General features: G+C 44.9%; 14 protein-coding genes across 17 annotated transcripts; 4 read left to right on the top strand and 10 right to left on the bottom strand.

Annotated features, from left to right (window-relative positions):
• Window positions 1–2609: 2609 nt before the first annotated feature.
• On the top strand, window positions 2610–3599 carry LOC143828895 (olfactory receptor 5AS1-like). Its single transcript, XM_077319057.1, has one exon. It carries the CDS (start codon window positions 2610–2612, stop codon window positions 3597–3599), a length of 990 nt encoding a protein of 329 aa, XP_077175172.1.
• Window positions 3600–7004: 3405 nt separating this feature from the next.
• On the bottom strand, window positions 7005–7937 carry LOC143829681 (olfactory receptor 5AS1-like). The gene has a single exon (XM_077320939.1). It carries the CDS (start codon window positions 7935–7937, stop codon window positions 7005–7007), a length of 933 nt encoding a protein of 310 aa, XP_077177054.1.
• Window positions 7938–13715: 5778 nt separating this feature from the next.
• Window positions 13716–14663, bottom strand: LOC143828896 (olfactory receptor 5D18-like). The gene has a single exon (XM_077319058.1). It carries the CDS (start codon window positions 14661–14663, stop codon window positions 13716–13718), a length of 948 nt encoding a protein of 315 aa, XP_077175173.1.
• Window positions 14664–27755: 13092 nt separating this feature from the next.
• On the bottom strand, window positions 27756–28706 carry LOC143828707 (olfactory receptor 5AP2-like). The gene has a single exon (XM_077318951.1). It carries the CDS (start codon window positions 28692–28694, stop codon window positions 27756–27758), a length of 939 nt encoding a protein of 312 aa, XP_077175066.1. The 5' UTR covers window positions 28695–28706.
• Window positions 28707–37281: 8575 nt separating this feature from the next.
• On the bottom strand, window positions 37282–38253 carry LOC143828897 (olfactory receptor 5T17-like). Its single transcript, XM_077319060.1, has one exon. The coding sequence runs from the start codon at window positions 38251–38253 to the stop codon at window positions 37282–37284; it is 972 nt and encodes a 323-aa protein (XP_077175175.1).
• An 11015-nt stretch (window positions 38254–49268) lies between these two features.
• LOC143828708 (olfactory receptor 5T17-like) lies at window positions 49269–50527 on the bottom strand. The gene has a single exon (XM_077318952.1). The coding sequence runs from the start codon at window positions 50298–50300 to the stop codon at window positions 49269–49271; it is 1032 nt and encodes a 343-aa protein (XP_077175067.1). The 5' UTR covers window positions 50301–50527.
• Window positions 50528–60242: 9715 nt separating this feature from the next.
• On the bottom strand, window positions 60243–61181 carry LOC143828709 (olfactory receptor 5AP2-like). The gene has a single exon (XM_077318953.1). The coding sequence runs from the start codon at window positions 61176–61178 to the stop codon at window positions 60243–60245; it is 936 nt and encodes a 311-aa protein (XP_077175068.1). The 5' UTR covers window positions 61179–61181.
• A 4700-nt stretch (window positions 61182–65881) lies between these two features.
• Window positions 65882–71722, bottom strand: LOC143828898 (olfactory receptor 5AR1-like). The gene is made up of 3 exons (XM_077319061.1): window positions 71622–71722; window positions 70533–71414; window positions 65882–65939 (listed from the first exon to the last, which is right to left on the bottom strand). Exons 1-3 carry the CDS (start codon window positions 71720–71722, stop codon window positions 65882–65884), a joined length of 1041 nt encoding a protein of 346 aa, XP_077175176.1.
• Window positions 71723–74859: 3137 nt separating this feature from the next.
• On the bottom strand, window positions 74860–77534 carry LOC143828710 (olfactory receptor 5AP2-like). 3 transcript variants are annotated; one of them, XM_077318956.1, is made up of 2 exons: window positions 75705–76626; window positions 74860–74888 (listed from the first exon to the last, which is right to left on the bottom strand). In XM_077318956.1, the coding sequence occupies exons 1-2, from the start codon at window positions 76621–76623 to the stop codon at window positions 74860–74862; spliced, it is 948 nt and encodes a 315-aa protein (XP_077175071.1). In that variant the 5' UTR covers window positions 76624–76626. The 3 variants fall into 3 exon arrangements, with proteins under 3 accessions (XP_077175071.1, XP_077175069.1, XP_077175070.1); XM_077318954.1 differs by lacking the exon at window positions 74860–74888 and adding an exon at window positions 77282–77534 and having other exon boundaries at window positions 75675–76616; XM_077318955.1 differs by lacking the exon at window positions 74860–74888 and adding an exon at window positions 76921–76948 and having other exon boundaries at window positions 75675–76592.
• Window positions 77535–86613: 9079 nt separating this feature from the next.
• LOC143829682 (uncharacterized) lies at window positions 86614–90546 on the top strand. Its single transcript, XM_077320940.1, has 4 exons — window positions 86614–88548; window positions 89098–89181; window positions 89361–89444; window positions 89724–90546. Exons 1-4 carry the CDS (start codon window positions 87927–87929, stop codon window positions 90251–90253), a joined length of 1320 nt encoding a protein of 439 aa, XP_077177055.1. The 5' UTR covers window positions 86614–87926; the 3' UTR covers window positions 90254–90546.
• A 10235-nt stretch (window positions 90547–100781) lies between these two features.
• On the top strand, window positions 100782–101735 carry LOC143828711 (olfactory receptor 8U3-like). Its single transcript, XM_077318957.1, is given in 1 exon segment — window positions 100782–101735. A coding segment is annotated over 1 exon segment (945 nt). The 5' UTR covers window positions 100782–100790.
• Window positions 101736–105154: 3419 nt separating this feature from the next.
• Window positions 105155–108601, top strand: LOC143828712 (olfactory receptor 8U3-like). Of its 2 annotated transcripts, XM_077318960.1 has the most exons (2): window positions 105155–105184; window positions 107693–108601. In XM_077318960.1, exons 1-2 carry the CDS (start codon window positions 105155–105157, stop codon window positions 108599–108601), a joined length of 939 nt encoding a protein of 312 aa, XP_077175075.1. The 2 variants fall into 2 exon arrangements, with proteins under 2 accessions (XP_077175075.1, XP_077175074.1); XM_077318959.1 differs by lacking the exon at window positions 105155–105184 and having other exon boundaries at window positions 107476–108601.
• A 7377-nt stretch (window positions 108602–115978) lies between these two features.
• Window positions 115979–118777, bottom strand: LOC143828713 (olfactory receptor 5AR1-like). The gene has a single exon (XM_077318961.1). The coding sequence runs from the start codon at window positions 117380–117382 to the stop codon at window positions 116432–116434; it is 951 nt and encodes a 316-aa protein (XP_077175076.1). The 5' UTR covers window positions 117383–118777; the 3' UTR covers window positions 115979–116431.
• An 18620-nt stretch (window positions 118778–137397) lies between these two features.
• On the bottom strand, window positions 137398–140346 carry LOC143828714 (olfactory receptor 5AP2-like). The gene is made up of 2 exons (XM_077318962.1): window positions 140320–140346; window positions 137398–138557 (listed from the first exon to the last, which is right to left on the bottom strand). The coding sequence occupies exon 2, from the start codon at window positions 138522–138524 to the stop codon at window positions 137589–137591; it is 936 nt and encodes a 311-aa protein (XP_077175077.1). The 5' UTR covers window positions 138525–138557; window positions 140320–140346; the 3' UTR covers window positions 137398–137588.
• Window positions 140347–141944: the final 1598 nt, after the last annotated feature.

Genomic DNA, 141944 nt, shown 5'->3' on the forward strand with positions numbered 1-141944 from the left:
GATTTTTGGTGGAGGGATCACTTGGGTATGAAATTGGAGTCACTTTGGGTGAGCAGGTATTTGTGAGTTCTTGCATTGTACAGGGAATTGGACTAGATGACGCTGGAGGTCCCTTCTAACTCTGTGATTCTATGTATATCAAGCCAGCATGTCTGTCCTGCCTCTGAATGTTCACATGAGGCTTTCAATTATGCATTAGTGTGCTAACTCCAGGATGCAATGACCCAAACTATGTTGTAGATTTCTAGATTTACCAAGAATATTTATGGTGTAATCTGGTTGAACACATATTGGAATTGAGTTGTGTATGCCCAGTGGGACAAATAACTGATCAAAGAAAATTTAGCTGCAGCCCTCTTAACACTGAAACCCTAAAGGTTAAAATAGAGAGTGATAATGTACATACAGAAGAGGTGAAGGAGAGAAGCACTGGAGGCTGACAATTGTTTGAGTCCCTCCCCCCAGTATTTGCAGTTATGTAATTTTCATTGATGTAAGCGAAGAAGAACTAAAGAGCCTTTTGATGTGAGTGAAGGAGGAGAGTGCAAAAGTTGGCTTGAAACTCAACAGCAAGAAAACAAAGATCATGGCATCTGGCCCTCCCAATTCCTGGCAAATAGATGGGGAAGAAATGGAGGTAGTGATAGATTTTATTTTCCTGGGCTCCAAGATCACTGCAGATGGGGAATGCAGCAAAGAAATTAAAAGACGCTTGCTCCTGGGGAGGAAAGCTATGGCAAATCTAGACAGCATCCTAAAAAGCAGAGACATCACCCTGCCAACAAAAGTGCGTCTAGTCAAGGCTATGATCTTCCCAGTTGCAATGTATGGCTGTGAAAGTTGGACTATAAGGAAGGCCAAGGGGCTTTTTGCACGGCTTCAAAATCGCACAATGGTTGCCAATTGGTAACGCTATTGATTTGCCATAACGCACGACGTCGTACACAATCTGCAACACTCCTGAAACCAATCCGCAAAAAGCGCTTCGTTGTAGCGCTTTCAGGGAAATCCCAAAAAGTGGATTCACCCTCCGGATAGCGATACACTCCTGCAACCAATCTGCAACACTAGCGCTAAAGACCTGTGCGTTACCATTGTTGCGGGTTCTTCAAAGTCCCTCCTCCTGAGCCTGTCCTCCAAACTTCCGGCGAAGCGATCGCCATTTTTTTTTCTCCGAGCGAGCAGGGATAAACGCACCAGCGAGCCTCTTTCTGTTTAGAGGCTTCCCTGGCTTCAGTCCTTTACCTTTAGTCACTAAGCACAAACCACATAAAAGCCCGTTTGCTGAAATAAAGTCCCTTTATTTTTTACACATTAATTCAGCCGAAAATCGGGCCCGTGAGAGGGGGGGGATTTTTTTTTTATCACTCAAGGCAGCGTGCCAACGATCATATGATCAAACGACAGCTCACATTAGGCAGCTGGATGGGTCTCTCCGTTGCAACGAATCTACCTAGATTCGTTGCTATGGGTCTGTTTTTTTAAAAAAAACCTTTCTTAAAGGGAAAGGGGCTGTTTGGGAGCATGCTAACGGCTGCCCATTGGCTGCTTGACGGCCAGGGGCGGGACGAGCTTGGCAATAGCGCTTCCTTTCTAGCGATTTCTGCCGAGACCGGAAGCCTAGGGGAAACGCTAAAAAACGCAACTGATTCCACTACAAAGGCAGGTATGCATAACGACGAATTCCACTATTTTAAATGGCGATTTTTCATTCCGCAAACAATTTGCAACAAAGATCCCCGTGCTTAAAGGCCCCAAGTGTCAAAGAATTGAGGCTTTTGAACTCTGGTGCTGGAGAAAAATCTTGTGAGTCCCTTGGACTGCAAGGTGAACAAACAAGTCAGTCCTAGAGGAGAGCAGCCCTGACTGCTCCTTAGAAGGCCAGATCCTGAAGATGAAACTGAAATACTTTGGCCACCTCATGAGAAGGAAGGACTCCCTGGAGAAGAGCCTAATGCTGGGAGCGATTGAGGGCAAAAGAAGAAGGGGATGACAGAGAATGAGGTGGCTGGATGGAGTCACTGAAGCAGTCGGTGCAAACTTAAATGGACTTCGAGGAACGGTAGAGGACAGGAAGGCCTGGAGGATCATTGTCCATGGGGTCGTGATGGGTCGGACATGACTTTGCACCTAACAACAACAACAATTTATTAACATTTATATCCTGCCTTTCTGCCCAGTCAGAGCCACTGAGGTAATAAGACTAAGGAAAGTTTCTTTTTTTGGGGGGGGGGGGTTGTATTTGTGCCTCTGTTCTACATATACTCATTTCACTTTTGTCTTTGGAATATTCAGTAGGACATCATACTGTTACAGATTTTCCATTTGCATTGGAATAAACTATCACACCCCCAAGCACCACATGCATTTTACATTATTATAGTGTATTGATGGGTGCTGTTTTTTATGAGAACATTTGTGAAGGCCCATATTTTGAGAAATTATCATTACAGAAATAAAAGTTCAGTATGGATAGGTTCATAATGTGTTAACTGACTCTTTTTCTTCATGTTACAGAGGGAGTGTGAAGCAAAAAATTTTAAAAGCAATTTCCCCGCTGTTACCCCATTCAGTTCACTTCTCCTCAACTGCAGAGGAGTTACTCCACAATGAAAACAGCAAACATGGCCAAGTGGAACCATACTACTGTGGCTGAGTTCATTCTCTTTGGTTTCACAGATCATCAAGAGATACAGGTAGTCCTCTTTGCCCTCTTCCTATCCATCTATATTGCCACTCTCGTGGGGAACATCAGCATCATCACTGTAATCTGGATCAGTCCCTGTCTTCACACTCCAATGTACTTTTTCCTCAACAACTTGGCCATCCTTGACCTCAGTTATTCCTCTGCCATTACTCCCAAGATGCTGGTTAATTTCTTAACAGGAAGGAAAACAATTTCACTTGCAGGATGTATTGTGCAAATGTATTTGTTTGCTTCCTTTGCAGATGCAGAGTGCCTCCTGCTGGCTGCAATGGCATATGACCGCTACATGGCCATTTGTAACCCACTACTTTATCCAGTTCTCATGTCCCGCAAAGTTTGTGCCTGGCTGGTAGCTGGCTCTTATCTCATGGGCAGTATTACCTCCTTTGTACATACTTATTATGCCTTTCATCTTTCCTTCTGCACTTCCAATGTCATTAACCATTTCTTCTGTGACATCCCTCCATTGTTAGCCCTCTCTTGCACCAATACACATATCAATGAAATCCTTCTCTTTGCCCTGTGTGGCTTGATACAGGCAAGCACCTTCTTGGTCATCTTGATTTCTTATGTTTATATCCTTTGCACAATCTTGAAGATGCAGTCTGCCCAAGGCCGCCACAAAGCTTTTTCAACTTGCACTTCTCACTTGACAGCTGTTGTCTTGTATTATGGAACACTTCTCTTCACCTATTTGCGGCCAAGCTCCAGCTATGCCCTGGACACGGACAAAATAATCTCAGTGTTCTATACCATCGTATTTCCCATGGTGAACCCTTTGATCTACAGCCTGAGGAATGAAGAAGTGAAGGATACTCTCAGGAGATTATTGCAGAGAAAAGTGGTGGCACTCAGAAAGAATGGAGGTTGCTCTATTTGCATTAGACAGTAAAACTGAGTTTCTATTTTGCCAGTTTCTGTATGATTCTACTTGAAAAGATGGCACCATAGCTATTACTCATCCCAAAATAACAAGAGTATGTAAAAGCTTGTCTGAATTCAGGAATGTGTGGAAGATTTCTGATCAACATGCAGAGCTACCACATGCAGAACAGCTTTCCAGTTCCTTTCAATGGAGGAAGTGGAAATAGAATACAAAATAGAGATCAATGCTAACAAAATTTCATATATATATATGATCCTATGAACAGGAGCATAGCATACGTATTAATATGACATATTAAGCAGTACAAACATTAATAATAGGATCCTGTGTGTGACTTGCTATATACAGCATAAAAGACTGCAGGTCCTAATCATTTATCCAGGTAGACAATTTTGTGCTTTGCTGCCTTAGTCCCTGTGCAGAAAAGTTCAGTTCAGAATAATTTGCTGAAGGCCAAGAGAATAAGAGCGTCCCTGACTTTCACAGGAAGGCCATTCCACGAGATGGGAGCCACAGTAAAGAAAGCACATGTATGGACAGTCTTTCATTTTGCCTCTCTGCAGATTAGTACCTGCAGAACACCCTGCTGACATGAGCAGAACTGTTGTGGGAAAGCAAAGAAAAATAGTCAGTCCTGTGAATAAGAGAGATCAATACCATCTTAGCTATGATAGCCAATATCTTAAACTGAGTTCAGTAACAAACAGGCAACCAATGGAGGCTTTACAGAATGGGAGCAATATGCATGTTCTATCTGGCTTCCACTAATAGTTGAGTTGCGGCATTGTGGACCAATTGGAATTTCCAAACTGATTTTGAGGGGAAAACAGAGTATAGTGCATTACAGTAGTCTAGTCTTGACGTTTACTGTTGTGTGGATCCAGGTGGCCTGGACAGTTATATCAAGGTATGGTGCCATTTTATGGACTAGGCTGAGTTGGAAGAAAGCCTTTTGGGGGGCAGCATTAACTTGCTTCTCCAGTTTACCCTGCTTTCTGCTCTTCATGAAGAACAGCTGAGTGGCTGAGAGCTTCCCACTGGTTTAAGTGGCTTAGAGTCACTTCATCTCCATATGTTGAAGCTTTCTCCTGGGAGCAGAAAATAGAGGTTTAAAGTTCCCTGCTTTCTGCTCTCCACGAAAAGCCACAGGGCACCCAGCAGGGCCTGCTGCTAAGCTGTTAGGCTTTAATGGTTTCCAGCAATTTAAAATCCTCCCATTTTGCTTCTTACTTCTTGAAAGGTGATGGATTAGCAGAACCAGAGGGTTAAAATGGAGCTATTTAACTTCTTGTTTGTGTTCCCTGCCAGCTTGAAACAGTGGGAAGAAGAACCAGAAGGTTTAGAAAGCTCTAAGCCATTAAAGCCTATTAGTTAAGTGGGGGAACTTGCCACACAGCTGTTTGCAGTTCAATTTGTGATTGAACCATGAATCAAAACATGAACCTACAAGAATGGAAATGCTGGTGTGCATACCAAACCCATTTGTATAGGACAATGAGCCATTTAAAATTTAAACTCCAACTTTCTACTCCCTGCAAACATGGTGGGGAGCAGAAAGCAGGAGTTTAAATTACTTGGATTACATTATTTTTTACTTAGGGTTTCTCCAGTTCCCTTTAAAAAAAAGTTTGAATATTTGATAAATCAGAGTCAAGCAGAGAATAACAAACTTGGTATACTCTCTTTGAATTAAAACAATTCATTTATTTCAATGGGCAAAGTTTATATGTTGACATCTGATCAGAATGTTGGGAAGAAAGATCTCAGACTGCTGGCATCACAAACAACACTAATAGCAGATACACTGAAATATAAGAGGGTAGTATTTATCATAATTATCTTCTTAAGACTTAATCCCTGAACTAGGAAAATTTATTACAAAGTCAAAGGAAACCATTCTACTCAAAAGTAGCTAAAAAGGATGTAATATTTAGAAAAAAGTCAGGGCAATCAACTATCAAAATCCTTTTATAATCCGATCAAAAAGCCACTAATAAAATCTAGCCCCCTTAATGAAAGAAAATTTACACATACAATCTTTTATTAGTGACAGTTCTCTGGTTGAAAGCTCATGCTGATCAATCAGATTTTCTAGATAAAATGACTCCATATCTTATGCTGGAATATAATTGGCTGGGTTAATTTAGAACGAATCCAAAAAGTACTGAAAAGTCTGAATCTGAACATTACTGATTTTCCTCCTTGTGCGTATGAAAAAGCACTCTTTATTCTTTATAGCAGGGGTAGTCAAACTGCGGCCCTCCAGATGTCCATGGACTGCAATTCCCATGAGCCAGCGAACGCTGGCAGGGGCTCATGGGAATTGTAGTCCATGGACATCTGGAGGGCCGCAGTTTGACTACCCCTGCTTTATAGTCTATTCTACACCCTGTATTTCTATACCCTTTATTCTGTACCCTATATTATTCTGTACGAGCTAGGACCATGTATTTTCACATAACAGCTGTCCTTAAAGAAATTTACAATCAAATTAGTCAAAGAGGGGGCTAAATGGAAAATGCTAAGAACAGTGGTGATTGATTTTTCTTAATTTAAATATAAGTTTTAAGTTTTTGATGTTGTTTTATATATGCTAATATGTTTATATCATGTCTTGTGCACACTTCCTTTACTGATTCCAGAGGGGCACACATTCTTCTTTCCTGATCTTTTTTGTTCTTACAACAAACTAGTGGGGCTACATTGAAAGAGAATCTCATAACCAAGACTGCATAGGAATGTAAGCCTAGGTCTGACCAATGCTCGTTTGACATTCCAGCTTCTCTACCAAACTGGTATGGAGCTAATACTCTGTCTAGCTGGCAGCATTTGTTTTAAGCAGATTGGTATCAAGTAGTCATTAAAACACCATAATAAACTAACACCTTGCTTTCATTATAACAAACCAGTTTCAAAATTCTGTATGTAAAATTTTAGATTACCCTGATCTCCTCATCTGACAGGAAATTTATGATTTTTTTAAAATTGAAGCCAACAATTAGAAATAATAACAGGTATGGTCATGCAAACAAAACAATCTTAAATCTGAATAGGGAGATGGATTTTTTGTAACTGTGCTACAAGCTTATATGTGTCTGGAGTTATTACTTGACAAAAAATATACCACTTGTTGTCTATCTAATAAAAATCTATTGTGTAGCATGTAACAGAATAGTTGCAAATGCTATTACATATAAGAAGGGAACCTTGGCTTTAGCCTTTTTAAGAAGGTTAACAAAAATGTTCCTTTTACAATGCAGATTCTGCAACAAATGATTACAAATTATACTTTCAGTTAATTCATCACCATAGAGAAAAAAACCCTATACTCTTCCAGAAAGACACTGATGTTAAAATCTTATGCCAATAAAGGTTTTCTGAATCTAAATCTGAAGTTAAAATAAATGTTCATCAGGTGACAAAATGAATTCTCTCCAATGTCTTCTTCAAGGCATTCTTTACATCTTTGTTTCTCAGACTATAGATTAAAGGGTTCACCATGGGAAATACAATAGTATAAAACACTGAGATTATTTTGTCTGTGTCCAGGGCATAACTCGAACTAGGACGTAGATACGTGAAAAGAAGAGTGCCATAGAAAAAGGCAACACCGGTCAAGTGGGAGGTGCAAGTTGAAAAGGCTTTGTGGCGGCCTTCAGAAGATTGGATCCTCAGGATTGTGCAAAGGATACAGAAATAAGAGAGAAGGATGACCAAGAAGGTGCTCATTTGTATAGAGCCACATAGAGCAAAGAGGAGTATTTCATTGATATGTGTGTTGGAGCAGGAGAGAGCTAATAATGGAGGGATGTCACAGAAAAAGTGATTGATGACTTTAGAACTGCAGAAGGAAAGATGGAATGTAAAGCAAGTATGCACCAGTGAGCTCATGCTGCCTGTGAGATAGCAACCTGCTACTAGGCAGATGCAGAGCTTGCGGGACATGAGAGCAGGATAGAGCAGGGGATTACAAATGGCCTGGTAACGGTCATAGGCCATGGCAGCTAGCAGGAGGCATTCTGCATCTGCAAAGCAAACAAACAAATACATTTGTGCAATGCAGCCAGTTAATGATATAGTCTTCCTTGCAGCTAAGAAATTGGCCAACATCTTGGGAATAATGGCAGAAGAATAACTGAGATCTAGGAAGGCCAGGTTATTGAGGAAAAAGTACATTGGAGTGTGTAGACAAGGACTGATCCAGATTAGCACAAAGATTCCAATGTTCCCAACCAGTGTGGCAATATAGATAGCTAGGAAAAGCACAAAGAGGGCATCCTTTATATCTTCTCGATCTGTGAAGCCCATGAGAATGAACTCAATTACATCGGTATGGTTCCCCATGGTCACTTCATTTGAGTTTCTTGCCTTGTCTCCAGATTATTGGTAGGTGAATCCAGGAGAAGAAGGAACAACAAGGACAACTTTAAAGATTTTTTTGCAGATGTTTTTCTCTGCCTCTTCTTAGAAACCTGAAGAAAGAAGGAATTTTTATAAATACCTCACTCTGGTCTTTTAATCATTTTAGTGTTGCTTTGGCTATCCAGCTGGCAAAGAACTCAAGAGTGATGCCAGGCATCAAGAAAAGGTGGTGAGGACTTACCCAAGCTGCACATTGGCAGGGGAAGGGCGGGCGGGCACAAGAAGAGTGGCACCGGCTGCTTGGCTGGGGTGCGGCTCGCACAGCGCACCCAGTGGGAGCTGCATGTGGGCGGGGCTCTGGTGGTCATTTAGGATGCTGCCCGCCCGCTCTCTGCCCCTTTTGCTGGCCGGCAGACAAGTGACCCACCCTCCCTCTCTGTTTGTTGGTTTATATTGTTCGTTTGTTGTTTGTTTGTCACAGCGGGTAGGCGCATGGAAATGAGCCAGTTTAGGGGAGCCAGTGTGCGATCGGCCTCCCCGATGGGGTTGGGGCCTCCTTAATGGGGGTGGTTGGTAACGAGCTAGGACCTATTCAGCGGAGTAGGTTTTCGCAGCTTGTTTGTGACCAGATGGCTCTGGGGGTAGCCAAGGAGGTTCGTGCCCTTTGGCCCCCCCAGATGGGTCATCTCCCTCTTAGGGAATCCAAAGAGGAGTTACGTATTCCTGGCGGGGAATTTATGACGTGCTCTGGGGGTTGTGGATTCCGGTTGCAGTCAGTTGGCTGCTTAGGCTAGGCTCATCCCCATGCTGCGCCAACCCTCATGTTGTGAGGTGTGTTAATAAACGCTGTGGCCAGTTTTTAAGCCAAAATATAGTGTGTTGCATATTCTTCAGGCCAGAAATGGCCTTTTACCAGCCAAAAGCCTGGGCATGTGGTTTGGTACAGCCAGGTCTACATATTTGCCCATTTATCCAGTTCTGTGCTTCCTAGGGACTGGCATATCTAGTTGGTATGCCAGTTATGATATCCTGATAGATTAGTAAAATCTCTCTCTCTCTCTCTCTCTCTCTCTCTCTCTCTCTCTCTCTGTGTGTGTGTGCGTGTGTGTGTGTGTGTGTGTGAGAGAGAGAGAGAGACATATTGACTAAACAGAACTTCAATTTCAATTATTCACAAAGTGTATGCTTTCTGAAGCCATATGAAGCATGTAGACTTTCAGCTTTCAGTGGCTGTTAGATATGTAGTGCACTTCAAAGAATGGAAGAGTTCCATTGGTATTTGCATTGCACACTGATATCATATATTGGAAAAGGCCACATAAATAGTTCTCTTTATTAATGTGCAACTGTACAAAAGCAATATGCAGGAAAAATTGATTCTATCATCTTGCTTGAAAAATAATGTTTCCTTTTCTAATTCCCTCCCTTCCCCAGCCTTTATCTTAAAATCTTTTATTAATATGCATGTATATTTAGAAATCAGTAATCTAATTTTGAGTGGGCTTTATTCCCTGCTAAACATGTAATCCTATGATTAGATATTTAGGTGTAACTCGCATTGGCATTAGTAAAACTTACTTCTGAGCATGCACATATAAGATTGACTTGTTACTTTAAAATGTTATTTATTTACATTCATTCAAAGAAAATTTGGGTTTTTTAAAATGTACATAATGATATTCACATATATAGAACTATTTCACTATTTGGAAAAAAAGATAGAAAAATATGTCAGATTATATTTTAATATACTACTTCATTTCATTATTCAGTCATCTATAATAATATTTCCAATAGAAAAAGAGGGAAAGAGATCTGAAAGACTGTAACCATGACATGATTGGGGGGGGGGGGGGAATACAATATTATGTTGCCTCTGTGACCATTTCCGCATTAGGAGACATACCTCATTTCAGCCTCACTTTATATTTCCTTTGGATGCTGTGAATTGACACTTTGTTTTCTGCATTTGGGCTTTCCTCACTTGTTTTCCAGCCTGTAATTCACCATATGTTTTCTGCATCGGGATTGGAAGGAGGCAGCCTCCCGTGATGCTTTGATCCCTTCCCCTGTTCCAATAAGGTTTTGGGGGTTTTTTTTGCATAATGGTGCATGATGGTACCTTTCTCCTACTTCTGTGCCCTTGATTATCTCCCCTTCCCATACCATTCTTTCTCACCCACCTGTTTGCCTTCCTTCCCCCAAAATTAAGCTATAAAAGCATTACTATCCTATTTCACTCCCCCTCCCATATAATAGCATTACTACAGTATTTCACCCCCCTCCAAAAGGAAGGTGTTTCAGAATGAGTAAATGAGAATTGATGAAGGCTATTTTATTACTCAGTTTTTAAACCTCCAAAAAATTCCCAAAGCATTTTGCCAAAAAAGGCCTCTTCAGGAGAATCTGTGTATCCTTCAGTCCACCCCCTCCCCAATCCTTCAACAGACTTGCTGTTGGCTGGCGTCAGAGAAAATTGATGTGGGATCGTGATGATTCCCCTCACCAATGCAGTCCAATGTAATCTGACAGCCACCTGAACTCTGCCCCTCCCCTCCCTGATGCACCTGCCAGATCACATCCGGGAGGGGAGGCACATCAATCTTTGGTGACTGCGGCTTCACAGGAAATGCTGAAGCATCCGTGTTCCCTTTCCACAGTCTATCCAGGGCCCTAATCCAAGCCAGGGCCAGGATGACATTGCCGCAACCCAGAATATTCACCCCATGCATAATCGGTCTATGAGAATCATCTTGGAAACTGCTATGTTTTGTTATTGTATACTTCCCTGAGCCAGTTTACTGGGAGGGCAGTACAGATATCAAATCAAACAACAGGAAAAAAGAACAATAGATCTCACAAATAAAAATAGCTTTAGTAATTTTGTTCTTAGCATGGAATACAGCTATAGGGCATCTGGAAAGTAATGTTAAATGTTGGATTTGATTTGAGCAGATTCTCACTATGAATTTTCATTGATAACATATGCTCTCAGCTACATGATCATATATTATGCACATATTCACAGCCACTCTATTCTTATTTCTACAGGTGAGCCCTGGTAAAATTAAACCTGGAGTATATTGTATCAACTTGTACTAGTACCACAGTTATAAATATGATTCTTCCTTATTTTCCTGTTTCAAAGCATCTTTCTCTGAAGAGCATCTGTTGGTACATGGTTACCTTGCAAATAAATTATTGACCAATTGGACCATTATTGCAGTCAATAAAATAGCAAGAACATTGTAGTAAAACCTATTTATACTCTAATGATGATCCTCCGTATCATGACTTACCTGGGAGGTGTATAAGGAAGTATTCGCTACCTTGTTGCAGGAACAGCTGCTTTTGAAGGTGATACATTTGTTACTGAGTCACTGGAGGCTAGTCACCTTGGGATACTGAAGGAATAACCAGGGAAAAGGCACAGAACAGAAATGACAAAATGCATTATTATATTACAGTGGTAAAATATGTGATTAATTAAGTTTGTGTTAATGAGCCCATCTCAAAAAAATTTAAAAGTTTGAATTTTAGGTGGGTAATTATGTATTGGAAGCACACATATTTTTCCTTCTACCATCACAGATATCTACTGGTCTTGATATATAGATGGTTCTTTCAATTGAATTGAAGATCAGCTTCCTGCTTTTTCCAACTTTAAATAAAGTTCCAGTCTGGAGGATAATTGTCCAGATACACCCTTAGATCCTTTATTACACAGGAAATAAGAATCAGTAATGATGGCCATTGAATGTGTTCAGAAGATCAGTATATAGCACCCTTTCTCAACTTTTTTTGCCATTGAGAAATCCCTGAAACATTCTTCAGGCTTTGAGAATCTCTAGAAATGGTGTGATCGTACATGCCCACCTGGGGATCCTGCCCTCCCCACCCCGTCCCACCTCCTCCAGGACAATCACTGGCCATTTGGGGATGGGTGTCAACATGACCCTATATATAGAGAGAGATACAAAAAGCCTTTATTGGCGTAAATGACCCTATATAGTTATATCACCCAATAAATGTTGAACAATTAAAATATATTAAAAATTAATCAACTCCTACCCATTCGGGAAACCCTTCCAGGGCTGTTAAAAAAACCGCAGGGTTTCATGAAAGCCTGGAATATAGTATTGTGTGCATATTTCATAAATAAACATATATAAATGAAGCTGCATTTCCTGGAGTGCTCTTTTTGTGTTCAGACTTTTTCCTTTTGAGTTGGAGAGGTTATCATCCAATGGCAGTGATGTTTTCCATGTAAGTTATGTGCACTTGGTTCAATGCTGTTGGGGAGTGGACAATTTCTCTTCTCATATCATGGTAATATATTTGTAAACATGGGGTTTTCTCTGTTTTTTTCTTCAAATCTTTCCCAAATATACCTTCATATGAAATTTGGAAATACCAGAGCAAAGTATGGATGGCTGCCCTGTGGGTGGGATAGTTCAGATTTTTCTGCTCCCTTTTCCATTGCAGCTATGTTCTGTATACCTATGCTGGCCATTTTCACCTGTCACTTTTTTAAAATAAGCATTTGAATGTCAATATGGAAAAAGAAAGAGTTGGTTCTTATATGCTGCTTTTCTCTAACTGAAGGAGTCTCAAAGCGGCTTACAGTCACCTTCCCTTTCCTCTCCCCACAACAGACACCCTGTGAGGTGGGTGAGGCTGAGAGAGCCCTGATATCACTGCTCGGTCAGAACAGCTTTCTCAGTGCTGTGGCAAGCCCAAGGTCACCCAGCTGGCTGCACATGGGGGAGCGTGGAATCAAACCGGGCTTGCCAGATTAGAAGTCCACACTCCTAACCACTACACCAAGATGGCATGTTATGACAGCCTAAATTTCACTTTCTTGGGTTTACCAGTTATCATTTTTTTAAAAGTCTCTAACCTCTGTCCCTCTCTCGGATACACACACTAAAGTGGTCAGAGGTAGGCTTGCCAGGTCCCTCTTGGCCACCTGGAGGATGGGAAGCTACAGGGACCACTGGTATTGGGCATCAGCAGCAGTGGAAGGTGACACTATCATACACAGTGGCAGTGACACTTCAGTTAACCCTGCTTAGTTTTGTGCAGAAGGCAATGGTAACCATTTCTAATCATTTTTTACCTTGAAAACCCAAGATGAAACAACTGAGCAGAAAGCAAGAAAGACTTTGGCTGGAATATGTGTGGACATTGGGTAATGTAGGATGTGTGTGGATATTGGATAATGTCTGGGTTCCACACTGTTTTGAATTTTGTGATTCTACCACAAGTTTCACAGTCATTCAGGGAAGGATCTTCCTCCTCTGAATCTGCTGAAAAAGAGAAATAAAATTGGATGACATCGATACATTGATGGTACCTCACCCTATAACCTTTGAACCAAGAACTTTAATGTAGATATTTTTATTTATTCATTTAGGAGCATTATAAATTATCACTATAAAAACTGAATAAGCTATTAAAAACAAGCCATGGACATAAAAACACCGTTATAATCTCCAGAGAACAGAACTCTGCCCAGAAACTTGTCCAGAGATATTGCTGGACTCAGATATATCAGTTATATTACCTCTTCCAATTGATTACAAATGTGATAAATGTTACAGTGTATTTATTCTAGCACTATGTTCCATGTACAACACCCCGAGATGCCAAGTGAGAAGTAGTATAAAAACCAAATGAATGAATGAATAGGAACTGTAGCTACAAGAAAAATATCACGCATGTTTTACAGCTTCATGCTCTAGTTACTCTAAAACGTATTCAACCTGTTGATGAAGAAAAGGGTTTTCTGTCCACCAATCTCTTGAAGGCAACTTTTACTTCCTTGTTCCTCAGGCTGTAGATCATAGGATTCAGCATGGGGATCACCATTGTGTAGAACACAGATGCAATTTTGTCAGTATCTAGTGAATGGGTAGTGTTAGGCTGACAATACATGAAGAGAATAGTGGCATGGAATATGGAGATGGCTGTGAAGTGGGAGGCACAGGTAGAGAAGGCTTTGCCCTTCCCTTTGTTAGACGGGATCTTCAATACAGATGCAATAATAAATAAGTAAGACATGAGAATTATTATTATGGTGCTGGTTTCCACAAAGGTAGCAAAAATGAAAAGCAACATTTTATTGGTGTGGTTGTCAGAACAGGAGAGATCCAGGACTGGGGAAATGTCGCAAAAGAAGTGATTGATGGCATTCGGTCCACAGAAATCTAGCCTGAAAGCAGAATAAGTATGCACAAGGGCACAAACAATGCCACAGATGTATGAGCCAGCTACAAGTTGGATGCATAGTTTTCTAGACATGACCACTATGTACAACAGTGGGTTACAAATCGCCACATAACGGTCATACGCCATCACAGCCAAGAGAAAAGATTCAGTCACAACAAACATAACAAATAGATACATCTGTGCTGCACACTCAGGAAAAGAAATTTCTTTTGTCTCAGATACTGCGTCAATGAGAAATTTGGGTGTGATGGATGAGGAATAGCAAATATCAACAAAGGACAAATGGCTGAGGAAAAAGTACATTGGAGAATGGAGACGGGATTCTACCCTGATTAATAAGATGATTCCAGTATTTCCCATTAAAGTGACAGCATATATCACAAGAAACACCATGAACAAGATGATGCAGAGCTGTGGATGATCTGTGAAGCCCAGAAGAATGAACATTGTTATTGAAGTATGATTTCTTTCTTTCATTCCTTTATGATCAGCTGTTTCTCGATGAGAATTTGGAAACATGGGGCTAGATAAAATTAGGATGACTCAGGGTCCTACTACTGAATTACTATTAGTAGTACTACTAAGCATTTTTTCCCATTTCAAACAAGGATGCATTGGTGAAAAATAAAACCCTTCAACTTGAAAACCTGTTCATGTTATAAAGAAATCATTGGACTTCAAAGGGTGGTTTTGATTTTAATACAGTTTGTTCCTGGAAAGCAATAAATGATAATGCATTAAATTGGTTACTTTTTCCTACTAGCCATTGTCTCCAAAATTATCACATATTAAAAGAAAACCCAAAATTGCCAGAAGATGGATTCCTAGCATTGCAATTCCACGTATTCCCATGTCTGCCTAGTCCTACAAACTCCTTGTTATTCTTCTTTTAGGCACAGAGACATATAGCATTCTATTCTCCCCAGTAAAATTAACCCTTTTTAATTCTAAGAAGCAACAGCACGCCCTTCAAATATAGCTTCATAGCTGAGTTTTGTCAAGTGATATTCACAGAGTTTAACTCTTGAAGGCTTGTGTGAGGGGCAAATAGCACTGCTCATTTCCTTTGTATTAGCAGTGCACCCTAGCATCTGCAGCATTGTTGATCAGATAAAAACAATACCTGCATGCATATATGTGGAATTATAATATGCAAACTAGGGCTTTGTATGTGTGAAAAAGGTCTCTTAAGGGGTACTAGTAGATGTTGGTATGTGGAAGTTCTGTTAAGATGGCTGCACTGTAGTGGTCAAAGCCTTCTGAATACTACTCAAGTCTTGCTCCTGTTCTTACCTGGCTGTGTCTTTCTCAGGAAGCTGCAAGACAACCAAGCCCAAGACATATATTGCCATCAAGACAATAAGGAAAGAGAATCTGCTATCACTTGTGCTCAAGAACAAATGTCCTATGATTGTGTAGTAGAGCTCTTTTTCATTTGCTTCTGTAGCCCTTGGGATTCAGTCTCTAAAGCACTTTGAAAATTACCTGTTTCAAAATCCATGAAAAAAAATAACACAATCTAACAGGCTGTTTCCCTTAGGCATCATTATAATATATATATGCTATCTTTAACCGCTCCTGTGGAGCAGATAAAATAATAGAGTAAGGGCCCTGAGTGCGGGCCCTGTCCGAGATGAGGAAGGGTGCCCATTGGTCCCTTCCCTTGGACTGCCAAGTGGAGAGCCCAATCGGGAGGCGCGAAGCACCTCCTGATTAGGCCCTCCGCTTGTCAGTCCAGCTCCAAACTGCCAATCAGCAGCCGCGCGCAGTGCGGCTACTGATTGGCTGTTTGGCCCGGCAACTACCAATTGGGAGGCATGAAGCGCCTCCCAACTTGCCCCACCCCCCTCGAGGGCAAACCTTCACCCCACGGCGGCCATTCCTCTGCTGGCCGCCGAGAGGGAAGGTAGGCCCGCGGCTCCCTGTCCCTTCACCCGCCTGTGGGAGGAAAAAGGCTTAGGGCCTAGGGCTGGTGCTAGGCGGCTCACAGAGCCGCCCATCGCCGTCCCCGGGCCCGCAGAAGCCTTTTGCCATCAGGGGGGAGGAAAAAGGCTTCTGCGGCCCCAGCCAGCCACCCAGCACCGTCCCCGGGGAGGGGGGGGAGAGGGGCTAGGGCCCATTTTATTCTTAAATAAAATTCTTAAATAAAATGGGCTTTTAATCTAGTTTTTAGATAAGCAAATAATATGATCACTTCAGTGCTTGGTTGTAAGAGGCTTACGGTAGAGTTAACAGATCTGAAGATTTTCACCCAAAATTTCAAGGATTTCTTCTCAGCATATCTGAGGGAAAGGGTAATATTACAGTGTGAGGGACCAATCACAATGAATCAAGATATTTTCTACTCAGCTTGAGAACTTGCCTCTCACATGTCCATCAGTGAGGCATGGACACAAAGAGGCTCTTGGTTTCCAATTAGCTTACATTATTTTCCTCCAGCAGGGGTCATAGGGATCAGTTTACACCTTATCCAGATTTATCATCCAGTCTGTCATTAATCACTCTTTAAACTCAGGATCCACAGTCTTAGGATCTGAGTCTCAGATGACCTAGATGTTATGGATGAATGTTCTTTTAGAATACCCCAGACCTATTTGTTTCGAGTGAGAAATAAGATCTCAAGCTACATAGCAGGAAAGGGGTTGGTATCTTGTGTCTGATGGATGAGCCAGGTATTCATAGAAAAAAAGCAGCTGAGGTTTACCTGGGGCTGCCAGAGGGTTAGCAAAGGGAGGGCACATTCTGGCTGTGCACCTGGCAATGTGCACATAGCCCAGCCTGTTATCCTGTAGCAGCTGAGCAAGCAGCTTCCCACAAACCCAACCTGTTATTTTGGTTATGGTTCATGTTAAAGGTATGTTACTGTTAAATTAGGCTGGAAAACAAGCAGTTGACTTGCAAATTTTGTCACAGCTGGCAGGGAGTGGAGCCTGTTTTGGGGAGGAGTCCAGTCAGGGTCATTGAATTCCCCAGGTTAGAGGCCTCTATAAGAGGTGGCAGGTCTGCAAGCGGGGCTGACCCAGTTGGGGAGGCAAAAGGGGCTCACAGTGCCAGGTGGTCTGGGGTGAGGTTTATGCCTCCTGTAGCACCCCAGGAGGCTTTTCTCTTGGATGGGACCCAGTGGCAAGGGGACCCATGGGCTCAGCAGCGGATTGAGATAGGCTCTCCTGGGTGCTGCTGCAGTTTGGGTTCTCATGATTGGCAGAACACAAATAGTCTCCTTCTCCCATGCCAGGCCAAGATTCTTGATTTTGATGTTTAATAAAGCTGTGGCCTTGTTTAAGCCAGCCCAAGTTGTACATGTCCTCCTTGAGCCCAAGATTCCCTCCTGTGAGTCAACATGACTTTTTTCTACTTGGGTGAGCCTGTCAGTTCCCCAGGGGCTTTATTCTTGGAATGCCTTCATGCTTGGCACTTTAGGTCAGGGGTCGTCAACCCCCAGTTTTCGGCCCGCTACCGGGCCGTGAAGGCCTCGGTAACGGGCCACCACGCCTGCCTTCCCCCCCCCCCGCAGCGAGAAGCTCACCAGGCCGTGAGATAAGCGGCCGCCAAAGCCGCCGCTTCGCTTGCTGCCTGGCTAGCTTTTTGCTATGAGAGGATGGGGAAGAGGCAGGCATGGCCACCAGCATTCTGGTGGAGACAAATGCGCATGCATGGAGCTGCTGCGCATGCGTGTTGGCGTCCTCTGGTGGTGAAAATGTGCATGCGCGGCAGCTCTGCACATGCATGTTTTCACCACCAGGGGGCATTAACGCGCATGCGAGTGTGCCCGGGCCACCGGCTTTTCCCCACCCCCGGAGGCAGTCTTCAACCCTAAAAAGGTTGGGGACCACTACTTTAGGTTGAACATGGAACTTATTTTGGTACAGGGTGTAAAACTCTACTTTTAAAATCTCTATATTTGAAGTGAATGGTCAACAATTATCTGGAGAGAATTTGTTTTGACTCTGTACCAGTGCTTCTTATTGAATTAGGAAAGGAACTCTCAGGTTAGAGAGAACATTCAAAATGTGGCTGTCTGGGATGAGACAGGACCTCGTAAGGACCCAAACAGCCATGTTCTGGACCAGTTGTAGTTTCCAGATCAAGGATAAGGGTAGACCTGCATAAAGTGAGTTACAGAAGTCTAGCCTGGAGGTGACTGTCATGTGGATCGCTGCAACTAGGTGTTCCAGGGCCGGATAGGCTGCTAGTAGTTTTGCTTGGCATAGATGGAAAAAAAACCTGCTGAGCTATCCTTGTGATCTACGTCTTCATAGAAAAGGAAATGTTGAAGATCACGCCCAGGTTCCAGACAGAGTGTGCTGCTTCCAGACAGGGGAGGCCTGTTTCCTCTTCTGGACACTTCCTTCCTAGCCAGAGGACCTCTGTCTTCAATGGGTTAAGCTTCAGGCAGCTTTGTTGGAGCCACTCTTTCATAGGTTTCATGCACCTGGCCAAGGATTTGGATAGAACATTTGACTACTTGTTCATCAACAGGTAGAGCTGACTGTCATCCGTGTATTGGTGACACCCCAGCACAGGTCCCCAAACAAGCTGAGCTAGTGGGTGCATATCTAGGTGCATTAATGCAGGAGTGCTGGCAGGGCTGCATTTTAATTCAGCTCTAGGCGCCAAGTCCATGAGACATTTTTCTTAAGTAAGGCATAAGGGAGGTAAACTCTGTGTGCAAAAGACTCAAAAAGGAAGTTTATTGAGAAATTGATTACTGAAATGACTGCCAGCCATTGAAATGTAGCAGCTGCAAAAATAAATGAATAACTGATAGATAAGAAATGACAAAACCAAGAACAATTTCAGAAGCATTGTGAAGAAGAAGAAGAAGAAGAAGAAGAAGAAGAAGAAGAAGAAGAAGAAGAAGAAGAAGAAGAAGAAGAAGAAGAAGAAGAAGAAGAAGAGAGTTGGTTCTTATATCTTTTCTCTACCTGAAGGAGGCTCAAAGCAATGTTGCCAATGTTGAGACTGTTTTTATTTGGCTGTGGACAAGTTTTCTGCTGAATGAATTTTGTCGTGCTGCAGTAAGATTGCCAGCTCAGGCACCATTTCCTCAGACAGGCACTTTTCTTTCTGCGTGCACATGAAAGCTCACACCTTGAATAAATCTTTGTTGGTCTTAAAGGCACCATTGGGCTCAAATTTTGTTGTGTTCCTTCAGACCAACATGGCTATCCACTTGAAAGTAAGTGCTTATGAAGAAGCAGAAGCGGTGGTACTTATATGCCACTTTTCTCTACCAGGAGTCCCAAAGCAGCTAACAATCGCCTTCCCTTTCCTCTCCTCACAACAGACACCCTGTGAGGTGGGTGAGGCTGAGAGAGCCCTGATATTCCTACTCGGTCAGAATAATTTTATCAGTGCTGTGGCAAGCCCAAGGTTACCCAGCTGTCTGCATGTGGGGGAGTGCAGAATCGAACCTGGCTTGCCAGATACAAGGGGAAGAGGAAGAGCAGAGCCCAGGGTGCATGTGGCTGCAAGGGCAGCATGGTGTCCTGGGATTGGAGTCTGGGAGGCAGGTGTAGGTGCAGTAGCAAGCCATGTGCTTTGCCATCCGTATTTGTCGGGACACAGATGAGCTTCCTACCCTCCCTCCCATTATGGCAGGTTGGCTTTTGTTTGCCAAGGGTAGTTGGCTCAGTGGCATGGGTGTTTATCGTTATGCTGTTTCTAGTCACAACCTGCAGGTTGGCAGGGAGCTGAGCCTGTTTGGTGGGGAGTACGCCATGTGTGGCCTACTCCCTGGAAAAGGGGCCTCTTTAAAGAGCTGGCAGGCTATGAGCAGTTGCCAAGCCTGGCTGGGTGAGGCATGGATTTCACAGGGCAGGTGGCCTTGGACGAGACCAGGTTTGCGCCTCTTCTGGCACCTAGGGTGGACATTTTCCTGGATAGGGAGGGCAGTGGCTTGGGGACCTGCATTCCTGGATGGGAATTGGAGTGGGAAGGGATCAAGCCGTTGCCAGGGGAAATTAAGGCAGTCAGCTGACCGCTCCGGCTCTTAACCTCCAACCATTCCAAATATCTCAGGGTGGTGTATGTTAATAAAGTTGTGGCCTCTTTCAATGTCAACATGTTCTGAGCGTATTTATTAGCCTGGGACTCCCACTCTGCAATTCAATAAGTGTTGTACTAAAACAAGGTAACATGATATATACTTTGAGCACTAGCTTTTAGTATACAAAAGGGAATATGTGGTCTATATGACGTGATCTATTTTTTAAAAATGATGTGATGTAATCTCAGATTGAAAGATGCATGCACATTTTCCAAAACTGTATGAAATTGTCCTTTAAAAAAATAGGGATCTTTAAAATGTTCACTTTTGTACGTACTTTCTACTTCTTAAAAGGCATGCTACATTTTAAAGTTACATATTGAATAGTTTAAGATGTAACAATTTTAGCTTAGTATAAAGAAGTAGACCAGCAATCCTGTTAGGCTTTATAGAATGCAAATGATTATAGGAGCTCTACTGATATGTAGTCCAGGACAATGAAATGAACTACTTCAGACTAAAATCACCTGAAAAAATAGTCACTCGTATTTATTTGTTTGGTAGGTTGAGTTTTATACCTCCCTCTCAGTAAGCCTGCTCAACATGGTATCCAATATAATGATTAAAATACAATAGTAAAATCAAGTAAAATTCAAATTGAAATAAATTAAAAATTATTATATTTCTTGGTCTCTCTGTGTCAGTATAATTCCTTATATTGGGAAATGAAGTAGAAGGCTATGTTTGCAATTTACATGTACTTATTTCACATTTGTAAAAATTTCCCAGTCTTTACATATTTTTTACATATCTTTAACCGCTCCTGCGGTTAAATGAAGCCCTAAGGTCTATTGGGGAGGAGTTAGGGTGGGCTCTGTCTGTGATAAAAACTTGGAGGGGTGAATCAGGAGCCGCTTTGCGGCTCCTGATTCGCCCCTCCAAGTGCCACTCAAGGGCCAAGCAGCCAATGGGGAGGCGCGTGAAGTGCCTTCCCATTGGCCCCTCATCAGGACAGACCAAAATTCCATTCACCCAGCCCAGTCTGGCTGCCAGTCTGCTCCTGACCACCGCAGGGAGAGGAGGTCAGCAGGACTGCCAAGGGGGATGAGAACACAGGCTGTGCCAGCCCTTTTTGCCCCAAGGCCGTCCTAAGTGTCAAGTCCAACTGTAACTTTGCCTCAGAACCCTGACATAGCTGGCAGGAGGCTGCTGAGTGCTCCCCCTCCCTCCCTTCAGGCCTGCTGTGAAGGAGCCTCTGACAGGCCCTGACTGAGGGGAGGGAGGCATTTTTCTTCCAAGAGCAACACAGGGGAGCCTGAGGGCCTTCCTTTTGAGGGGGGGGGGACTTTCCCCTTCTGTCAAACGGCTGACAGGAAGGCCACAGAAAAGCCCCTTCTCACTTAAAATACTGCTCTGCCCGGAGGTTAGACACAGCCAAGCCATGTATCTTTCTTCTTTGCAACTGTCTGCAGATTTGAGGTCACTGCACAGCATTATTCTGCAGAAGAAACTGGCTGTTTTGTCTTCTGTTTCATCTGCACAACAACCCTGTGCAGTAGGCCTCAAGTCTTTCAATTCAACAACAACCTGTGTGGGAGGCCTTAAATGTTTCTTCTCTACCACAACCCTGTTCAAAGTAGCCCTTTCTGCCTCGGGAACTGATCTTTATACTCTGCAGCTGTAATTCCAGGAGCTCTCCAAGCCCCACCTGGAGGTTGGCTACCCCTGGGTTGGAAATATTCCTGGAGGTTTGGAGGTGGGACTTCAAAATCATACAATGCCTCAGAGTCCAGCCTTCAAAGGAGCCATTTTTGCCTGCAGTTGGTAGGGAGTGGTGCAGGGGTGTCCCTTCTGGCCTATGGATTATGGCCAGACCTTACCAGCAACTGTTTGTATTCTGGGGCGCAGACAGGCAGACCAGCAGACCAGCATCAGTTCTGTGAGTCTGGAAAGCGCAGGAAGATCTAAATAAATATTTATAGCCTGAAACTGTAAATAGGGAACAAGTAAATGTCTGGAGACACATGGTAACTGAATGACTTATTGGCCTGGCAAATAACCTTGGCCTGGCAAATTAAAAAACAGTATAAAAAAGCTTACTAAGGTCAAGACTGCTGTGCACAGAGAGTCTTCCTCTTAGGGTTGCGAGCTTCCCTGTGAGGCTCACTACCCCACCTCCCTCATGGGGAGTCTGCTATGGGGAGAGAAAGGGAAGACGATTGGAAAATGCTTTGAGACACCCGAGGCCTGCTGGGTCACTGCGGCCCATTCCCAGTTCTCTCAGATCTCTCACAACCCCTCATACCTCACAGGTTGACTATTGTGGAGAGACTAATGGAAAAGGTGTTTGTAAACTGCTTTGAGACTCCTTTGGGTAGAGCCTAGTCTGCACACATGAGATAATGCACTTTCAATGCACTTTAGAAGTAGATTTTCCTGTTCTGCACAGGAAAATCCAGCCGCAAAAGCACATTGAAAGTGCATTATCTATTGTATGCAGACTAGGCCCAGTAAGCAATAGGGTACAAAAATCCATTCTTCTAAGGAGCAACCATGAAAGAAGCATGTGGGCACATAACATTTTATCAACAGTAAAAAAAATGGAAAAGAAGAAAAAGGGTGGACACCTGTGTACTGTGACTACCCCATGTGTATTAGGGCAGGGGGAGATTTCAGTGTCTGTGGCCTAATTCACACAAGAAGGGAAATGATGCAGAACTGGGAGGAATTGGTTGCCATGTAATCTTCCCCTAAGAAGAGTCTCCAGTCTGATTTCCCCTTCACATATCTGAGGACATGGCTCTAGAAAGCTCATCTGTAACCACTATGCCAAAATTCAGTCCTCTCCCACACTCAACAAACATTCCACACCACAGGTTCTTGACACCCATATCTCCACACCCATACCCTCATTTGCCACCACCACCACAACCTCCCACACAACACAAACATTCAACCCCATGCCCTTACAGACTGGACAACTCCTCCCCTTCCTCTTCCCAATGCCAAGCTCTAGCGCCTGTTGTATTCTTGGATACAACGGGCTTTGCCCCTAGTTTTTAATATATTCTGGTTGTGTGAGAGAAATTGTATACCTCCATTGGACAACTTAAAAAGATATTTTGAAGCAAATATCTGAATAAAAAAAATTTATATGGATTCTTTAATGGGTTGCATAGGCTGTCTCTTAGTCATCCCGAAATGAGAATTCTTGGTTGACAGGAAGCTTAGATAGAAGCATAGAATCAGAGAATCATAGAGTTGGAAGGTGCCATACAGGCCATCTAGTCCAACCCCTTGCTCAACGCAGGATCAGCCCAAAGCATCCTAAAGCATCCAAGACAAGTGTGTATCCAGCCTTTGCTTAAAGACTGCCAATGAGGGGGAGCTCACCACTGCTGAACTACTCTGACTGTGCAGTTTTTCCCCCTGATATCTAGCCTATATCATTGTACTTGTAGTTTAAACCCATTACTGCGTGTCCTTTCCTCTGCAGTAAATGGGAACAGCATCCTGCCCTCCTCCAAGTGACAATCTTTTAAATACTTAAAGAAGGCTATCATGTCCCCTCTCAACCTCCTTTTCTCCAGGCTGAACATTCCCAAGTGCCTCAACCTATATTCATAGGGTTTGGTCCCTTGGCCCCAGATCATCTTCGTTGCTCTCCTCTGTACCCTTTCAATTTTATCTATATCCCTCTTGAAGTGAGGCCTCCAGAACTGCACACAGTACTCCAGGTGTGGTCTGACCAGTGCCGTATACAATGGGACTATGACATCTTGTGATTTTGATGTGATGCCTCTGTTGATACAGCCCAAAATGGCATTTGCCTTTTTTACCGCTGCATCACACTGCCTGCTCATGTTTAGTTTACAATCCACAAGTACCCCAAGGTCTCATTCACACACAGTGTTACCTAGAAGCGTATCCCCCATCCAGTAGGCATGCTTTTCATTTTTCTGACCCAGATGCAGAACTTTACACTTATCTTTATTAAATTGCATCTTGTTCTCATTTGCCCATTTTTCCATTGTGTTCAGATCTCGTTGAACTCTGTCTATATCTTCTGGAGTATTGGCCAGTCCTCCCAATTTAGTGTCATCTACAAACTTGATGAGTAGTCCTTCCACTCCCTCATCTAGATCATTAATAAATATGTTAAAAAGTACCGGACCAAGCACCGAGCCCTGAGGTACCCCGCTACTCACCTCCCTCCAGTCTGATGAAACACCATTGACAACAACTCTTTGAGTGCGGTTCTCTAACCAATTCCCTATCCACCTAACTATCTGAAAATCCAGTTTGCAGTCCTTCAATTTATCCATCAGAACATCATAGGGGAACTTATCAAAAGCTTTACTAAAATCCAAGTAAACGACGTCAACTGAATTTCCACGATCCAGCAAACCTTTCACTTGGTCAAAAAAGGAAGCCAGGTTGGTCTGACAGGACCTGTTGGAGACAAATCCATGCTGACTTCCTTGGATCACCAAATTGTCCTCCAGATGTTTGCAGATCGCTCCCTTTAATATCTGCTCCATTATCTTACCCACAACAGAGGTCAGACTCACTGGTCTGTAGTTTCCCAGATCATCCTTCCTCCCTTTTTTGAAGACTGGAATAACGTTTGCTCTCTTCCAGTCCTCCGGAACATCTCCAGTCCTTAAAGAGTCCTGAAGATGATGGACAAGGGTTGTGCAAGTTCTATGGAAAATTCTTTGAGCATTCTCGGGTGCATTTCATCTGGACCAGGGGATTTGAACTCATCCAGTGCAGCTAAATGCCTCTCAACAGCCTCTCTGTCCATGTCAACCTGCCACCCACACACTATCTCTTGGCTACTGCCACATCTCTAGATGTGCCTAAACCCTTTGACCTGTGGGAAAAAACAGATGTAAAATAGGCGCTGAGCCTTTCTGCTTTCTCTGCATCCTCCGTTAGAGTTTGTCAATCCTCACCCAACAGTGGGCCTATTGCCTCCTTTACTTTACGTTTGCTCCTCACATAACTGAAAAATCTTTTCTTGTTACAGTGGGCTTCCCTGCCCAATCTTAGCTCACTCTCAGCTTTGGCCTTTCTGATGACTGATCTACAGTGCCTAGTAAAATGTAGGTACTCTTCTTTGGAGCTCTGTCCTTCCCTCCATTTCCTGAACATTTCCCTTTTCTTTCTTAGTTCATCTTCAAGTTCTCTGTTCATCCAAATAGGCTTCTTAGAGCTTCTGCAGTGTTTTCGTCTTCCTGGGATAGTCATTGATTGAGCATGCAATAGCTCTTGTTTGAGTAGCGCCCACCCTTCACATGCTCCCTTCCCTTTCAGCATTCTCGTCCAGGGTATGACACTCATCATGTCTCATCATGTGTGTTTATTAAAGTTTGCCCTACGAAAATCCAACATCCATGTCTGGCTACAAGCTTCCTTGCCTCCCCAACTCAAAAGGAATTCTATGAAGACATGGTCACTTCCCCCTAGGGTTCTCACCTCCTTCACCTCATCCACCAACTCTTGCCTGTTGGTCAGTATTAAGTCCAGTATGGCTGAACCTCTGGTATTATAGAATCATAGAATCATAGAATCATAGAGTTGGAAGGGGCCATACAGGCCATCTAGTCCAACCCCCTGCTCAACGCAGGATTAGCCCTAAGCATCCTAAAGCATCCAAGAAAAGTGTGTATCCAACCTTTGCTTGAAGACTTCCAGTGAGGGGGAGCTCACCACCTCCTTAGGCAGCCTATTCCACTGCTGAACTACTCTGACTGTGAAAAACTTTTTCCTGATATCTAGCCTATATCGTTGTACTTGAAGTTTAAACCCATTACTGCGTGTCCTCTCCTCTGCAGCCAGCAGAAACAGCATCCTGCCCTCCTCCAAGTGACAACCTTTCAAATACTTAAAGAGGGCTATCATGTCCCCTCTCAACCTCCTTTTCTCCAGGCTGAACATTCCCAAGTCCCTCAACCTATCTTCATAGGGCTTGGTCCCTTGGCCCCAGATCATCTTCGTCGCTCTCCTCTGTACCCTTTCAATTTTATCGACGTCCTTCTTGAAGTGAGGCCTCCAGAACTGCACACAGTACTCCAGGTGTGGTCTGACCAGTGCCGTATACAATGGGACTATGACATCTTGTGATTTTGATGTGATGCCTCTGTTGATACAGCCCAAAATGGCATTTGCCTTTTTTACCGCTGCATCACACTGCCTGCTCATGTTTAGTTTACAATCCACAAGTACCCCAAGGTCTCGTTCACACACAGTGCTACCTAAAAGCGTATCCCCCATCCAGTAGGCATGCTTTTCATTTTTTCTGACCCAGATGCAGAACTTTACACTTATCTTTATTAAATTGCATCTTGTTCTCATTTGCCCATTTTTCCATTGTGTTCAGATCTCGTTGAACTCTGTCTCTATCTTCCGGTGTATTTGCCAGTCCTCCCAATTTGGTGTCATCTGCAAACTTGATGAGTAGTCCCTCCACTCCTGTTGATGGTGAACCTCTGGTGGAGATGGAACCTCTGGTGTAGATGGTGTTGTTTGTTTTTTTAACCATTGGTATCCTGACTCCTAATGGACTTCTATATACTAAATGAGCCCTGCAATGCTATTTATTACTTACTATATAGACATAATTACATCCAGAAACAGATTGCATTTTTGAAATATTTTATTGGCTCACCTTACTATGGAATCTGGAGGAAGGAAAAAATTCCCCAAATCTTGCCCCTCTTAAAATTTAGACCACATGACTGTTACCCATTCTATCAGTGAAAGGGGAAAAAAAAGAATATGTAATATAGCTTAAGGACTTCTAGAGTCCAGTTTTGTGATAGTCTTGAAACGAACATGTGTGCCAAAATGCATTTTACCATTTTCTTTATTTTTGACATTTATGTCCTGCCTCTCTACTTTTAAAATAAAATTCAAGACAGTTTACAGTATAATATTAAATATTAAAAACAATTTCTGATAGAATTTTTTGGGCTTCCTTCACATTTTCCTGGAAGTGAATCTTTTTCTTTTGCTCTACCTCATTAGGTTGAGATATATTATGATTCAACTCATTCTTCCATTAGTGTTGGCACGAACAGTGTGAGTTGCTAGTCCATAACCCCTGGGGGGAAAATATGGATGAAGAGCCATTCCTACAACTGTACAACATTGGCTGGTGTAGCTGGCTGGGTAAGAAAGGATGCTAAGTAGCAACACCCAATTTCTTTGTTTCTTGAGTAGCTTGTGTGTGTGTGTGTGTGTGTGTGTGCATGCGTGGGTTCAGGGGGGATTAGATGAGAAATAAGGGAAGTTAATGATAAAAGAACATTATACCAGTCTGATAATTACTTTTGAAGCAAGAAAGAAAAGGGCCAAGTACATATAGTGTTAAATACAATCCAACAGCTACATTCTAGTGCTGTATTCCCAGAGGAACACTACAGCATAATTATGCTACAAATGTAGCTAATTAAATGTAATACATTTATGATATGTAGAACAGCATTAAACATATGCTTGCCAAAATAAATAAATATATTTTAATAGGAAATAGCTTATACATATGTTTTTTACTATCCTTTTTAAAAAGGTATTTACTTGGAAACTGCCATCCTTTCCAATATTTTTCTCCCAGCATCTTTGACTTCCTTATTCCTTAAGCTATATATCAATGGGTTAAGCATTGGGATCACTATACTGTAGAAGACAGACACAACCTTGTCTTGGTCCAGAGAGTAGCTGGAGCGAGGTCGTAGGTACATAAAGAGGAGTGTCCCATAGAAAATGGTGACAGCAAACAGGTGAGATGTACAGGTGGAGAAAGCCTTGCACATGCCTTTAACTGAACGCATCCTAAGTATTGTAAACAATATGTAACAATAAGAGATGATTACTACTGATGTGGTTGTGATTTCATTAAATCCAATTAAAGTAGAAAGCAAAATTTGCTTTAGGATGTCATCAGGACAGGAAAGTTTGGTTAGTGGGGGTCCATCACAGAAGAAATGGTTGATAATATTGGAGCTACAACAAGGTACTCTCAAACCAACTCCAATCTGTATTGTTGAATTGAGAAATCCAGCAGCATATGATAATGCTACTAATGGGATACAAATTCTTTGGGACATGATGACTGTATATAGCAGTGGATTGCAAATTGCCATGTAACGGTCATATGCCATCACAGCCAGAAGATAACATTCTGTCGTTACAAAACCAACATAAAAATAGAGTTGTGAAAAACACCAAGTGTATGAGATGGTTTTCTTGTACGCAAAGAAATCCACTAGCATCTTGGGAGTGACAACTGAGGAGTAGCAGACATCTAAGAAAGACAAGTTGGTGAGGAAGTAATACATGGGAGTTTGAAGGTGTGAATCCATCTTCACTACCACAATGATACTAATGTTCCCCACTATGGTGATAATGTAGATTAGTAAAAAAAGCATAAACAGAATGGTCTTTATCACCAGGCGATCTGTGAATCCCACAAGAATGAACTCATCCACCAGAGAACAATTTTCACCAGCCATTTGTATCACATGTATAATATGATGCTAGGTTCTGAAACAGAGAAACCATGGGTAATTAGTATAGTTCTGTAGAAATCGTGCTGTAGCTGACAAATAGTAAAATGTTCATTTATTAATTTATTTCATTTATAAACCAACTTTCTCCCTAATGGGGACATAGACCACCTTATATAATTTGTCATCACAACAACCCTGTCAGGAAGATTAAATGTAAGGGTTAAGGTATCCCCTGTGCAAGGACCGGGTCATGTCTGACCCTTGGGGTGACGCCCTCTAGCGTTTTCTTGGCAGACTCAATACGGGGTGGTTTGCCAGTGCCTTCCCCAGTCGTTACCGTTTACCCCCAGCAAGCTGGGTATTCATTTTACCGACCTCGGAAGGATGGAAGGCTGAGTCAACCTTGAGCCAGCTGCTGGGATTGAACTCCCAGCTTCATGGGCAGAGCTTTCAGACTGCATTTCTGCTGCCTTATCACTCTGCGCCACAAGAGGCTCATGTGAGGAAGGTTAGGCTGAGAGTAATCTTAAAATGGAACCTCTATTTCAAACCTAAACTGAGGAAAAGATTGAGCATAACTTTTTTTTGTTTTCACTACCAATGTGGAATGTAGTATGATGGACAGATTCCTTCTGATGTCCTAAATGTGGATGCTATGTCTAGAGGTATTGTGGGTTGTCACAAATGCAGGCATTGTTCTTGTTGTCCACAAAGTTTAAATATTAAAGAATGTTTCAGTTCTTTTGATTATGAGACATATCACTTGAATCAATTCACTAATTGTAATACACATAGAATCATAGGATCATAGAGTAGGATGGCACCTCCAGGGTCATCTAGTCCAACCCCCTGCACAATGCATCATGTGTCCTTTCAAATTACTGTATATTAGATAAACCAACAAAGCTTCATGAGTTAGAATTTCTGGACACAAAAAGTAAAATTCATACATTTATCTTGGAGGCTCCATTAACTGAACATGTTTCTTCATTTCAGTTCTGACATTCACTTTATATCTTGAGGATCTTAGATTATTATAAAATGTAATTACTTTGTAGTATACGATAATTTATTTAGAGTTTTTTCATTTGAAGGTAGAGTTTTTTTAGGGTTCACGTTAAGTTTTGGGCTGCAAAAATTTGGTTAAGGGGTTAAACATACATGTTTAACAAATTCTTGAATGACAGATTGTATTCACAGTTGGAAGAAATAATCTATGTTGAAATTTTCATCTCGGTTGTTGACAGTACTGGCATCAGGGTGTGTGTGTGTGACTGTCATAAGTCTTGAGCACAGAATTGCTAGGAATCCGTGCAACTTTATATATGAGTACCAGCACCTTAAAAAAATAAGCCCAGGTTATAGCTGACTTCTATCCATTCAAGATAAAGGAATTGAATGTCTCCATAGTTGTTTTTTTATACATTGAGATTATTTTCTAATATCATTATAGTGATATTGCATATTGTTGTGAGGATATAGCCCTCTGCTATCCAGCGCTGCCTTGACTTTTGCTGTTATTATCCTTGCCTTCGTGAATTACCATGAGGATACAGAGTCTTTCAACTTGGGAATGTATGGTGTATGTATTCTGAACAAGAGATTATAAAAATATTGGAATGAGTGTGCACGCAAGATCTTGTCATTGTTTAATATTTAATATTTTACAATTTACAACTTGTGTATGCTTAATTATTACAAAAAGAACAAGGCAAGACTTGAACCTTTAGCTTGTTGTACTAGGAAGTTTGAAACAAAAAAAATGTAAAGTCTTATATTGTGGTGCATTCTTATACTTTTCATTTGATTTGATGCATTGAACATTGACGTATTAAGAGATTTTTTAAAAGATGGAACACACTGAATCCTTCCAATAAAAAGGAAATATTTTAAATATTTAAGTTTTAATAACCTTTTCATTTACCAATACACTGCTACAGTGTACAATGATTTTATAAGAATGCATGTCTGATATTAAAATATAGGAACTTCTTCTTAACATAAAAAAGTGCCACTAGCTAAATGGCACAACAGAAATGCAAATGATCATATTCTTCTTTACATTTTTTGTTCTGATCAATGAAATGGGTCATATAAGACTATCACTGTTACCTGAGAAAACAGCAGATCATTACTTTTTTTGTCTGAAAGGTATACTAATATGAACATTCTATGTAGCTATACATTCATAATTAACTATATACAGCTTACATCTTTTGACTCCCCTTAGTGTACTTGGAAGACATCTTCTCTATACTCCTTTGCACCTATGCTCCACTGCAAGCAAAATCCTTACCATGTATGAAGCAAGAGCGTCAGGAAAAATAGTTTACATTGGTTGGTTCCTTAGTTCTTTTCAGAGACTGCAGCTGAATGTCTTACCCCAGTAATCCTTATGTGATGATTTCTTGATAAAGGCACAGTTATTTCTACCTTGAGGATTTGGTGTGTTTTTTCACCACTGGGATTCTGAGTCCTGATGGACCTCTATATTATTGAATCAGGTCTACAACGCTAGTGACATCTGCTTGCTTTGTGGCTTTACAAAGACCGTTTATGCACTGGAGGTTTCATGCCGGGCTGCAGGCTGGAGTTTTAATCATGGCAGGTTGCCCCACTTCTTCCTGCACCCACATGGGGGAGCATTTGGCTTGATGTACCTCATCCACCCCCGATTTCTGCTCCTGCACAGAAGCTGAGGTTCCCAGTGCGTAAACGGTCAAAGAGAGTCCAATCTGAACTATAATATAGAAATAACACACAACAGAAACATATTTTGTTGGTGGTCCAGCTGAAACATAGAAGTTGCAGGAATGAGGAACTTCCCGTATTAAAACATAGACCATGCATTTTTAAAAAACCTACAGCATCATTCATATCTTGCCCCTTTTGTAACTATCTGACTGTCTTTCAGTTTCTTGTGTGAGAGAAGCACATGTTTTCACTGATGTTTCCTCAAAGTACACATTAGTATGTTTGATAATCCTAGTGCTTTAACACAAGATCAGAATGGTCTGTGGCAATATTGAAAAGTTTTTTTTAATGACTTTTCATGATATGAGTTTAAATTGTGAGTGTATAAAGCACCACCAAGTCACTTTGAAGACAAGACATTGCCTTCCTCTGCAGAGCGACCCTGGAAGTCACTGGCTTTCTACCATCCATATACTAACCAGGTGGCTTTGAATCACTTTGCCTCAAATGCAGACCAGCTCAGTTTGCAATGATGGCTAATGAACTGGGACAATGGGTCTGTGAGGATTGGGCACCCTAGGGGAAAGCCTTTGTCAACCTTCAATGGCCGTATGGCTGGGGAAAGAGGTGCAGGAGCACTGGTGACCATAAGATTTGTTGAAACAGGAAATTGCTGCAAGTTTCTCAGCCATCATCCTAGGAGCAATGCACTCATCCATCAATGAATTTAGGACCATTAAAGGACCATGTTCTCTGATACTACCAGATCACCCAGAACCTGTGAAAGCAGAAACTATGAGATGCTGAGACCTGTGGTAGAATGTGAGAGGGAAATATATCAGGCCAAGACCCCAGAAAGAAACCATGCCAATGTATCTATGACCATCCCCTCTCAGGACTATTGCAAGGGCATCCCTGCGGATCACACCCAATGATCACCTGATCAGACTGTTGATCTGAATTGTATACCAGGTGTCATGAAGCAAGGGTCAGTAATGCTTGATGGCTGCCCAGCAGGCACATGGCTGCCCAGCAAGCATGCTTAGGTGGAGAAGGTTGTGGTATTATACCCTGCTCTCTTTCCACTTCCTAACATCTTCCCACTTTCTAAACTATTTATTTAATTTCATTATTTATAATATTATTACTGCCTGCTTCCCAAACAAGAGAAGAAGGGGGTGGGGGATGTCAAGTGGCCCATCTCATTAATTATGCATGCTGCTGTATGCATGCTGAATGTCCCCTTCACTTTCAGGGACAGAAAATGCAATAAGGAGGGCAATAGAAGCACACATATAGGCAGATTCTCCAGTTTATCCCTAAAGGACTCCAGGTCAGAAACAGAGAATTCTCCATGTGAAAAAGAACTATCAACTGAGATGAGGAGCTCTTCTTTTTCACAGTCAGAGTAGTTCAGCAGTGGAATAAGCTGCCTAAGGAGGTGGTGAGCTCCCCCTCACTGGTAGTCTTCAAGCAAAGGTTGGATACAAACTTTTCTTGGATGCTTTAGGATGCTTAGGGCTGATCCTGCGTTGAGCAGGGGGTTGGACTAGATGGCCTGTATGATTCCAACTCTATGATTCTATGATTCTATGATTCTAAACTCAGGAGCTACTTGTCTGTTATCTGTAGATGTAAACATAACTACTAAATCTCTGGAGCCCTCCTTTATAGGCAAATTTAGTCTATTTTAAATTGCTTAGCTGGAATATGAGAGTGGAATGTATATTCCATACATTTCATCAACAAAATCAGCATTCTAAAACTCTCCCCCAATGATACACTTATCAGCTTTGATGTGGTCTCCCTATTCACCAAGGTTCTAGTAAAGGTTATCCACTCACTCATTAACTAGATCTTTCTGGAAGACGTGATAGCTCTAGTTCAACACTGCCTAACTACCATCGACTTGCAGTGGCACAACAATCTCTATAAGAAGACAGATGGAGTTGCTATAGGACACCCCCTTGTTACAGCAAATTTTGAAAAAAATAATTTCTGGAATCAGCACCCTATAACCTGACAGTTTAGTTCAGATTCATGGTTGATACTTGTACCATTTGGAGTCATGGCAAAGAATAATTAGTGAAATTTATAGACCATTTCAACAACATCTACCCAGACATACAATTCAGGGGAAAAGATATTGAGGATGAACTTCCATTTTTGGATATTGTGGTCATATGCAAAGCAACTCTACAATTAGGTCACAAATTCTACAGAAAACTGACCCACACACATAGGTATCTACATAAAAATTTAAAATGTAATTTATTACAATCACATTAATTTGGTTTCTAACTACCCTTTCAAGTGACAGAAGGTGTGAGGTCCCAGAGCAGGAGATCACTCATACCAGGTTGGACTTTGCTTTCACTTGAATTAATTTTTATGGGCACCAACTCCACAACAGCATCCAGTTTCGTCTGCAGAATACCGCTGTGCAGTAGGCTTCAAATCTGCAGAGTTGCGAAGAAGAAATACACATGGCTTGCTGTGTCTAACCCCTGGCCACAGAAAGCGCTGGAAGACTAACCTGCGGGGGCCGTTGCTGCAGCTGGAGAGAGCGCGGTGAGGATGCTGTGGGCTGGGGAAGGAAACTTCCATTCTCAGCTGCCCCTGGGAAAAACGTGCATGCGTGTGATTGGAAGGGGCGGGGCCGAGCAGTTAGCTATTTAGTGAGTGGCCCATTGGTGCTTGGCCTCTTCCCACTCCTGTGGCCCCCAAGAGCGTGTAACCCACCCACCCTTCCCTGGATTTTGGAAATAGTTTATTAAAAAAATGTGTTAGTAATAATTAATAAAAGGAAACAAGGTTAAAGAAGACAGAAGAGCATTGTTATGTTTTATGGTTATTCTGCTTTTTGTTTGTCACAGCTGGCAGAATTAGAGCATGGGAAGGGTTGAGCATGGGGCAGCCAAGCTTGCGTGCCAGCCTCCCCTAGGTTTGTGGGTCCCCTTAAGGGGACGTGTGGATGCTGAGCCTGATTGAAGGCTCGCATTTCCGCGAGGCAGGATAACCCAACAGAAGCAGATGCCTAGTAGATTCAATCTGCTTTGCCTCCTCCCATTATTCAGCCTGCCATGGCGTCTGAGTTGAGGTGGGCTGTTAGCCAAAGTCACCTGTCGAGGGGCAAGTTGCATTGGGCTGCCTTGTGGTCGGATGACCTCAAGAGGGCTGCATTTCCTTCCACTGCTTGCCATGCTCATATTGTTAATAAAGACTGTGCCCAAATTATAATGCAACCTGTGTGTCAGTGTCCTCATTAATGATCTTAATTCCCTGCAAAGCAACAGTATTTTAAGTGAGAAGGGGGTTTTCTGTGGCCTCACTGTCAGCCAACTCTTTGACAGAAGGGGAAAGTTCCCCACCCTCAAAAGGAATGCCCTCACCCATGCTCTCAGGTTCTCCTGCATTGTTCTCAGAAATGACTCCCTCCTCTCGGTGGGCAGCTGTCAGAGGCTTCTTCCCAGCAGGCCTGAAGGGAGGGGGGAGAGAGAACAGCTGTCAATGTTCTGAGGCAAAGTGAGGGAAGTTACACTTGGACATGACAGTTAGGACAGCCTTCGGGTGAAAAGGGCTGACACAGCCTGTCCAAGCCTCTGTTCTCATCCCCCTTGGCAGCCCTACTGACCTCCTCTCTCTGCGGTGGTCAGGAGTAGACTGGCAGTGATGTCTCCAGATTGCCCATGGCTGGGCGGGCCCTGTCAGAACTTTGGCCTAATGATTGTCTGTCTGAGGCAGGGCCTAATCGGGATGTGCTTTGCAGGTCCTGATTGGGCCCTGCCTCTGACACTCTCCGCCCACTTAGCCCTTAGCGTTTTATTAATAACAGCTCCCGCTGTTACAGATTTTCAGCTTGTTACATGATGGGAGCTTGCAACCCGGCATGCCACACCCAAGGACAGACACAGCAAATAGGGTTTGAAGGTAGACAAGGCTTTATTTAAATAAAGAGGAGATCCAGCATAGGGGTCAGAAATTCGGTTTGATTGACATAAACATTTGTCTTTTATACCTTTTCATTAAGTATATGCATGCATCATATAACTGCAAGATTACACAGAATCTTTACCCAAAGCATGTTTTTAATTTTTGACATTGCAGGCAACTGTTAGCTTAAGCATTGTGATTACTTATTTGCAAGCGGGGACTTTCCTAACTTTCCTCTCCTCAGGATTCAAGCCTTAACATCCCTGTTCCAAATGTCTGACCACATCCCATTTCTTCATTTTGCTGCTAGGCAAAATTCTGTGTTGAAAATATCTGGTGCCAACTACTAGGGAGTTAACTTTTCTTCTAATGTTTTATAATCCCATCACAAGTTGTCAATGTTTTGTAAGCAACAATGGCCTGTAACATGAGCTTCACCAGAGAGAGAATGTTAAAATGTAGGGTGATAACTTTTCTTCTAATCCTGGCCATAGCCAGGTAGGCCTTAACTTGTAATTGATTTTTAAGCTTAGCATGAATTGCTGGTCCTTCAAGCATGTAACGAATAAGTTGGCAGAGTTTGGAACAGCACCAGGCTGCTTAAAGGATAAAATAATTTTGACTCAGAAGACAACCAACAATGTATGGAAAGAGAAAGATAGAGACCTATAGTCTATTAACTGTTTGTAGTTATTCTTCTGTTTTTCAACTGGTGTTCTGCAAGGACGAAATGCATGAAAAAGCAGGAAGTTTCCTGTTGAGCCAGTCAGGACACTGCAGGAGGTAATTTGAAAATCATCAGAAAGTTCTTATCCTATCTATGCTAAATATACATCTTCTTCAACAACCCCTCCAAGACACTCTTTATATTCTGCTCAGCCTTGCACACTTCAGATCTTGCATATTCCAATTGCCCTTCTCAAGATACAGTGTGCATAGTCTTTCAGGTTCATCTTTTTCCTGTAAAGTCTTCTGGAATTATTCTTAGAAAACCCATCTGTATCCTTCTGCTTTCTTTCCTGGAGGCAAGTCTGTGGGTGCCTTTTCTATAATTATAAATTTTAAAAATTATTTAAATTATTATTGTTATTATTCATTGGACACAGCCATTGAGTTTTATGTATTGTTCTTGTTCCATGTGAACCGCCCTGATCCTAAGAGGAGCGCAGTATATAAATGTAATAAATAAATAAGTAAATAAATAAAATCAATGTAGACTGTGTGGCAAATTTTTACAATTTCAGTTACTGGATTAAGGATCCTGTATCCTTTACATCCTAACGCATATCCTTAAAAAAAACACGTTGCTCAGTTCTCATATCTATTTTTGCTTTGTTTCTCCTCAGGAACGTAGGTGTAGGCTTTTGACTCAAACACCTTTATATGGCATTCCTCTGGCACCTTTAGTAGGCAACCTATTCTGTAGGTAAGTAGACATATTAATAGCTTCACCCTAGTATTTTGCAGGTAGCTGTGCTTATAGGACCAAGCATCTACACCTCTCAATTTCTCCTATGCCACTAGATTCTATAGTGTATGGACCAGTGACCATTTATTTATTTGTATGCTCTTGGTCAGGTTCTGGCTTTTAAGTTGGGTAATAATAATATTATCTCTATGTCCAAGATAGAGATGCTTTGGGCTGATCCTGCGTTGAGCAGGGATGTTGGATTAGATGGCCTGTATGGCCCCTTCCAACTCTATGATTCTATGAAGATGCCTGTGCCACAGGCAGGAACACTTCTTATGGCTAGAATGTTTAGTCAAGATTGCACTCTGAATACATGTGTCTACAGCAGTCAGTGGCAATTAATTCCACTTTTATTTATTGAATAATTTCCCCCCAAATGTTGTCATCATTCCACCTTTGGCAATCACTCTTATTGAAATCAGTGTGTTTGCCAGCTGTGGTACATATAGACAATTTTCAAGTTGCAGTGAGTAGTATTTTGACGGCTATATTCTAATTCCCTTTCCTATTATTGAGACACAGCTTCCTCTGAACAGCATTTAAGGCATCCTTCACTTCCTTGTTTCTCAGACTGTAAATCAACGGGTTCAGTAATGGGATTACAATTGTGTAGAACACAGAAAGAATTTTGTCACTCACATCTTGAATGGAAGACCCATTGCTAGACTTGGGTCGGAAATGCAAAATGAGAATTGCCCCATGAAAAATGGTGACCGCAGTTAGGTGGGAAGTGCAAGTAGAGAAAGCTTTGAGTCTTCCTGCAGCTGAGCTGATCTTCACAATGCTGGCAAGAATGTATGCATATGAAACCAAGACACTCAGGATGGTGGTTGCTTCCACAAGACCAGCAACATAGAAAATCAGGAGTTCATTGACATATGTATCAGAACAGGAGAGTAATAAAAGTGCACTGATATCACAGTATAAATGATTGATCTTATTAGACGCGCAGAAGAATAGTCTGAAGGTAAAGACTGTATGAACAAGAGCATGTAAAAGCCCAAGTGTATATGACCCAATCACCAAAAGAATACAGCTTCTAGGGGACATGAGGCTTGGATACAACAGTGGCTTACAAATAGCTACATATCGGTCATAAGCCATGGCAGCAAGTAGAAAGCACTCTGTGCTCGCCAAACCTATTACAAGGTACATCTGCATAGCACATCCAATCAGGGATATGGATTTCTCTGCCAGAAGGTTCACTAATGTCTTAGAGGTAACCACAGTTGAGAAACACACATCCAAAAAGGAAAGGTTACTGAGAAAGAAGTACATTGGTGTTTGAAGCCGTGGACTAGATCTGATTAAGATAATCATTCCCAGATTTCCAAGCAAAGTGGCTGTATAACTAAGGAGGAACAGCAGGAAGAGAATGATCTGGAGCTTGGGGTTTCTTGTTAAATCTACAAATACAAATGCATTGACTCCTGTGGTAATGTTATCTTCAGACATTGTAGCCATATTTCTCTTCAGAGCTGCAAAACAGAGAAAAATAGCAGGTAGACTCTCAATATCTTCATACTGCATGTGTCTAAAATTTGGAATATATGATCACTGGCCTGGGAAAATTGAAAGGACTGTTTGACAAATCCATGAACATGTCTATCAAAAATTAGTTCCTGAAAGGGCAACCCTCCCTTTATAATGTTAACATCCCAATGCTGACATAATGTATTGTTTGTAGAGCTTCTTGAGGGCATGATTTTGGTCAATATGGGTGGTTAGACACAGGTATTATGCTGCCTTCTTGGAGCTTGGGTGATATCTGAACAGATCCCATATAATCAAGCCACCCTGAATATAGTTAGAAGTTAGAACCTGTTATCATTTGCTATGCTTATAAATATTGTCACCAACCGTATTAACTGTTAAACAATTCAAGCTGTTCCTTCAACTTCTCAAACCACTACAAATTAATCAATTTTGGACTTACCTTGTATAATAATTGTAAGAAGCTTCAAGAGAAGTAGCTGTGTTCATAAGGCGTGTGAGAGAGAGAAAGAGAGAGAAAGCACAGCAACACCTTAAAATCCACCTGATTGTGCAGTAGTTTTCACAGGCAAAATTGACATAGGACATGTATTGTGGTTAAGATTATGTGTAACATATAACACATTTCAGAAAATCTAATCTACAACAGTGTTCTTAATTTGACATTTCCCCATAATTATTTTAAAAACTGTATTTTGAGTAGCTTTAAGACAGCAGTAGTTCCTTACTACAATGTCTTCTTCCTTCCTGCTCAGTATTTTCCAGTATCCTTTTCCTCAACTGAATGGACTTTATGTTTCAGACGATTCTTACCCATTTTTACCCTTTAGCAGTAAGTGCCATTTGGATTTGAAAATGTCATCATTCTATCGTGCACTTTTCTCTGGGCCTGTTATGTGATGTTGAATACGTAGCCAGTAGATTCTAGCTGGTTTTTCTGCATGCTATCCAGTCCTCGCTACATTCCCTAAAAACTTAAATGATTCACAAGCTGGTGATCTGGTATCTGTCACAGCTAAGGAAGAACAATTCTGAGGCAACAATCTACATGTAATTAAATGCCACTGATGCAGCTGAATTCCTAAATTAGCAAGTATATATAGGCATGGAGCTATGTTCTTCACAAACCATATATCCCAAAGCTCTTTTTCTCAAGAGGACACCTCAGAATCTGCCATAAACTCGTGTGGCAAAAATTAATGTATACCTTAAAGACACAAAGGTATCAATGTGCAGCATCTGCTCATTAATTTTGATTAGAAAAAAACAGTTATTTGATATAAGAGGGCAATGGGCAGAAGGGATAGGAGGACCTCCTGACTTTTGGTCTAAATTCATTTTATTTGTTTGTTTGTTTGTTTGTTTATTTATTTATATTCTGCCTTTCTACCCAACAGGAACTCAAAGCAGCTTACATTGTTCTTCTCTCCTCTATTTTATTCTCACAATAACCTTGTAAGAAAGGTAAGTTGAGAATCTGTGACTATAACAAGGTCACCCAGCAAGCTTCTATGGTACAAGTGGATGCCAGGCATGCCAGTGTAGAGGAATATATAGAGGAATGGAAGCATTCCTTTATATATGCTTCCATTCCTTGAACTATTACATGATGGTACCAACAACAGCAAGGTATCTGAAGATGGGAGGAGGTTCTCTTCCTGTGCATTCTAGGGGAAATGGGTCTTCAGATTTCCTTGTTCAGAGATCATGAATTATTCAGCCACAGTCCTACAGAGTAATTTATCACCTCAAGACACTTAAAAGGATCCCTTCCTCAGCAACAACTTCCAATGACTTGAATGACCTGTGTACAAGGCTACAGGGAGACCGTAATCATGCTCATTGAAGTTGAGCCCATCTGGAACAGACCAATGACCCATCTAGTCCAGCATCTTATCTCACAAAGTAGCCAACAAGTTCCACTGGAAGGCCAGCAACAGAGTACAGAGACCAAGGCCACCTGGGGTGCCAAGAGGAAGCACACATTTCCTTTGGCACCACCCCAGGCCACCCAGCACTGTAAACACTGGGGTGGCAAAGAGAAGTGCCCACCTCCTACTTGGTCCCACCCCAAGCTACGTGGCATGGTGAATCCATGCCTCCTCAGTCAGGACAGTCACATTTGCAGATCTGCCATCTCATAAGGCGGTCCCTAACTTGGGGAGTTAGATGTGCAGACCAAACTCTCCCCAAACAGGTTCCATCCCATGCCAAAACTGCCAGCTGTGACAAAATGCAATTAAAAAACATTTTACAGTGGCCACGCAGACATATGCATATCAGCCAACAAAACAAGGTGGGTGGGAGTGAAGATGTTTGGGCAGCAGGTCTGGTGCGCTGGGCCCCTCACATGTGGCACCTTTTAAGCACCCCAAGCCCATGCCTACTTGCTGCCTGATGCAGGTGTGATGCATCATCATGGCACCCACCCTCAATAGGCTCCTCCCCCGGTGCATCTTCCTACCACCCACTCCTCTGCCATGTCAATGGAAGCTGCAGTTAAGTGTTCACCGCTTTTGATAATGATAATGATGATGTCTTCTGTTCAGTCGTGTCCGAACCCCGGTGATTCTATACATGAATAATACAAAAAACATCATTTTGAGCCAGTTTGGACATTGCAACCATTTACAATCTTGATATTGTCACATCAGGAACCTGGACAAACTATAAAAGAGCTATGTAAAAGTATTATAACAAATATCAGAGATAAGATCCCCGATGCTTTGCCAGTAGCAATGGCTGGCATCTTCATGGCAAGATGGGAATCTGTCTATTTCAAGGTGTGTAGTGTGTAAACAGTTGCTGGGCATTTTGTTTACTTCTCAGAGGTTGTGTGTGAAATTCATCACATTCTTGTCTTATCTGGGAGTCTCCCAAAGGATGGACTGGAACCAGAAGTGTTTTTCCTGTTTCTAGGTGGAGTTTGCCTGTCTTATCTGATGAACCATTGTAAGGTGTTTTTAGAGCCCCATGTTTTTTATTCTGTTTATTTTTTAGGGCCGGTTGTCCAGTTTTATTGATTTTCAGATACTCTTTTTTGTTGTTGAAACTTTATCAGTATTTGTGAATTTCATTGGCTTCCCTGTATAGTGTAACATGATTGTTGTTATTGTCCAATATTTCTCTATCCTCAAATAGGATTTTATGGCTAAATTGTAGCATTTGTTGTATTTTTCTAGTGAGTCTGAACACTGTTTTATGGTTATGTATTTTTTCCAGTTTTATCAACCAGTCAGTGATTTCCTTGATGTAAGACATAACTGTGGAGGGCTGTTTTCCCTCGGTTATGTGCTTTTTCTTTTGGTTTTATAGCTCTTCTGATTTTGCATTTGTAGTAGCCATTAGCTTGTAGAGCCCAGTTTAGATTGAAAATCATTTCTTAACAATGAACTTATTGTTAAGAAACAGAATTTTGCAGATCTGTTTGACATGATCTGTGAGCATTTTGATTATGCCCCTTTCTGTTGAAGCTGGTTATTGAATAGTGGTTCAATAAGGCATGGAGCTGCTCTTGGAGTGAAATATCTGCTCTTTATTTAGATCACATCAGAGAACTGGAAACCATAGCCCACCACATGAATTTATATACAGTCCTAAGTTCCCACCAAAGCCTGTAATTGATTCCACGTGAGTCCGCAGGTTTGAATTAATTGGACCATTTCAATGATCCAGTAGTAGGACAGATCCTGCATGCTAAACCGATGGCATCAAGCGTTCCCTCTGTTTGAATTGTGGCTCCTGCTCTGTGGGTCCACTTCACTGCATGCACAATAGTGGTGACCGGAGTTTTTATGTAGATACTAGTCTGTGTTGGTCAGTTTGTGACCTAAATGGAGGGTTGTTTTGTGTATGACCATGATATCAAAAAATGGAAGTTCTCCCTCAATGTCTTTTTCCATGGTAAATTGAACGTTCAGGTGGATGTTGTTGTCGGTTTATGGGGTATGATGATTCCAGAGTTTGTTTTTCAAAATGTTCCAATTTGCTATAACTGGGCTGAGGGGCCTTCCAATGGCAACTTTCTCATAAAAGTTGCCCCATTGAAGGTAGCTGGTACTTAGGCAATGTTGAAATAGAGCTATGATGTCTTCTGGAAATATCTGGTTAATGAATGTAAGGGTATTCTTTAGTGGAAACTTGGTGCTTGATAACTTTCCATTGGGGTTGACTTTTATGTGCTCATAGGAAAAACACTTCCTAATGAACTCCACCCAGACACAAGAAAAGTGCTTCCTTGTTCCATACCATACCTTGCTAGGCTCCCAGATAAGTCAGGAATATGATATGTTATACACACACCCTAGAAAAGTAAATAAAATGCCCAGCAACTGTTCACACACTTCACTCTTGGGCAAAGAGAGATTCCCTTCTTGTCATGACCTACCTCTGAAGATATAAACTACAGTTACTGGTGAAACATCAGGAACTAAGAAGAAGAAGAAGAAGAAGAAGAAGAGTTGGTTCTTATATGCTGCTTTTCCCTACCCGAAGGAGGCTCAAAGTGGCTTACAGTCACCTTCCCTTTCCTCTCCCCACAACAGACACCCTGTGGGGTGGGTGAGGCTGAGAGAGCCCTGATATCACTGCTGGGTCAGAACAGCTTTCTCAGTGCCGTGGCAAGCCCAAGGTCACCCAGCTGGTTGCATGTGGGGGAGCGCAGAATCGAACCCGGCATGCCAGATTAGAAGTCCGCACTCCTAAACACTTCACCAAACTGGCACTACACTAAAACTACCAGACTATGACCACACAGCTCAGAAAACTCACAACAACCAGTTGATTCTGGCCATGAAAGCCTTCAACAATTCATGCTGTTTAAAACAGCCATCACCACATCATTTTACATGGCAATAGATCAAACGAGGTTAAAATGAAATATAAAAGAAAACTTTTATTGGCAAAGATGGTAGTGACCTGCAGTAGTATGTTTTATCGCAGTTTGATTTTGAAACTCTGAAGCTCGGGGGCAATTTCCTCACACCAGCTGAATGGGGTAGCGCTAAATCATCTCGCGCCTCCGGGCCCCTCCCCACCTTTTTGGTGTAGTGGTTCAGAGTGTGGACTTCTAATCTGGAAGCTGTGTTCGATTCTGCACTCCACCACATGCAGCCAGTTGGGTGACCTTGAATTCACCACAGCACTGATAAAGGTGTTCTGACTGAGCAGTGATACCAGGGCTCTCACAGCCTCACCTTCCTCACAGGGTGTCTGTTGTGGGGAGAGGAAAGGGAAGGCGACTGTAAGCCGCTTTGAGCCTCCTTCGGGTAGAGAAAACGGCATATAAGAACCAGCTCTTCTTCTTCTTTGCTGTCTCGCCTTTGTCTGCCTTCTTTTCATGCATCTTCCCCTCCACATCTTCTGCTGGAAATGGTGGAAGAGAGCAATGCACCTTATACATGACTAACTTCCACCTGTCAATAAATCCAGGCAATTAATCCCTTTTCTCCATATTTTAAAAGTCCCACAATGCCCTCTACTTTTTTAAAAAATTCATACTTCTCCATTGAAACACCTATGTATAGAATCATAGATGCATAGTGCTTTCTGAGTGCCACTCCTTATGGGATCACCAGTCCTTTGATACTTTTAAAAATTAATCTTGTTCCTGATTTTTTTTTTGGGGGGGGAGAAAACTTTAGAGAGGCATGCTTTGTGTTACAACTTTGAAAAAATATTATTTTATTTCTGGCACCGCCTACATGCTTGTCTGCCTATTGACTTGCAGGCGGGCGTATGCTTGAATAATGACTCTTAAACATGAATTGGCAAACTGGCCACAGCTTTATTTCGATTAAACAGGGTGTTGGCAACACCAGCAAGGGGAGAGGGAGCCCATCGCCATGATCAGACCGTTTTGGCCTACATATCAAACCGAACTCAAGCAACGCCCTGGTGATCCGGTCCCAGACCCATGCTGAGCCACCGGTCCCCTTGTCGCTGAATTCAACCATTTTCGTGGACCTGGATGGCCAAAGAGACGTGTACCTCCCTTGGCCTTACCAAGTGCACTTGTTCCGATGAATGTCTTATCTGGGCCTTCCCAGCCGGGTTGGCCTTACTCCATTCTGATGAGTTCCATCCCCTTGCTCCCCCCCCCGCCACTAGAACAGGACTTCAGTCCTGTTCCCGCCAACACCCTTTAACTGTCCAACCAACCCTGCAAGGCTGCCTTGATGCCAGATAACCACAAGTCCATCCCCCACCTGGAGAGATGAACTCCATCCTTACTGTATAAAGCTGCAATGCTTCTATCAATATCGCTGTGACCAACAGCTGAACCCCCCAACTTTTCTATTAATGATACCACAGAAGTATTAATTTTCCGCAAGGAGCGGTTAACATGGCTTGGGTTGTCCGCCCCTCGCCACGCCCTACGCCCAACCATACAGGACCATATGATTTGCGTGTCCGGCAACTTTCGTTTCAACGCTAACAGATCCTCTTTTATTTGCCATTTCAAGACAACCCGTTTTGTCCCTGGCAAATCATTACCCCCAAGATGTATAACAATGACAGCCGGCGGTCCCGTCTTCTCCACCGCAGCCAAAAGAGCAGACCAAAGCATCCCTCGCTGACCGATCCACGTGATGGTGATGAAGTCTCCCAGTCCCAAGTTGCTCCCCCAAGAAGATTTTGCTGCGTAGTCCGCGGCCCAGTGGACATATCTGTGGCCAATTACCAGAATCGGGAGCCCCGACAGACCTTCTCCTGCAAGAGTCAGAGGTTAATAACCATGTCAGGCCGTACATAACGTTCATACGCCTGTGACCTCCATCTCCCCAATTCCATCAACCTCCTACGAGAAGCCCCATCCTTGAAGGCTTGCGTGGCTGCCCCTATCCGAAAGGAGTGCGTCCCATATTGTGTTCCCAGGTGTCCAGCTTTTTCCAAGCAAGCCCTCAAAATGGCCACGAATTGATACCTGGATAGGTGCGTGCCATCCTCATGCAAAAACAGTGCCCCATTGGCTCCCGGCCTCACTGCCAAATAAGCTTTTAGTGCCCGAAGCGGGCATGTGCTTGAGTTCCTGGATTTGCCTATGCGAAGAACCGTGCCCCTGCCTACCTGGTCCGTCTTGGACCTGCGCACTGACAACCATAGGTCCTGCCTGTCCAACTCTACGTCCCCCAGTTCGAGTGGAGACCTGTCTTTCGGGTGCCGTGTAGGGGCCAAAAACTCACTACACCTTAATGCCCCACTGTAAGTCAGTGCAAAGGCTGCTGCCAGCAGCTGCCGTTCATACTCATTATAGCACACTTCCCTAAGCCGTCCCACCAGCTGGGTCAGCAATGCCTGTGTAATGGGGCGCCTCTGATCCTTCCTCCGAGGGTCAGTCCTCCCCCAGCCTTCCATCACCCGCCGTGCAAGGAAAGACCTCCCCGGGTCCCATGTCCCTGACATCTTACTGAAAAATGACAAGCCAGCCATGTGAACCTTCATTGTGCTTATGGATGCCCCTCTGCCCCACAACCATGCGATGTACTGAAGAAGCAATGGCTCCGTCAGCGGCCACGATGCCCTGCAGCCCAGAGTTCTGGCGAAGCCCGCAAAACTCAAAAAGGCTCCCTCATATGCCCTCCGGGTGGCCCTTGCTACGGATCCCATCACCCCGTCGAGGATCAGCCGTCTCCAAGGTTCCATAACTCCTCGGGAAAATGCTCTGGCTCCTTGTTCGCCTGTGGGGCCAAACTCCAGAATCTGCCGCTCTGCGAACGAGAGAGAGCATCCGCTATTTCGTTATGACACCCCGCTACATGCCTGGCGCGGAACGTAATGTTCCCCTTCAAACATAAAAGCACCAGTTGCCTGACCAACCTCATTACCCTGGGAGCCTTGGCTGATTGTTTATTGACTACCTGCACGACAGCCTGGTTGTCACACCAGAATAGCACCTTGCGGTTCCGGAAAGTCTCTTTCCATACCTCTATGGCCACCAGTATGGGAAAAAGCTCCAAGAACGTCAGATCCTGCAGGACTTCCCTCGGCCAACGCTCAGGCCATCGTTGTGCACACCACCTGTTGTCGTGAAAGATCCCAAACCCCTCGCTACCTGCCACATCAGTGTGCACCTGCAGTGAGTCCTGCAGCCGCAATGGTGTTTGCCAAATGGATACCCCGTTGTGGTGCTGCAAAAATTCCTGCCAAACTGCTAGATCTGCCTTCATCTCTTTGGTTATCCTGACATGATGCTGGGCCTTCCTAATGCCTGCTGTGGCCCTGGCCAAACATACGCAAAACGCCCTCCCCGGGGCTATCGCCTTGCAGGTGAATTGAGGTGTCCCAGCAAAACCTGCATGTCCCTCAGCCTGCATTTGTTCCTGCCTTGCATGGCCAGAATCAGTGCCCTGAGCGCCTCCAGCTTATCACCAGGTAGCCTGGATGTCCCCGACTCAGAGTCCAACTGGATCCCGTGGTACGTGAGCCTAGTAGCGGGTCCCTCGGTCTTTTCCGCGGCTAAGGGGACCCCCAGATTGTCCGCCATATCCTGAAATGCCTTGAGATGCTCCCCGCATTCTGTGGACCCCCCTGCCGCCACAAAAAGGAAGTCTCCGAGATAATGCGTGGCCTCCCGAAAACCCCTGGTGGCCCGCACCGCCCACTCCAAAAATGTGCTAAAGGCCTCAAACGCTGCGCATGCTACGGAGCATCCCATAGGCATCGCTTTATCTATGTACCATTGACCTCGCACCTTTAGCCCTAGGAGACAAAAATCATCAGGGTGCACTGGCAGGAGGCGAAAGGCCGACTGAATATCACACTTCGCCATCAATGCCCCTGGTCCACAACTCCTGACCATGCTGACCGCCTGGTCAAAAGTGGCGTACCTGACCGAGCTCAACTCAGGTGCAATGTGATCGTTCACCGACGACCCTGCTGGGTAGGACAGGTGATGGATCAACCTGTACTGCCCCGGAGTTTTCTTGGGCATGACCCCCAATGGGGACACTCTCAGATTCAGGAGCGGGGGTGAATTGTAGGGCCCAGCCATACACCCTGCTGCGCACTCCTTTTGCACCTTCTCTCACAGAATCTCAGGTAACTCCCTGGCCGACCTAAGGTTGGCGCAGTCAGTTGCCACTCGAATTCCCGTATAGGGTATCCGAAATCCTTCAGTAAACCCTTCCCAAATATATGCCGCTGCAGCCCTGTCCAGGTAGTTAATCAGCATAGCTCTGAGGACACCTACCCGTATGGGCGTGAGCGCTAGGCCCCGCAATTCTTCCGGAGCGTTCTCAGTCAGCTTTGGTACCGGTGGAAGGTCCTCCAGTGCCCGTCCCTCCTTCCTTCCGACCGAAGTGGCGGGCCCCTCGAAAGGGCTGCTGCATGGCCCCCGGCTTGCTGCAGGCCTGGGCTGCATGGCCGCCACCACATGCCTCACACACATGGTTGTATCGGCATTGCAGCCGCCTGCAGGTCTTCCTGTTGAAGTCCCAGCAAGGAAGTCCCACCACCTTCCTGGGCAAAAAAGTTCTCCTCTCCCTGTCCCTTGCCGACCGCATATGGGGGCCCACCTTTATCAGCCAGGAATTCTGATGTTTTTGATCCCACCTGGCCCTGGCATTGTGAGAGGCTAACTCCCTAAATTCCTTATCATAGTCTAGGGCTGCCTCGTCCCCACTGCACTCCCTGGCCTCGAGCACGTGGGAGAGGTACCTGGCCAGGTGCCACCCCCACTCTGGGTAAGCTGCTGCCACCAATGCCAAGTATTCAGTGAAGCCTCGCAGCCAGCTGAAAAAGGTACGCTCAACTCGCACTCCCTCATGCCTCCTCTTTTCCTTCCGTTTATCTGTGTCACCCCCTTTTCCTGTCTTTATAAAAACGAAAATGTCCACATAGTATCCTTCAAGAGCTTTTTCCCTGATATTGCTGGGCAAGTGGACCCCTGGGGGTGCTTCTGTGTCTGGATATAAACTGGGTGGCTCCCGGGCTGCCCCTGCCACCTTCCCGGATTCTAAGAGGCGTTTTGCCTCTGCCCTCCTCCTGTGCAGCCAAGCCGGCAATCCCGGGGTGAAGGCCCCCTCCAGCCAATAATGGCCCTCTCTATGCACCTCCCCTTTGCTTGTGTCAGAAGATGACTCACCCGTAGAATGGGTGCACCTTCTCTTGCGTGACCGCCTGCAGCTGGCCCACGGCCTCCACCACTTGCGATGCCGTGCGTCCCGGCCGCTGGACCCCTCATCTTCGCTGCCTCCGGTACTGCTATCCCCGGAAGATTCCTCAGTCGCGCTGTGGCTGCTACTTGGGCTCCTGGCCCTCCCAGGCCCAGACATTTGTTTCAAGGCACTTGCATAACCCCTCCAGTACGAGTCTGGCTCTTCTGTCCCTGATCTTTGCCCCTCAGGCGAACCGCTGCCCACTGATTGGCCAGCTTCCCCCTGTTCACCTCCATGAGCTCCGGTCAAGGAGCCTGCCCTTGCTCCGCCTCGATGCCCTGGGACCACCGCACCCCGTCGTTGAGGCCGCGGCCTGGTATTGCCCCTTGCATGGTTGCCCTGGGATGTTTTCTGGTTACAAACTGGTTACTGCCCAGATGCTGGATGTTGGCGATGTGATATGGAGGGGCCGGAATATAATGAGTATATTAGATAAACATTTCACTACATTTAACAGGTGCAGAAAGGCCCTGATGCTTCTCTTCTAAAGAACACGCAAGCAGGAGTCTTTTGTAATCTTTATGTCATTTATGGTACGGATTTGTGGAAATGTTTATTACTACATATTAGTACAAAGGACTGATCCTACATGTTATTTCATGGTTTATCAAAAATGGTGATGATGAAACTTCCAACCTCTCAAAATCAGGTTTAGTTCAACCTAGCTAGAGAACAACTATAGAGGTCTTATGTTCCATACATTTATCTTGGAATAAAACAGAAAACTTAAGTTTCAGGCTTTGGAAACACTCTCCATATAGCATCTGAATTTCTGTTTACAAAAATGTATATTTTTATATATACATACATAGGAATTATTACTAGAAATTATTGGTTAATGGTTATTACTGGAAATTTGGGATTGTTGGTAGTTTTCATACACACCTTCCTCTGAACAACATTTAAGGCATCCTTCACTTCCTTGTTTCTCAGACTGTAAATCAACGGGTTCAGTAATGGGATTACAATTGTGTAGAACACAGAAAGAATTTTGTCACTCACATCTTGAATGGAAGACCCATTGCTAGACGTGGGTCGGAAATGCAAAATGAGAATTGCCCCATGAAAAATGGTGACCGCAGTTAGGTGGGAAGTGCAAGTAGAGAAAGCTTTGAGTCTTCCTGCAGCTGAGCTGATCTTCACAATGCTGGCAAGAATGTATGCATATGAAACCAAGACACTCAGGATAGTAATTGTTTCAACAGGACCAGCAACATAAAAAATCAGGAGTTCGTTGACATATGTATCAGAACAGGAGAGTAATAAAAGTGCACTGATATCACAGTATAAATGATTAATCTTATTAGACCCACAGAAGGATAGTCTGAAGGTAAAGACTGTATGAACAAGAGCATGTAAAAGCCCAAGTGTATATGACCCAATCACCAAAAGAATACAGCTTCTAGGGGACATGAGGCTTGGATACAACAGTGGCTTACAAATAGCTACATATCGGTCATAAGCCATGGCAGCAAGTAGAAAGCACTCTGTACTCCCCAAACCTATTACAAGGTACATCTGCATAGCACATCCAGTCAGGGATATGGATTTCTCTGCCAGAAGGTTCACTAATGTCTTAGAGGTAACCACAGTTGAGAAGCAAATGTCCAAAAAGGAAAGGTTACTGAGAAAGAAGTACATTGGTGTTTGAAGCCGTGGACTAGATCTGACTAAGATAATCATTCCCAGATTTCCAAGCAATGTGGCAATATAAATAAGTAGGAACAGCAGGAAGAGAATGATCTGGAGCTTGGGGTTGTTTGTTAAATCTGCAAATATAAATGCATTGACTCCTGTGGTAATGTTATCTTCAGACATTGTATCCATATTTCTCTTCAGAGCTGCAAAACAGAGGGACATGGCACAATCTCTTCATGCTGCTTATAACTAAGCTATGTAATGTAATGTAATGTATGGCCACTGGCTTGGGAAAGTTGAAAAGACAGTTAGACAAATTCATGAATATATCTATAAAAAGCTGTTTCCTGAAAGGGCAAGCCTTGTTTCTGAATCTTTATAGTAGACATCAGGGATAGGTGGCGGTCTATCATGCATTCTTTGTAGTCTCATTAAAGGAATGATTTTGATTAAAGTGAGTGATTAAAAAGGTAAAGGTAAAGGTATCCCCTGTGCAAGCACCGAGTCATGTCTGACCCTTGGGGTGACGCCCTCCAGCGTTTTCATGGCAGACTCAATACGGGGTGGTTTGCCAGTGCCTTCCCCAGTCATGACCGTTTACCCCCCAGCAGCAAGCTGGGTACTCATTTTACCGACCTCGGAAGGATGGAAGGCTGAGTCGACCTTGAGCCGGCTGCTGGGATTGAACTCCCAGCCTCATGGGCAAAGCTTTCAGACGGCTGCCTTACCACTCTGCGCCACAAGAGGCTCTTAAAGTGAGTGATTAGACAGAGGTATTGTGCTATCTTCTTGGAGCATGGGTGAGGCGCACCCCACAGTAAAATTAGGAGAGCACACCCAAAAGATTTTGCAGACACACATAGGATTTTCTTTTCACACACTGGTCATAATTTACAAGGATGAATCAGAGCACAATTCAAGCAAGTCTTCCTTGTAGCAATACACTGTTACTAATGAGTGTCTCTGGACATATGAACATAAAAGTCCTGCTGGAGGATGCCAGTGGTCCATCTAGTCCATCATACAGATTGGACAATTAACTATTCCTGATAAGCAACAACAGGGCACAGAAGCAAAAACCTAACCCAATATTACCCCCTAGCATTGATATTCAGAATTTTACTGCCTCTAATATTCCTACTCAAACTTTTTTCTAATCTCCTACAGCTATTAAACTCAAAGTTAATGCAGAGAGTTGGAGTTATCGGAAGTATTTTGAGATAGAATCATAGAATCATAGGATAATAGAGTTGGGAGGGACCTCATGGGTCATCTAGTCCAACCCCTGCACTGTGAAGGACACTCACAACTCGTTCATCCACTGTAACCTCCTACCCCCCTTAAACCTTCACAGAATCAGCCTCTCCGTCAGATGGCTATCTAGCCTCTGTTTAAAAATGTCCAAAGATGGAGAACCCACCACCTCCCAAGGAAGCCTGTTCCACTGAGAAACCGTTCTAACTGTCAGGAGCTTCTTCTGGATGTTTAGATGGAATTTCTTTTGAATTAATTTCATCCCATTCATTCTGGTCTGTCCCTCTGGGGCAAGAGATCCCAGCTTGATGTTTTGTTTCAATCATAGAAAGTAAATCCTAACATGCGCACCTGCTGCCATGCTTTGAAAAAATGAAAACGATCCATATTGAGAATTTTGTAGAAAAGAACATTGAGAAAATTAATTAGAATTTTGGAAAGGACATTCAGATAATTTATTCTAGGTTCTTTTTCTGCATCTATTTCTTCTCTAGGTCACACATGATGCAAATCTATGACATTTTAATTAACTTCTGAAATCAGGCTTCAGCTGAGACTATTATGTTGGTACTAAGCCTATGCAATCAAGCCACCCAGAGTATAGTTAGGACACATTATTATTAGCTATATTTCTAAATATTTGTTACAGTAGAAATGGCTAAACAATTCAAGCAGTTAATTTAATTTCTCAAGTCACTACATATAATACAAATTAATAGTTTTTAGGCTTACCTTGTATAATAATTATCTGCAGCTTCAAGATAAGTTGCTGTGCTAATTAGAGGGGGGAGGGAGAGAGTACACACAGTGGCACCTTAAAATCCACCAGTGTGTGCAGTAGATTAAAAGGCAAGAGTGTACCTGGTATATGTATTGTGTGACATGTAACAAATGTCAGAAAATCTAATCTGCAATAGCATCCTTTATTTGACAGTAATTTCCCTCATAATTACTTGAAAAACTGTATTTTGAATTGCTTTAAGGCAGCAGTATATCCTTGCTACAATATCTTCTTCTTGCCCAGCATTTTCCAATGCCCTTTTCCTCAAATTAATGGACTTTATGCTTCTTACCCATTTTTCTCTTTTAAAAAATAAATGTCATTCAGATCTGAAAATGTCATAATTCTATTTTATACTTTTCTCTGAAGCTATGTTACCTGATATTGAATACCTAGCCAGTAAATTCCAGCTGTTCATGATATCCAGTCTTTTCTACATTCTCCTAAAAACTACAATTATTCACAGGTAGCTGATCTGGTATTTGTTACAGCTAAGGAAAAACTATTCCTAGTAATAGGAGAAAAGGATACTAACTGTTCCAAGGCAACAATCCACATGTAAATAAATGTCACTGATACAGCTGAGTCCCAAAGGACTGGCCATGTTCGTCTATTTTGCCTTAAACTTCATTGATGGTTTTGACATCTCAAGAATTAATGTTTAGTCAGTTTTCTTGAACTAGGTGCATAAAATTGTGTTCTAAATTGGCAGGTATATATAATCATGGAGCTTCATTCTTCATAAATCATATCTCCCAAAGCTCTGTGTCTCAAGAGGGCTCCTCAGAAGCACCATAAACTCTTGTGGCAGAAATGAACATGTGCCCTAAAGACCCAAATATACTAATGTGCATCATTTGCACCTTTTTTTCTGATTAGAAAAACAGTTGTTTTATATGCAAGGACAAGGGGAATTAATTTGTTTGTTTACATCCTTTCTGCTCAATGGGAACTCAAAGCAGCATACATCATTCTTCTTGCCTCCATTTTATCCTCACAGAAACTCTGTGGGGTAGGTAAGGCTGAGAATGTGTGACTGACCAAAGGTCACCCAGCAAGCGTTTATTGAACAACTGGATGCCAGGCTTGCTAGTGTAGAAATGGACACGATTGCTTCTATGTGATAATAACCTGGTCATTAGCACTGCTAAATTATGATGCCCACAACAGCAAGGAATGTGATGATAGGAAGGGGTTCTTTTTAGGGACAGGCATGAACTGGGAAATTGTGGTTCCTGAAAGTTCATGATTCATGACAAACCAACAGAATGACAAACCAAACCCAAACTGTCACAAACCAGAATGGCTTTATATTAATTCGACCAATTGAGAGAAGAAACAGAGTAGGAAGGGGCCAAACAGGCCATCTAGTTCAAGCTCCCGCTCAATGCAGGTTTAGCCTAAACCATCCTTGACAAGTATCAGTCCAGCCACTGCTTAAAGACCTCCTGTGAGGGGGAGTTCACATCCTTTGTGAAGAGTATTGTGACATTCATGACATGGGAGGGTCCCCTGTAGCATGCTAGAGTCTCCAGCCTCACAGGAGATCTCCAGCTGACTCTCCTCTACCTGACCACCAGGTTTGGTGAGTTCTGGATTTTGGAAGTCTAAGTTATGCCCCTCCAAAGAAGGTGTCCTTTTGGGAAAATGTCAGGTGCAGATTCAGGAGTATATAGAATAGACCCTGTGCAAGCTAGAGGTATCTAACTCACAGCAGACCTTTTAAGAATACTCCCCTACATGGTCTCCAAGTTATATGCAGATTGGATGTTTTTGTTTGTTTTTTTTGTCACTCAGAACTTGAATGGAAGATCCATTGCTAAACTAGGGTTGGAAATGCAAATGCAAAATGAGAATTGTCCCATGAAAGACGGTCACAGCAGTCAGGTGGGAGGTGCATGAAGAGAATGCTTTGAACCTTCCTGCAGCTGAATTGATCTTCACAATGTTAGCAAGAATACATGCATATGAAAGCAAGACCCTCAGAATGGTGGTTGCTTCCTCAAGACCAGCAACATCAGCATATTAATCGGAACAGAAATGTATTAAAATGCATTGATATCAGTTAGGCAAGGGCACACACTGGGAAAATGCAGTAGGGCTGATTGATGGGGCTGGTTCATGAATCATCATAAAGTTCTGGGCACCAAACTGCTTGTGTTTGTGAGGTTTGTGAAATGGTAGAATCCCCCTCCTTGGCATGCTAGAGACATCAAACTTGGAAGAGCTCTCTGGATGACTCTCCTCTACCTGCCCTCAAGTTTGATCAGGATTTTATTTATGTGATCTAACTCATGGCCCCCAAAAGAAGGTGACTCTAGGAAAGTGGATTCTGGGCAATGACAGATACAGGTTCAGAAGGTTCAGACATGTATAAACTGGACCCTGTGCAAGTTAGTAACATCAAACTTACAGGGGGGCTTTAGATTCATCTGTTTAGTTCTTGAGTTGATATTATATGTCTCTGCACAAGTTTTATGTACTCTAGTCTGTCTTCAAATAACTGTACTAGTTTGGATGCCTATATCCTAAAGTCTTAATTGTAGTATTTTTATGTATTTATTTTATTATTAAACTTATACCTCACCCCTCTCGATTATTATTATTATTATTATTATTATTATTATTATTATTATTATTATTATTGTTATTATATTTCTAGCCCGGCGGGTAACAACATGTAAAACCCCCATAAAACCCCTAGTACATAAAATACCTAAAACAATCCCCAACCCACCCGACCCTACCTACCTGATGGCAGCGGAACTATCCGAAAAACCAGGGGTCACTGTTGATGTAGATGTAAAGGGGGGGCGCGATCTAAAAAGTGGGGGCACCGGCCTCAACCATAGGCCTGGCGGAAGAGCTCCATTTTGCAGGCCCTGCAGAAGGATGGCAAATCCCGCACGGCCCGCGGCTCCTCCGGGAGCTCATTCCACCAGGTGGGGGCCAGGATTGAAAAGGCCCTGGCCCTGGCCCTGGCCCTGGCCCTGGCCCTGGCCCTGGCCCTGGCCCTGGCCCTGGCCCTGGCCCTGGCCCTGGCCCTGGCCCTGGCTCTGGCCCTGGCCCTGGCCCTGGCCCTGGCCCTGGTCCAGGCCAGACGTACCTCCCAGGGTCAGGAACCACCAATAAATTAGTCCCTGTCAAGCGTAACGCCCAGCGGGGGGCATAAGGCATCAGGTGGTCCCTCAAATATGTGGGTCCCAGACCGCGGAGGGCCTTAAAGGTTAAAACCAAAACCTTGAACCTGATCCGGCTAGCAATCGGTAGCCAATGCAGCTGCCTCAGCACAGGCTGGACATGGGCCCTCTAAGCTGTTCCTGTAAGGACCCGAGCAGCCGTATTTTGTACCAGCTGTAATTTCCAGATCAGGCGCAGGGGTAGGCCCACGTAGAGCCAGTTACAGAAATCTATTCTGGAGGTAACCGTCGCATGGATCACAGTGGCTAAGTGGTCAGGAGACAGGTAGGGCACTAGTAGCTGGGCCTGATGGAGATGGAGAAAAGCTAGGCCCACTACCTTCTTGACCTGGGCCTCCAGTGTTAGCGAGAGGCATCCAAGGTCACTCCCAAATTCCTTGCTTGGGGTGCGATGGTCAGTTGCGTCCCGGCCAAGGTAGGTAATCGCGCTTCCTGATCTGCTCCCTTCCCCCCAAACCACAGGAACTCCGTCTTGGCAGGGTTGAGTTTCAGATGACTCTGCTTGAGCCATCCAGCTATGGCTTCCAAACATCTGGCAAATGGATCCAGGGGTGAATCCGGGCAGCGTATCCAGCTGGGTGTCATCAGCATACTGATGGCAAGCCGTAACTCCTGACCAGCTGGGCCAGAGGGCGCATAAAGATGTTAAAAAGCATGGGGGAAAGCATCGAGCCCTGTGGTACTCCACAGGTAACCCAAACAAGCTTGATAGGTCATCCCCCAATGCGAAGCCTCTGGTCCGGTTTAGGAGGAAGGAGCGTATCCAGCGTAATGCTGTGCCCCTTATCCCTGTCCTGGCGAGGCGGCATGCTAGTAGTTTGTGGTCGACCACATCAAATGCGGCCGACAGATCTAAAAGAACTAACACAGCAGAGCCGCCTCGATCCAGCTGGTAACAGAGATCATCCGTCAAGGGTGACCAGCACCGTCTCCACCCCGTGGCCAGGACGGAAGCCAGACTGGTATGGATTGAGTGCCAAGTTGGCTTGGGGTGGCTTACAAATAAGGCAAACAACCTTTACAATAATAAATACAATAAAAACACTAAAACACCCTTATCCCCCAATTAACCATAGGACCTCCACCTTGGAAGGGATGAGTTTCAGTCAATGGCTGAGCCATCCAGACATTGCTTCCAAACAATTGGTAAATGGTTCAGGGGGGGAGTCTGTCTGGCCGTCCAGCAGAAGATAGAGTTGGGTGTCATCAGCATACAGATGACACTCTAGTCCAAAGCTCCAAACCAGCTGGACTAGAGGGCGCATATAGATGTTTAAAAGTGGGGGGAGAGAATCACTCCCTGTGATACCACACATGGGAGCACCACAGGGACTGACCAATCTTTCCCTACTGCTACCCTCTGCAACCGGTTCTGGAGACAGGAGATCAGCCATTCCAAGGTGGTATCCCTAATCCCAGACACAGCAAAGCAGTGGGCCAACAAGTTGTGTTTGACCACATGAAACGCAGCCGACAGATCGAGCATTATGTGGATGGCCAACCCACCCTGATCCAGCTGGTGTCAGATATCATCCACTAGGGCAACCAGCACAATCTCCACCCCATGGCCAGGATAAAAGCCAGACTGGTGTGGGACAAAAGCTGAAGCTTCCTCCAAAAATGCTAGGAGTTGGTGTGCCACAGCCCGCTCCACTGCCTTGCCCAGAAACGCAAGATGTGAAACTGGTTGGTAGTGGATGGGGTTCTGTGGATCCAGCAATGGTTTCTTCAAGAGAGGGCAAACCACTGCCTCTTTAATCCCTTCAGAGAACTCTCCCATTGTAAGGGAGAGGTTGACAATATCTCTCAAAGGGCCTCCTTGCCACCTGTCGCCCGATTTGAGCAACCAGGATGGACAGGGATCTAGGAGGCAAATGCCCTCAGTGAGCCCATCAATTTGTCCATTTTGGGTAATAAGAGCCACCTAAAGCCATCAAACACCATATCCTTCAACGGCCATGGAGCCTCCAGTTCGCAAATTGTATGAATTGTGGCAGGAAGGTCGCTGCGGAACGACAGGACTCTGTGCAAAAAAGCTCGATAAAGCTTCACAACTCAAATACAATTTGAGCTTCAGTGGCTGATTTGCTTGCAGCCTGGTGAGCTTCTCAGGGAGATGGAGGCGGGGAGAGGGAAGTGTGGCCCCTGCTGCCTGCTGCTGAGGCTCTCATGGCCCAGAAGCGGCCCACGGCCCGGGGGTTGATGACCCCCGCTGTAGAGCATTCAGGAGTCTCTCGGATTCCATAAGTCTCCACGGGCGGGCTAAAATACTCCCATCACCCAAATAGGGGAGAGGTGGCATTCTCAGTTGAGCCTTTAAGGCATGGTGGTCTGACCATGGGGCAATGTTACTTGCCACCAGATTTATCTCTACACCTGCACCAAAGATTAAATCAAGGGTATGTCCCACCTGATGAGTAGGTCCAGCAACAATTTGCGAGAACCCTAGCATTGCCACAGCCAACACCAGATCCGGCTCAAGTCCTGGAACCGGTGCATCCTCATGGACATTAAAGTCTCCTAAAATAATTACTTCAGTTGTCTGTCTGCTTCTGCTACAGATACATACTCAACTTCAGTTGAGAACATAGCTATAGTTTCTTGCTTCCTTTATTTCTCCATACAGAAAAATATTCTTTGTGCTCAAATACTCCAAATGCATCTTCTTTGCTGCTGAAATGCTCAATAGCATTCTTATTGAAGTATGTCTCACCACTGGTTTGAAGGTTCCATCATAGTCTTCTCCATACATCTGAGAGTATTCTTTAGCAACCAATCTGACTTTGTATCTTTGTACTTCCCCCTCTATGTCATGCTTAGTTTTTGAAGATTCACTTGCATTCTATTGCCCTCTTCTAGAAGTTCTATAAGTGTCCATGTTTGGTTCTTGATTAGAGATTCAATCTCTTCTTCTGTGGCTTTTCTCTATTTTTCTGCTTCTTAGACAAGTATTTTTCTGCTTCTCTGCTATGTCTTCCCCTGTGGAAGGGTATAGTTTCTGTCTTGGTGGTCCTTTTTTTGTTTGATCTGGTTGACCATCTCACACTTGGTTCTGCAACCACTTCTGGTTCTTCAGCCTCTGCAAGTGTGTCATGTGTGTTGTCCATAGCACTCAGATGCACTATTACATTTGCTATGCTTCATTTTTCTCGGTTGGTGTAGATTAATGGATGTCTATTTTTTCTGTCTTTCTTGATTTCTCCCTTTCATCCATGTAGGCTACATTGCAGATTGTGACTATTTCTGTTTCTGTATCCTTTGCATCCCACTGCATAATCTAAACAAAAAAACCCCCTTCTTCTGCATTAAGATCCATCTTGGTCTGCTTTTCTTTAGGAACGTAAGCATAGGCCTTTGATACAAACGCTTTTAGGTGATTCAGGATTGGTTCATATATAACATACTGTCCCTCATTATCAGTGTGAATTGCTGGTGGCTTTCTTTGAAATCTGTTATTGACTATTGCCACGTATGCTTTCAATTTTTCTAGCAGTTGACTTTTCTCCTTAAGTAGATCACAGTATATCTTGAAAAGTCATCTGTAAAAGTCAGCACATATTTATTCCCACTAGAGGTTTTGAGCTTTCATTGGTCTACCAACCTCACTGTATAAGTTATAGATGTCACTGTATCTAGCTTGTCTCATGCCTTTTGTTAAAGCTTTGCTTAAATGCAATGCATACATTTTCCTTCAACAGCACATTTGCTCATGTGCATGCCTTTAGTTAAATGAAGTTGGTGAATTGCATAACTGTCTCTGTGTCCCAACTGTCCATGCCATAGCCAGGAACAATTCTTGTGATCAAAATGTTTGTATGCATGCCTCAAGAGCATATATATCATGATGCACTTTGGCAGTTGTAATTAACTCTCCCCTCTGCCTCATATAGCATTTTTCTCCAAAAGATATAATCATGCCTTTCTTTGTGAACACTAACACAGAAATAAGATTATGTGCCAGTACTGAGGCATAAAGGCAGTCTTAACAAGGATGTCTTGGCTCACCCTGCTAGGAGGGTTGGAATTTTATGGCTCCTGAGCCAATATCTTCTGCTATTATGGACCATCCATCTGCAACTCTATGTGTCTTTTGTAATGGGGTATGTAGGAATTGATTGTGCCATGAGATTTAATGCAATATAGAGAAATTTTTGTTGTGAGACAGGACTGCAGTGGGGAATCACCAAGGGAAATTTCTAGAAAAAGATTGGCTTTATAATAAATTAAAGAATGTAGTGATACAAAGCAAGTTGTGGCCTCAGGCAGTGATTTTTTGAGGACAACAGCCTCCACCATTGCCCCTGCCTTACATGACTTCCTTTGGTGCGTTTAAAAGTGCCTGGAGAACTAAAAGACAAAAACAATTGGCTACTCCAGACAGTGGAAGAGTAGTTGTAAGTTACTGTCAGAAGGAATAAGTGGGGAGAGGTGAAAAGCAAAAGGGATGTGCACCCCTTGTTGAATCACTGCTGGATGTTCTTTTTAAACACATTCAATTATAAAGAATTACCTTCATGTTCCTCTAAGTTTCCAGTCTATTTATTCAGAATGATAGTGATTGAATACAACTGTGAATGATACATTTCCAAGCTAGAAATCTATGCTACAGAACTTTCCGCACTGTCAAAAAAAATACAATTTCAAAAGTTTTTCAGCCAGAAAGGAACTTGTCATGAAACCATATAATTTTTTAAAAGATGCATCCATTTGTACCATGAACTGAACTCAAACATTCTGCTTATTATAATCTGTGTAAAAGGTAAAGGTATCCCCTGTGAAAGCACCAAGTCATGTCTGACCCTTGGGGTGATGCCCTCCAGCATTTTCATGGCAGACTCAATACACAGTGGCCTTGCTAGTGCCTTCCCCAGTCATTACCGTTTTACCCCCCAGCAAGCTGTATACTATGCCAAATCTGTACTTTAGGAATTACAGGGTCTTCTTCAGAACTCTTATAAAAGCTTCCTTTACATATTTATTCCTTAGGCTGTAGATCAAGGGGTTCAGCATGGGAATGACCACAGTATAGAACAAAGAGGCCACTTTGTCTTGTTCTAATGTATACTTGGAACTTGGCCGCAAATACATAAAAAAAATTGTCCCATAAAATATACAAACAACAACCAGGTGGGAAGTACAGGTGGAAAAGGCCTTTTGTCTGCTTTCATTGGAACGGATTTTCAGTATGGTGGCCAATATGCAAATATAAGAGATTAAGATTATAATTGTAGTGCCTATGCAATTTATACTAACTTGTGTAAATATCACTATCTCATTGGTGTGGGTATTAGAACAAGAAAGTTTTAAGAGTGGAGGAATATCACAGTAATAATGATTGATCACATTTAGCCCACAGTAGGTCAAAGTAAAGGTGAACACAGTATGTAAAACTGCATAGAAAATACCCAGGATATATGAACCAGATACTAGCCTAAAACACATTTTCCTTGACATTAAGACAGCATAATGCAGAGGCTTACAAATAGCCACATATCTGTCATATGCCATCACAGCCAATAGGATGCATTCAGTACTACCACAAATTACAAACATGAACATTTGAATTGCACAGCCCAAAAACCCAATGGTTTTCTTCTCTGCTAAGAGATCCATCAATATTTTGGGGGTAATAGTGGAGGAGTAATTAAGATCTACAAAAGCTAAACTACTGAGAAAGAAATACATTGGAGTATGTAGCTGTGAATCTGCCTTGATTAAAATTATCAGACCCAGATTTCCCAACAGGGTGACAAGATAGATAAGGAGAAACAATATGAATAAAGGCAGCCTTAACTCATCTCGATCTGTGATTCCTAGGAGAACAAACTCAGTGATGACAGTGTGATTGAAAAGAGGTATTTCCATCAATCTGACCTATCTGTTGAGAACAAAAGAACAAACAAACAAAAGTAATTGCAAATCAGTAAAACATACTGAGAGATTTATAAGTTAAAAGTTTATCTTGTTTATCTTCAATATCGATGTACTTCATTCAGGCAACTAAATATTTACAACAAATTCAGACATCCAAGGTAAAAATCCTTAAACTAAATGGTACAGTTTATGTATGGTTGGAAGTTGGACTTTTTAACTAATTGATGGAATTCAGCTAAGGAACTTCAAGGGCTCTGAACGTGATACTTCAAAAAAGTAATGTTCAGGCTATTGGAATATGCAAGGTTGGTAGTTTGCAGGATTCAACAGCATATGAAGAGTATCCTAGAGGAGGCATCAGAGGAGATGTGTATTTAGCATATTTAGATTAGTAACTTTTTTTTCAAATAATCTTCTGAATCCTGATTGGCTCAACTGGAGACTTCCTGCTTCCTCCCTGATTGACTTGCAGGAGGGAATTTTGGGCTGGAATAAGACATGACACACAGTTATTGGGTATAAACATGGTCACAGCTTTATTACCTCCCAACAGGAGGATTGGCACAGCATGGGAGAGGGATCCTATTCTAGCAGTCAGCGGACTGCACCAAAACCTGTGGCTTCCAGAGGCACCCTGGGGATCCACACCATTCCCAGCTGGAAGAGCAGATCCCCTTGCCTTCTGAAGTCTACTCTACAGGAGGCGACCTATGTGTGGGAGCCACCAGGCACCCACCTTCTTTGCCTGTCCCCAGGCCATCTGGCAATGAGCCCCTGGCCTCCCAGTCAGGTAAGCCATGCTCATTTACATGCCACCTCATATGGAGGCCCTGAACCCCAGGGAGTCCGATCACCCACCAGACTCTCTGCCAACAGGCTCCATCCCATGCGAAATGTGCAGCTGCAATGAAATCTTAACCATGAAACATCCACCACAGACAAAGCCTAGAGGCTGTTTACACATCACATAGGGTGGGAGGGAGAGACGCTGCTCTGCAGCATGCTGGCGAAGAAGCCGGGACCCACATACATGGCAGTTTTATAGGCATCATGGGTCCCACCTGCTTCTTTATGCTGTGTGCGCTGCATAAGCACAGTGTGCACTCTGCATGGGCCAGAGGGCAGTCACATCCGCCTCAAGCCCACCCTCTGCCAACCGGTGGCACAGATTCCTTGCCGCGCATTGTCTTCAGAACCACAGTTAGACTGCTAGGACTATTTTCTCTCTCTGTGTACTTGTTTGTCTTCTCAATAAAGCTATTTATTCTTTAAGCAGTCAGTGATTTACACCTCTTTTGCATATTTAAACTCTGCCAGCACAAACAATATGCTGATCTAACAAAGAACACTTCCACAAAAGTACCTGCTTTTATCTTTTTTTCATTCCCTGTCAATGTAAAAAGGTATCCCCTGTGCAAGCGCCGAGTCATGTCTGACCCTTGGGGTGACGCCCTCTAGCGTTTTCATGGCAGACTCAATACGGGGTGGTTTGCCAGTGCCTTCCCCAGTCATTACCGTTTTACCCCCCAGCAAGCTGGGTACTCATTTTACCGACCTCGGAAGGATGGAAGGCTGAGTCAACCTTGAGCCGGCTGCTGGGATCGAACTCCCAGCCTCATGGTCAGAGCTTCAGACAGCATGTTGGCTGCCTTACCCCCTGCACCACAAGAGGCTCATCCTGTCAATGCATGTCATACCAAATTTGTATCCTGCAGTTATGTCCAAGAGTATAAAATAGCATAAATAATTTCCATCCTATATATGATTTGAGATTTCAATTTCAGAGAAGCACAAATATTATGGGAGGAGATTTTTCATTTACTCACATCCCTACATAGCAAAATATCAATTCATTACCATGCTACCAACTAAGGAACACAGGACTTTTATGACTACCTAGATACAGTTTCCTTGTTATCATTTAGACACTGTTCTCAATGTATAACCCTTGTGATCCTCCTCAGAAGAATATCTCCTACCTGATTGTGGAATCTCCTACCTCATTCACATGTAAAGCTTTCACAAGTAATAGTATTGCCATATTGCAGTGTTCAAGCAAGATACCAAGATACCAAAGACACACATCAACATCCAACCACTTATTTTTTTCTGCTTCAAATGTCATGTTGTAAAATCTCATTCAAAACAGCATGACATTCTTCTGTCTAAGATGTCCCTATAAGGAATGTTCAAGAAAATGAACAGGGTTCTATTCAGCCCTGCATCTGGAAGATCTCATTATAGTTTTTCTAGTATTATTACCATTTTGTTACACTGATCCTAAGAAATTTGCAAGCTGCCTCAAGTTAAATTTGTCAGGAGAGGCGGGATATAAATCAAATTATAAACAAACAAACAAATAAATAAATAGAAGCCAACTCTGTGAAATACCATTGGTTCTACAAGTTGTCTCTGCAAAACCAAAATTAGTGAATGTACCAGTCAAATGGAGCACCAGATGCCTTAGAAGAATATTATACGTGAGGCATTCATGGTGCATTTACTCATACTGTTATCTTCTCTGAGATCTTCTCAATGTTCTTCTGCTCTTATTGCCTATGTTGCTATGGAAGAATTAATTCTGTTGAGGATAGGTATCTTTAGATAAATAGGTATATATCACTGAAATATATTTAGACACTGTTCATCATAATAATCTTTAATTATGCCCCAAGAAACTCTCAACTTTATAAACATTTAAGCTATAATTACTTATGGATCCTCAAGAAGCCATAATTAAGCTACCTCACTGGAATTTATACCTATTTATTTGATTGTTTCCTGAATCTGTGAAACCCAAATTTGAATATTCAGTCTGCCATAGAAGTTCACTAGATGACCGTGGACCATTTACTGGCATAAAAATAAGACAAATCAGAATACAGTCAATTAGTTGTTAAGTTCACACAGCTTAATTGCCATTTGTAAGAATTTAGCCACTTTATCAATTGTATCTGGATCCTGACTGGAGAGATCCTGACTTGTGTTTATCAGAGTAGCCAATACATTTAACTAGGAGTGAGTCCAGAGCTTTAGCCCAAGTGGCATTGTATATGGGGCAGTAAAAACAAAAAACGTGCTATATGGTTTCTATAGAATCTTGTTTACATGGACAGTGTCTCTGTATGTAAGGAATCTTCTGAAATCTCCCTGCCATAACTGCTGATGGAAGGATATTAAACCTGGCAAGCATAAAAGCCCTGCAGTGTTGGGGAATAACAAGATGAGAGAAATAGAATGCTAAATTATGAACCTACTAGAATTAAAGCCCGTTTTAGCTGATACAACAGGCGTTAGCAGGGGGAGGGTGACAAATAGCAAAGAGAGAGGGAGGTAGAAAGGAAGAGAGTGATTAAGATAAAGAGAACTTGGCATTGGGAAGAGGAAGGGAAGGGTTGTCCAGTCTGTACAGGCATGAGGCTGAATATGTGTGTTGTGTGGAGGGTTGTGGTGATGTGGTGACAAATGAGGGCGTGGGAGTAGAGATATTGGTGTCAAGAATCTGTGGTTTGGAATGTTGACTGTGGGAGAGGACTGACCTTTGGGAATTGTGGCATAGTGGTTAAAGATTTCAAGAGCCATGTCTTCCGATATGTGAAGGCAAAATCAGACTGGAGACTCTTCTTACGGGGAGACTACATGGTAACCAATTCCTCCCAGTTCTGTGGCCCTACTCCTTCTGTCTCCATCTTTCTTTTACTGTTGATATAATGTTATGAGCCCACATCCTTATAATGTTGCCCCTTAGAAGATGGATTTTTGTACACTGCTGTTTACTACCAAAAGGAATCACAAAGCAGTTTACAAACACATTTTCCCTTCATCTCCTCACAATATACAACCTGTGAGGGATGTGGGGCTGTGAGAGCTCTGAGAGAACTGGGAATATCCCTGAGTCACCCAACAGGCTTTAGATGTATCTAAACAGTTTAAAGTCACCTTTCCTTCCTCTCCCCATAACAGACACCCTGTGAGTAAAGTGGAGCTGAGAGCTCTGAGAGAACTGGGAATGGCCCACAGTCACCCAGCAAGCCTCAGGAGTCTCTAAGCAGTTTAAAATTGCATTCCCTTCCTCTCTCCGTAACAGACACCCTGTGAGTGAAGTGGGGTTGAGAGCTCTGAGAGAACTGGGAATGGGCCACAGTCACCCAGCAGGCCTCAGTTGTCTCTAAGCAGTTTAAAATTGCATTCCCTTCCCCTACCCATAACAGACACCCTGTGAGGGAAACAGGGCTCAGAGCTGTGAGAGAACTGGAATGGCCCACAGTCACCCAGCAGGCCTCAGTTGTCTCTAAGCAAGTTAAAATCTCATTCCCTTCCGCTCCCCATAACAGACACCCTATGAGAGAAGTGGAGCTGAGAGTTCTGAGGGGCAGCAAGCAGTCACTCGGCCCTAACCCAGAGTAGCAGTTAGTGCCTCAGCACCCATTCCCAAGCAGCAGAGGTTTTCTGGCAGCAAGGGCAGCAGCAGGAAGGCCCCTTAGTAACTCACTCTCCAGACTAGTGCCCCTGACTCTGATCTATGTCTCTGGTGATGTCCAGTGGCCAAATGGTGGCTACTGGCCTCGCGGGCTTTATGGAGGGCAGGCCATATGGTAACTGGCCAATCAGGAGGGATGCACTGGACAGACAAAGCCAGATGCACTGGACGGACAGGGCCCTGGACATTCTCCTCCCAGGAGGCCATTTCCAATTTATAAAAGAATATAAGAACCAACATATAAGAACCAACTCTTCTTCTTCTTCTTCTTCTTATAAAAGGGTGTGAAAAGTGTTAAAGATATCATAGGTTTGTTGTTGTGAAGGTAAAATGGAAACAGGGAAAATGAGGTTGTAAGCCATTTTAGGTCTCTGTTGGAAACAAACCAGGGTATAAAAGTTGAAATAAATGGCAGCGCAATTCTGAGGGCCATTGAGGTGAGAATTAGCAGGAGGTGGAGGCAGCCAGACAACAGTGGTGGTGTTAGTGCCTTCTCAAAGGGCCTCAGCCAAGGCCAAGAGGTGGGTAAAACCCCCAGGAGTTGGAACTGCATGGGCCATGTGTGTGCAGAAGGGCAGAGAGGGATGTGGTCATACAGTCCCATACACTCATCAAACAGAATGGGGGCAGCAATGGGGAAAAAAATCAACCAATGTCCTCATTTTGCAAGTGTTCCAAAATAGGGTCACTCAGGATCACATTCCATGTGGTGCAATGAGGACAATCCTGGGGGAACAGGCACAGAGAGAAAAAAAAGGAAATTTCCCTGGCTATGGGTGCTTGCTATTCAGTGGTGGCTGTCCCTTCCACTCACAGGGACATGTTGGCAAGGCCACCATCACTGATGGTAGAGCAGGTAGAAACTGCAGGGGCAGAGGTCAACATAGGGTCACAAATTGCTATTGACAGATCCCTAAGCAGCTCCTCTATGTATGTTTGTCTGCCCTCCAAGGTCTAGTTACACCAACCAGCTGCTTCATGTGTCCAGGAACTGTTCCCAGAGCCACCACCAGCCACTCAGGGCACTGTTAGCCCCAGGACACAGCATCCCTTCACTCTTGAGTGTAATCTACGTGGAAGAGAAGATGGGAGGACATGCAGTGCCAGCCAAAGGGGGTACGAATTCATTCTTAGAGATGCACTAGTAAAGCCAGTCTGGTGTAGAGGTTAAGCATGGTGGACGCCAATTGGAGATCCATGTTTGAGTCCCCATTCCTTTACATGGAGCAGGGAATGGGGTTAAAAGCAGGGAATATGAACCAACTCTGAAGAGACTATTTGCCAGATTTGGTCTCTGCTCTTCGCTATTGGGCACACCCAAGTGAGGAGCAGGCCAAAAGATCAGTTTCTGGAAAATTACTAGAAAAACATGTTTTCCTGCAATGGGCTGATCATGAGAAATTCTGCTCAAAGTTCGTAGTACACAGCTCAAAGTTCGTAGTACACCTAGCACTGAGATCAAAGCTTCGTGTCCAACTCTTCTGCAAGACCACAACCACCTAACAAGACCTCAGTGCTGCAGCTTACCATGATGGTCAGGATCACCATATGAATGACAGGCTTACTCCTGAAACAACATATAACATATCCACTCATAGGAGATGCCATGGGAATATTTCCATGGCATCTCCTATGAGTGGATATGTTATATGTTGTTTCAGGAGTAAGCCTGTCTTTCACATGGTGATCCTGACCATCATGGTCCAAGTGGAGGTCTTCTGCTTTCCAGATGCACCGTGCCTCCCCATTAACCCTTTCAAAGAGAAGAAATCAGGAAATAAATGCAATGTGCCAATGTCCATTACTGAACATACAGCCTGTGTTAACATTTGAAGCAGCAGCAATTTAGACAAGAACCAAAAACCTATGGAAAGGCAGGTTGCTTTCTCTTGGTGTGACTGTGGAAATGGGCCATATTCACATAAGGTGGCTCTAGGATATACATGTCTCTGATCACAAATGTGTTTAGATTGGTATATGAATGCAGTTTATCAGCATCTACATTCAGGTGCATATAGAAATGCACAGCCTCATTCATGTTTTGTCCCAATTGAATTAGCCCAACTGAATTGGAACAAAGGCCTATGAATATGTTTGTGTTAAAGGGGAAGTTGTGTTTGTAGACCTGCCAAAGACTGAGCTTGAGTTTCAAGGCAGAATTAGCCAATGTACAGCTAGATCCTATCTGCAGGGTCCAGTCTGGTTAAATTGAAACTGACCAATAGTGCACACTGGTGAGAAGATCCTTTTGTTTGTACGCGTAAATAAATTGTGTTTTTGAGGGGATTTTTGGTTCAGTTTTGAATGTAATGCCAACATGCTGGGGTCACACTACAGAACTGATTGAACTCCCAGTTCAAGAAAGAAGAGGCTGCCAAGAGGCTTCCTTCAAACCCACTGATCCAACAGGAAATATGTTCCATTTTTCCCTAATATTTACCTCTTTGAAAATGAATTGTGTACCCTTGCACAAATAGGTGGCAGAAATCATTGCAGGTAGGTGTATTTCACGGGGGGGGGGGATAGGTATGGTAACAGCTGTTAGCAAATCCACACCTGTACTTTTATATGGCTTGGGGAGGGCAGCTTTATGTGTCCCCATGGTATGAAGGGAAGAGAGAGAATTGTTTGGCCAGCTATGATTGCCTCAAGTTAGTCAATGTGAGGTGGGTTTAAATGGGTCTATGCCAACCTCCTCAGTGCAGTTAGACTTCTCAGTAATCTTTTATACATTTCTAGAGAATTGCCATGATAGTATGGAGTTAGACAGTTGCCAGGGGCTAAGGAGGCCCTCATCCCTATAAATCCTAGCCTGTCTAGGTTTAGTTTTCACCTGATCTATAATGTAAAGTTAGGGAAGCCCTAAGGCATGTTAATTAGGGAAGGCATGTATATTAGGTCATCCTCATCCCTAGCTGCTATTGGTTGTGTCTGCTCCAGTCATGCATCCCACGCTACATCAGTTCCAGTAATAACTTGGAACTGACATAAGGTCGCTCTAGGAACTGCTGGTTTTACCATAGATTTTCCAGCATTTTCTAGAACTACCCATCATGACTTCCAGATAAGATTTCAGCTGTCTTATATGGCGTAATGAATTATTATGAGGCTAATGGAGGGTCTGCAGAATTTTTTGTAACCAGAAGTACTTCAAACAAAAGCTAACTGATGTCATATTTGAACTCTCCCCCATGAAAATTGCCTACTTTATTTTTAAAATGTGTACATAAAAAAAAAGAGTAGAGTAGGCTGGGTGTAAACTGCACAGAGCTTTTATTCCAATCCCAGGTCAATTCAGTCCCTGCCTTCTACATAGAATGCAATTTCCGTTTTGATTTGGGACAATTTAAATTTTCCTTCTGCAGCAAGAAGGATTGATCTGGAGTGACCCTACCTTTATTGTGCGATATCTTAGAGTGCTTTTAATGCTCAATATTTATAAAATCAAGATTGAGAAAGCAGGCTGTTTTGAATCTGGGCTTTGCTGCGTGGTAGAGAACCCCTGAATAGCCAAAGCTGGTCATGTGACAAGCTTGCCTTAAAGGAGAAGCCTCTAATTTCTCTCAACTTCTGTCGGTTTTCTCTCAATTTCTGTCGATTTTCACAACTCCTTGTGGCTTGGCAAGGTTTTAAACATGACCACTGATCTCCAACTGGAGGGTTGGTAGAACCCAAGCAGAGATGCACTACATAAGTCTATTAACTATGTAGCTCAGGTAAGCCAGAACATTATAGCATTGTTAATGTCACTGTAATATAATATTTTTAGAATTTATAATATTGTAATTAAAACAAAGAATGAAAATTGTTTTATGTTTCATTAATTCCTGGTCTTATTATTCCATAACTAAACTTTATAATTATAATGAATTGGATCCTACCATTCCATTCAACTTGTAGTGACATGTTCCTCCATGCAACCATTTCTCAGTGTACACTGATTCTTATACAGGTAGAACAACTCGGCAGTGGATCATTGCACTTCAAAAACACACTGCTTCTAATGTAGCAAAATAGTAGAATCCAATCAAATATCTCTTCAAAAATTCTGTGAAAGGCATCTGAAGACAGACCATACATTTTACATGATCTACAAAAAACATTTTTTTTTCTCACAACTAGACACAGGGAACATCCTTGTGTATATAGTGAATGGAAATTTGTTTAGCAGTCACTGTTAGCAATCCTGAACGTGTTTATTCAGAAATAAGTTCCATTTTATTCAATGGGATTTACTCCCAGGAAAGAAACCTTAGTATTGTAGCCAATCTCTGGGAATTATGTAACCCCCCTTCGCCCAGAAACTAACAATTTAATTGAAAAATTAGATGTTAAATTCTCCGAATATTTAAAGGTAAAGGTAAAGGTAAAGGTAAAGGTAAAGGTAAAGGTAAAGGTAAAAGTAAAGGTAAAGGTAAAGGTAAAGGTAAAGGTATCCCCTGTGCAAGCACCGAGTCATGCCTACCCTTGGGGTGATGCCCTCCAGCGTTTTCATGGCAGACTCAATACAGGGCAGCCTTGCCAGTGTCTTCCCCAGTCATTACCGTTTACCCCCCAGAAAGCTGGGTACTCTTTTTACCAACCTCAGAAGGATGGAAGACTGAGTCAACCTTGAGCTGGCTGCTGGGATAGAACTCCTAACCTCATGGACAGACAACTTCAGACAGCATTTCTGCCGGTTACCACTCTGCACCACAAGAAGCCCTCTGAATCTTTATCAAGTAACAATTCCTAAGATTCTTTGAGGGAAACTGAGGGGGAAAACGTATGGAATTGTAGACAACACCAGAGTCTAATGTACCACTCATTATGTGTATCTGATTTTATTATTTCATAGCTGTGTTTTAGAATTACAATGTCTCCTAAAAGCTTCCTTCACATCTTTATTCCTCAGGCTGTAGATTAAAGGATTCAACATTGGGATGACCACAGTGTAGAACAAGGAGGCCACTTTGTCTTGTTCCAATGAGTACTTGGAGCTAGGTCGCAAATACATAAAGAAAATGGTCCCATAAAACAAACTAACAACAGTAAGGTGGGAAGTACAGGTAGAAAAAGCCTTGCATCTACTCTCAGCAGAACGAATCTTTAACACAGTGACCAAGATACAGACATAGGATATTAAGATGACCATTGTAGTGCCTACACTATTGATACTAACTTGTACAAATATCACTGTCTCATTGATGAGGGTATCAGAGCAAGAAAGTTGTAGGAGTGGGGGAATATCACAGTAATAATGATTGATCACATTTGGCCCACAGAAAGATAAAATAAAAGTGAACACCGTATGTAAAGAGGAATACAAAATACTAAGGACATATGAACTAGCTACAAGGCAAACACATAATTTCCCTGACATTATTGTTGTGTAATGAAGGGGGTTGCAGACAGCCACATACCGATCATATGCCATCACAGCCAGGAGAAGACATTCGGTACTACCACATACAATACAAATAAATAGTTGGATTGCACAACCAAAATACCCAATGCTTTTACTCTCAGTTAAGAGATCCACTAATATTTTAGGGGTTATAGCTGAGGAATAGCTAACATCCACAAAAGCCAAACTACAGAGAAAGAAATACATGGGAGTATGGAGCCGTGAGTCTCTCTTGATTAAAATGATCAACCCCAAATTTCCCACCAGGGTGACTGCATAGATAAGTAGGAACAAGATGAATAAAGGAATCCTTAACTCAGGTTGATTTGTGATTCCTAAGAGAATGAAGTCGGTGACACTGCTATGATTGCACAGATATGGTTCCATGAATATGATCTGCCTGTTGGGAGCAAAGAATAAAATAAAAACACCATAAATAAATAAATAAAACATGCTGAGAAGGGTCTGATTTGACTGTGTCATATTTATAAAGCTGCAGGCTTATACAGCTTCCTACTGCTGACCACAAATATTATAACACTCTATTACTCAGATAATCCATATAAACCTGGTATTTCTTTTCCAATTTGAAAGTCTTCTAAAAAGGCTCAGTAAGCAAATCTTAGCTCCCTTTGAAAGCTTTGCATGGCTAGAGTAAATATCCAGCATTTGTACAGTTAAAGCTGTGTTCAGCCATATATCTATAGCAAGCAGTCCTCATCTTTATTTGTCCAGAATCATTATTACATTTATTTGGCCTATATTTATTAAACAATAAATATTGAACAATAAATATAAGAGAAATACATGAAACATCATTAAAAAAATAAGATGACTCTGGAATACCAGAATTAGGGAATTTACCAATGGAATGCAGCAACAGGTAAATCAGATAAATTCTTCTCAGTATATTTATTCACAGTGTATTTATTCACAATTCCATCTCTCCTGGGATCTTTTCTTGTAATGTTCTCAGGCTTTTGTTGTATATGATGCTATGGAGATAAGTCCCACATTAGGGGGGCATCTTTAAGTAGTCCCATGGTCTTGTGTTTATTTATATCTTAAAATTAAAAAGTCATTTGGGGAATCTATAACAAAAAACTGCCAAGGATCCCTTTGTAAATATTTGAGCTCTAGTCTACCCAGCATCAATAAATCATTAGCTTGCAGCACAGTATAATATGGTGTCTTTTATTCCGGTGATGATAAAATGAAATACCTTTCTGAAAAATCTCATTATAAAAACCTCCCAAGAGATCTTCCACTCAGTGACACCATGTAATACAGTGGTCCCCAACCTTTTTATCACCGGGGACCGGTCAACTCTTGACAATTTTACTGAGGCCCGGGGGGGTAGTCTTTTGCTGAGGGATGTCGCCACTGCCTGAGCCCCTGCTCCACTTGCTTTCCTGGTGGCAGGAATAGATAAGGAATACATGGATCTGACTTCCTGTTGCCCACTGGGGGGTGCGGCCAGCAGGAGCTGCGCAGTGCCACACCGAGGGGGAGCCCCAGCCATGGCGGCCACTGGAGAGCACCAAATGTGAGCCGGCGGCAGAGTGGCAGGGCAGCCCCCGAGGCAGCAGCTAGGGAGGAGGCTGAGGAGGATCCGCGGCCTGGTACCAACTGTTCCGGGGACCGGGACCGGTCCCCAGACCGGGGGTTGGGGACCACTGAGTAATACCAGACAAATTTGCAGTGATTTTTCCTTTACAGTGCCTTCCCCTGAAGTTGCTTCCTGGCAATGCTATTCAAGGGGTTTATTGCATCTAAATATGGAGGTTCCCTTTAGTCACTATGGCTAGTATAATAATAATAATAATAATAATAATAATAATAATAATAATAATAATAATAATAATAATAATAGTTGGTTTTTATATGCTGCTTTTCTCTACCCGAAGGAGTCTCGAAGCGGCTTACAGTCACCTTCCCTTTCCTCTCCTTACAACAGACACCCTATGAGGTGGGTGAGGCTGAGAGAGCCCTGATATTACTGCTTGGTCAGAGCAACTTTCTCAGTGCTGTGGCAAGACCAAGGTCACCCAGCTGGCTGCATGTGGGGGAGTGCGGAATCAAACCGAATTTGCCAGATTAGAAGTCCACACTCCTAACCACTACACCAAGATGGCATGTAATGAAAGCCTAAATTTCACTTTCTTGGGATTACCAGTTATCATTTTTTTTAAAGTCTCTAACCTAAGTCCCTCTCTCAGATGCACACACTAAAGTGGTGAGAGGTAGGCTTGCCAGGCTCCTCTTGGCCACTGGTGGAGGATGGGAAGCTACAGTGACCAGATTCAAATTGAGGATCTCCTTAAAATTTGGGGGTGGAACCTGGGGAGGGCAGGGACTTCAATGAGGTGCAATACCATAGAGCCCTGATATCACTGATCAGTCAGAACAGTTTTATCAGTGCCGTGGCGAGCCCAAGGCCACCCAGCTGGCTGCATGTGGGGGAGTGCAGAATCGAACCCGCCTTGCCAGATTAGTAATCCACACTCCTAACCACAACACCAAACTGACAGAACTATTATCCAGTCTAATCCTCTTTTAATGCCCTCTATACCAGTGGCCATCATTATCTTCTGGCAGCAAATTCTGATCCTACATTGAGCAGGGGGTTGAACTAGAAGGCCTGTATGCCCCCTCCTAACTCTATGATTCTATATTTGTAATCACTAATTGGGTATTTTCTTTTGTTTGTACTAATCTATAGCTCATCAGATTCACTGGGTGCTCTTGTCTCCTTCCTAAACCAGAAACTTGCAGACTCTTCAGTCTTTTTTCATACAAAAGGTATTCTAACCCTTTAATCATCATCCTCTTCAGTACCTTTTCCAGCTTTACACAAACAAGACTGCACCATAAATCTATAAACAGGCATTATAATATCAGCTGCTTTATTTTTCAATCCCTTTTCCTAATAATTCCTAGAACACTTTTTTTTTATTGCAGCAAAAAATGTTGCTGGCACTTTTCATTTAGGGCCATTCCGCACAGAAAAAAAAATAGCCTTACACCAACGCAATGGTGTAATGCTAAAAAAAACCCCGTGCCTCTGGGAATTCCTCACCTGCTGGATCCTCTGCTACCGTCTCATGCTCCCTGCCATTTCGCACGCCTACTTGTAATGGTGGAAGAGGGAAATGAGCTATACACACTCCTCTCTTCTGCCTGTCAATCAAGACAGGCGGCCAATCAACTTTCTCCCTCTTTTAAAGGGACCGCGATGCTAGTGAATTTTTTAAAAATGAGACTTATCTGTTTAAACTCATATGCATGTATTCATAGATCTATTCACAGATGCATAGGGCTCCTTTTACTGCAAGCCCTCTTGCAATCCGGAGCCTTGAAGCTTTTTTTAAAAAAATGGGGGCTGATTTTTGTGTGTGTGTGTGTGGGGAAGAGGCATGCTTTATGGGCAAACTGGTGGTGGAAAGTTTCATGCAGAAAGCATTGCAATGTAGTTTTTCAACAGACTATATTCAATGCAGAACAACGATTATAATAAAGCGGTCTAAACTGGTTGTTTTTAAAACTGTTTTATTTGGCTCCATGCGGGATACCTCCAGATGTTCTAAAGGTAGCAAGTGCATAGGTTTAGGGTTTGCTGCCATGAGGTAAGTTTTGAGATGAGCAAATAGAATACAGACATCACTGAGGCAGAAACTATATCTTAACCACAAATAATATTTATTTATTTATGCGGTTTTCAAGGAGCAGATAAACAGAACAGGTCTTCACCAGGCAGACAAAGAAGAAATCTGGTTGAGGTATATTAATTTAAACTAGTTATGACTTCAGAGAATAGTCTGAATTTTCTCTAATGCTTTTAGGCATAAACAGGTTTTTACCTACCAACCACTAGGTTGGATCCGCTCTCTCACACAGGATTCCACCCACATCAGCCTATTTTCCCCCAAGAGTCAGACTAAACGGTGCAGGGCCTGTTCTTTATCAGATTAGGCCTAACAATCGGATAAGCTATTCTTCTCAGAGATAAAGCTAACGTACTTTGCCACACTACCAAACACAGCTGCCCTTTATCTGCTCTTTTTCTAAGCCATATCTGAGCTTTTCTCACTGCTTTCTGAGCCATACCTGAGCTTCTCTTACTGAGCCATACAGAGGAATAAAGAAATTTCTATTTTATAATGCTATTGTTTATGATCTTGTTAAGTTATTATTGTTATATTGTTATTACTGTTACCTGTTATCATATGTTAATTGTATCTCCTCCTGTTTTCTGTAAACCGCCCTGAGCCCTCGGGGAGGGTGGTATATAAATATAATAATAAATAAAAAATAAAAATAAAATAAATATATATATATATCAAATCCTAAAGCTTTAAGGTAAACTTTGCTAGAACAAGACATTTACAAGAGCTACATGTTCTGAAGAATTATGTGGGGTAGTTTTTCATGAATGGAACAATAGGTGGCTGCTGTCAGATCTGAATCCTCTTCCATGAAAACAGCTTATTATCATTGTAATATAATATTTTGTTTTATAACAGGTATCTTCAGGATTCTTTGAGAGAAATAATTAAACTAAGAAAAAAGGAGTAGAGTTGTAGACAGATCAGAGTCATACTTACTGCTTATGTGTGTCTGATATTATTTCATAACCATGTTTTAGAATTACAATGTCTCCTAAAAGCTTCCTTCACATCTTTGTTCCTCAGGCTGTAGATCAAGGGATTCAACATTGGGATGACCACAGTGTAGAACAAGGAGGCCACTTTGTCTTGTTCCAATGAGTACTTGGAGCTAGGTCGCAAATACATAAAGAAACTTGTCCCATAAAACAAGCTAACAACAGTAAGGTGGGAAGTACAAGTGGAAAAAGCCTTACGTCTACTCTCAGCAGAACGAACCTTTAACACAGTGACCAAGATACAGACATAGGAGATTAAGATAACCATTGTAGTGCCTACACAGTTGATACTAACTTGTACAAATATCACTATTTCATTAGTATGGGTATTAGAACAGGAAAGTTGTAGGAGTGGGGGAATATCACAGAAATAATGATTGATCACATTTGGTCCACAGAATGATAACATAAAGGTGAACACCGTATGTAAAGAGGAATACAAAATGCCGAGGACATATGAACCAGCTACTAGCCAAACACACATTTTCTTTGACATGACAGTGGAATAACGCAGAGGGTTGCAGACAGCCACATATCGATCATATGCCATCACTGCAAGGAGGAGGCATTCGGTACTCCCACATATAATACATATAAATAGTTGGATCACACAGCTGAAATACTCAATACTTTTCCTTTCCGATAAGAGATCCATTAATATTTTGGGGGTTATAGCTGAGGAATAGTTAACATCCACAATAGCCAAACTACTGAGAAAGAAATACATGGGAGTGTGGAGCCGTGAGTCTCTCTTGATGACAGCTATCAGCCCCAGATTTCCCACCAGGCTGATTGCATAGATGAGTAGAAATAGGATGAATAAAGGAATCCTTAACTCAGATCGATTTGTGATTCCTAGGAGAATGAACTCGCTGACTCTGCTATGATTAAACAGAGATGCTTCCATCAATCTGATCTACTTGCTGGGAGCAAAAAGCAGAAATAAAAACACCATAAATAAATAAAACATGCAGTGATCAGTCTAATATGACTATGTCATATTTATCAAGCTGCAGGCTGATATAGTCCACTACTCCTGATCACAAATATTACAATACCCCATTACTCAGAGAGTCCATGTCAGACACAGGAATCCCCAACATGCTACTTTCTTTTCCTGTTTGACGTGTCCTTCTGAAAAATCTCATTAAGCAAATCCCAGTTCCTATGAAAGCTTTGCATCATTAGAACAAATAACCAACACCTAAAGAGCTAATGCTATGTTCAGTCATGTATCTACACTGAAAACTTCTCATCATTATTTGACCAGCTGTCGGGAACCCGCTTGCTAACTGAAAAACAGGGTGCCCCTTTGAAGAAAACGTCACGCCAGGCCTGGTGAACGATACAACAGGAACAAGCTTTATTTCAGCAACGTGGAGTCCGCTGGTATGGAGTAAGAGCTTCCACCGAACTCCAGGTGGAAGCTCCCTTTTATACAAAACCCACCTCCTTAGGCTGTATTGCCCCACCCAGTACTTGCGGAGGGAACATGCTGATACAATCATGACTCATGCACATATGCGAGGTTTTCCGGGGTTCCTGATGGCCCATTTTCCTGGAACAAAGGGCCATCTCCGGGCCCTTGTCAAAAGGTGGAGGGGGACATTGAGGTTCTTTAGCGGCCATTGCCACCTCAACGATCGGGTGGGGCGCCCAGCTGCCGGCTTGCCTATGATCACCATGCCCTACCTCCGTGATCGCGGGCGCCTCTGATGGCGGGGTTCGGTCCCGTTCCCAAGCCACCAAGGACCGAACCACGACATTCTGCCCCCCCAAAGGTCCATTCTCCAACCCCCCGGGGCGGCCAGGATACCGCTTGTGGAAACGTTCAGTGAGTCGGGGCGCAAGGACGTCCGCTGCCCAGACCCATTCCCGGTCCCCCAAAGCGAAGTCCTTCCATTCCACGAGGTACTGCAACTTCCCCCTGTGCAGTCTAGAGTCCAGGATATCCGCCACCTCGTGGTGCTCCCCCCCCGGCAGGACCTCGGGCGCTGGCGGGGAAAACACGGGGTGCCAAACGTCACCGTCCGGAGTTTTTTTTAGAAGGCTCACGTGAAAGACGGGATGGATGTGCCGGAGGTTCTTGGGGAGCTTGAGCTTGACCGAAACTTCGTTGATCGGGGCCAAGACCTCGAAAGGCCCCAAAAACCGAAGGCCTAGCTTCTTGCTGGGCAAATTCAACCGTAGGTTCCGGGTGGAAAGGTAAACTCGATCCCCCGGTCGGATCTCCTCAGCTGGTCGTCTCTTCCGGTCGGCGTCCTCTTTCTGCGCTGCCTTGACTTTGTGGAGCTGCTCCTGCAGCGACTTCCAGCAGCTCCCGGCACGCTTCCCCCACTCGCGAAGGTCGGCCGATTCCCGGGCGGGGACCTCTCCAAGCTCCGGGAAGTGTCTCAGGTCTGTCCCGTAGACGACGGCAAAAGGCGACATCTCCGTGCTGCTGTGGTCTGCGTTGTTGTACGCGAACTCGGCCAGGGGGAGCAGGGGCACCCAGGTGTCTTGATGATAGGAACCGAAACACCGCAAGTACTGCTCCAGTACTTGATTAACCCGCTCGGTCTGCCCGTCCGTCTGGGGGTGGTAAGCGGAGCTCAGCCCTTGCTCGATGTCTAACAGGCGCAGGAAAGCTTGCCAAAACCGGGACACGAATTGTGAGCCCCGATCGGAAATCACCTTGTCCGGCAGCCCGTGCAGTCGGAACACGTGATCCAGGAACATCCGAGCCAACTGTGAAGCACTGGGGACACTGGCGCAAGGAATGAAATGGGCCTGTTTGGAAAATAGATCTACCACCACCCAGATCACCGTTTTCCCCTTGCTGGGAGGCAAGTCTGTTATAAAGTCCATGGAGATCACTGACCACGGCCGGGTCGGGACCTCGAGCGGGTGCAGCAGACCTTTCGGCTTGCCAACCCCCGGCTTGCAGGTCAGGCAGACAGGACAACCACTGACGTAAGCTTTTGTGTCCCGCCGCAGACTGGGCCACCAAAACCGCCGCCGGGCCAACTTCCAGGATTTTACGAAACCGAAGTGCCCGGCGGTCTTAGCATCGTGGCAGAGGCTGAGGGCTTCCCGTCGTAGCCCTTCCGGGACGTAGACAGCCTCCCCCCTCCGCCAGAGACCGGAGTCCAAAATCAAAGAGTCCCGGAGCTCAGCCAGCTCCTCGTCTGCCCCATAGGCTGCCACTAGGCGGTCTCGGAGCGGGGCGGTCGCCGGGTCGGGCTCCCATTCCTCCCTGGCCCGCCGCCTAGTGACGACCCCCCGTCCCAGCTGCTCCTCGCCAAACACGGACCTGGTGCAGGGAGCGTACCCCTCCCCATAATGCGGCAGACGGGAGAGGGCGTCCGCGAGGAAATTCTCTTTGCCGGGGATGTGACCAAGCTTGAAATTGTACCGCGAAAAGAACTCCGCCCACCTCATCTGCTTGGCGTTCAGGGATCGCGGTTGCCGGAGCGCCTCCAGATTCTTGTGATCTGTCCAGACCTCGAACGGCTCCTCTGTTTCCTCCAGCCAATGCCGCCATTCGGTGAGGGCGAACTTAATCGCAAACGCCTCCTTCTCCCAGGTAGACCAGTTCCGCTCCGTTTCGGCGAATTTTCGTGAGAGGTAGGCCGCCGGCCTCAGCTGTCCCGCCTTGTCTCGCTGCAGGAGAACCGCCCCGGCTGCTGCGTCGCTGGCGTCGACTTGTACCACCATCGGCTGGGTTGGGTCGACGTGCAGTAGCGTGGGCTCAGACGCGAAAGCTTGCTTGAGGGCCAGGAACGCTGCCTCCGATTTCTCATTCCAGCCGAGCGCTGCGCTGGGCCGCGTGGCGCGAGGACCTCTCCCCTTGGTACCTAGCAAGTCCGTGAGGGGAGCCACTACGGAGGAGTATCTGGGGATGAAGCCTCTAAAAAAGTTAGCAAACCCCAGGAAGCTTTGTAGCTGTTTCCGGGTGCGGGGCCTTTCCCAGGCCAGCACCGCCTGCACCTTCTCGGGGTCCATAGCTATGCCCTGGGCTGAGATGCGGTAGCCCAAATAGTCCAGGGAGGGACGGTGGAATTCGCACTTAGCCAGCTTCACGTATAGGTGGTTTGCCAGCAGGCGCTTTAACACCTCCCTCACCAGGGTCACGTGCTCTTGGGGATCTTGGCTGTAGATCAGGACGTCATCCAAATAAACCACCACCCCCTGAAACAGAAGGTCCTGCAACACCTCATTAATTAGACTCATGAAAGCCCCAGGTGCCCCGCTTAAGCCGAACGGCATCACTTTAAATTCGAATTGTCCCAATTGACAGTTAAACGCTGTTTTCCACTCATCCCCCTCCCGGATGCGTACCCGGTAGTACGCCTCCCTTAGGTCCAGTTTAGTGAACAGAGTCCCTTTGCCCAGCCGGGCCAGCAAATCCGGGATCAGCGGGAGGGGGTAAGCGTTCCCCGCTGCGATGGCGTTGAGGCCCCGGTAGTCCTGGCACAGCCGTCGGGACCCATCCTTTTTCCGGACGAACAAGACTGGAGCTCCCATGGGACTGGAAGCGGGCCGGATGAAACCTCGGGCCAGATTTTTATCCAAAAACTCCCGGAGGTCCTTGAGCTCACCCTCACTCATCTTGTAGATGCGCCCTTTGGGTAGTACCGCCCCCTCTGGGATGTTGATAGCGCAGTCCGTGCGGCGGTGTGGGGGTAGCTCGTCCGCTTCCCGCTCGCTGAAAACGGCTGCGAGGTCTCGGTACTCTGGCGGGACCTCGGGCTCTGGTTTCTCCTGCTGCGCCGCCGCCGCTCCCCTGGGACGCGCCGCCGTCCTCTTGTGGCTGGAATTCTCGTGGGGGACCCGATGCCGTGCACCCACCGTCAAGTCGAACTTCAGGGTCCCCGCCCGCCAGTCCACCACGGGGTTGTGTTCCTTCAGCCAATCCAGGCCCAATACCGCCCGATATCCCGCTACGGGGACCTGGATCAGCCACCGCAGCTCTTGGTGGTCCCCTATGTGGATGGCGATAGGACCCACCTCCTCCCCGAAAGGTCCCCCCTGAATCGGGCTGCCGTCCATCTGGACGAAAACCAGGGGAACCTTCCGAATGCGCTTCGGTAGCCCCAAAGCCCGGGCTATCTGGGGGTGGACCATGCTGTGGTCGCATCCAGAGTCCAAAAGAGCCTCCCCCACCCAACTTAGTCCGTTCTCCGGGTTCCGGAGCTCTAAAATTACCACGTTCGGAGGTCGCGCCTCATGCTGCAGGGGTTTTCCCTCGCACCGCGGGACCTGCTGCCCGGCGCCGTCTACAGCAGGTCCTGGCCGTTTCCCGTCGCCTGGGCGCTTCCCGGTTCGTTGCGGAGGTCCTCCGCCCGGCGTGCCTGCTGGGGGCGTGTCGCACCTCCCCCCTGGGAGAGCCCGCGGTCCTCCCCCCCTTGCCGTTGGCACGCTGCTGCGAAATGTCCTGACCCCCCGCATTTCAGGCACAGACCTTCCCGGCGTCTCCTTTCCCGCTCGGGGTTCGGGGGTCGTTTGGGGCGAGAGTTGTCGGGGCCCGGTCTCGGCGCCTCGGCTGACCCGCCTTTGGCCTCCCGGGGGGGTGCGGCGGCCCAACCCAGGCTGGCTTCCAGCTTGGCGACCACAAAACACCACCCCTCCAGTGTAGACAGATCTTCTTCCGTCCCCTTGATCACGGCCCATTCCCTGAGCTTCGGGTTAAGGCCCTCCCGGAAGTACTCGATTTGGGTCTCCTCGTTCCAGGAGAACACCTTGCCTGCTTCCCTCCGGAAAATGTCTATATAGTCCATAACCCCCCTAGTACCCTGTCGAAGTCCCTTGATCCGACTCTTTGCCTTGTCCTCAGCCTGGGGGTCCTGGAATCGTCGGCGGAGCGCGACCACGAAGTCCTGCAGGTCCCGAGTTGCCGGGTCGCCGCGCTCGGCCAACCCTAGGTACCACTGACCCGCCTTGCCCTGGAGACACGATGCCACCCCCCAGACCAAGTCCTCGGAGTCCTCATACCGGTCTCCATACCTCCGGGCATGCGTCAGCGCGTGGAGGAGGAACTGCGGGAGGTCGTCCGGCGTCCCGTCGAAACGCGCCTTAAGCTCTGGGGGGGAACGTTTTGGAGAGTAGTCCGACCCCCTCCGGATCCGGGATTCTCGGCGTCCGCCGTCTCGTCCTGCTCCGCTCCACCGGCTACCAACTTGCCCAACGACGCCGTGCCGCTCCCTGCCTTGCACGTCGCTCCTGCGTTGGTCCGGCTCTCGCCGCCCCGTCGGCTCACCCGCTCCCCCGAGATCCTCTGCTATCTCGCCTCTCCGCTGGCCGTCTCGCCTACTCGGGACTGAAAACTGCTCCGGGTCGGGGTCCGGGGCCCGCTCACCAGTACCGGGCTCGTCCTCGTCGCTGGAGACGTCCTCACTCGACGCGATCCCCTCCGCCGTTGTATTACCAGTCCCCCCGGGCCCGGCCCGAGCTTGCTCACGGGCTTCAGCTGCCTGCAAGCGCCTGGCCAAGTCCGCCATGGCCCGCCGCAGGTCCTCTAGGGATTCCTCAGGTCCTACCGGGCGAAGCGCCTGCCTCAGCTGGGTGTCCCAGGTTGGGGCCAACCCCCCAGACCTCGGCGCGCTCCCCGCCGTGCTTGGGAAACCCATGGCCCGGCGCCTTCCCTTGGCCGCCGCTGCCGAGGGTCTCGGGGTCCCGGACAGCTGCTCCTGGCCCCCCGATTTTCGGAGGAAATCTCCCGGGGACATTAAACTCATGTTCCCGGGGTTCGTGGGGGTCGAGACCGCCCCGTTGCTTGAAAACGCCATCTCTGGATCCGTCCCGATAAGCGCTCGGATGCGATGCCGACCCTGGAGTTCGGTGGGAAGCTCTTACGATGTCGGGAACCCGCTTGCTAACTGAAAAACAGGGTGCCCCTTTGAAGAAAACGTCACGCCAGGCCTGGTGAATGATACAACAGGAACAAGCTTTATTTCAGCAACGTGGAGTCCGCTGGTATGGAGTAAGAGCTTCCACCGAACTCCAGGTGGAAGCTCCCTTTTATACAAAACCCACCTCCTTAGGCTGTATTGCCCCACCCAGTACTTGCGGAGGGAACATGCTGATACAATCATGACTCATGCACATATGCGAGGTTTTCCGGGGTTCCTGATGGCCCATTTTCCTGGAACAAAGGGCCATCTCCGGGCCCTTGTCAAAAGGTGGAGGGGGACATTGAGGTTCTTTAGCGGCCATTGCCACCTCAACGATCGGGTGGGGCGCCCAGCTGCCGGCTTGCCTATGATCACCATGCCCTACCTCCGTGATCGCGGGCGCCTCTGATGGCGGGGTTCGGTCCCGTTCCCAAGCCACCAAGGACCGAACCACGACACCAGCGTTACTTAATTTATTTGTACTTATTGTCTGAAGACAGATATGGAATGAGTCTTATGATAGATAAATTGTAAACAATAAACTTATATGAAACATCGGCAGGAGGGCTAAAGTCAGATGACTCTGGAATACCAGAAACAAGGAATTTACCAATAGAATGGAGCAATGGATAAAACATAAGAATCTTTCTCAGATTAAGTATCCACACCGTATTTATTCATGATTCCCTGCTTCTTGGATCTTTTCTCTTAATGTTCTCAAGCTCTTGTTGTGTATGCTGCTATAGAGATATTAAATCTCATGAGAAAAACCATACTTAAGTATTCCCATGGTCATGTGATTGTTTATATTTTAAAATCAGGCATTTGGGGAATCTGTAACAACAACAATAAAGCATTGAAAATCTCTCTGTAAACGTTGAGATATAAGAACACAAGAAGAGCCCTGCTAGATACTCTTACACAGTGGCCAACTTGGTACCCTGGAGGTCCAGGCAGAGCATAGAGGCTGAGGCCTTTACATTAGGCTGGTTTCTGGCACTAGTACTGATTCTAAATGTGGAAATTCCCTTTATTCACTATGGCTAGTAAGCCACTGATAGACCTGTCCTCCTTGACTCTATCTAATCCTCTTTTAGTGCTAGTTATGAAAGGACAGGAAGGCTTGGAAGATCATTGTCCATGGGGTCACGATGGGTCGGACACCTAACAACAACAATGAAAGTGACCATCATTATAACCTCTGGTAGTGAATTCCTCTTGTTAATCTCTCATTGGGTAAAGGAGTATTTCCCTTTGTCCATCCTGAATCTACTACCCATCAAATTCAGTGGATAACCTTCTCTATTTTTTTTAGATTGAAAAGTGCTAGACTCTTCAGCTTTTTCTTGTGGGAAGACCAATGTTAAATCCAGAGTGTTTGCCTTTTTCACCACTGCAGCACACTGGGTTGACAGTTTCATTGAGCTATCTACCACAACACCAAGATATTTTCTTCTCTCAGGCCAATTCCACATGGGGGGGGGGAGGCTGGGCCAGCACTTGTATGGCAGTGGGGCTAATCCCTGCTTCCATGTTATGTCAAGCCCTCTGTTGCCCTATGGGAAGGGAATGCAGATATTTCTGCATTCTCTTTTCTGCTGCTGGTGTCATCAGTGGCCATGCTGAGCCTGAATGGGGAAGAGCTGGTTTTCCCCTGCTAACAGCATCCTGGCAAGGACAAGAAATGTCCTATTTGGCTCTGCAGTGCTTGAGGGCTGAATGGGGCATATTTTTATTTGCATAAAGGTGGGATTCCGTTGTTATACAATCCCCCTTCGTGCAAATAACCCCCCTCTCCGTGACCCCCCTGCACGGCTGAACATTCCCACCCCTGCTGCATTGTGGGGATCTGGAAATCAGGGCAGACAGGGTCCACTGCTGAAAAGGGTTCCCCATGGGGACACAGGAACCAGCGGGGCATGTTGCTCCATCACAATGAACTGGTGGTGGCCTAGAGCGGCGCCACCAGTGTGGTCTCAACGAGTTCATAGCCCATTAGGCTACACTTGAAGTTGGACATTTTTGTTCAATTTTTGTTCAATTTTTGTTCAATTTTTGTTCATTATCTACACCGAATTACACTGGCCCCATGATTTGTTTCCCACTCACCCAGTTTGTGGAGATCCTCTTGAAATTCTTCACAATGGGGCTTGATTTTCACTATCCTGAACATTTTTATGTTATCTGCAAACTTGTCCACTATACTACTTACCTCTAGATCCAGATCATTCATGAACAATTATGTAGCATTGGCTCTGATAACATTCCTTGGAAAACACCACTATCCTTCATTTAATCAGTGTTAAACTGTAAGAGACCCATCCTTTTATCCCATGACTGCTAAACGCATTCAGGAGCCCTTAACCTTGTTGAAAGCCTCTTGAAAGTCCAAATGTATGTCTTCCGGGTCACCATTATCTAGGTATTTGATGACTTTGCCTGGCAGTGTGGCATGTGGCCAGTGAAGATGCAACACAACTTTTTTTTTGCATCAACAAGGCCACAGCTTTATTAACTAACCCAGAAACTAGGGTTGGCCTGGCACGAGGTGTAGAGTAATTCCCCACACAACTGTCCGGCTGCTAACATGGGCTCAAGAGGCACCCTGGGTCCCCCTTCCTCCCAGCTGGGAGGAAGGATCCATTGCTCCTTGAATGCCCTCTGCTGGGAGGAGGACGGTTTAATGGTTGCCAGGCGTCCACCTTGTTCAACCATCCCTACTTCCTGGCTCTGAGCCCCTGACCTTCCCAGCCGGGCAGGCCACGCTCGGTGTTAGCCGGTCTCTTATTGAGACTCCCAACCCCAGTGTCCCAGTATGCAGACTGGTCCCTGACCAAAATACTCTACCTCATGCCCCCATTCCACAGCTGTGATGAAGAACTACCCAAACCCAAGCACAGGGTGGGAGGGTGGGTAACTGTCCATCGGCTCTACTGGCAGCAAAGGGGGTGAGCTCATGCCACGAGGCACTTATAACAAGCGTCTTTGAGCCCGCCCCCTGCCTCACTGCCCCAGCACGCCAGCTGGGGTGCTTACGCTCTGGCAGGCCCGACGCCTTTATGTCTTCTTGGCCCACTCCCGCCACAGCAACGGCAGCCGGGCTAATTCGCAGCCGCTCTTTCTCAAAGAACTCCAAAAGTTGGTGAGGCAGGATTTCTCTTTGCAGAAGCCATGCTGATTTTCCCTCTGCAGGCTATGTTTCTCTACATACCTAATAATTCTATCTTTGATTGCAGTTAATACTTATTTGCTGGGGACAAACATTAGATCAACTGACTTGTAATTTCCTTGTTCCTCTCTGGATCGCTTTTTAAATATTGCTGTAACATTTACTACTCTCCAGTCTTCTGATATTGTGGCAGATTTTAATGACAAGTTACAAATACAAGTTAATAGATCAACAATCTCACATTTGAGTTCTCAAAGAATTTTGTAGCGCATATCATCAGGCCCTGGAAACTTACTGCTTTGTAAGGACAACTGCAAAGACCTCCAGGAGGATCTCCACAAATTGGGTGAGTCTGCAACGATGTAGCCAGTGCAGTTCAGTGAAGGCAAATCTAAGGAGATGCATACTGAACAAAAAATCCTAACTTCAAGTACTGGCTAATGAGGGTCTGAACTTGCTGATAGTGAGAGTGACAAATATATTGGGGTCATAGGAGAAGCAATGAAAAGGTCAGCCCAGAGTGCTGAAGTGCTGAAAAAAGAAAACTTTCTGATGGGAGTTATTAGGAAAGGGATTGAAAATAAAGCAGCCAATATTATAATGCCTCTGTATAGAATCTTAGAGTTAGAAGGAGCCATACAGGCCATCTAGTCCAACCCCTGCTCAATGCAGGATCAGCCTAAAGTATCCTGGATAAGTATCTCCAGTTGCTGCTTAAAGACTGCCAGTGAGGGGGAGCTCACCACCTCCTTAGGCAGCCAATTCCACTGCTGAACTACTCTGTGAAGGTGGGGTGGGGAAGACTCGGGGGCATTTCCCACGGCTTAAAAATAGCACAATGGTTGCTGATTGAAAACGCTACTAATTTGCCATAACGCACGACGTCGTTAACGATCTGCAACAATCCTGAAACCGACCCGCCAAAAGCGCTTCGTTGTAGCGCTTTTAGGGGAATCCAGAAAACTGGATTCACCCTCCGGATAGCGATACACTCCTGCAACCAATCTGCAACAGTAGCGCTAAAGACCTGTGCGTTACCATTGTTGCGGGTTCTTCAAAGTCCCTCCTCCCGAGCCTGTCCTCCAAACTTCCGGCGAACTGTTCGCCATTTTTTTTTTCTCCGAGCGAGCGGGGATCTACGAGGCAACGGGACAGCGACTGGCTTTCAAGCACGATTACTTTCGGAAATTCTGCCCGGACACCACAAGAGTTTTTCACAAGCACAGTGGCACACACCGTCACGTTCCCAAAATTTGCCCAAAGCTTAAAACCCCGTCTACCATCGGCCAGTCCTAGCGGAGTCAACGTACAGGGAGCATTTTAAAAAATTTTCCTCTGAGCGTGCCAACGAACATTCGCCGCTCGCAGTCTCCTGCTTAGCTTAGAGGGGTTCAATAGACATGATTCGTGGTGATATCATGAGGGGCGGCTTATGTGTAGTGGGTCTTTGTGTGGTTCCCGGTGCGTGCTTGTGCTTGGGTGCGGACAACCCCTTCCATTGGCGGCTAGACCTCCGGCAAGCGGAGTTGCCGTCCCCCGTTCATTTTAAAAAATTTTCCTCTGAGCGTGCCAACGAACGGTCGCCGCTCGCAGTCTCCTGCTTAGCTTACAGGGGTTCAATAGACATGATTCGAGGTGATATCATGAGGGGCGGCTTATGTGTAGTGGGTCTTTGTGTGGTTCCCGGTGCGTGCTTGTGCTTGGGTGCGGACAACCCCTTCCATTGGCAGCTATACCTCCGGCAAGCGGAGTCGCCGTCCCCCGTTCATTTTAAAAAACATTCCTCTGAGCGTGCCAACGAACGTACGCCAGTAACATGTCATGTTTGGTTGATTTATGCTGTGGCTGGTGAATATTATTGGGGAACTGCCGAGTACTGCCGCACTTGCTCTCGGTTGAACACCGGCATGCGTTTGTGTAATGGCGGACATTTTCCTAAAATGGCTCCCGCTGCATGTTCAAACTGCTCTTCTCTCGTGTAAACGAATCAGCGCATGCGTTAAGTCAAACAACAAGGGCGCCAATCTGGCCATTAGGAGCAGATCCTGTTCCCGCGCGAGGAGTTTTGAACGTGACATGTGACCTAATGTGGCCAATGCGCGTGTCCCCTACTGCCCTCTACCAATCAGGAGCCGGCTAGTCCCTTTGTCTTTGTGTGCGGGAAGGTATATGATCCGTTGCACCCTGCACCTTCCACCACCATTTTGCTCAGCTACTAGCGAAAGCAACATGGAATCGTCTTCTCAAGCCTCGTCCGTCCCTGCAACCGGCCGTGGCCCAACTTGGAGGGACGCGGAGATCAGGGACCTGATCGGGATTTTCTCGGAGGAGAAAATCCAGGACGCGTTCCAGTCCTCCCACAGGAATAGGGAGGTATTCGAACAAGTGGCCATTAAGATGCGCGCCCTGGGCCACAACAGGACCGGCCTTGAATGCCGGTCGAAGACCAAGACAATGAGGGCAGAGTATATGCGTGCCGTGAACCATAATAAGGGTTCCGGCAACGAGAAGGTTACCTGCCCCTACTTCGAGGAGCAGCGCCAGCTGTACGGAGACGGGGAAGGATCCGGCAGGCCGAAGCGCGTCGGCCGGAGCCTTAAGGTGGTTCGGAAGCCGGCTGCCCCGGTCGAGGAACCACCCGCTGAGGAGGATCCCGGCGAGGGCACCTCGTCCAGCTTTCGCCCTCCACCCCCCGTCCAGCAACGAGCCGCGGAATCGGTAACGCTGGACCTCATCGCCATCGTTCCTGGGGAGCCAGAGGAGGCTCCTGAGCAAACGCCCCTTGCCTCCGGTAAGTGATTTTCTTTTTATTTTATATTTCCTTTTGAGCAAATGTGTGTTCTGACGTTTGGGCATCGTTTTCTCGTCAGTTCGTTGCAACGCATAAGATGGTAGGCTGCTTGCTGTGTTTACTATTTGAAACGGTTTTAATTTTATAATTTAATTTTAATTTTTAAAAGATTTTAAAAGATGGTAGGCTGTGGAGTGCTTGCTGTGTTTACTATTTGAAACGGTTTTAATTTTATAATTTAATTTTAATTTTTAAAAGATTTTAAAAGATGGTAGGCTGTGGAGTGCTTGCTGTGTTTACTATTTGAAACGGTTTTGATTTCATCATTTAATTTTAATTTTTAAAAGATTTTAAAAGATGGTTGGCTGTGGAGTGCTTGATGTGGTTAGTATTTGAAACGGTCATGTTTAACCAACAGCCCCAAAATATTTGCTGCATGCCTCGCCCATAGGCCTTCTGCAGTACTTTGGCTCACTACTTTGGGAGCTTGCTTTGTGGTTCATGGTGTATGCTTGCTCATTTTTCACTATTTTCTGCTCTTGTCCACAGAGACACAGTTGCCAGGGACGGGGCCCCTCGAGTCTCCAGCAGCACCTGACGTGGATAGTGATTCGGGGGCATCAACTAACATTGGTAAGTATTAGTTAAAATAGGGGGGGGGGCTGTTTTAACTGCTTTGTGCTTTTCTGTTTGTGCAGGGCAGCAGCACTGCTAAGAGAAAGAAGAGAGTCCCTCTGCGTTGCTGGTGTAGGCTTTGAAGCTGGCTTTGCCACCCTTTGGTCCTAGATCTGTTTTTTTTCCTTTTTTTGCAGATTTCATACCCGGAACACAGGAGGAGGAACAGCCTGGGGTGCTTGGACCTCCTGCCCGGCGCAGGCGGATACAGATTCAAGATGGTGAGCGTGCATGACCTGTTCCTTTCGAGCCATAGCTGCAGGACAATGTCGCTAGGCACTAACCATGTGCTCCCTTTTAATTGTTGAGAGTCCTGCTGTGAAAGTAGGCAAAAGTAAAAGCACACCATGGGCAAACAAACAATAGCCATGTGCTCGCCGGGGATTGTTTAAATTCTTGGCAGGAAAACACGGGGACAAAAAAGAACACCATGTCCACCATGGTGTGTTTTGACTTTATTGATGTTACTAACAGTTTTGTTTCTCATTTTTTGCCAACAGAGGTTCTTTCAGATGAGGAGGAGGAACCACCCCTGGCTCCAGGCAGCCCACCACCTAGAGGTGCGCTCCCAGCAGAGGAGAGGCTTACGAGGGAACGCGGCAGGCTGAGGCGCGTCTCCGTCTTGACAAGCGTGGGAGAGAGGCTCCTTGAGCACTGCTATGAGGAGTCACGGCGTGCCGCTGCCGCTGACCAAGCCATGCTCACACTCATTGCCCAGGAGGGGAGAAAATTGAGGGCAGTCCTTAGAGAGACAAACCAAATCCTACGCGAAGGCGTGGAGGAGGTGCGACTGATAAGGAGACTCATGGAGAGGGCTGTAGTGGTCATGGAAAGGGCCTACCCTCCACAAATCGCCCCCGCCCCCCCACCACCACCCCCACCACCACCCCCACCACCACCCACACCAACACCACCACTTCCAGCACCCACCCCACCGACTCCCTCTCAGAATGCCTCCACCCAAACACGAAGGAGGACTATTCTCGGAAAGAGAAAAATAAAACCAGCAGACAAGTACTCCCCCTCCTAGTTTTGCCCACTTTTTCTATTTCATGTTATCTGTGTTTTGTTGTTTGTTGAATAAAGTTTATATTTTTGACTCTGTCTCTGTGTACCCTACTGTAGAATCTGCAAGGCCGAAAGCGGCCTCTCTAGTGATTGTCTATATTGTGGTACTGCTGTGTGGGTTGGAGGTTGGAGGGGTGTTAGTTCAAGGAGTTTTAGGAGTGTGGTGTGGGGTTAAATATGTGCGAGTTTAAGAAGTCACACTGGAGTCTTGTTATAAAATTTGCAATAACATTTTATTTTAAAAAACATTTTAACAGGGGAAAAACATTAGGGAATGAAACTTGGAGCCCCACCAGCACCACCACCCCCCACCCCCCTGGAAAACCTATTTTTTTTTAACAAAAGTATACATTTAACAGGGGAAAAACATTAGGGAATGAAACTTGGAGCCCCCCCCCCAACCCCTACCCCAAAACACAAACAGGAAACAAAACTCAGGTCCCACTGCTCCCCTGCCCAGCCCCTTCCATCTCCCTCACTCTCCTGCTCAACCTTCCCACGGACCCCCGGACTTTGCGGCGGAAGAGGTCCTCATCCTCCTTCTTCTTAACTGTGTGGGGAGGGAGAAAAAGTACACATTAGTGCCACACATATTTTCAAATTTCTTTAGTTTACATGCATACACTTTTAAGTGGCCTTAGCCACAGTGTGAGAAGAGTTGGGCAGTGGGGAACATAACCTACGTTCTTCCGCCTCCCTCTGTTGCCTTTGCTGCTCAATCTCCCCTTTCAGCTCTGCCACTTGAGCCTCCAGGGAAGTAACTCTGGCCTCCATCGCACGCAGCCTTGCCTCCACAGTTTCAGCTATAGGAATCAAACAAAGAATTTGATCACACTCCAAAAGGAAGCATCACATCAGGCTCCCATATGGCTCCATGGGGGAACACACACATGGGTCTCCCTCACAGACATAAAACTCTCACCTGCAGCCTGTCCCGAGGTGGAAGGTCCCTCTTCCTCCCCCTCCTCACGCTCAGGTGCTGTTGCCAGCTTGGATGGTGATTGTGTGGCTGGGCAAAGAAAAAGACAAATCATAATTAAAAGCACACAAAACAGAGATGAAACACAGCTGGTGGACACACCACAGTTAGAGTCTAAGCGCATAACCAAAGTGGTTCTACAGTACTGGCTGGCTAAGTCTGAGGGGGTTGACAGCATCTAAATACTTTCTCGAATTTCATTGGGGACAGTAGGGGAAAGAGGCAGCTAGTCATTCCATGCATGTTTAAGGGTAAAACACCAAAGTGGTTCTACAGTACTGGAGGGCTAAGTCAGAGGGGGTTGACAGCATCTAAATACTTTCTCGAATTTCATTGGGGACAGTAGGGGAAAGAGGCAGCTAGTCATTCCATGCATGTTTAAGGGCAAAACACAACGAGGGCAGCACTCACCCATATGCCTCCTCATGTCCAGGGGGGGCTTCCCAGCCTTCTCCCATATTTTTACCATCTGGTCGTGGAAGACCGTCCTCCCACTTGGCTGCGGGATCCCCCCCCACTGTTCCAGACTGTTTAGGAAGTCCAGCTTAAGGCGCTTGAATTTTGTCCGGACCTGCTCCCAGGTCCGGACGTAGCCCCTCTCCCTCAGCTTTGAAGCCAACACCAGGTAAGCACCCTTGGTGTGGCAGTGGGTGCTGGCCATAAGGCGGCCAACACTTTTCGATTGGAGCACAAGCTCCAGAAGTGCCTCAGCCTCGGCGCGCTGCCAGAAGGAGCCCTTCCGTGGCTTCGGCATCTTCGGAATGACGGTTAGGGAACGAACGTGCGTTGCTCCGATAGACCACCCCGTTTTTTAAATGTATCAAAGCTGCCCACCAATAAAATTATTCATTGGAACATAAGTGGATTGATCCTCCGGTTTGACAGGGGTCGCCAATACTTCCTGGCTACCCGCCTCCCCGAACTTTCCCCATTCAGCGCTTCCGTATTGTGTTTGTCAATTTCAGTTGGGAGTTAGCATTTAGGGCTGTCAAAGTGCTTTTGGACCAGAGAATCCCCGTTTTTTTGCTGGCAAAGTACACAAACCGCACAAGACAAGGTTAAAGAAATAACACAAAACTTTATTCACCAACAAGAGAGTGGGAAAAACAATTAAACACGCCTCCTGTTTCTGTAGATGTGGGTGGCTATGGCGTCCCGAACCTTGCACCCCTCTGCATAGATTCTTCTTCTCCTTGCTTCAGGGATGTCTTGTGTGTCCTCAAGGACAACAGGATCAGGTTCATCCACAGGGAAGGGGATGTTATGTCCCTTGTCCTCGCATATGTTGTGCAAAATGACACACGCGATGATCAGCGGAGTCACATTGTCTATATGCACGTGTAGTCGGGACATCAGGCAACGGAACCGGGACTTCAAACGTCCAAAGGCACGCTCCACTACATTCCTTGCCCGGGAGTGAGTGAGGTTGTAGTGGCTATGCACGTCTGTCCTTGGCCGCTTGTAGGGAGTCATGAGCCAGCGTCGTATTGGGTAGGCTCCGTCCCCGAGCACCAACGGCGGCACACGCACGCCCTCAATGGTGGCGGTGGGGTTTCCTGGAACAAAGACCCCTTCGTCCATGGCTTTCCTGAGGTTGGATTCCCTGAAAACAAGGGCATCATGCCTCCTGCCACTCCACCCCACCTCGGCATCGATAAACCGGCCGGAGAAGTCCACTGTTCCTTGCAGGAGAACAGAGCAAAAGTCCTTCCTGTTCCCGTACTCTTTTATGCTTCCCCCGGGGGCACGGATAGGGATGTGGCTTCCATCGACGGCCGCAAAACAATGCGGGAATCCAAGCCTGGCAAACCCGTCCATACTCTGGAATAAGGGAAAGAAAAGAATATAAGCCATTGCATGTCAGCGTGGGGTGTATCGCGTCTTCGTTGCTGACCTGTCAAACAAGAAAAAAAATTTAAAGGGCAAAGGGGATAGAATGACACTCACCGCTCCAAGCCGGTCTCCGAGGCACACGACTTTGCTGAACAATTCCGCCTCCATGGCGAGGCAGAACTCCTTAAGGATATCGCCAACCGTAGTGACTCCGAGTCCGAATTGCTGGGCTACTGTCCGGAAGTACTGAGGGGTGGCCAAGTACCACAATGCGGCAGCCACCCTTTTTTCAACTGGAACGGGGCGCCGCATGCCAGTGACTTGCCTCTCCATGCGTCCACGTAGAGCCTCCACGAGTTCAAAAAATGTCCCCCTCGACATCCTGAAGTTGGCAATCCAGTGGTCATCATCCCAGCGAGTCCACACAAAATTCTCCCACCAGTCAGAGGATCGTTCGTCCACCCAGAACTGTCTGGGGAACCGGACCTCTGCCAGAGCTTGCCAGCGTTTCTTGGCCGCCATGGTTACCCTTACAGAACGTCTTCTGCTGCTGGTCAGCGTTCCGGGCACCCGTTCTCGGTACTCCGCGATAGCAGACGTCCGACGCGACAAGGCGGTATTCATGCGCTGGAGCACCGCGAGCATGTGAGCCAGCAATTGAAAAATAAGCCTCTCCATTGCAACGTTGACCTGTGCTGCGGGCAGTAGGCTACGCAAACAAAAGAGTGAGGCCGACCGCGTGTCTGCCCAGGTGCATATAAGCAGGTAACCTGTGGGCGTGTACTGTGGGCGGGGATTAACCAATCAAACATGTCAATGCATCTGGTTCCTAGAAAACAATAGAAAACACGTTCCAAGGGCGCCAATGATCGGACGATAACGCGTTGCTACGGGGTTTCCTGGGTTTTTTAAAAAAAAAGGGAACCCCGACAAGTTCGGCTTTAGGGTCGAGGTCAAAGGTGTGCCTGCAGTTTGATTGACGGGCACGGGAGGCCAGAAGCGCTAAAAAGGGACCTCCTTTGTAGCGATAAGACGGAGAACCGGAAGCCTGTGGGTTACGAAAGTGGCGAGAAGTGAAAGTGCCAAATTCCGCAAAAACCGCAGCTGTGCGTTACGGGCACGGCTAGTTACATTTCGCTACTTGAAGTAGCGCTTTCACAAACGGCAACCAAATAGCAACTTTGAGCTCTGTGCGAAATGGCCCTCGCTGTCATTCTGTAGCTCCCGTCTCCACCACTTCTGCATGTATACATGGCCATGTCATTTCTGAGGAGTTTTATCCCATGCCTGCCTGTGGAAACTTTGACTTGTTCTTTCTTGTCTAAGAGTGTTACTTTTCATTTGTGCCTTGGAAAATTCAAACACCTTCAGGAGAGAAGTTCTCATGGATATGGGCCCTTATTTTTTCTGCAGTGCTTTCATAGTATTTAGGGATATATTAGATCGATCCAGCAGTTGTCAGTGTCAGGTGCCTGTCACAAATCAATAAGGGAAGGCCCTGGGACATGGAACCAGAGAAAATGGAAAAGATCGGCTTTGTTTCTTTCTGAAGCATAAGTGCATTGCAAATCTGCTGCTTCTGACTTTCAGCTTCAGTTAACTTATTTCTTGGCAAAATAACACAGTGTTCTCATAATACTACCAGTTCATCTGAAGAATCTCCTGCAGCTGAATATGTAGGAAAGTGCCATCTGGGAAATGTGTTTTTAATTTATTGTGATTTTTTTTATTTCAGAACTCCAGACTGTGCCTGGAGGTTGGCAACCCCCTCGGTCAGTTGTGTCCCTCTTTACCTATCTTAAAATCTGGTCACCTTAACCCAGAAGTGTATCTCCCATCCACAGAATCATAGAATCATAGAGTTGGAAGGGGCCACACAAGCCATCTAGTCCAACCCCCTGCTCAACGCAGGATCAGCCCTAAGTATTCTAAAGCATCCAAGAAAACTGTGTTTCCAACCTTTGCTTGAAGACTGCCAGTGAGGGGGAGTTCACCACCTCCTTAGGCAGCCTATTCCACTGCTGAACTACTCTGACTGTGAAATTTTTTTTCCTGATATCTAGCCTATATCGTTGTACTTGTAGTTTAAACCCATTACTGCGCATCCTTTCCCCTGCAGCCAACGGGAACAGCATCCTGCCCTCCTCCAAGTGACAACCTTTCAAATACTTAAAGAGGGCTATCATATCCCCTCTCAACCTCCTTTTCTCCAGGCTGAACATTCCCAAGTCCTTCAACCTATCTTCATAGGGCTTGGTCCCTTGGCCCCAGATCATCCTTGTTGCTTTCCTCTGTACCCTTTCAATTTTATCTATGTCTTTCTTGAAGTGAGGCCTCCAGAACTGCACACAGTACTCCAGGTATGGTCTGCTGCACACAGTACTTCAGGTGTGGTCCAGTATATATGCTTCTCATTTTTGTGACCCAGATATAGAACTCTGCACTTATCCTTATTGAATTGCATCTGTATCTCAAAAGGGACATCACAGAGTTAAAAAAAAGTGTAAAGCATCTAACTTTTCTGTAAATATTTCAACTATGGAAAACTGAAGTATTCAAGAGGGCTTTTCCACAGAGGTAATAAGGCTGTACAGCACAAAACGGCTTCATAAACGTACTTGGATAAATGAAATGCTCTATATAGCATATTTAAACAGTATCTTATTATGTAATTTCTGTCCTGCTTAACATGTTATAATAACATTTATGCTATGTTCCTGTTGTTTCTTCTGATTCCCCGTCTTCTAATATCCTAATGCATTAACTCAGCTTCCAAACTCAGCAATCTGGAACTACCACTACAGAGGAGAAGCAGGACTGAGCATTCTCCCTGCACCTCTCCAATGCACAACCAATGGCTCATGAGCTTGGAATTCATGTATATATGAAAAGCTCATTTCCCATGACTATGAATTTTTTAAAGCAATATCTCCTATCATGGGGAAGTACCCTCTGCATGTACATTTTATTCGCATATAGATTTTGTGCTTATGAGTTGGCAGTCTTGGGTAGGTGAGGAGCAAGGCCTTTGTGTTCATTCCCCTTCCCTATGTGAGTTGATTTCACTGCATGTAATGTTATCTACAGTGGGCTAAAAAAGATCATATAGGCAGAACCACTAATTCTCAGGGCCAAGCCCATTGCATTCAGGAATACAACAGGTGCTAGATTAGGGGGGTGGAGTGGAATATCCTCCCCCTCCCCCCAGGACCTGGAAAGGCTGTAGGCAGCTGTTATGGAACTCACCAGCAGGGGCAGCTCTCACACAGCAGGGATCTGCAGCCCCCGAGCCTCCGAGGGAAGTGGAAGGAGGAGGGTGGGGGTGGGGGACGGAAGGTGATTGGTTGGCTGCTAGACAGACAGGCAAGCTGGTTAGAGGAGGAGGCACTCAGGGGTGGGACAGCCGCCCTGAGTGGGTGTTAAGTGCTGAGTGGCACTTAATCCATGAGACATGTTTCTCCTCCAAGGCCTTACCAGAAATATTAAGTGGAACAGATATTTTAGACTGACACTTTATTCACTGTACACTGAATGACTGTGTCATTTATCATTATTATATGCAATTCCTATATGATTCCATATATAATTTCTCCTGAAAACTACAGCAAGCACTTTCAGGGTAAATGTTCCATTCCAAAAAAGTGAAAATAAATTATACAATTGATAATTCAATAAATTTACTTCAAAATAAAGAGATTAAGATTGTGGCTGGGAGTAGGGCCCTTTTTCCAGGTTGCTTTGGCCTTTAGGAAGTCTACTTGGTTGCCAGTTTTGTTGTTGTTGTTGTTGTTGTTCATTCCATGTGCTTATTCCCAGGAAGAAGGGGCATGTCCTCATTCAGTTTGCAGAATAAATTAATTCTCTTTTTTCCCCTTGGAAATTTTTCTCAAGTAAGCATACATAGATTTGAATTGCAGGCGGGCACTGTTGCCAAACAAGGCCGTGGAATGGAATTAACATGGCTGCAGCCTTTATTCTGTCCAACCCATAACAGAGGGTTGGCACAATTTGGGGCACCTGAGAGGAGACCCGCCCCCCCCCACAGCCATCCAGCTGCATACATACGGAGCCAAGAGGCGCCCTGAGACCGCCTTACCCAGCCGGGAAGGTCGGCCCCTTGCCTCTGAGGCTCTCCCTGTGGGAAACAACCTTACCAGGAGCCAACAGACACCCATCTCATTTGGCTCCCTCGGTTGTTTGGCTTTGAGCCTTTGGCCACCCAGCCGGATCAGCCATGCCCTTATCAGCTGGTCCCTTAATGAGACCCCCAACACCTCAGGGAGTCCAGTGAACATACTGGCTCCCTACCAAGCGGGTTCCTCCTGTGCTCCCTAATCCAAGGCTGCGACGAATTAAAACAGAACCAAAATGGAACTAAGCCCCCCTAACTCAAAAAACTGTGGGAGGGAGGGTGGGAAACTGTCTGCGCAGCAGTCAGGGCAGAGAGGCTGGGCCGGGTCCTCACGGCGCCTTATATAGCGCCCTCCTGCCCGCCTCCTGCGCCGGCGTCGTGCATGCTGAGGCACGCTCCCGGGGTCGTTGCTTCCTTGTTCGGCAGCTCCGCCGCTCTTTGTTGTGTGCAATATTAGTTAGCAACATTCATTAGTATTCTGTGTATAAAAGTCCAAAATTGCTTCCTGTCTCCTTTCATCCAAGGAAAATGGAATTGTTGGTGGGGTGTTTTCAGGAGTATTTTGGCCTCTCAGTCCAGTTGTAACTAGATCTACCCAGATTAAGGGCTCAGTCTTGCCAGTAAATTGATCCAATAAATTGATAAATCCATGGCATGTTCACATCTGGTAATTATAAGGCAATCAAAATCCCCAGGAGTTCAAACATCCCTAAAGCATATCCAGTGAGAACAAACTATTTGGCAAAGACTATGATGAATCCCTGTCTGCAGCTATACAAGGCATAATGTTGACAAGTTGGTTTATTATTTTCTCTCCCCAATTAAATGCCAGTTGGCTAACCTAGGAATCTCTCAAAAGGGATGAATTGTAGAATCCTTTGTGAATAGATTCCTACGGGGATCTAGATGTATTCATAAATATATGGCTGTCATGGACTCTGGTTTAGAAGAATTGGATCATATGAAGATGGAATACATTTACAGGAAGCCTAGATTTCTTTTTCTAAGGTTAGTTCAAGCAAGATTTGTGCCATAGAAAGCAGACATCCAGGATCACCCCCAAATTCCTTGCCACGAGCAAGATGTTAAGCTGAAACCTGGCCAAGGTGGGCAAGCATACTTCCTGACCCATCCCTAACCCAGTCCTGGCCTGTTCTTGACCTGTGGCCAGCAAATGTTTGAGTGACTGGGACCCCTCCCCACCCCCTCCAGGCCTATTGTGACCATTGGTCACTTTCAGTGGGGGTGGGTTGACCTGTTCATATAAGGGAAATTTAAAATAATAATAATAATAATAATAATAATAATAATAATAATAATAATAATAATAATAATGTCTCCAAATGTACCAATAATAATATGTTCTCTGGTGCACCAATGGCTCACCAGTATGCTTCAGTGTACCAAATGAGAAATCCTGCACTAGAATGAAGACTCAACTAGAATGAAGACTCAACATTAAGGTACAGTAATCTGAACCTTGATCTGCATCATGAATAGAGCACCTTCTTAAATTTTAGATTGGGTTACACCTAACACATAGTCTAATGTGCTTTTGACTATTTGAGCAACTTCACTCCCATATGCATCTAGTGCTGCTATCCACTTTGTTGAACCTAGCTTGAATAAAAAAGTATGCTGAGAGGTGTTAAATTTCATCCTTTCACCTAGTGAAAGCTACATGTTTGGCTTATGCTAGTCAGTACTAAGAGAATTCCATTCTCCAACCAGCCCCAGCTTTAATGAAAACCACTTTGTGAATCCTGCTTTGTTTGATCCCAAAGGGAGAAAGAAAAAAGAAGTTTGTGTAGAAGGAAAAGGAAACACTGTTGTTTGTTGAAGTGGGTGTTGATTGTGCAGCAAAACCCATTACAGCCATGTTATGATAGATCCTTGCTGCATGGTGCTTTCTATATTGATTAAAATTTCTGCAATGCCCACTGGATAGAGAAGTCTGAGGGCCTGAAAGTGGGGAGGAAGACATGTTTTGGAGAGTTCAGGGGAAGCCATGTTTCTGGGCACAACATGCTTTCAGGTGGATAAAGTTGGAAACAGCCACTCAAGAGACAAGTTTTAGAGAACAGTCATAGAAACACCCATGCTCTATGAGACATTCTATAGCCATTCTGGGAGACAAGTAACATTAGTGTAATAAGATCTAGGGATAAAGCATGTATTTACATACATTTCATCTTTTTTCCCACACAGATGTTGTAGTTGTTCTGTACCCTTTCACATTGTATCTGTTAACTGCCATATACTTGAAGTTTGTTGTTTTTTTTTTGGGGGGGGGGTTGTTTTGGTTTTGCTTTCTATTTAATTTGACATTGTTTGGTCTGCACCTATGGGAAAGCTATTTTTTCCATATCAGGGTTCACATGAACTACTAAAACATAAGAGAGAAGCAAAGGAATTCCTGTTCGGTGGAACTCACCTCTAACACACTAGGTTTCAATGCTTTCCCGCTATCTCCATGTTAGCTGATATAAGAAGGCGATTCTGATCATTTTAACAAGGATCTGGCTCAGGCAACCTCTAATTCTGTGGTGGCAGCAGTGAGAGAAGAGAAAGAGGGGGATAAAGGATGGAGAGAAGTGAACTCACTAGGGTCTAGCAACTTGAGACCAAGCCCCTTTGAATAAATCCTTCATTTCCCATGGTAAAAACAAGGGCCTACAGGGGTATTTCACCACAGATGTTTCATACAACAATTGTGTGTTGTGCCAAAAACATATTGTGTAGTTAGCACTAAGAGGGAACATTTACAGGCTTATAAAATTATGGAGCAGGATAGAAAATGCAGACTGAGAATATACTTTTTCTCCCTGTCATAATACTAGCACTCAGGAGTATCAATGAAGTGGATGGGCAATAGGTACAGGACAGACAAAAGGGATTTAAAAAATTCATCAAGTAATTAAATTGTGGAATAATCTGCCAGTAGACATAATGATAACCATTAGCATAGGTGGTTTATAAAGGGGGTTAAACCACTTTTCCCAGTTCAGTCTTGGAAAATTCAGGAGATCTGGGGGGGGGGGTGTTTGGTGAGGGAGGAATCTGAAGGTGGGAGAGAGCTCAGTGGGGATGTGATGCCATAGAATCTGCCTTCCTTCCAACGCTGCTATTTTGTCCAGGCTTACTGATCTCTGTACTCTGGAAATCAATTGTAATTTCAGGAGAACTTGAGGACCACCTGGAAGTTAGCAACCCTAAGTTAGACAGATCCATCAATGACAGATCCATCGATGACTACTAGCCACAGAGGTAAAAGGAACCTCCGTATACAGCAGCAACAAACCTCTAAATTCCAGCACTAGGAGGCATCGTCATAGGAGGGATTTGGACTCTATGTCCAGTTTGTTGGTCCTCTTGGTCAACTGGCTGGTTGCTGCATGAAACAGGGTGTTGAACTAGATACACTACTCGTCTAATGCAGCAAGGCTCTTATCTTTTTTTTTTAAAAAGACCAATGTTAAATCCACTTTTTTCATACAGAATTTGCTCCCTAGACAAAATGATGGCCTCGTCAAGGAGACGATTGTGATACAATAAATGGCAGATGCAAACTACAGCAAGACAGTGGTAAAAGAGTTCATTCTCTTAGGGATCACTGACCGTCCAGACCTGCAGATCCCTCTTTTTGGAGTATTCTTTCTGATCTATGTTATCACTGTGATAGGAAATCTGGGGATCATTATCTTAATCAGAATTGATACCCAGCTTCATTCTCCCATGTACTTCTTCCTCAGCCATCTGGCTTTTGTGGACCTTTGCTATTCCTCTGTCATTGCCCCTAAAATGCTGGCAAACTTTTTAGCAACAAAGAAAACCATTTCATACAATGGCTGTGCAGCACAGTTGGGCTGCTTCCTAACATTCATGACAACAGAGTTTTTTCTCCTGGCAGTGATGGCCTATGACCGCTATGTGGCCATCTGTAACCCACTCCTTTATCAAACTATCATGTCCCAGAGAATGTGCATCCAATTGATAGCTGCTCCTTATATATATAGTTTTGGTGTTGCTCTGTTTCATACCATAGTTACATTCCGTTTGTCTTTCTGCTCTGCTAATGTGATTAATCATTTCTACTGTGATGACCTCCCACTGCTAGCACTTTCTTGCTCTGACACCAGCACCAAACAGATTCTGATCTATGTTTTTGCTGGGTTTGGTTTTATATGCTCCCTTCTCATTGTACTCATCTCTTACATTTTTATCCTCTCTGCCATTCTAAGAATAAGCTCTGCTCAAGGCTGACATAAAGCCTTCTCCACCTGTGTTTCTCACCTGACAGCTGTTACCATCTTCTATGGAACTCTGATCTTTATGTATCTGCAGCCGAGTACTAACCACTCACTGGAGACTGATAAAATTGCTTCCATCTTCTACACACTGGTGATTCCCATGCTGAACCCTTTGATCTACAGTCTGAGAAATAAAGAAGTTAAAGATGCTCTGAAAAGAACAACACAAAGAATTCTGATTGTCCTTTGATGGAAACTATAAGAGAAAGAAAAAATCTATTTCAAGGAACATTTAGTAATAAATGAAGTTAAGGGTTCTTTGTTCTTGTTTGTTTATTCTCATATAGGATCCAACCAGAACGCTTTCTAGATATGCCCTGTTTTCAAATGGAAATTTTCCTCAATGGTTGTCCTTTGAATGTAAATGTCATGAATATCCAAATTGTGAAATTCAGCCTCTATTGAAAAATATAGCATATATATTGACTTCTGGCTCTTCAATATGGGGATGCTAGTAATACCAACTGCTCCTTTGATGAAAACTGGCAAATGTCTCTTCCCTACACATGTCATTTCCTAACCATTAAAATCAATATTCTTCAAATCAGAATATTCTCCAATAATATTTTAGGTATTGCTTTGTCCAATTCCACATCTCCACTCTATGGCTGATATCTGACAATTGATACATTAAAAAAGCAAATTTGGTTTAATATAATACAGAAGAATATATATATATCACATAAGAACTGTAGTAGCATCTGGTAATTGCCCTAGCACTCTCTAAATGAGAACACTGGAGACCTGTATGAGTATATGATCTGTCCAGTCATACTCTTCACTTCCATTCTTTGCATGAATCAAAGATACCAAATCGCTGTGAATCATGCTGATGTGTTATATGATTGAAAGTACCAAATGAGTGTAAAGACAGCTTAGACATCACTTAGGAATTGCTGTGAAGAAGCTCTAATAGACTGATTCCGCATGGGCAGAAAATGCCGAGAGGGCATCCCACCACGCCAGTATTTTGAAGATTGTTATGTTCAGTTTGTTGCCTTGTTCATCACAGTTGGTGGGTTGGCATAGGGAGGAGCCTGCTTTTGGGGGGAGCCTGGATTGTGTTTCGGACTCTCTAGGTAAGGGGCCTCCTTAAGAGATGGCAGGGTGCAAGCGGGGCTGACCTTAAGTGGAAGGCACCAGGGGCTCACACTGCCAGGTGGCCTGGAGGAAACCAAAGGAGGTGTGCACCCCCTGCGGTACTTCAGGTGGCACTTCCTTTTGTGTGGGATCCTGGCTGCCCAAAGGGAATTTTCCAGCAGTGAAACTGGGGGATTTCTGGAGGGCTACCATGATAAAATGGGGGCATGGTCAGCTGACCACGGCAGCAGGGGTCCCCTACGCCAGGCCAACACTCAATGTTTGGTTATAATAAAATCTGTGGCCATGTTATGCCAAGCCATGTGTCGCACCCTTCTTGGGGCCAGGGATGCTCACCTGCCCATCAAATCCATGATGGCAAACAATTGAACAATGTTGACAAATGGTTCCATTTCTCTTCCCAATTAAAACTCGGTTTTTATCTCATCAGCTAATTTTGTTATTTCTCAAAGGAGTAGAATTATTCTAGAATCTCTTGAGGGATGCTTATTAGAGTGATCTTCATATAGGTATATGTGTATAAATATTAAAACCACATAGAATTGGAAGAGACAACAAAGGGCTATCCAGTCCAGAACCCACCTTCTCAGGGACTTAAAAACCACACGTTCTATCAGGGCAGTTGTTTAAAAGAATTGGGATATAGAAAGAGGAACTGAATGTACAGGTAACCTGGACAGCTGACTTGTTTTTCTAAGGTTAGTTCAAACAAAATTATTTTCTGGAAAATAAGAACAAAAACTTTCATATGTAAGGAACATAGCTGTGTTAGTCTTGTATGACTACATGGTTGGAAGCAAAATTATGTCTCACATGGTTACTTAAAACAGAATGTATGTGACACAATGGTAGTGCACTTGATTCTTCAGCCATAGATACTACTTTTTAATAGAGAAAGTTCTTTTTTTATAGAGAACAGTGTCCTTTAGAAATAAGTCACCATGTTTGTTTGGGCAACTTGAACATGAAAGTGCATTTGCCTGAAATAGATCCTAATATCAAACACTGGTGTAGACTTTCACTTAAAAATATACTTGCAGAAATCAGAGGCACAATGTTGCAGAGCTTTGGCAAAGTTTGGTTTATGGAAATACGTATTATAAGATTTGTATTGTATATTCTAAGGATCACCCATAAGATACCCTAGATAAAAATATTCAGTGGGAAAGATAAGAAGTAAAGTAGAAAACCTGTCTAGAAACAGATATTTCTGCAAAACCAGCTCCCTTTAAAAGGAAGCTTGAAAACCTTTCCCTTCTGTAACTAAATCTCATGTCCATTTTGATTTATAGAATTGAATTCTACAACTCTCATTGAAATGAGGAAAGTTTTGGATGTGTTCATGTGAACAAATATTCATTTCATTTATAGCCTGCTTCTTCCATGCAGTGGTTCATAGTGGGTAACAATCCAAATAAAACCTAGAATAAAATCTTAAAATCCTTTAAGACAAATCAATTAACCCATCCATAGAGGTGACTGTAACTCCCCCCCCCCTGCTCCAGAGGCTTTGGACTGGTGCCTCAGGGCATATGGGAGGCCTCATGACCTGGCTTCATGGAGTGGCCTGATCTAACTTATCTGGCCTCAAACAAGGACCTGGCAGAAAAGCTCTATTTTACAGGCCCTGCAGAAATGTGAAAACTCCATCATGGCCCCCAGCTCTCCCAGGAGCTCATTCCACCAGGTCAGGCCAGGATCAAAAAGCCCCTGGTCCTTGTCAAGGCCAGGTGAATCTCCCTTGAGCCAGGAACCTTCAACAGATTAGCACCTGCAAAGCAAAGTGCCTTGCGGGGGCCTAAGGACATAGGCAGTTCTGCAAATATGTGGGGCCCAGACCACAGATGGCCTTAAAGGTTATATCAAAAATGAGCCTGATCCAGATAGCAACTGGCAATCAATGCAGCTGCCTCAGCACTGGCTGGATATGGGCCCTCCAAGATGTTCCTGTGAGGACCCTAGCAGCTGCATTTTGCACCAGCTGTAATTTCCGGGTCAGGGACAAGGGCAGACCCATGTAGATTGAGGTACAGAAGTCCAATCTGGAGGTGACTGTTGCATGGATGACTGTGGGTAGGCAATCCGAGGACAGATAATGTGCTAATAGCCTTGTCTGGCAAAGATCGAAAAACAGAACAGAGCAGAATCTCCTGATGAATTTCAGGTGATTGTGCTCTAACTACCCAACTACAGCCTCCAAACAAATCTCCCCAACTTCCCATCTCAATTTGCTGTTGGCATCCAGCTTTTGCCCTTGTGGACTTGAGAGGATTTGATATATTTGTTATGTGCCCAGAATCACCTGGGGCTGCCATGGACGATGCTGTGGAGCCGGCGGAAAAAGGTGCAGCAGCTTGAGAGGGCACACCTGCACAACGCAGTATGCATCCAGATGCTTGGGGGGGAGAGGTGGAGCATACTGCCTGCTTATAAGTGGCCGCATGCTCGGCCTGGCCTATTTCACCAGGTGATGGGCGAAGACATTATCCACCCTCCTATTCCTTGGTTATGGCTGAAGATGAGTTGGCATTTGTTAAAGTGCACAGCAGTTTGCATTTGGTTTGGTGTCAGTTAATTGTGTTCATTTGTCACAGCTTGCAGGTTGGCAGAGGACAGAGCCTGTTTGAAGGGGAGTCCATCTTGCATGGCCAACTCACCAAAATAAGGGGTCTCTTTAAAGAGGTGGCGACCAGGCTGGAAAGGCTAGGGCGTACACAGGGCTGGGTGGCCTGGGATAGAACCAGAGGTGGTTTGCACCTCCTCTGACATCCCAGGTGGGCACTTTCCTGGTTAGAGGCTACAGTGGTATGGGGGGGGGGGGGACCCGTACTCCCAGCTGGGAACCGGTGCGGGATCCAGGGGAGCTGCTGTAGTGGGAAATAGAAGCTGGTGGGCTATAGAGTGGCTCTTAACCCCCTGTCAAGCCAACATACCCCATGTTTGGTTATTAAAGAGCTGTGACTTGTTATGACAACAACTGTTGTCCGCGTCTTATTAAGCAGAGAGCTGCCCCCATGCAAGGTAAAATACAGGAAACAACAGGAGAAGCTTGAAGACCTATTTGGATAATCATAGCTGCAAATGTTGATTGTCTGAATCAAACTTTGAATCTCACATAAATTCAAATCACTTTTCTGCCTACTCTGCTAGACATTCAAATACACCACTAAATTTGAGAGACTGCCCCCCCTAAAAAAAAACCCTTCCAGGAACCTAGACCAGGAAAAGACAGAAGGAGGGTGAAAAACTCACCCGAGTTACAGCCATTCCCCCCCTTCCTGTGCTCTCTGCAGTTGTTCCCACTTTTGTTCTTGTTGCCAGAAAATTATTTCTTCAGATCTCAGCACAACCTCCAAGCTTTAGGGGTTTTTCCCATTAAACCTAATGAAAACCTTTTTCCTCTTAAGGTCTCGCTGGGAGAGAAAGAAAAACTCCCTTCAAAGCTTTTCTTCTACAAAGTAAGTTTTATTTAAGAATGAACTCATCCTGACACCAACAAATTGGCATCCTGAGTACACACTGAATCCATCCTTTATAGATTTGGTGGGTAAAAGGTCAAGGCTTAGAATTTCAAAGAAAGTTAATCAATTGTGTTTCCAATTTATTAGCAGGGTGGCATTTCTGCCAATGAATATGCAACTCACTCCTTGGCATAAATCTGGCCGCAGCCGTTTTATTAAGCCTCCCTGAAGAGGGTTGGCCCAGCACGGAAAGGAGCCTGACCCCTCAGCCATCCAGCTGCTGTACCTGAGGGTCCCAGGATGCCCTGGGCCTGCTCCATCCCAGCTAGGAGAGCAGGCCCTACACATCCAGAATCCCTCACCGGGAAGCGACCATAGCAGGGCTCACCAAGCATCCACCTAAAATTGGCAACCCTAGGTTGCTTACCTACGAGCTTCTGACCTCCCAGCCAGGTAGGCCATGCTTATATCTCTGCCAGTTTCATTAAGGAGACCCCCCAACCCCCAGGGAGTCCAGTACGCAAACTGGACTCCCTGCCAACAGGCTCCAAAGATGCCTAAACCAAAGCTACAACAAACACAATCATCCATAACAGGAAAACATCAAAACTTGAAACACTGGGTGGGAGGGAGGGAAGCTGTTTGCTGAGAAGGTGCAGAGAGGGAGAGGTGGAAGCACGCAGTGCCTATAAAGGTCTTCGTGCTCCGCCTTCCACACACACTGTAGCCACATGCATCCTGGAGTCCATGCTTGCTGTCTTCTTTGGCCACCACCCGCTTCTTCAATGGTGGGTGCGGTGAGTCCCAGACACTGTATATTCTACATTCTAAAAAGTAAAACTTTTCACTGACTGACATAATGTAGCTAAAGGAACAGAAGTCAAAATAACGGATCCATAGTGGGGGGAGTCAGGCAAGAACACGACATTTCTAAAATTTGGCAAGCCAACATAGACTCATCGTTTAAAGCAGTGGTTCCCAACCTGCGGGCCGTGGACCGGTGCCGGGCCGCAAAGGCCATGGCGCCGGGCCGCGGCTCCTTCTCCCCGCCCCCCCCGCGTAAAAAACTTCCTAGGCCGCAAGCTTGCGGCCCAGGAAGCTTCTTACTGCGGGAGGGCGGGGAGAGGGAATCAGGGCCGGGCCGCGCATTGCGCATGCGCGGCCCGTGCGGGCACGGCCCGATGCGCAGGCGCGGCCCGATGCGTGGGCGTGGTCCGTGCAGGCGCGGCCCAATGCCCTGCTGGTACCCAGCCTCAGAAAGGTTGGGGACCACTGGTTTAAAGATTACAGTAAGGTATGTAAAATTCATCGACAGTTTCCCAATTTATGTTCATTGAAGAACTGAGTAAAGGTTATATTCTTATGAGTGTCAAGAAGATCACTACTCTATTTCATTCAGTAGGTATCAACAAGGAGAATTTATCACACTGGAATGTGACTGGCTCACAATCAGTCAAGAACTGATTTCCATTGTTGTTCTCCTCAGGATCATAGGTGAACTGCCTCACTGATAAAATCATGCCATCATCAAGCAATTAAGGTGGAATAAATGGCAGCTGCCAATCACACCAAGAGCACAGTCAAGGAATTCATTCTGTTTGGAATCACTGATCAGCCAAATTTACAGGTTCCTCTCTTTGGAGTATTCCTTCTGATCTATGTTATCACTGTGATAGGAAATCTGGGGATCATTATCTTAATCAGGACTGACATCCATCTTCACACTCCCATGTACTTCTTCCTCAGCCACTTAGCTTTTGTGGACCTTTGCTACTCTTCTGTCATTGCCCCTAAAATGCTGGCAAACTTTTTAGCAACAAAGAAAACCATTTCGTACAATGCTTGTGCAGCACAGTTGGGCTGCTTCCTAACATTCATGATAACAGAGTGTTTCCTCCTGGCAGTGATGGCCTATGACCGCTATGTGGCCATCTGTAATCCACTACTTTATCAAACTATCATGTCCCAGAGAGTGTGTATCCGACTAGTAGCTGCTCCTTATATATATAGTTTTGGTGTTGCTCTTTTTCATACCATAGTTACATTCCGTTTGTCTTTCTGCTCTGCTAATGTGATTAATCATTTCTACTGTGATGACCTCCCACTGCTAGCACTTTCTTGCTCTGACACCAGCACCAAACAGATTCTGATCTATGCTTTTGCTGGGTTTGACATGATATGCTCCCTTCTCATTGTACTCATCTCTTACATTTTTATCCTCTCTGCCATTCTAAGAATAAGCTCTGCTCAAGGCCGACATAAAGCCTTCTCCACCTGTGTTTCTCACCTGACAGCTGTTACCATCTTCTATGGAACTCTGATCTTTATGTATCTGCAGCCGAGTACTAACCACTCACTGGAGACTGATAAAATTGCTTCCATCTTCTACACACTGGTGATTCCCATGCTGAACCCTTTGATCTACAGTCTGAGAAATAAAGAAGTTAAAGGTGCTCTGAAGAGAACAACACAAAGAATTCTAATTGTCCTTTGATGGAAATTGGCAAATGGCTCTTTCCTACACATGTCATTTCCTAACCATTAAAATCCATGTTCTTCAAATCCGAATATTATGCAATTTATTTTTAGGTACTGCTGGAGTCTGATCACTGGGTCACTGGAGACTGATAAAATTGCTTCCATCTTCTACACATTGGTGATTCCCATGCTGAACCCTTTAATCTACATTCTAAGAAATAAGAAAGTTGAGGATGCTCTGAGGAGATCAGTGGAAAGAAGTGTGGTTGATGTCAGGTGAAGGTTTAGAAGCTTATAGTCTTTCGCATTTCGCATTCAGCAATTAGCATGGAGGGTCCAATCTCTAGCATCTCCACTTAGAAGGTTTAGATAGTACATGATATGAAAAATCTCTGCTTGAGATCTTAAGAGAGCTGTTTCCAGCCTGGGGAGAGAATCATAACCTTGATAGTAATCATATTATCAACATTTGTTGGCTCTTATTGACAAAACGTTGTACATACATATAGGCAGGATGCATGTCTGTTCACTGCTAACATGTGAACAGGGCAAGTACAAGGCAGCTTCATGTGTTCAATCATCAGAAACCTCAAATAAGAATCTTGCAGAAATGGAATACATTCTTTGTTTTGTTCACATTGGGTTCTTCTGATTTTTTAACCATCACCCCATATCATATACTATCCATTTCCAGCTACTATTCCTTATATTTTAAATGGCGATCGGGACTTACCCCGGTCGCTATTGACGCAGCAGGGAAGCCCATTGCCATAAAAAAGAGCCCGGAGGTTGGGACTACAAGTCCCAGAATCCTCTGGAGCATGGCTGGCCATGCAGCTGCTGGGAAGGCTGGGGGGGGGGGCGGAACGGCTTCTCCCAGCCTTCTCTCTCTCTCTTTCCCTTATAGGGAAGAGAGAAAGAGGCACGTGACTCTTTCCCTCTTTCCCTCTTCCCTGCCCGTGCGGTTGGAGCTGCTGTGAGGGAGCTCTGTCTGCGGCTTTCGGCAATGGCTTTTGAGTGTGGCCTGGGTTTTTTGTTTTTTATTTAAGTGAGAGAAGGGAGAAGGGAGGAATCGGCGTGGGAGGGCGATTGCCAGCCCTCGGCGCATTTAGCGCACCTGGCCTTTTCTTTATTGATTTAATTTTTTTAAACGAAAAACCTTGAGGGCAAGGGAGAGGGGTGAAGGATGGCCCCATGGAGGTGCCCAGTGGCCTGTGATAGCCAGGTGGGGCAGGAGGGCCGAATGGCCAATGCCTCAGCAGCAGGCAGAGGAGCTGGGCCTGTAAATGAAAGGGGGGTGAGGGAGAGCTGGGGAGCCAGCTTTCCCAACCGTGTTATGGCACAAGGAGGGCTAGGTGGCGGGAGCATAACCAGGAGATGTTGGTGGAGGTGGGCCCCTTTTTGATGGAAAGGTCAACAGGTGCAATTAATCCTCCAGAAATGGGGGGTGATGCATCAAGGGGGGGTGCTTGGTGAGTTAGCTCAGATGTGGTCACAGGGAGGAGCAGGTCTGACTGGGCCTGCTGGTCCGGCGGGGCAGTAGACAAGCTGCACTGGCAGCATGTGGTATCAATGGAGTCTGGTGGCAGGGTTGGGGGTAATCTCCAACTTCCTTTTGGCTACCCCAGAATGGTTTACAACAATGGCAATGGGGAGGGGTCTCAACCAGGGCACCAAGTGCTGTGGCCCCAGTCAGGCTTGCAAAATAATTGGTCAACACCTGGGTTGCAGGCTGCGTGGCCTCACCCGGGGTCTATTTTTCCAGGGGGCCAGTATATTCCGAATCAGGGGTACTCCTCATCTGTGGGGTTGATTCCCAATGTGCCAAGTCAGCCAGTTGGATTAGGAATTATGGGTCCTGGGAGCTCTACTCAGCAGTCTACTTCTATTGTACCTGCAGTGAGTCCAGGGGGTTTGGCTCAGCAGTTTACTTCTACTGCACTTGCTATGGGTCCAGGGGACTCTACTCAGCAGTCTACTTCTACACCTGCTCTGTTAGCTACTTCTATTGCAAATACCCAGCTGATTAGTACTACGGTCCCTACCCAGCAGTCTGCAGTTACTATTCCTAGTAAGCAGGTTACTCCTAATGTTTCTAATTCAGTTCCTGCCCAGCAGCTTGCTTCTCATTGGCCACTGTTGGTGGAGCCTGCCCTGCAGCCTACTGCTGATCAACCAATGATTGTGGAGCCTGTTGGGGGTGCAAGTGGTCTCAGACCAGATACTGCACAGGGGCACTCTTCCTCAAGTCTGGGCGAGGTTGTTCCCCCTGGGCCTAAGGGCCAGAAGCACCAGAGGCATGGCTGAGGCAAACGCTCCAGGGCATGGCAGTCAGACAGTTCTTCCAGTGAGGCATCATCAGAGGATAAGGCGGTGGCTGCAGCAAGTCAAGGGGATGTAGTTTATTGGTTGCAGGGGGCTATGGTCCCGGGCCTTCCGGCTTGGCTGGCTAGCTACTGGGAGGCAACTCAGTTGTATTACAAGGAGGGTGCGGGGGTCTGAAAGCCAACTCAACCCCCAACCGGTTTTCCTGCTGGGGAGGATCCCCCTGGCACTCACTTGACCTCAAAGCAATGGTTGCGGGCCCTAACAGGGTACTTTGTAGATGTCTTTGACTTTGTTCGGCCCGATGATGACACCCCCAAGACTGGTCCCAAGCAAAAAATAGGAAACCGCAACCCGGTTGAGCAAACCTTTACCAACTGGCTTAGGGGTTCTGGGGAGTACATGTGCCTAGTGGCAGGTGCTTTCCCATAACGGGGTTGGCACTTGATTAGACACTTCACTAATGTGATGGAAGACAAGGTATTGTCAGGGGATGCAGCAGCAATCACTTATGATCCTAAGGCAAGGGAGAAGGCTCCCAATAACAAACAAGCCAGATGGGACTTAAAAGAACATGATTCTTGGATCATGAAAGTGGGCCTTTATGTTCTCAAAACGGAATGCAAAAAGCGCTGGTCCACCGGCAAGAGGGAGAATTGGGGCCTATGTTGGGAATTCAGCAAAGGGGCCTGCCGATGGCTCCGATGCCGATTTGAACATAGCTGTGAGGGCTGTGCGGGTGGTCACCCTAAGCTGGATTGTAATCGGTCGGGTTCACAGTGGCCCTTTCGATCGGGCCAGCCTGCTTCCAAAAAGGGGAGTGGGTCAGCGTCATCAAGAGGAACTGGAGGTTCAAAGGCTGAATGAAGTTCCACCGGAACTTACTACCCTGGCAGTTTCCCCCCTTAAAGTTAAAGCCCTGTTGGCGTTGTTATGGGACTATCCAAAGCAGGAAGCTGCTGAATGCCTTGCTGCTGGATTCCTGGTGGGTTTTCGTATACCTTATGAAGGTCAAAGACAGGCCACATATCAGCTTTGAAATGCCAGATATGGTGGCAGATAAAATCAGGAAGGAGTGTAAGGCTGGTCAGATGGCTGGCCCTTACTGACATCCGCCTCCAGCAAATTTGAGAGTATCTCCGTTAGGTAAGAGGTAAAGGTAAAAGTATCCCCTGTGCAAACACTGAGTCATGTCTGACCTTTGGGGTGACGCCCTCCAGAGTCAACCTTGAGCTGGCTGCTGGGATTGAACTCCCAGCCTCATGGGCAGAGCTTTCAGACTGCATTTCTGCTGCTTTACCACTCTGCGCCAAAAGAGGCTCTATCTCCATTAGGAGTTGTACCTAAAAAGCCCCAGGTCAATATAGACTCATTCATCATCTGTCCTACCCCAAGGGTTCATCCGTAAATGACGGGATTGCTACCCTGAGCTTTGCTCAGTTAAGTAAGGGGTGGTCCATATGGCTGCCAATCTCCAGGTAAGGCCTGGAGATCTCCCAGAATTTGAGCTAAGCTCTGGACAACAGAAACAGCCAGTGTGGTGCGTCATCAGGCTAGTGTCTGGAAAACCCAAGTTTGAAGCTGTCAGATCCAAGTTATTTGCAAACTACTTAAACATCACTATTTATAAGCACTTACATTAGGCTGCAGGTCAAAGATTATATGTGGGGAGAGCTGAGCTGACCACTGGCAAGGAATCGGGGGAGATTGCCAAATCCAGGTTGCAAAAATCCTTGAGATTCAGAGGTAGGGTCTGGGGAGAATAGGGATCTCACTGCATTTCAGTGCTACAGAGTCTACCCTCCAAAGCATCAGGTTTCTCCAGGAGAACAGATTTCTGTAGGTTGGCGGTGAGCTGTAATGCTGAGGGATCCCGGGTTCCTACCTGCAGGCTGGCATCTGTGGGCATAGACTTCTGAAAAAGCTTGCTTGACAACTGACTGCATTTTCTAAACATGGCATGCTTTATTATGGTATATTTTATCAAGTGCTTTGTTATATCCAGAACAAACACACACAATTCCAGTTCAGGACTGCAGTTGTAACAATTATTATTTGGAAGTAAACTTGGTCTACCTTCACCGTCTTTAATGTAACTTGATTCCAGAGGTGGAAGCTTCCATTCCATTTTGCAGTACACTCTTTGATTCTATTCCTGGCTGATGAATGCTCCTAATCTAGCAATTTCAGATGCTACTAGAAGAGCCTGGCCAGAAGAGACAGTGTGCTTGTGGCATGACCCTCAAACTGAAGAGTTTATTTGGGGCAGAAGCAAAAGAGCTGCTTAACTGGCCATTTCATCATGCTGTGGCACAATTGGGAAGCACATTTCCCTTTCCCACTTCTAGCAACAGAGGGGCACTCATGCAGCATGCCCAAGCCTTGGAAGGAGGAGGAGGTTCTTTGTGTCTTCTGAAGGGTGTGGTTGGAGAGCAAAGACTTTGAACTGGCCTGCAGATGCCAAGCCCCGCAAATAAAAGACACAAAGTGCTGTAGATGGCAGCAGCCATGGAAGAGGCATCCTGAGTACATTCTGTGAGGCTGGGGGACTATCCTAAGGTGGGAGGAGAGGCCAAGAAGAAAGGTGAGGCAGGGAGGCAGCAGGAGGTTGCAGGAGGCAGGTTGAGGATCACCCTGTTCTTGCTACCACCTCTAGCAGCAGAGGGGCAACCATGCATTGTGCCCATGTCTTGTGAGGAAGAGAAGGCTTTTTGTGTCTTGTGAAGGCAGCAGGCAGAAAGCAAAGACCTTTTTGACACTCATCCTTGACACTCATCCTTGTGAGTGCCTATCTGCTGCTAGAGGTGAAGGTTAATGATGGGAAGATAAGTGGCTCTGCTCCGAGGCATGCTGGCTTCTGCACACCAGAGCTTTGGACCCAGAGCCTCGTCCGATGATATAACTGCCATGCCACACTCTCTCCTCACAGCATATCCCTCCTTCATTCCCATTTTTTGCACCACTAAAGCTTTTGGTATGATCAGGAACAAGCAGTCAGGCCAAGATGTCAGACACATCAGGGGCTTCTGAGTTCTGCATCTTGGGCTCTTGACCTACCATCATTTCTAATGGAGGCAAGAAGGTCTTCTTCCCACTCCCAGGTCCCCAGGGGGATCTCTGGGCACAGAATCCCAGGTGTTCTGCAAGGAAGCTGACTTCTTCTTTTGTAACTGGCTACCAACAGGGCAAATGGTGCTCAGCGGTCAGAAAGCAAAGACCTGTTTGACACTTGTGAGTGTCCCTCTGCTGCTAGAGGTGGCTGGAAGAACAAAGTGCTCCTCAGCCACCCCCCACAGCCAACCACTACTTCCCTGCTTTGCCTTTCTTTTCACCCTCTCCTCCGCCTTAGGCAGCTCCCCAGTCTTCAGGTGGTTTGGCATCTGTGGGTGGGGTCAAGGTCAGTCTGGGGTGACACCTCCCTTACAGACCCATAGCCATGGTTGAAGAGGGAAGTTGGCTCCGGTAGGGCTTGGCAGGGGGCACCACCAATGCCATGATCCTCCTTCTTGTCCTCTTCACTCTCTGGTTGGGCTTGGCAGGTGACACCACCAAGGCCATGATCCTCCTCCTTGTTCTCTTCCCTCTGCTCAGTGAGTGCCATTCTGCTGCTCAGGTGTAGCATATGGGCATGGGGGGAATGCAATGTCACTTCTATAGACTTCAGTTCTAGTTCATCCTCAGGGCATAAGATAAGATGTGTTTCCACATCAGAAAGAAATTGATAAGATGGGAGATGAAGTGGGGAAGGGCAAAGGGCAGTCCTTGGGAGCATTTCTCATGGCGACCCAAACACACACTGTTACTAATTATGCAAGGTGGTGGCTGCACAGGGCCACTGCCAGTTCCTCATGGCAGGGCAGCATGCCCCACCTCTTCCCATGTATGCACAGGGGACAAAATCTCCAACATACAGTCCACGCCGAAGTTGTGTGCACAACTCTGGGGCTGGAAGGGCCCATTGCACCTTGTGGTGGCAGCAGCAGGAGGCAGGAGCTCAGGGGTCCTACCACAGGGTGGCCAAATGGTGGCATGCCGTGATCCTTCCATTGTGTGTGGGGGTGTAGAAATGCCCTGTTCATCTCTGCAGCACTGTAAAGCTGAATGGGACATTTTGTGTCTCTGCAGGGACATCAGAGGTGTGGGGGAGGAGCTGTTCCTCAAAGGCCCGGCTCTTCCCTTATGCACGGACCTGGCCCAGCCAGGCCTCTGATGGCAACTGAGGCAAGAAAGGAAATGCAGAAGAATCCACATTCCCTTGCCGTGGGCTATCAGAGACCCTATAGCGGGCCAGGCTGGGAGGGAGGCCAGATGGTGCCAAAGTCATGCATAAGTGGGGATTTGCCCCACTGGCATGCAAGCACTGGAGCCAGGACAGAAAAGGCCTTTGTCCTGGTTGACAATAGGCACAACTGCCTCAGACCAGGGACTACTAGTAGGTTTCCTTTTGGGAAACCAACTCCTCCTGGGGTATAATGAGAAAGGCGGTCTACCTGTAGAAGCAGTGAGTTGTAGTTGTATTCATGGTACCTACAATGTAATTTTATTAATGCTGTTTTGCTGTTGTAGACATTAAACTTCATGTTAGATGACGTAATTTTTTTTATGTCAGCAAAACCAATCTCAGTGAGCCCACTACTTCTCATCCAGTGCTACTATGTAATCAGTTTGCCCTTGCTTTTGCGCTCGGTAAAGATACAAGAAAAAACCAAAATACATTCCTGAATGATTTGCTTACAAATATGAAGTTTTAATGAACTACAGCCCACTTCCTCAGATGTGATCTATATTGGTATATATGTGTATGTGTGTATAAATATATAATTACAAAATTAGATATATGGGGAGGGATGTGAAATCTTTGTCTGGAGTCCCAAGGAGGCTCTCAGGCTTCAGGTTCCAACATCGCCTTCCTTGTATAACTATACAGTGGTCAAAGAAATCTTGTTCAGAAGCTAGTAACAGTATATCCCTAGAATGAGGAAATAGTTATGCTATCCATGCCGGTGTGTCAAAAGCAAAAATTTATTTTCAAATATTGATTGAAAATATTTTTATACTGCCTTATCTACTTAGATGCAACTTACAATGCAACAGTTTCAAATACACCAAAATATAAACGTCTATTAACAATATTAAGTGCATAGGTTGCCAATAAAGCCACATATACCAAAACAGAGCAATCTCTGCTCTCTGAAATAGAATAGTCTTACATTCCTTCCTGAGTGCAGCAAGTGAACTTGCCCACAGCACTTATCCTGATAAGCCGTTCTGGAAAACAGGACCTAAAACAGAAAAGGCTGTTGACCTAGACATTGGTATACACCCCCCTAAAAGAGAGCACCACAAATAAAATGTTATCTGAAGAATGTAGTTAGTAACTTTTGGGACATAAAATATCTGTACAGGCAGTAAAATACATGCTTAAGTCTTAAAATTCATGAAATAGGCTGAGTAATTGTTGGAGAAGCAAGAAGATGAGTGGGACTAGGGAGCATCATTGTAATCAGCACCAGGTAATTCTTCATAACTTTGGATGCTGAAGAAGGATTTTTGGATTCAGTTTTTTCCTCAGGGCTTTTTTCACCTCCTCGTTCCTCAGACTGTAGATGGCAGGGTTCAGCATGGGGATCACAATGGTGTAGAATACAGACACTATTTTGTCTTGCTCCACTGCCTTAAGCCCTCCAGGCTGAACATACATAAAAGACAGTGTCCCAAAGTACAGCACAATGGCCGTCAAGTGAGAAGCGCAAGTTGAGAATGTCTTCTGTCTTCCTGTGGATGAGCGCATCCTCAAGATAGTGGAAAGGATATAAGCATAGGAGATAAGAACAATAGCTGCATTCAATACCACGTCAAAAGCAGAGACGACAAAGAGTACTGCCTTGGAAATATAGTTATTTGAGCAGGAGAGCCGAAGCAAAGGAGGGATGTCACAGAAATAAGAACTGACTTCATTGGGACCACAGAAAGACAAACTGAATGTACCACTGGTAAGGGCAATGGCAGTCACAACTCCTGCCAGATAACAGCCAGCGAGAAGCTGGAGACAGAGGTCTTTGGTCATGGTGACTGGATAAAGCAGTGGGCTACAGATGGCCACAAAGCGATCATAAGCCATGGCAGCTAAAAGATAGCACTCAGTTGTTGCGAAGATGGCAAAGAACCACATCTGGGTTGCGCATGCATTGTATGAAATTATCTTACTACCTACAAAGAGATCATACAGAAACCTGGGTGTGATGCTAGAAGAACAACAGATATCAGTGAAGGACAAGTTACTGAGGAAAAAATACATTGGGGAGTGTCGGAGGGAATCCGTCTGAATCAGCAAGATCATACCAAGATTTCCTATTAAAGTCAGTAGGTAAATGAGAAGAAAGAACAAGAATAATATTATTTGTAATTCTGATTGTTCTGAGAATCCTAAGAGAATGAATTCAGACACTTGAGTCCAATTTGCCTCCAGCATTCTTTCAGTAGGATTACCCTATAGGAATAAGATCTCAAATCAGAATGGAACATATCAGTATGGAAACATAATAAAATAACAGAGAAAAATAGAAATGATTACAAACGGTGAATTTTGAGGAACGCATAAATATCAGTGTGCAATCTTTAATGAATAAAAAAGTTATTTTTTCACCTTTTGCACATTATATGCTGTGACATTTTACTGTGCCCTTAGTCATTTCATGTATTAGCACAAGAAGTGGCCATTCCAACATTAAATTATATGATGCATACATTCATCTTCAAAGACTCAAACAGATACCAGGACAAACAAATTGGCTGTAAATGGGTACAGTCAGTCAAGATTTTTGTTGATTGTTGAACTATTCTTGTTCATTGCTCTGATGACAATGTAGTCAATATATTTCTGGGTGGAACTACCTTCTAGCAACCTTCTAGCATTGTGTGAAATTTTCTATGAATCCCAGATTAGATCATTGAAAAGCATAACGAAATAAAATTCTTCAACACGTCATTGCAAAGCAGAATGTTTACATATAGATGTGTTTACATGGACCACTTTTGTGTTTTGGCAGTGAACCCAGTATCAATCTTATATGTTGCTAATACAACTATTATGCAGCTGAATTAGATTGATTATCCTGATTTAGAACTACTACTTTATTCTATTTCATGAAAGCTAAAAAGTTAACATGCATTCCTAAACGCCTCTTCTTTAATCTCAATACAATACAATTCAAAAACCTTCAAAAACTATGTTGAAATGCTGTTTATAAAACCCCTCTACCTAATGCCTTACTGTACTACCAGAGGTTCTGATTAAGAGAGACTACATTAAGAAAGGAAAGACCTCTTACTAAATACACAAAGATACTTGTAAAATGGTAGAAGGAGGGGAGCTACAAGTTTGTTGTCTTGAGTCTCAGTTGTAGCAGCAAAGATATATTAAACCAGTAATCTAGGAAAAGCACAAGGTTCATAAGAGATTAGAAGGAAAGAGATGTTCAAACATCCTGAATCTCTGCTTGCTCAAAATTAACATTAACATTTTCAAGGCACAGAAAGTGATTCATTTGAGAAACCTTTGACACAATCCTATGTATTTCAATTTAAAAGCATTGTTTCTCTAAAACCCTGTGTTGGTATGAAGCACTGTATCTTCTGTTAATTAATTCAGTTGACATATTTGACCAAGCACTAAAAATGGAATTACCAAAATCTAGAAGTTCTGCAGTTTTAAGTTACTTAAATTATTGAAGATGAAAGGCTCCCATATTCATTACAAATAAAACACAAAAATAGTTGGAAACATCAACTATTCTTATAGTAAACAATATAGTCTTTCTTCCCTGGTGCTGTTTGCCAAGGTTAGATACAGGATTCCACATGTACAAATGAGTCTCATTGTCCAGTTGTAGTCTTACCTGTGGTGAAGTGGAAATGTATTTATATTGCAATCTGTTTCAAATAGCTATGTGTCTCCACAGTCTTTAAAGAAATGTGAGTGGTGATTGTTGAGGAATAGGAACAAATCTCTAGATGGCTTCTCCCGTGACACACAGACTCAATGGGACATGTAGTGCTTCTTATTAAGATCATATCATGCTCTTTTTCATATAGCCCTTTTAGAAGTTGTATGTATTTCATGCAGGTAAGTTATTTCTTGCCCCTTTGGCCTACTGCAATCTAGAATCATAGAATCATAGAATCATAGAATCATAGAATCATAGAATCATAGAATCATAGAATCATAGAATCATAGAATCATAGAATCATAGAGTTGGAAGGGGCCATACAGGCCATCTAGTCCAACCCCCTGCTCAACGCAGGACTAGCCCTAAGCATCCTAAAGCATCCAAGAAAAGTGTGTATCCAACCTTTGCTTGAAGACTTCCAGTGAGGGGGAGCTCACCACCTCCTTAGGCAGCCTATTCCACTGCTGAACTACTCTGACTGTGAAAAACTTTTTCCTGATATCTAGCCTATATCGTTGTACTTGAAGTTTAAACCCATTACTAGACACAGAGAGTAGGAGAGAAGTACATAGACTGTTGTAATATATCTTAAAATCTGAAATCTACTGTACCGGTTATTAACTTATTGGGTAAGCTGCCCTAAGACCACAAGGAGAGGAGCCGCCAATAAATTGATATATGGATAGATAAATAAATCAAGAAATAACCTGCCTAATATCTAATATATGAGCCTCTTGTGGCGCAGAGTGGTAAGGCAGCGACATGCAGTCTGAAGCTGTCTGTCCATGAGGTTGGGCGTTCAATCCCAGCAGCCAGCTCAAGGTTGACTCAGCCTTCCATCCTTCTGAGGTCGGTAAAATGAGTACCCAGCATGCTGGGGGGTAAACGGTAATGACTGGGGAAGGCACTGGCAAACCACCCCGTATTGAGCCTGCCATGAAAACGCTAGAGGGCGTCACCCCAAGGGTCAGACATGACCCAGTGCTTGCCTTTTAATATCTAATATAAATGTGCCTTTGTCCCATATGAAAGAAAATCAAACAAAAACGATTGATTGTTTCATTTGCTTAGTTCCTCAGATCACATCTAAAGCCTCTGTTATCCAACAAGAACTGCAGTTCCGTTAATTTGGAGAAAGTTCATCTACCGGAAAGTTCATCCACCAGAGCTACTAAAAGTTATCTCTATCCAATACCTAGGACTGAGTTCTTGTTTTTCATTCAATGATAATATGGCCTAGAAACAATGGCAGCTTACCATCACCTCTGCAAACTTGAAAAACTTCTAAAGACCTTAAAAATAAAATTGAAATGTTTCTCCTGTTGCACTTTGTATTAGGTTCAGTCAGAAGCAGTTGATCTAGGCAGCACTAGTAGAATTTCCAGGGGCCCCACAGAGCTGTACAATTAGGGGACCTTCACACTATGATTGTTACAATAAAATCAGAGTCCAATAGCACCTTTAAGGCCACAAAGATTTATTCAAGGCATGAACTTTCGGGTGTAAGCACTCTTCATCAGACTATGTATGTTGTATAGTGGGTTCGATAGGGAATAAGCGAGGCACAGTTGTGCATTACAGCTCTTTTATTTCTTATAGTGATTCCAGGTTGGAAGTAACCATGCTGATTGGGGACTTGCCTGGATAAGCCCCCAAATATATATACATGGGCAGAGGTGGACACACCCTTGGCTGAGCCTTGATTGGATTAGTGGAGCCTGATTAATTGAACTCATTGGACCCTGCGGTTGGGAACCTGGCAGTTAATTGGCTGTCCTTCAGGGCTGCTTAGATCCTGCTCCAGGCACCCAAGCTCATCCCTCTGCTACCTCACATACACAACACCCCTCCCCCCTTAGATAGTCACTCAGGATGTGATGGATGAAGCCCTGTAGATACCTGGGGTTCATGCGGGTCCGTCCTGACTGGCGTGGCTCAGGTGTCGGCATGGGTTGGCTGTTGCCGGGCTGTGCTGCCGCAATCCCGGGGGCTGCTGCCGCATCGGCTATCACTGGCTCTGTCCTGGGCACACTCTGCTTGGCTACCGGACTGCAGGGTTGCTGTACCACATCGGGGGTGGCGTTGGCAGCGGGCCTGGTGGTTGCTTCTTCCAAGTGCATGGGGTGGTCTCGGATGCACACCTGGTCCACGTGTCACCGGAGGTCCCAGCTGTCCTCGCCCTGGACCCCGTAGGACACTGGTCCTGTTGCGTGTGTGACAGTTGCCGGAATCCAGTTGGGATTGTCACTATAGTTCCGGACGTAGACTGGATCATTTGGTGCAAAGACGCGCGGCACAGAGGGACTCTCGTGGCTCCTTGTCCGAGTCTCGTTATGATTGGGGTGTAGGCAATCCAGGAGGGTTCGGAGTCTCTGGCCCATCAGCAGTTTTGCCGGGCTCTTCCTGGTTGCCGAGGATGGTATGGTATGCTGGCGGGCCATGAATTGTGTGAGGCACGTCTGCCAGTTTCCATGTGTGAGCTTGGACAAAGCGTCCTTGGTTGTCCAGGCCATCCATTCGGCCCGCCTGTTTGTCAAGGGATGGAAAGGTGCCAAGGTTACCTGGCCGATCAGGTACTGTTTCAAATATGCCTGGAATTCTGCGGAAGTGAACTGGGCCCCGTTGTCTGAGACGATCGTGTCGGGGAGCCCGTGGGTCGCAAAAAGGTGTTTAAGGCTCTTAATGACCACGGCCGACATCATGGCCATAAATGGAACAACCTCAAGCCATTTAGAGAATGAGTCCCCCACGATCAAGAACATGTGCCCTTGGAATGGCCCAGCAAAGTCAATGTGTAGGTGAGACCAAGGCTTCATGGCTGACTCCCATGTCCCCGGCTGAGTTTACGGCATCTCTGGGCAGCTTTCCTGGCAGGACCAATGTGTGCTGACAGTTCCGTTTGCCTGGTGATGAAAGGTGCATAGTCCACGTCTTGTTTGTCTGCTGGCCATCCCCTCCACACCCAGTTGTGCACTTGGGCAATGAGGCGGTCCTTGGCCGAGTGGGCGGCGATGTCTGCCAAGCGCAGGGGTGGCTGTGGCAGGGATTCAATTAGCAGCACCTCCACAGCAGGGGCCGGGGCCGCGTCAACCTGTGGTAGCGGCAGGCGGCTCAGGACGTCAGCATGCCCAATAGACTTCCCAGGCCAGTGCAAGAGGCTGAAGTTGTAGCCATGCAAGAAAATGGACCATCACAGCATCCATGGTGATACGATCTGGGGCATTTGGTGGTCCATTGTGAAGAGGCCGAGCAGGGGCTTGTGATCTGTGATGATCGTAAACTGGCGGCCGTAGAGGTAGTCGTGGAATTTCTTTATTCCTGTGATGATAGCGAGCGCCTCTTTGTCGATTTGCACGTCGTTTCGCTCAGCTGGGGACAATGTCTGTGAATATGACACTGGAGCCTTGCAGCCATTGGGCAGGCGGTGGCTTAGAACGGCGCCGATCCCATTTTGCAAGGCGTCACAGGCCAAATCAACTGGCTGCATCTCGTCGAAATGTGCCAGTACACTGTTGGATGTGAGGAAATGCTTGACTGAATAGAAAGCAGCCTTCTGTTTGGGACCCCAGACCCGGGGAGCGTCTTCTTGTCGAGGAGCCTGTGCAGAGGCTCTGCAATGGTGGCCTTGTTGGGCAGGAACGAGTGGTAAAAGTTCAGGAGGCCCAGGAACGCTTGGAAGTCGTGTTTGGTTTTCGGTGGCGGTGCGTTCTGGATTGCCTTCACCTTGTCCTTGGTTGGGTGAACTCCTGCCGCATCAATGAGGAACCCGAGGAACTCCACCTCGGGAATGCCCAGATGGCATTTCCCTCACCTCACCTTCAGCCTGGCCGCGGTGAAATGACGCAGGACCTCCTTGAGCCGGCTGGCGAGTTCCAGGACTGTGCTCCCTGCCAGGAGGACGTCATCAAAATGCGGAATCACCCCCGGAATTCCCTTGAGGAGATCTTCCATCAGGTTCTGGAAGATTCCAGGGGCGACGCTGACCCCGAACTGTAGGCGCTTGACTCTAAATGCCCCTCGGTGGGTAATGATTGTCTGGGTCTCTGCTGCTGCCCTGTAGATGGGCAGTTGTTGATAGGCTTGAGCCAAGTCAAGTTTGGCCTGCCAGCGATGCCAGGAGATGGCTGATTACTGGCACTGGGTACGCGTGTTGCTGTAGTGCCTTTTTCAGAGTACATATGTAGTCTGCACAGATGCGTATGTCCCCATTCAGCTTGATGGGGGTCACGATCAGGGTTTCCCAATGTGCATTCGGAACAGGCTCCAGAACGCCTTGCACCAGGAGCTTGTTCAGATCTGCATCAATGCAGGGCTTCAGGGCGAACGGGACCCGCCGAGCCTTGAGGTGAATGGGTGCCACCTGGGGATCGAGGGCCAATGAGATTGATGGCCCAGTGTAGCGGTTGAGCAATGCATCAAAAACAGTCAGGAACTCCCCACAGAGGTCCTCTAGAGACATGGTCTGGAGCCTATGGACTTGATGAATTCCACCTTGTGATTTTCAGCAGCTTGACCCAATCTAGTCTCAAAAGGCTGGTGCGTTCCCCTTCCACAATGACTAAGGGCAACTTCCCTGCAAAGTCCCAGAAACACACGTGGAAGTCCCCCACACCCTTGATCAGCACCCATCCTCCCATTTAGTCCTTGACGATATAGCCCAAGGGGCAGAGAGGGGAGGCCCCATTCGGGCAAAGACGCTTGAAGGTCATGCTCGAGATTATTGAGAGCGATGACCCTGTGTCCAGTTCCATGGTACAAGGGTTCAATGGTTCTATGCATAACCCCAGCCATATCTTCTCCTTGGGTCCATTCCGTGTGGAGTTCAATATGAAGAAGAAGAAGAGTTGGTTCTTATATGCCGCTTTTCCCTACCCGAAGGAGGCTCAAAGTGGCTTACAGTCGCCTTCCCATTCCTCTCCCCACAACAGACACCCTGTGGGGTGGGTGAGGCTGAGAGAGCGCTGATATCACTGCCCGGTCAGAACAGTTTTATCAGTGCCATGGCGAGCCCAAGGTCACCCAGCTGGTTGCATGTGGGGGAGTGCAGAATCGAACCTGGCATGCCAGATTAGAAGTCCGCACTCCTAACCACTACACCAAACTGGCTCTCTGATGGTACGGGTACTGTTGGTCTTGAGGTGACGCTGGCAGCTGGCCATCTCATGCTGACCTCTGTTGCCTTGGGCCACCCTCAGTTGGTGGTAGGTGTCCTCGCATGCCATCGGGTGGGATGTGGAATCCAGCTGTGAATGGCACACCCAGGTGATGTGCCCCTTCTTTCTGCAGACTCGGCAGTGTGTGGGGGCCTGCACAGGCAGCGTAGGGCCTCGTTGGGGGTGCTGGATGGTAGTACGGTCAGACCTCGTTGTAGTCCACCTCGGCCTCCTCATCCCCATCATCCTCGCTCAGGTCCTCATGGTGGCCGGCGGTTGTAGGCTGCGCCGCTGGTGGGCGCCTTGATGCCTCGTGGCCTCAGACGGCCCTGGTTAGCGGCCTCAGCATTGGTGGCGTCTTCCAGCATGTCTTTGAAGGTTAGCCCCTCTTTCTAAACATCCGACACTGAGTGGCCTCGGCCTGGAGGCTGCACACAAAACCATCCCGATGCGCTTCCTCGAGATCGGAAAACTGGCAGTCTCGGGGAAGGTTGCGGAGTGCGGCGGTGAATTCAGCAATTGTCTCTCCTTCTCGCTGTCCTCGCTGGTAGAAGACATGCTGGCACGTGATCTCCCCTGGCTGTGGGTCATAGTTGTCTTGGAGATGGCGAAGGATCTCATCCAGGTTCATGGTGTCCACATCATCGGGTGCGAAGAGGATCTGTGCTAAGTCAAATGTGGCAGCCCCGCACATGCTCAGGAACACTGCTCGTCTCCTTGCTGCATCGGTGATGCCGTTGTCCGTGAGGAAGTTGTGGAAGCACTTTTCATAGCTTCGCCATCGGTTGGGGCGGCTGGAGTCGAATGGCTCAATCTGCCCTAAATCAGCCATACTGCGGCGTGCGTCCTCTCTGCTTGCTGGCCTGGCTCGAGCAATTTCAGCTGGCGGATGGTCCCCCCTTCAGATGGCTTGGCACCACTACAGTGGCTCGCAACGCAGGTTGGGTGCTGCTGGGCTCAAGCTTTCAGCTGGCAGCGGGCTCCCCTTGGATGGTGGGGCTCTGTCCAGGTGCGTGCAGGAGCTACTTCGCTTTCCTTAGAATCCCACCTTCATATAAGGATACGGTCATACTCAAGGCCATCTACAGGGAATAGATAAGTTAAGGTGCCCTAGCAGGGATCTATTGGAACCAGTGGGGGGCAAGGTTGTGAGAACCCCCTCGAGGCGGGATCTGACCAGGCCCTAGCCCGCTGGTGAAATAGGACTGCTGGCTTGCAGAGGTAAGGTTAGGGAGGGAGGTTAAGGTGAGTTCAATGGGTGGAATTGGGTTGGGGGGCTAGGGTGGGATATTTCAGTGCGACCTAGTAGTATTAGGGCAGCTAGTTAGCTGAGGGTTTGTTCCCCTGAGAGTATGATTGGAGGGGTACTGCCACGAGGGGGGACCCAAGTTGGGGCCGGGATCTCATCCATAATGGGTCAAGGGCGATATGGCTGGGGGAGGAGGTTAGACAAGAGAAGGTCAGAGAGCACTTGTGCTAGTCCTTGGGGCAAGCCGTGGTTACACGGCAGACGCCCGAGGCGTGCTCGCTGCCCTTCTAACCTCTGTCCCATCCCGGCCCCAGACATCGGGGGAGTGGAGTGTGTCGGTATTGGGTTGGACTCGGCCGAGAGCTTGGCCATCTGGTTGGTATACCGTCTGCCCAACGCGTGACCAGATGTCCTGCCGAGCCTGCTGGAGGCGGTGGCCGCCTGGGCCTTGCAGTACTCCAGGCGTATAATCTTGGGGAACTTCAATGTCCATGTGGACGTGTTGCCCCCAGGACTTGGCTTGGACCTAGTGTTGGCCATGGCAATGCTGGGGCTCTCGCAATTTATTGCCAGACCCACCCATCAGGCCGGCCACACCCTCGACCTGATCTTTGAGGCAGGGATAGAGGTGGTTCTGGATACGGCTTTGGCCGAACCATGGTCAGACCATTACGGCCCTGCGGGCTTGGATCAAGACTCCGCCCCCTCCCCAGTTGGGCGGCGGGTGCATTTTTGCCCGCTCAAGGAGACTCATGGATCCAATTGGTTTCCAGAATGCTCTGCGGGACCCGAAACCTCCCGGCATCTCGCTAGCGGCCATGGTGGAGGACTGGCAGTCCCGCCTGTCGGCTGTCATAGACAAGATTGCTCCTAGACGTCTTCTCTGCCCTCGACTCAAATGGGCACCCTGGTACACTGGGGAGCTCCGGGAGAAGAAGAGGGAATTGTGATGACTAGAGTGAGTGTGGCGGAAGGCTCGTGACGAGGCTACAAGAACATCTCATCGCATGTTTATGAGGGCATATGAGATGGCAGTGAAAGCGGCTAAACGTGACTTCTTTGCTGCGGAAATTGCATCTGCTAGCTCTCGCGCAGCTCAACTATTTAGGGTTGTTAGATCTCTTACCGCCCTGGAAGATGGGTGCCAAAATAGTAGGAATTTGACCATCAGCTGTGAGGCATTTGCGAGCCATTTTGCGGATAAAGTCTTGTCGCTCCGCCACTCCCTTCCTGCTACAGTTAATACAGTTAATGAACTGGAGGCCCGTTGGCCGCCTTTGGAGGTAACGTTTGATGGCTTCAGGTGGCTCTCTTTATCCGAAGTGGACGGGTTGCTGGGGAGGATGAGGGCAACCACCTGCCCCCTTGATCCCTGTCCGTCTTGGCTCCTTAAGGGGAGGGATGGACGGATAGGTGAGCAGCTCAGGGATATTGTTAACTGCTCTCTCCAGTCGGGGGAGTTCCCTGAAATGCTGAAGGAGGCGATGGTGTGCCCTCTCCTCAAGAAGCCATCTCTGGACCCGCATGACCCTGCAAGCTACCGCCCAGTAGCACATTTAGCATTCCTGGGTAAGGTGGTGGAAAGGGCTGCGGTGGACCAGCTCCTAGCGTTCCTGGAAGATACTTCGGTGCTCGATCCATACCAGTCTGGCTTCCGCCCTGGTCATGGGGTAGAGACTGTGTTGGTCTCCTTGTTGGATGACCTCCGTCTCCAGCTTGACCGAGGTGGCTCTGCTGTGCTAGTTCTTTTAGATCTGTCGGCCGCGTTTGACGTGGTCGATCATGAGCTGCTAGCGAGCCGCCTCACCGGTACGGGGATAAGGGGTACAGCGTTACACTGGATACGCTCCTTCCTCCAAAACCAGACACAGAGGGTAGCCATAGGAGAGGAAGTATCGGGCCCTTACCGGCTCCCTTGTGGGGTCCCACAGGGCTCGTTGCACTCTTCTACATTATTTAACATCTTTATGCGCCCTCTGGCTCAACTGGTACGGAGTTATGGGCTGGGTTGCCACCAGTACGCTGATGACACCCAGCTCTTTCTCCTCATGGATGGCCACCCGGACTCCCCCCCCCAGATCCATTTGCCAGATGTTTGGAATCCGTAGCTGGATGGCTAGAGCAGAGTCGCCTGAAACTCAACCCCTCCAAGACGGAGGTCCTGTGGTTGGGCCGTAGGGGGGCAGATCAGGAAGCGCGCTTACCCTTTCTGGCCGGGACTCAACTTAATATTGCGTCTCAGGCCAGGAATTTAGGGGTGACCATTGATGCCTCACTAACACTCGAGGCACAGGTTAAACAGGTAGCTAGCCAGGCATTTTTCTATCTTCGCCAAGCTCGGCTACTAGCGCCCTATCTGTCCTCCAAACACCTGGCCACAGTGATCCATGCGACGGTCACCTCCAGATTAGATTTCTGTAACTCGCTCTACACTGGCCTGCCTCTGGGCTTGATCCAGAAACTGCATCTCATCCAAAATGCGACTGCTAGAGTCCTCACAGCTACACTGTGGAGGGCTCACTTCCAGCCAGTTCTGAGGCAGCTGCACTGGTTACCGGTTGCCTTCCAGATCATATTCAAGGTTTTGGTTTTGACCTTCAATGCCATCCGTGGTTTAGGCCCAGCATATATGAGGGACCGCCTTTCACCCTATATCCCCTGCAGGGCTTTACGCTCTGCGGGGGCTAACCTATTGGTCGTTCCCGGCCCCAAGGAAACCTGCCTGGTCTCGACCAGGGCCAGGACCTTCTCGGTCCTGGCCCCAACCTGGTGGAATGAGCTCCCGGAAGAGCTGAGGGCCCTGTGGGAATTACCAGCATTCCGCAAGGCCTGTAAGATGGAGCTCTTGCGCCAGGCTTATAGCTGAGGCTGGGCGGTAAGAAGATCAGCCTCCCCCTCACAAACTGGCGGTAGAGAGTGTCACCCCCCCCCCTCCTGTAGTTGAGGATGCGGAGACTAAATGAGTAAGATTAAGCCATCATTGTTGCCACTATTGTAAATTTATTGGAACTTATTGTTATTTTATGGTTTTTAGGGAATGGGGTTATGTAAGCCGCCTCGAGTCTTCGGGGGGAGGCAGGGTATAAATACAACAACAACAACAACAACAACAACAACAACAACAACAACAATAATAATAATAAGAAATCATCACCAGTGTTGTATAGTGGGTTTGATGGGGAATAAGCGAGGCACAGTCATGTATTACAGCTCTTTTATAGTGATTCCAGGTTGAAAGTAACCATGCTGACTGGGGACTTGCCTGGACAAGCCCCCAAATATATACATATGGGCAGAGGTGGACACACCCTTGGTTGAGTCTTGATTGGATTAGTGGAGCCTGGTTGATTTAAACTCATTGGAACCTGCGGTTGGGAACCTGGCAGTTCATTGGTAGTCCTTCGGGGCTGCTTTGATCCTGCTCCAGACCCCAAGCTCAGCCCCTGCTATCTCGCATACACAACAATGTATTTCATAAGTGTGAAGGTCCCCTTAGATATGTATTTTTACTTAATTTATATACTACACTCTCAGTGAGCCAATTCAGGGTGGTGTACATCATTCAAAAACATATATCAATAATACAATTCAAACAATTTGCGGCTTGGCTTAAATCGAGTGCACTATTGATGCAATGCGTGGGGATACACAGGGAAGGGGAGAGGAGCCCAGGACACACGTGCTACTAAGGCAGTGTGGCATCCTGGGATTCACTGAGAGGGGGCAGGCACAGGCAGAATGGAGCACCTCGTGCCTTGCCTGCCCTCTTTGGCCTGGACGTGGATGAGATTCCCACCCAGCCAGTTTGGTGGGGGGGTATGCCCTTCATGGCCTACTCCACAGGTAAAGGGACCTCTTCAAAGAGGTGGCAGCTGTGAGCGGGTGCCAAGCCTGGATGGGCGAGGCACAGATTTCACAGAGCCAGGTGACCCTGGATGGGTCCAGAAGAGGTTTCCACCTCCTCTGGCATCCAGGGTGGGACACTTCCCTGGATAGGAAGGGCAGCAGTTTGGGTACCCGCATTCCTGGATGGGAATTGGGGTGGAAGGGGTTCCAGCCACTGCCAGGGAAAATAGGGCAGTCAGCTGACTGCTCTGGCTCCTAACCCTCTGCCATACCAACCCTCTCAGGGTTGTTGTTAATAAAGTTGTGGCCTCTTTCACACTAGCATGTTGTGAGTGCATTTATTAGCCCGGGACTCCCATTATGCAAGTCAATTCAATAAAATCAAACATTTTAAACTAGCCAACATTTTAAAACCATATCAAACATCAACATTTCCATTTTGGAATCACCTTCAGTTCTCCCAGAACTAGTTTTAAGTCTGGGGACATTTTTACTAGGGGACTAGAATATGTTACTGGCTCCCTCTTACAGGCCATGCAGAACATTACAAGCTCCACTAGGATGGGCTCTGGGAGTTCATTCCACCAGAGTCATGGCTGACTCTTCATGTTTATAAATATTCCATGATTGTTTTATAGTTGTTTATTATATTAATTTATTGTCATTTATACATAAATGTTATGTTACTGTTATTGTGTGTCATTTACACTTTCAAGACATTGTTCAATGAGTCTATAATACTCCTTTAGGTGTTTATTTTGTTTTGTTAGGAATGTAACCTTTTTATTATTACAGATTAAAATGACAACTTGTTACTGAGATACTGGAACCCAATATCTCAGTGGAACCCAATATCTCAGTAACAAAGTGGAAAACTAGGAAGGAAAATGAAGGAGGAGCTACTGACTGTGTCCAAAATCTTGAAGCTGAATACTTTCTTTCACAAGCAATGTAGTGACACTCCAGAACTTGAACCTGCAGTGGGATCTATTCATCCTTCCATGACAGCTGTTCAGATCAATATAACTTTGAACAAAACTGAGAAAAAGATACCTCCCGTTCCCAAGTATGACAACACTGAGAATTTGAAAGAAACTGAAACAATGGTACAAGGCAGAATAGAAAAAAAGTTACAACAGTAACTACTGTGTCAAAAGATGTGAAAGTAAATTATTAGAACAAAAGTATATTTTTCATTGATCTAAGAGATTAGCCTTCAAAATTAGATGAAAATGTAAAATAATATTGGATTATAAAAAAAAAAAAACAGTATTGTCAAAATGTTAACTGAGACTTAATTTCTTCCAGAAGGCACTATGAAAGTGAGAATAGAATGAGATTTTGATAGTAGTTTTACTTTACTATGGGTCACAAACTTATATATGTTAAACAGGAAAGAAGCTGGCTCCATTGCTCATTAAACTAAGCTTTTGCTTTCCTTGCACAGTTATGAGTCTGAAGTCACAAATAAATTTTTCAAGGAAAGTTTTGATGACTTGAAGAATGACAACATTGTGCTAACTCAACATGAAGAAAGTATTTTGCAGAAGAAAAAATGGTTTTTTTGATTCTGCACTTGTCGATCAGATGAAAAATGAACAACCATACTGGCAAAAAGTGCTTGAGTTTGCAGTAAACATTGTAAAGTTTTTAGCAATTCCTTTGAAGTGAGGGAGCTATTGGTTTGCAGAATGGTTATTACCATGGACTGTTAGAGCTGCTGGCTAAGTTTGACCCCTTCCTATTTGAGCACATAAACACTCATGGGAACAATGGAACGGGGAAAGAAGGGGGGGAGCATGTGATGAAGCAGCCATGTCCCTATTAGATTGGCATCCATGCTCTGTGTTTTGAATCTTTATCAAGAACACACAATCATTGGGGTCCAGTTACCATGGCTAGCCTATCACAAATCTACTTGAACATAAAGAGACACCATTATATAAAGAATCCTGAAAAGGGATCTCAGGACATGTTTTATTGCTGATATGTGATCCTGTAACAGAAAACAGAACCTATCCCGGGCTATATTAAACAATTCCACAATAAATACAAATAAACGTTTCTTATCTCTTCTTATATATTTATGTGTATAAGCACAACCAGAACGGCCTCTAGATTAAACCGTTTTCAATTTTGTTTTCCTCAGTGGTTGTCCTTCTAAAATACAAAAGCATACAATTAATACAGGCTTATCAACCATTTTTACAAAACAGAAGAGAACATATTTAACTGAACATAGTCATTATTCTAGTCTACAATAGTACATACCTCCTATAATTTTTATAAACATACAGTCATTGTTTCTTTAATATATATATAAATCAAAAGCCAGCTTTTTGGCTATTATCATAAAACTTATAAAAATTATAAAAATTATACTAAAGGGCCAAGTCTTACCTTTAAATTATATTATATATATGTGGCCTTTGGCTCTCAGGTTTGGGGAGGTCTGTTCAAAAGACTCATCCCACTGGGTTGTAGACTGCCTCTGGTAATTATACTCTAGCTGAGAAACTTACTCCATGCCACACCTATACCAATTAAAGCTGCAGTCTCATCTAAAAGCGAAGAGTTCCAAACATATGTAAAAAATATTTTAAGGGCTCTAAATTCTCCCAATTGGCCATGAAGCCTATCAGTTAGGATTTAAATTATAATAAACTTTCTTCCAAGGTACCCCTATAGAGGCTATTGATCTTATACCTAGCTTGAGTTTAAGAAATTACAGCATCATTTTGCAGTCCTTGTGTTTGCAGGTGCTACCTCACAGGAAGCAAGAAAGTTCCAAATTCGTGTTTAAGCCTTTAGGGCTCATAGTTTCCAGTGAGTAAATATAAAAACTTTCACGTTGTCTCAAGATCTTATTGATGTCCATCTTGTGGTGTCCAACAGTTGAGATTTGTTCAAGTCCAAAGAATAGTAAATCTTCTGGTTTGTGTCCTTTTTCCATGAAGTGAGTCACCATCGGAGCATCTGTTATCCGGTGTCTAAGTCTGGATTGGTGTTCCTGGATCCGGACCCTAATTGGACGGCTGGTAATACCAATGTACAATTGCGCACATGGACATATAATACAGTATACTAAGTTTTTACTTGAACAGTTAATAAAACGATTGATCCTCACATAGAAGCCATTACCTGTTGCTCTGTATTCCTTGATAGGTAACAAATACTTACAAACCCCACATGTACCACATTTGTAATTGCCTTTAGGAAAGTTACTTGCTGATGTTTCAGTATTAAGTTGTTTTTTATTAATTAGTTCACCTATAGTGTGGTTGCGCCTCCATGCTAATCTTAACCCATTTTCACATCCAGGTAAGTCCCTGATTAAATGCCAATGTTTAAATAATATTTTTCTGATATTTGTGGCAAAATATGAATAATCAAAGGCACAGGTCAATTTCTGATCTTTTACTCTCTTAGTATACTGTAATAAATCATGTCTCTCCTTGGCATCTACCCTAGATTTAGCCTGCTTGATAATAGATGGTGGGTAGCCACGATATTCAAGGGCTTTACCTAATTCCTTACTGGCATTTTCATAAGAAGAGGAGTAATAGTTAATACGTTTATGTCTCAAAAATTGCCCATAGGGTAAATTTCTTATGAGGTGGGGAGGATGAAAGCTATTGAAATGAAGAAGTGTGTTCCGATCTGTTGGTTTTTTGTATGATGTGGTGGTCAATCTACCATCTGGTTTTAAAGTGACCAAAGTGTCTAAAAATGGTACTTCCACCATGTCATGATGACCTATAAATTTAATTGTGGAATGCTGGCTATTAACCCATTGTATGAATTGTTCTATGGAGTCCGGATTTAAATAAACAAGAAAAATATCATCCAGGAATCTGGTATAAAAATTAATATCAGACTTAAATGGATTAGTAATATCGTTGTATAACCACTGGTTTTCAAGGTAAATCATAAAGAGGTTTGCGATGGTCGGGGCCATCGGGGAGCCCATAGAGACTCCATGAGTTTGTAAGTATAAATTGTCTTCAAATTCAAAGTAATTATTTTCAAAAATCAAATCCAATAAATCCAGCAAAAAGTGTGTAGGTGGGATACATAATTGTCTATTGTCTAACAAATTTTGTATAACTAATCTTGCCTCTTCCAATGGAATGTTGGTATATAAGGATGTGACATCCATAGTCATTAATACTGCTCCTTTTGGTACCCTTAATTTTTCTATGAGGTTAATAAAGTGGGTAGTGTCTTTTAACAATGTGTCTTGAGTTGGAAGCAGCTTCTGAAAATGAAAATCTATAAATTTGGCTAAAGGTTCCAAGAAGGATCCACATTGTGAAATAATTGGTCTGCCTATGGGTGGACGGTCAGGTTTATGTATTTTTGGTAAAATATATATGTGAGGGATCCTTGGGTACTTGTTTTCAAGAAAAGCAGCTTCATTATTATTAATATATCCAAGTCCCAAGCCCTCATGAATTACAATCCTTATGTGATCCTGTAGCAATGTAGAAGTGAAAGTGAAATGTGTTTTTTTTTAATGTTTTAATATTGTGGTGTTTCCCCATAACAACTTGGAAGCATTTTATGCCTCCATGCAGAAATGGTCCTTGTCTTTGTCAGCTCTCTGTATCTCATGCATAATTTTATAAATTGCTATCATTTCCCCCTCAGTCATCTCTATTTTAAGCTGAAAAGTCCCAGACTCATCAGTCTCTTCTTACACGGAAGGTCCTTCAGCCTCCTTATCATCACGTCTACAATGTCCTTTTTGAGATAGAGAGATCAGAACTGTACACAATATTTCAAATGATACTGCACCATAAATCTTTACAGAGGCATTACAATATTGGCCGTTTTATTCTCAATCCCTTTCTTAATAATCCCTAACACAGAGTTTGCCTTTTTCACCGCTGCAATACTCTGGGTTGACATTTTCATTGAGCTTTCCACTATGACCCCCAGATATTTTTTCTTTCTCAGGGCCATTCCACACAAAGGGCAATGTGGCTAAATCTGTGCGCTATTGAGAAGCGCTGCAGGCAAAAGCGGCAGATCGCGGTAACACACACAGACGTTTCTAGCGAAAAAAGGCTCTCCCACTAGCGCTGTTCTCATAATGCACAAGTTTCCGGTCTTGCCGAAATCACAATAGGGGAGGCAGTATTTTTCCACGCTTCCTCCCGCCCCTTAACAGCCAATTAACTGTTGTGTTCGTGTTTCCCTTTAAGAACTCTTTTTTAAAAACCCGAAAACACCTGTAGTAACGCATATTGGTTCCTTCAATGTATCAGAAAGACCTTTTCCACAGGTGTAGGAGCTGGCGCTTAACCGTTTACAGACTCCTCAAGTTAAAAAAAAATCCCCCCCATGGGCAAGATTTCGGCCGAAATTATGGGCAGTGTCGAACAAGGGGCTGTATTGTGCTTGGGAACTTTAAAGTCACTTGCAGTAGGGAGCTTTGTTTAACTTTTAATCACTTCTGTGGAGGGACTTTAGCCGGAGAAGCTTCTGAGAAGCCTCACTCGTTCGTTGATTTCCCCGTCTAAGGAAAAAAAATGGTGATTGCTTTGTCCAAAGTTCAGCGATGAGAGCGAGGGAGGGACTTTCTTTCTGATAATTGAGAACGCACATGCCTTTTGCTGATGTGTTGCAGCTTGTGCGCAGAAGTGTAGCGGTTTTCTCAGGGGGAATCCACTTTTCCCGATTTCCTGAAAAGCGCTACAATGAAGTGCTTTTTGCGGGAGTGTTGCAGGAGCGTTGCAGATTGTGTGCGACGTCATGCGGAACCTTGAATTAGTAGTGTTTACCAATGGTAAGACCTCTGCCACATTTAAGTCATGCATAATGGCCCTCAGTCTCTGCAAGTTTAGACCATTAGACTACATTTGAAGTTGGAATTTTTGGTCCCAAGGTGCATCACCTAACACTTACCAACATTAAACTCCATTTGCCACATTATCACCCACTCATCCAACCTGTAGAAGTCCTCTTGTAGCTCTCTGTAAACTTAGCCACAACATTATTCAGTGGTAGTTCCATATGATTAATGAATAAGTTAAATTAGAGCCCCTTTACAGACTTCTGGCAAATCAGCTGAATTTAGTGATAGGTTACACATATTTCTTTATTTTATTTGTATATAGCTCATCCTAGGGGCTCAGGGCTGTTTACGTCATAGGAATGTAATAAACAACATAACAAATAAAACAAATTTAAATTACTCAAGAAATTAATTGTTTAATTGAATTATCAGGGATAGGCTCTACTATCTATCTCAGCATTGGCGGAGTGTATGATGGTAAATCAACTGTATTAGGTATACATTTTATATGCATCCTACTAATGTATACAGGATAGTGGATCAACAATGTCATGTTTGAGTTCCTTAAGAATACTCAGGTATATGGCATCAGGACCTTGAGACTTACTGGTTTTCAGTTTCACCAGTAAGTCTAAGTTGAGTCACCTCAATTGGGATCAGTTATTCAGACTCCTTTTCTGAAATAAGAGGCTGTGGCATGGGCATGTGCCACACACTTTTCACAGTTAACTCAGTTAACAGCTTCTCTGCCATCTCCCCATGTTCCTTTAGCAATCCATTAGTATCCAAAGGCCACACTACTTCTCTGGCTGGTTATCTGCTCCATTTTTTTCAAAAGTTTGTTTGTCTTTTAGCAACCCACTCCTCAAAATCTCTTTTTGCATGCCTAATCATTCACTTATATTTCTTTTGCCGGAGTCTGCGATCCCTCCTGTTCAATTCATTGGGGGCAGACTTTCTACTTTGTAAAAGAAGCCTCTCTATTCTTTATAGCTATCTTGACTTGCATTATTAAATAGGGAGGGCTTCTTTTAGATTTGGCAGTGCCTTTCCTACCGTGTAGAATGCATTCTATTTGGGCTTAGTTAATATAGTTTTAAATAGCTTCCAAGCATCCTCTAGAAGTGTTATTCTCTTGTTTCCACTTCTACTTCCTTTTTACCATTCCCCTTATTTTTGTATTTTTGTTCACTCTTTTGAAATCAAATATTATAGTTTTGGACTTCACAGTTTAAGTGTCCATTGACCTTAATGCCAAACATAATAGCACTGTGGTCACTGATCCCAACTGGTATTACAACCTCTACATCTCTCAGCAGGTTAAGATTTGCTCAGAACCAAGTCCAAGATCACTACCCTTCTGATTGGCTCTATCACCATATCATTTAAGGCAGTGATCCAACCTTCTTATCACCGGGGACCGAGCAACGCTTGACAATTCTACTGAGGCCGAGGGAGGGGTAGTCTTTTGCTGAGGGACGCCGCTGCCGTCTGAGCCCCTGCTCTGCTTGCTTTCCCGCCAGTGCCCCTGACTTCCCACCACCCACTGGGGGGCGCTGCCAGCAGCAGCTGCACAGTGCCATGCCGAGGGGGAGCCCAAGACATGGCAGCCACTGGAGAACACCAAACATGAGCTAGCGACAGAGTGGCAGGGCAGCCGCCAAGGCAGCAGCCAGGGAGGAGGACGAGGAGGAGCCACGGCCCAGTACCGACTGATCCATGGACCGGTCCCGGTCCCTGGACTGGGGGTTGGGGACCACTGACTTAAGATATCTAGGAGTCTCATTTCTACAGCATGACTCAAGAACACATTTACCCGGTCAGTGTGAAGGTATTTGAAATCTCTCAGTATAGTAACATTATCTGGTTTAGTTGCCTCCCTTATATCCTTCTCCATTTCATGGTCAGTCTCAAAGGCTTGATCAGGTGGGCAATAGTATACCCCCACTTTTAAATAACCCTTAGGGATCAGTATTTTTGATTCACTGTACTTCTGTTGGAGAGTTAATTCCCCTGATGTTTTTTTTTTTTAGCTTATTTGATTCTATGCGCTCTTTGATGTACAAAGTAACAACAACAACAGCCTGGCCCTCCCTGTCCTGCCTAACGAACTTATACTAAGGAAATAACGATTGTATTACATAGATTTTCCACATTCCACCATTTTTCTGAGATGTCTACTATATCTAAATTGTCATTGTCAAGCACTCCAGCTCCCCCATCTTGCCTCAGATACTCAGACCTGGCTTGGTAGCATTTTACTGCCTGGTGCATTGGAAGGACTGGAGTAAAACAGAGATTACAGATGAATATGTCTGAATAAAAACTGGAACATTTTATTTTATTCCAGCCACCTGTAGTGGTAGTTGAAATAGATTAGAAAATCTGGATTTTTCAGTGGGTATTTTTTTTAGCACAGGTAAACCAAATGCACATACCTAATCACAACATCCATCTTCCTTAAGTAACCATAAATTCACATATGAGACTTTATATCGAGAATCAGAAAGTATGTTGCAACAAGCTTTTCATACCCCCAAAGCAAGATATCCCCTCTTCCAAATATGTTAAATGGTCCAAAAATGTTTAATGAAAAAGATGAAATGCACAGATTGTACTGGAGAATCCAGAAGAAGAAGAGCACTGGATGAAATTGTTCAGTCTGTGCCCGGTGATATCTACTAAAGAAAGATTTTCTGATTGAGCTTTTTCCTCAGGGCTTTTTTCACCTCCTCGTTCCTCAGACTGTAGATGGCAGGGTTCAGCATGGGGATCACAATGGTGTAGAATACAGACACTACCTTGTCCTGTTCCACTGCCTCAATTCCTCCAGGCTGACCATACATAAAGGTCAATGTCCCAAAAAACAGAACAACAGTCATCAGATGTGAGGCACAGGTGGAGAAGGTCTTTCGTCTGCCTGTGGATGACCGGATCCTCAAGATTGTGGAAAGAATACAAATGTAGGAGATAAGAACAATAACTGCATTCAATACCAAAACAAAAGCAGAGACAACAAAGAGTACTGTTGTGGAAACATATTTGTCTGAGCAGGCGAGCCGCAGCAAAGGAGGCATGTCACAGAAGTAAGAGGTGATCACATTGGGGCCACAGAAAAAGAGGCGGAAGGTACCATAGGTGTGGACAATTGAAACCATAAACCCCACTAGGTAGCAAACAAATATGAGCTGGAAACAGATGTTTTTGGTCATGATGATTGGATAAGACAGTGGTCTACAGATAGCAACAAAGCGATCATAAGCCATGGCAGCTAATAGGTAGCACTCAGCTATAGCAAAGGTGGTAGCAAAACACATCTGGGTTGCACATGCATTGTATGAAATCCTCTTTCTGCCTAAGAGGAGATCGTACAGAAACCTCGGAGTGATGCAGGATGAGGAACACATGTCAATGAAGGACAAGTTAGTAAGGAAAATATACATTGGAGAGTGTCGGAGAGAATCCGTCTGAATTAGCACAATCATACCCAGATTTCCAATGAGAGTCAGTAGGTAAATGAGAAGAAAGATCAAGAACAAACTTAACTGCACTTCTGACTGATCTGAGAATCCTAAGAGAATGAATTCAGATACTTGGGTCCAATTTGTCTCTTGCATTCTTTCAGTAAGATTACGCAAAAGGAACAAAGTCTAAAATCAGAATAAAATGTATCAGCTTGGAAACAGGTATAAAATAATGAAAAATTTAAATGATTAGCAATCATGCCTTTGGGAAAGCAAAAGTAAATATTTATTTAATGATTTTAATTCTAGCATCTGAACAAGAATCATATTTCCCCCATGATATAAAAGTTCACTGTCTTTGGACTTTGCAGTATTATAATCTTTGGCAATTACAAGATTTATTTTATATCCATTCAGTTCCCTTCATTTCCAGAGACAAAAGCTGATAGCAAGACAGTGATTAGATCAGGACTGGCCAACTGCTCATGTTCATGGCCTATAGGGTTAATACATTTCTGGATGGAACTGGCTTCTGGCATGCAACTCTTGATTAATCTTAGATGAAATGACATCATAATCTCACCTTCAGGAATGAAACATTGGAATGCTTCTATAAAGACATTTACCCTGAGTCTCATGGTATTTTTATGCTTGTCTGACTTTGGCAGTAAACCCAACACCATCCCTACAGGCTCCTCATATGCTAAAAAAGGAGCAACCATGTGTCTGAATTGGGCTGATGATTTTTGCTTAGAAATTGCCCTTCCTTCAGTTTCACCAACATGAAACTGATTTAACATTGCAGACAATCTAAGTCCCAATGAATAAAGCAAGAGTGGAATTTTGGATTGTTAGAAAGGATCACCTCCCTTAGAGTCAACATCTGATAGGCTTACAGTCGAGTGACCCCAGCACTTCTCCCATTAGGCAAATAGAAGGGACAGCACTAACTATGCACTTTTTAATATATTTGTCCCATATGCACTGGATTACCTTTTTTAAAACAAGAAAAGTGTAAGACTGTTCAAAACTTTAACTGAAAATGTATCAGGATGAAATGAAACTGAATTCTTGATCCAATTGACAATCAGTTAAACTCTAATACAAGAATTATACCCTTCTCAGTTCTTAAGGCTACAGTCCCAGCAGGAAATCTTAGCATGTATAATTCCAGTAGATTTTGTAGGACTCATTTTCAGGTGAACATATTTATAATTGGATTGAAATTTGTTAAAATTCATCAGGTCACCCTTGATTACTGATAAATTATAAATTTTGTTAAAATCTTCTCTGTCATAATTCAGTCTGAACATCAAGTAAATTTGTTAGCTAAAACCTTCACATATTAATAGCCTTATTGATGCATTGATTTAAATTCTGTTTCTGAGATCTGTTTCTTAGCGCCTATATGGTAAAGGATGCTGCTGCATGTCCATCCTGCCAAGACTTCCAACAGATCCAATGAGAGGCCAGTTTAGTCAGACCCTTTAACATCAACAAATGACTGGTGGACTTCACTGGGTGAAGGTTGGAGAATGTTAGAGGGAAGGGGGGGGAGGTTAAAAATCTTCATTCAATGTCAAATACCTTGTAATTAAACCCTACAGCCCTTTTGAGCTGTAGAACACAAGAAGCTATCACACATACTTAAATTAAAAAGCTGAATTTTCTCCAAATCATGAAATTATTATGAAATATTACATATTCTGTCACAATCAACTAACTACTAAAAACCTAACGACAAACATCTAGATGGTCACTGGATTTCAGCTGCTAGAATTAATGGAAAAACCAAGGAATCATTATTTATTAAGAAGAAAACACGAATCATGAAAAACATCTCATGTCCTTACTGAAAATAACAAACTTCCTTCCACAGTACTGTTTCTCAAACAACATTACACCATCCATTTTGAATCTGAATCTGACCACACAGTCTTAGCATTACCTGCCATCAAGCAGAGCTTGGCTCATCTTGTGCTCTGATTCCTGAAGACACATATAGTCATGTTATTTAAAGAAGTGTAGGTGGTGTTTCATTAATCAATAGAAAGCAATCTCTTGGTGGGACCTCCCTTGATGCTCAGCCTACAAGGACCTCACAGTGATCATTATTATTACTCTCTTAATAGTGGTGTCTAGTGTATAGACATTGTATGTGTTATATTTATCTTGGAATTAAGTGACCAAGTAAAATATTACAATACTCATATACAATTTTCATGCAATACATTAAAAAATGAAAACCCATCTTGATTGCTCTAGTTATTACTGGATTGGTATCTGCCAGATCACCTAGGTTTCAGCAGAAAGCTGGTATTTAGTCAAGAAAGGCATGATTCAGAGATATTTGAGCATGATCTACTGATCAAAAAATAACATGAGCTGATCTATAGTCTCTTGCCATAGACTTGAATCAGCAAAAATTATCCAAGGATAGTGTTTAATTCTGTGGTCAGCAAAAAATTCTGTCTCTATTGCATGAAAGCATGTCTATGGCTAGAAATTGTACAAAAATTTCAGTATAAAGGGTAGGAGGGAATCTCTATTACAGAAACAGAACATACATGACAGCATACTAACTACAATCCAAGAAAGTTATCCTTTCTTGATTGTCCTCAGTGCTTCCTGGCAGTCCATATTCCTAAGGAGAATGAGGGAGCCAATGGGCCCAAATGTTATTCTTCTCATGCTGATCAAAAAGATACAGTGGTTGGGACAACAATCAGGTGTGTTTTGGGGGGAGGTAAAGTACTGATAGGGGAAAGAGTTGTTTGCTGTTGGAATGGAGAATGTGTTATTTGGGTGTGGGCAGTGGAGGTGAGCTTGTACTAATCAGTCATTTGGGGCCTCAATATTCCTGAGCTGCAAAATGGAACAAGTGTCCACTGACTGCTAAAAGTGCACATTCATGTGCATTTGCAAGCACCAAACATTAAATAAAGGTATAAATAATATATTAATCAGCCAGATTTCGGGGCAAATGTTATAAGAATATTGGTCACTGCTCATGCAAACAAAAGATCTGAAAACCATACACACGTAATAGTGAAAAGAAAATACTGCAGAAACAGTCCAACAGGAACTAGCCAATATGTCTACAAGGGGCCAACAAATCTCCCAAAGAACAAGATAGCACAAATAACTTGCAACAATTTTGCAGGATCCTATCCACACAGAGAGATTTGCCCCGACAAAGGCACTGGCTGTCACAAATGCAAAAAAATGAAATTGCTATTCAAGGATCTTCAGAGCATCACAGCATGATGTTAAAAATGCATCACTATGACCCAAACCAAACACCTGCTCTTCAGGATAATTTCCTCCCCCACTCCCCCCCCAAAAAGACAAGTCATGTGTGCACAGATGTTTCCACACAGGCCAGCTCACACTTCAACACAAAATTATTTGCTACATCATCGTGTCTTCATAACCGCCCTGAGCCTTCGGGGGAGGGCGGTATCTTTAAATAGGACAGGGTCCTAATAAATAAAAGTGTAAGGCCACCTGGGGAGGAGTTAGGGCGGGCCCTGTCCAGGATAAAAACTCAGAGGGCCCAATCAGGAGACGTGA

Source organism: Paroedura picta, chromosome 2 (assembly GCF_049243985.1).
Source record: "Paroedura picta isolate Pp20150507F chromosome 2, Ppicta_v3.0, whole genome shotgun sequence".
Classification (NCBI taxonomy): domain Eukaryota; kingdom Metazoa; phylum Chordata; class Lepidosauria; order Squamata; family Gekkonidae; genus Paroedura; species Paroedura picta.

Bases quoted from the DNA above. Each gene is read 5' to 3' on its own strand.
- LOC143828712 (XM_077318959.1), top strand. From the start codon at position 107,657: ATGGCAGCTGCCAATCACACCAAGAGCACAGTCAAGGAATTCATTCTG.
- LOC143828898 (XM_077319061.1), bottom strand. From the start codon at position 71,722: ATGCTGGATATTTACTCTAGCCATGCAAAGCTTTCAAAGGGAGCTAAG. The intron at 71,415-71,621 runs GTTTATATGGAT...GTGCAATCATAG, and splicing joins AATTGGAAAAGAAATACCAG to CAGTGTCACCGACTTCATTC. The intron at 65,940-70,532 runs TAGGAGACATTG...ACCCTTTTATAA, and splicing joins AAAGATGTGAAGGAAGCTTT to GAAGAAGAAGAAGAAGAAGA.
- LOC143828714 (XM_077318962.1), bottom strand. From the start codon at position 138,524: ATGCAAGAGACAAATTGGACCCAAGTATCTGAATTCATTCTCTTAGGA.
- LOC143828707 (XM_077318951.1), bottom strand. From the start codon at position 28,694: ATGGCTGGTGAAAATTGTTCTCTGGTGGATGAGTTCATTCTTGTGGGA.
- LOC143828896 (XM_077319058.1), bottom strand. From the start codon at position 14,663: ATGAAAGAAAGAAATCATACTTCAATAACAATGTTCATTCTTCTGGGC.
- LOC143828708 (XM_077318952.1), bottom strand. From the start codon at position 50,300: ATGTCCCTCTGTTTTGCAGCTCTGAAGAGAAATATGGATACAATGTCT.
- LOC143828895 (XM_077319057.1), top strand. From the start codon at position 2,610: ATGAAAACAGCAAACATGGCCAAGTGGAACCATACTACTGTGGCTGAG.
- LOC143828713 (XM_077318961.1), bottom strand. From the start codon at position 117,382: ATGCTGGAGGCAAATTGGACTCAAGTGTCTGAATTCATTCTCTTAGGA.
- LOC143829681 (XM_077320939.1), bottom strand. From the start codon at position 7,937: ATGGGGAACCATACCGATGTAATTGAGTTCATTCTCATGGGCTTCACA.
- LOC143828710 (XM_077318954.1), bottom strand. From the start codon at position 77,345: ATGGCCGCTAAAGAACCTCAATGTCCCCCTCCACCTTTTGACAAGGGC. The intron at 76,617-77,281 runs GTTCCAGGAAAA...GATTGATGGAAG, and splicing joins GGGCCCGGAGATGGCCCTTT to CATCTCTGTTTAATCATAGC.
- LOC143828709 (XM_077318953.1), bottom strand. From the start codon at position 61,178: ATGGAAATACCTCTTTTCAATCACACTGTCATCACTGAGTTTGTTCTC.
- LOC143828897 (XM_077319060.1), bottom strand. From the start codon at position 38,253: ATGGCTACAATGTCTGAAGATAACATTACCACAGGAGTCAATGCATTT.
- LOC143829682 (XM_077320940.1), top strand. From the start codon at position 87,927: ATGATCCGTTGCACCCTGCACCTTCCACCACCATTTTGCTCAGCTACT. The intron at 89,182-89,360 runs GTAAGTATTAGT...CTTTTTTTGCAG, and splicing joins GGGGGCATCAACTAACATTG to ATTTCATACCCGGAACACAG. The intron at 89,445-89,723 runs GTGAGCGTGCAT...TTTTGCCAACAG, and splicing joins GCGGATACAGATTCAAGATG to AGGTTCTTTCAGATGAGGAG.